Here is a 143,849-nt window from a genome sequence, read left to right as displayed (position 1 = left end):
CAAACACACATTACCATATAATCTCCTGGAATTATGAATGCGCTAATCTCTGTCACCTTGCCTTGTAAAGAGAGGCATTGGCTGAAAACGGGACATCGAGGGAAACATAATTTCAGGGGAAAATGAACCTCAAGGACAGGAACACTTCCCATTAAGTATGCTCTTTTTCTTTCTTTCTTTCTTTCTTTCTTTCTTTCTTTCTTTCTTTCTTTCTTTCTTTCTTTCTTTCTTTCTTTCTTTCTTTCTTTCTTTCTTTCTTTCTTTCTTTCTTTCTCTCTCAGAGGACCTGAGCCCCAGGACCATGCCTCAGGACTACCTGGCCTGATGACTCCTTGCTGTCCCCAGTCCACCTGGCCATGCTGCTGCTCCAGTTTCAACTGTTCTGCCTGCAGCTATGGAACCCTGACCTGTTCACCGGACGTGCTACCTGTCCCACACCTGCTGTTTTCAACTATCTAGAGACAGCAGGAGAGGTAGAGATACTCTGAATGATCGGCTATGAAAGCCAACTGACATTTACTCCTGAGGTGCTGACCTGTTGCACCCTCTACAACCACTGTGATTATTATTATTTGACCCTGCTGGTCATCTATGAACATTTGAACATCTTGGCCATGTTCTGTTATAATCTACACCCGGCACAGCCAGAAGAGGACTGGCCACCCCTCATAGCCTGGTTCCTCTCTAGGTTTCTTCCTAGGTTCTGGCCTTTCTAGGGAGTTTTTCCTAGCCACCGTGCCTCCACACCTGCATTGCTTGCTATTTAGGGTTTCAGGCTGGGTTTCTGTACATCACTTTGTGACATCAGCTGATGTAACAACGGCTTTATAAATACAGTTGATTGATATTAGCCAAAATGGTGATCATCAATCCAATTATCACTCAATGATGACGAACTTGTATTGATTCAGTTGTGGATCATCATAACATATGCATCCTATTCTATGTGTGTCACCAGCTCATTATAACAGCTCTCCTGATTGGTTGTTCGTCTCTGTGCTGTGGTTCCATGGGTGGTACCCTATGTAAGCACTGGGTCACGGCTGCAGTCACACTACTTACCAGGGTCTGCTGGAGAACGATGAACACTACCAGCCAACCCGTGTATTCTTATTTGTTGACGTTCACCTTAAGAATGACTTGTGCCCCTTGCGAGTAATTATAGGAAAATTAGCTTTTGGCCTTCAATTATTATTTGGAAAACTTGAGTTTAGGTTCAAATACGATCAACAGTTTTATATTGATAGCTATAGTTGCCGCTACAAAAGTACCCTAAACACCCAAGACGTGGGTGGGATTTGTCAGCATTATCTCAAAGAGACGCAGGCATTCACTAAACAGATACGTTTCCTTTGGTAGCAAAGTGTTATTTTAAGATAAGATACCGTGCCTTCAAAAAGTTTTCATACCCCTTGAATTTTTCCCACTTTTTATTGTGTTGCAGCCTGAATTCAAAATAGTTTAAATAATGTTTTTTTTTTTTCTCACCCATTTACACACAATACCTCATAATGATAAAGTGAAAACATGTTTTAATTTATTTAAAATGAAAGTAGAGGAGAGATTGACAGGATCACTACTTGTTTTTGTAAGAAGTGTTGACATGCTGAATGCACCGAGGTGTCTGTATAAACTACTAGCACACAGCTCAGACACATCCATACCCCACAAGACATGCCACCAGAGGTCTCTTCACAGTCCCCAAGTCTAGAACATACTATGGGAGACACACAGTAATACATAGAGCCATGACTACATGGAACTCTATTCCACATCAAGTAACTGATGCAAGTAGAATCAGATTACTTTAAAAAAAAAATAAACTACACCTTATAGAACAGCGAGGACTGTGGAGAGAAACACACACACAGGCACACACACACACACGATAAAGACACGCACTTCACACACACGTACACATGGATTTTGTATTGTAGATATGTGGTAGCAGAGTAGTGGTCTGAGGGAACACACTTAATGTGTTGTGGTAAGTGTTATGAAATGTAATGTCATGTCATATTTTAAATGGTGTATAACTGCCTTAATGTTGCTGGACCCCAGGAAGAGTAGCTGCTGCCTTGGCAGGAACCAATGGGGATCCTTAGTAAATACTAATACAGAAATACTGTATCACGTTTACATACTGTAAGTATTCACACCCCTGAGTCAATACATGTTAGAATCACCTTTGGCAATGATTACAGCTGTGAGTCTATCTGGGCAAGTCTCTAAGAGCTTTGCACACCTGGATTGTACCATTTTTTCACTTATTAAAAAAAAAAGTTTTTCAAGCTCTTTCAAGTTGGTTGTTAAAAATGTTCAAGTCTTGCCATAGATGTTCAAGCCAATTTAAATCAAAACTGTAACTAGGCCAACTATTTTGCAATTTATATGGCACAGCTGTCAGTTGTTTGGTCCTTAAATGAAATTGGTATATGTTTTTATTTATCACACTTTTCTTTAACCATTTATGTTCTTTAATACAGGGCCGACTTACAAGTTCATTACTTTTTCCCCTTCTACTTGCCTCTTCCATTTTTGTGGTAATGCTGCAATTAGTTGGCTGTCATTTGGGGTAGAGCAGACATTTCCATATGTCTGTTAGCTGCATGTGTGACAGTTCCACCAGTCCTATTTATGATATCATTCACAACAATTATAGCTTTTTTGAACATTTCTTTGAATAATATATATTTTTTAATCAATTGCTATATTTGAGTTTAACCACAATATTTGTTGTATTATTTGTTCTGTCTTTTCAGGTGGATTAAACTGAAATTGCAACCAACTTTCTAAGGCTTGTTTTAAAAAAATAAGTATATTTTGGAGGTTATTTCCTTTTCAAACAACCGAAAGTGAGCAGGTGTAATCTGAATAAAGGGGAAAAGGCCATTCTTGAACATGGGATGAGACATTCCTACAAATTTACTAGAGAACCAGTTTGGATTGAAGCATAACTTTTGTATGACTGATGCCTTTAGTGAGAGGTCTAATGCTTTAGTATTAATTCATTTCTGCCCTTCCGAATTCATATCCGTTATATAAATAGGCCCTTTCAATTTTGTCTGGTTTGCCATTCCAAATCAAATTTTATATTTTTTGTTCATATTATTTAAAAAGCAGGTAGTATTGTGGAGTTACTACAATGTTGTTGATCCATCCTTCCTTTTCTCCTATCACAGGCATTAAACTCTAAGTGTTTTAAAATCACCATTGGCCTCATGGTGAAATCCCTGAGCGGCTTCCTTCCTCTCCGACAACTGCATTAGGAAGGACGCTTGTATCATTGTAGTGACTGGGTGTAGTGATAAGTAATAACTTCACCATGGTCAAAAGGATATTCAATGTCTGTTTTTTTGTGTGTTTTTTTTACCCATCTAGCAGTAGGTGACCTTCTTTGCAAGGAATTGGAAAACCTCCCTGGTGTTTGTGGTTGAATCTGTGTAAGAAATTCACTGCTCGACTGAGGGACCTTACAGATGTATGTGTGAGGTACAGAGATGAGATAGTCATTCTAAAATCATGTTGGGGCCTCCAGGGTGGCACAGTGTTCTAAGGCACTGCATTGCATATGGGGCGGCAGGGTAGCCAAGTGGTTAGAGCGTTGGACTAGTAACCGGAAGGTTGCAAGTTTAAACCCCCGAGCCGACAAGGTACAAATCTGTCGTTCTGCCCCTGAACAGGCAGTTAACCCACTGTTCCTAGGCCGTCATTGAAAATAAGAATTTGTTCTTAACTGACTTGCCTGGTTAAATAAAGGTAAAATTAAAAAAATTGCAGTGCTAGCTGTGCCACCGGAGACTCTTGTAGCGATTTATTTTATTTTTATTTTATTTTACCTTTATTTAACCAGGTAGGCTAGTTGAGAACAAGTTCTCATTTACAATTGCGACCTGGCCAAGATAAAGCAAAGCAGTTCGACAGATAAAACGACACTGAGTTACACATGGAGTAAAAACAAACATACAGTCAATAATGCAGTATAAACAAGTCTATATACAATGTGAGCAAATGAGGTGAGAAGGGAGGTAAAGGCAAAAAAGGCCATGATGGCAAAGTAAATACAATATAGCAAGTAAAATACTGGAATGGTAGTTTTGCAATGGAAGAATGTGCAAAGTAGAAATAAAAAATAATGGGGTGCAAAGGAGCAAAATAAATAAATTAATTAAAATTAAATACAGTTGGGAAAGAGGTAGTTGTTTGGGCTAAATTATAGGTGGGCTATGTACAGGTGCAGTAATCTGTGAGCTGCTCTGACAGTTGGTGCTTAAAGCTAGTGAGGGAGATAAGTGTTTCCAGTTTCAGAGATTTTTGTAGTTCGTTCCAGTCATTGGCAGCAGAGAACTGGAAGGAGAGGCGGCCAAAGAAAGAATTGGTTTTGGGGGTGACTAGAGAGATATACCTGCTGGAGCGTGTGCTACAGGTGGGAGATGCTATGGTGACCAGCGAGCTGAGATAAGGGGGGACTTTACCTAGCAGGGTCTTGTAGATGACATGGAGCCAGTGGGTTTGGCGACGAGTATGAAGCGAGGGCCAGCCAACGAGAGCGTACAGGTCGCAATGGTGGGTAGTATATGGGGCTTTGGTGATAAAACGGATTGCACTGTGATAGACTGCATCCAATTTGTTGAGTAGGGTATTGGAGGCTATTTTGTAAATGACATCGCCAAAGTCGAGGATTGGTAGGATGGTCAGTTTTACAAGGGTATGTTTGGCAGCATGAGTGAAGGATGCTTTGTTGCGAAATAGGAAGCCAATTCTAGATTTAACTTTGGATTGGAGATGTTTGATATGGGTCTGGAAGGAGAGTTTACAGTCTAACCAGACACCTAAGTATTTGTAGTTGTCCACGTATTCTAAGTCAGAGCCGTCCAGAGTAGTGATGTTGGACAGGCGGGTAGGTGCAGGTAGCGATCGGTTGAAGAGCATGCATTTAGTTTTACTTGTATTTAAGAGCAATTGGAGGCCACGGAAGGAGAGTTGTATGGCATTGAAGCTTGCCTGGAGGGTTGTTAACACAGTGTCCAAAGAAGGGCCGGAAGTATACAGAATGATGAGACAAGATGGTAATTACTAATAATTGGATACCACAAAATTGGGGAGAAAAAGGGGGTAATTTATTTTATGCTGAACACCATTATTGCACACAGGTTAAGCAAATGTTTACTCCTGAACTTATTTAGGCTTGCCATAACAAGGGGTTGAATACTTATTGACTCAATACATTTCAGCTTCATTTCTAAATACAATAATTCCACTTTCACATTACAGGACATTGTGTGCAGACCGGTGACACAAAATCTCTATTTTAAATTCAGGACCACAACAAAAAGTGGATAAAGTCAAGGGGTGTTAATACTTTCTGAAGGCACTATAAGATAAGAAAATGTTATTGTCCATTTGGTTAGCAAAAAAAATGACATTTGTAATTTGGCACTCTGTTATACAAAATAATGGCTTTTCAAAATGATGTATCACTTCAACATCAATTATTATCTCATACACAGAACTTGTTTTTTATTTTTATTTATTTATTTCACCTTTATTTAACCAGGTAGGCCAGTTGAGAACACCTTTATTTAACCAGGTAGGCCAGTTGAGAACACCTTTATTTAACCAGGTAGGCCAGTTGAGAACACCTTTATTTAACCAGGTAGGCCAGTTGAGAACACCTTTATTTAACCAGGTAGGCCAGTTGAGAACACCTTTATTTAACCAGGTAGGCCAGTTGAGAACACCTTTATTTAACCAGGTAGGCCAGTTGAGAACACCTTTATTTAACCAGGTAGGCCAGTTGAGAACACCTTTATTTAACCAGGTAGGCCAGTTGAGAACACCTTTATTTAACCAGGTAGGCCAGTTGAGAACACCTTTATTTAACCAGGTAGGCCAGTTGAGAACACCTTTATTTAACCAGGTAGGCTAGTTGAGAACACCTTTATTTAACCAGGTAGGCCAGTTGAGAACAAGTTCTCATTTGCAACTGCGACCTGGTCAAGATAAAGCAAAGCAGTACGACACATACAGCAACACAGAGTTACACATGGAATAAACAAACATACAATCAATAATACAGTAGAAAAATGTATAAACAGCATGTGCAAATGAGGTAGGATAAGAGAGGTAAGGCAATAAATAGGCCATGGTGGCAAAGTAATTACAATATAGCAATTAAACACTGGAAAAGTAGGATGTGCAGAAGATGAATGTGCAAGTTGAGATACTGGGGTGTAAAGGAGCAAGATCAATAAATAAATACAGTATGGGGATGAGGTAGATTGAATGGTAGATTGGATGGGCTATTTACAGACGAGCTATGTACAGGTGCAGTGATCTGTGACAGCTGGTGCTTAAAGCTCGTGCTTAAAGCTAGTGAGGGAGGTAAGAGTCTCCAGCTTCAGAGATTTTTGCAGTTCGTTCCAGTCATTGGCAGCAGAGAACTGGAAGGAAAGGCGGCCAAAGGAAGAATTGGCTTTGGGGGTGACCAGATATACCTGTTGGAGCGCGTGCTGCGGGTGGGTGCCGCTATGGTGACCAGTGAGCTAAGATAAGGCGGGGCTTTACCTAGCAGAGACTTGTAGATGACCTGGAGCCATTGGGTTTGGCGACGAGTATGAAGCGAGGGCCAGCCAACAAGAACATATAGGTCGCAGTGGTGGGTAGTGTATGGGGTTTTGGAGACCAAACGGATGGCACTGTGATAGACTGCATCCAATTTGTTGAGTAGAGTGTTGTAGCCTATTTTGTAAATGACATCGCCGAAGTCGAGGATTGGTAGGATGGTCAGTTTTACGAGGGTATGTTTGGCAGCATGAGTGAAGGATTCTTTGTTGCGAAATAGGAAGCCAATTCTAGATTACATTTTGGATTGGAGATGTTTAATGTGAGTCTGGAAGGAGAGTTTACAGTCTAACCAGACACCTAGGTATTTGTAGTTGTCCACATATTCGAAGTCCGAACCGTCCAGAGTAGTGATGCTGGACGGGAAGGGCAGGTGCGGGCAGCGATTGGTTGAAGAGCATGCATTTAGTTTTACTTGCATTTAAGAGCAGTTGGAGGCCACGGAAGGTGTTGTATATGGCATTGAAGCTCATCTGGAGGTTACATAACACAGTGTCCAAAGAAGGGACAGAGGTATACAGAATGGTGTCGTCTGCGTAGAGGTGGATCAAAGAATCACCAGCAGCGAGAGCGACATCATTGATGTATACAGAGAAGAGGGTCGGCCCGAGAATTTAACCCTGTAGCACCCCCATAGAGACTGCCAGAGGTCCGGACAACAGGCACTCCGATTTGAATTTTTTTATTTATTTAATTTTTTATTTTACCTTTATTTAACTAGGCAAGTCAGTTAAGAACATACTGAACTCTATCGGAGAAGTAGTTGGCGAACCAAGCGAGTCAATCATTTGAGAAACCAAGAGTGTTGAGTCTGCCAATAAGAATGTTGTGATTGACAGAGTTGAGCCTTAGCCAGGTTGATGAATACAGCTGCACAGTAATGTCTCTTATCGATGGCGGTTATGATATCGTTTAGGACCTTGAGCGTGGCTGAGGTGCACCCATTACCAGCTCTGAAACCAGATTGCATAGCGGAGAAGGTACGATGGGATTCGAAATGGTAGATAATCTGTTTGTTAACGTGGCTTTCAACCTTAGAAAGACAGGGTAGAATAGATATAGGTCTGTATCAGTTTGGGTCTAGAGTGTCTCCCCCTTTGAATAGGTGGATGACCGCGGCAGCTTTCCAATCTATAGGAATCTCAGACGATACGAAAGAGAGGTTGAACAGGCTAGTAATAGGGGTTGCAACAAAAGAGAGGGTCCAGATTGTCTAGCCCGGCTGATTTGTAGGGGTCCAAATTTTGCAGCTCTTTCAGGGCATCAGCTATCTGGATTTGGGTGAAGGAGAAGTGGGGGAGGTTTGGGCGAGTTGCTGTGGGGACCGCAGGGCTGTTGACCGGGGTAGGGGTAGCCAGGTGGAAAGCATGGCCAGCCATAGAAAAATGCTTATTGAAATTCTCAATTATTGTGGATTTATCGTAGTGACAGTGCTTCCTAGCCTCAGTGCAGTGGGCAGCTGGGAGGAGGAGCTCTTATTCTCCATGGATTTTACAGTGTCCCAGAACTTTTTTGAGTTTGTACTACAGGATGCAAATTTCTGTTTGAAAAAGCTAGCCTTAGCTTTCCTAACTGCCTGTTTATATTGGTTCCTAACTTCCCTTAAAAGTTGCATATCACGGGGGCTATTCGATGCTAATGCAGAACGCCACACTGGGTGATGTTTTTGTGCTGGTCAAGGGCAGACAGGTCTGGAGTGAACCAAGGGCTATATCTATTCCTGGTTCTAAATTCTTTGAATGGAGCATGCTTATTTAAGATGGTGAGGAAGGCACTTTTAAAGAATAACCAGGCATCCTCTACTGACGGGATGAGGTCAATGTCATTCCAGGATACCCCAGAAAGGTCGATTAGAAAGGCCTGTTTGCTGAAGTTTTTTAGGGAGCGTTTGACAGTGATGAGAGGTGGTAATTTGACCGCAGACCCATTACGGATGCAGGCAATGAGGCAGTGATCACTGAGATCTTGGTTGAAAACAGCAGAGGTGTATTTGGAGGGCGAGTTAGTTAGGATGATATCTATGAGGGTGCCAGAGTTTACAGATTTGGGGTTGTACCTGGTAGGTTCATAGATAATTTGTGTGAGATTGAGGGCATCAAGCTTAGATTGCATGATGGCCGGGCTGTTAAGCATGTCCCAGTTTAGGTCGCCTAGCAGCACGAGCTCTGAAGATAGATGGGGGGCAATCAATTCACATATGGTGTCCAGGGCACAGCTGGGGACAGAGGGTGGTCTATAGCAGGCGGCAACAGTGAGAGACTTGTTTCTGGAAAGGTGCATTTTTAGAATTGTTTTGGTACAGACCTGCATAGTAAGACAGAACTCTGCAGGCTCTCTCTGCAGTAGATTGCAACACCGCCCCCTTTGTCAGTGCTATCTTGGTGGAAAATGTTATAGTTAGGGATGGAAATGTCAGGGTTTTTGGTGGTTTTCCTAAGCCAGGATTCAGACACAGCTAAGATATGTGCTAAAGCATTGAATAAAACAAACTTAGGGAGTAGGCTTCTAATGTTAACATGCATGAAACCAAGGCTTTTACAGTTACAGAAGTCAACAAATGAGAGCACCTGGGGAGTAGGAGTGGAGCTAGGCACTGCAGGTCCTGGATTAACCTCTACATCACCCGAGGAACAGAATAGAAGTAGGATAAGGGTACGGCTAAAGGCTATAAAAACTGGCCGTCTAGCACGATCGGAACAGAGAGTAAAGGGAGCAGGTTTCTGGGCACGATAGCATATATTCAAGGCATAATGTACAGACTAAGGTATGGTAGGAAGAAAGTGCATTGGAGGTAAACCTAGGATTGAGTAATGAAGAGAGACATATAGTCTCTAGAGACATTTAAACCATGTGATGTCATCACATATGTGGGAGATGAATCAACATGGTTGGTTAAGGCATATTGAGCAGGGCTAGAGGCTCTACAGTGAAATAAGACAGTAATCACTAACCAGGACAGTAATGGACAAGGCATATTGATATTAGGGAGAGGCATGCGTAGCCAAGTGATCGTATGGGTCCAGTGAGTGGTTGCACTGGCTGGGGACACGACGATTCAGACAGTTAGCAGGCCGGGGCTAGCAAGCTAGCAGTTAGCAGGCCGGGGCTAGCAAGCTAGCAGTTAGCAGGCCGAGGCTAGCAAGCTAGCATAAGGGTCTTAGAGGGACATCGCAATGGGGGAAAGTCTGTTTTGCCTCCTCGTGTGGTGACGTCGATAGACCAGTCGTGGAATTAGTAGGGTTCCAAGTAGCAGAGGGTTCCAAGTCCAATTGGCAAAATGGGTACATGGATTTACATTTGATAACTTGTGTTAACCAAGAGTTAGCCTTAAAATCTGAGGCTTGTTGAAAAGGTGCACTTGCAACAAACGTTTTTTTAATCTACCATTTCAGGTGATGTTGTACCAGTTATTTTCAGTTGACTTCCGAGATATATATATATATGTATATATATATATATATATATATATATATATATATATATATATATATATATATATATATATATATATGTGTGTATATATATACCATCTGAGAGTGTAAGAGGAAACATAACAGACGTGAATACCAAATTAATTAATAACACACTTAAACTAAATCATGGCTGGCAAACAGCTCAGTCCATCGATACGTTTATCCCACTACTTAGAACAATGATTATGAATAATGATTCATATTAACCTCCTACATTTCTCAAGCAATGCCTTAGTAAAGACAAAATAGGAAGAAGACTAATTGAGCTGACCAATAGCAATAACGGCATGCTCAACTGCCAGAGCTGAGCAAGAGTTTGAAAAATAGCTCCTCTGCAGTTTAAATTAATCAGTTGAATTTTGCTTAATTTTGTTTGATGTTGGCAGAGGAAACGTCCTCTGGGAGTATCTGTCCTTTGACCACGATTGCTTTAGTAATTCCCCCATCAGTAAGAGTATGATTGAACCAATCCTGAGTGTGTTTGTGTATGCATCCAAATGAGTATCTCCTTCTCTCAGATATCATTTATTCCTGATTTTCCCCTGCAGAAGGGAATGGGAGTTGACTACAAAGCCCACACAACCAAGAGTGATACCTGATTAACCTTTGGATGACTCCAGCAGCAGCAGGTGAGCAAAGCACACAACCTCCTCTCCTCTTCTCTTCTCTCCTCTTCTCTCCTCTTCTCTTCTCCACTCCCCTCCTCTCCATCCAATAGCCCCAGCCAGGAGATGTTTCAGCTCACTTCTGCTACAGTGATGAATTAACAATAGAACCATTCAATGGCCCAGTAATTACCAAACACTTCGGACACAGCATCAGCTCTGTCACACAGGCTTTCCCCGGGAATCCTGGGGCTCCTTGCTCTCCATAACTTTATTTTCTCTGACGCAGATTACATCTGCCACTCCATTACAGATTAATTTTCCTAATTTCATGTCTGCCCCATCTGCACAGGGTTGATAATTGTGTGGACCAGCCCTGGGGATTAACATGAGCAGAATTAAGTACGCCCGCCATTAAGGCTCCAGGTTGCACACGTGATCAAAATAAATGATCTTTCTCCCCAGCCCCTAAATCATCTCACCTTAAAGTGGAGTGATGGTGCAGAGACAACCAGAGTCCACTGTTTGCCACCTTCTTAACCAAACAGGAGGCGTGAATCCCACACCCGCCCACCTCCCTCCCTCCCGCTGCCTGCCCGCCCACCTCCCTCCCTCCTGCCCGCCCGCCCACCTCCCTCCCTGCCTCCCTCCCATCCCCCCTCCCTCCCTGCCTCCCGCCCTCCCGCCCACCTCCCTCCCGCATCCCTCCTGTCTGCCCGTCCCCCCCCCTCTCTGCATTCCTCCCTCCCATCCCCCCCTCCCTGCCTCCCTCCTGCCCGCTCGCCCGCTGCCCACCAAGGAGACTACAGCCGAGTCTGATGGTATCAATTACAACACCTTATGTGGTGGGATGAGGGAGAGGTGCCCTGGGCCTTGTGACTAATGGCTCTGGGTTAGAGCCACCCTGCCTGCATATGGAGATCAGGGAGCTGACTGCCACTCCGGGTATGCAGGACCCACTGCCAGATGCTGAGGGCTGATTGGTGCACACTCCACACTCAGTTCACTGGCCTGACATACACAGGTATACAAGCACAAGAAGCAAGCTGCAGCCACACAAAGGGTGGGGTGTGTTGCTGTATTTAACCATAGCATAGTATGTAGAGGGTTTATTGATCTGTTCGTCTGTTTGTTCTTTATTTAACTCAGCAATGCTTTTTTAGTTTGAATGTCAAAAGGTACAGTGCAATAGACCAGTGAAGTAGTCAAATGTCTGAAGTGTTGCCATTGTGTTTGTGTAGCAGTACATACAGCATGTGGTCTGAGTTGTGTTGTATTGATAGTGAGCATACAGAGACGGGTCAGGCCAGATCCTCAGAGAGAGTGATGACTTAGTTTGGAACAGGCCCCTGGAAGCACTGAGAACAGGGGTAACGTCGGGAGGAGATAAGCCTGTATCATATTGGCTTGTCAAGGTTAAACAGTGAGAGCTGGATGAGTGGGAGGAGAAAACTCCATTCTCTCAATCCTTCCTTTGACTGCTGAGGGAGAGGGAGGGGAGAAGATGGTGAGGGAGGGGGGAAGGCAGAGGGAGGGGAGAAGGCAGAGGGAGGGGAGAAGATGGTGAGGGAGGGGGGAAGGCAGAGGGAGGGGAGGGGAGAAGATGGAGAGGGAGGGGAGAAGATGGTGAGGGAGGAGGGAAGGCAGAGGGAGGGGAGGGGAGAAGATGGTGAGGGAGGGGGGAAGGCAGAGGGAGGGCCATGCTCTATCAACTGAGCCACAAATCGATGCTGGCACTAAGACCGCACTCAACGAGCTGTATAGGGCCATAAGCAAACAAGAAAATGCACATTCAGAGGCAGCGTTTCTCGTGGTCGGTAATTTTAATGCAGAGGAATTCAAATCAGTTTTACCTAATTTCAACCAGTATGTCACCTGTGCAACTAGAGATGACAAAACTCTAGATTCCCTTTACTCCACACACAGAAATGCATACAAGGCCCTCCCTCACCCTCCCTTTAGCAAATCAGACCATAAATATGTCCTCTTGCATCCTGGTTACAAGCAAAAACTCAAACAGAAAGAGGTCCGATGAAGAGGATGCTACACTACAGGACTGTTTTGCTAGCACAGACTGGAATATGTTCCGGGATTCATCCTAAAGCATTGAGGGAGTTTACCACATCAGTCACCAGCTTCAATAATAAGTGCATTGATGACGTCGTCCCCACAGTGACAGTACATAGATACCCCAACCAGAAGCCATTATAGGCAACATATGCACTGAGCTAAAGGCTACAGTTGCCGCTTTCAAGGAGAAATCCCCCTGTGACCTCCGACAAGCCATCAAACAGGCAAAGTGTTAAAACAGGACTAAGATCGAATCCTCCTACGCCGGCTCTGGCGCTCAACAGATGTGGCAGGGCTTGCAAACTATCGTGGATTACAAAGAGAAACCCAGCAAGCTGCCCAGCAACGAGAGCCTACCAGATTACCTAAATGCCTTCCTTCTATGCTAACTTGTGAGTTGGAGCTTTAAACAGATTTAAACATTCACAAGGCCATGGGGGGGCCAGACGGAATACCAGGATGAGTACTCAGACCATACGCGCTGGCCAGCTGGCAAATGTCTCCACTCACTATCGCTCCGTAGTACTCACATCTATAGCCATGAAATGCTTTGAAAGGCTGGTCATGACATTATCATCCCAGACACACTGGACCCACTCAAATTCGCATACTGCCTCAACAGATCCACAGATGATGCAATCTCTATGGCACTCCACACTGCCCCTCTCCCACCTGGACAAGAGGAACACCTATGTGAGAACGGTGTTCATTGGCTACAGCTCAGCGTTCAATACCATAGTGCCCTCCAAGTTCATCATCAAGCTCAGGACCCTGGGACTGAACACCTCCCTCTGCAACTGGATCCTGGACTTCCTGATGGGCCGCCCCCAGGTGGTGAGGGTAGGTAACAACACACTGACCCTCAACACGGGGGCCCCTCGGGAGTGCGTGCTTAGTCCCTTCCTGTACTCCCTGTTCACACACAACTGCGTGGCCGCGCATGACTCCAACATTATCATCAAGTTTGCTGACGACACAACAGTGGTAGGCCTGATTACCGACAAATGATGAGGCAACCTATAGGGAGGAGGTCAGAGACCTGGCAGTGTGGTGCCAGGACAACAACCTCTGCCTCAACATCAGCAAGACAAAGGAGCTGATTGTGGACTACATGAAACGGAGGTGCGAGCACGCCTCCATCCACATCGATGTAGTGGAGCAGGTAGAGAGCTTCATGTTCCTTCAGTGTTCACATCCCTGAAGAATTAACATGGTGAACACACACCCACACAGTTGTGAAGAGGGCACAACAATGCCTCTTCCCCCTCAGGAGGCTGAAAAGATTTGGCATTGACCTCATAAAGTTATACACCAGCACCATTGAGAGAATCCTGACTGGCTACATCACTGCTTGGTACAGCAGTTGCAAGGCACCCGACTGCCTGGCGCTACAGAGAGTGATGAGCACGGCCCAGTACATCACTGGGGCCGTGCTCCCTGCCATCCAGGATCTCCATACAAGGGAGTGTCAGAGAAAGGCCCAAACAATTGTCATAGACTCCAGCCACCCAAGCCATAGACTGTTCTCTCTGCTACCACACGGCAAGCAGTACCAGCGCACCATGTCTGGAACCAACAGGACCCTGAACAGCTTCTACCCCAAAGCCATAAGACTGCTAAACAAGACTGCTAAACAGCTAATCAAATGGCTACCCGGACTACCTGCCTTGTGCCTTTTTTGCGCTAACTCTCTTGCACTGAGTCTATGCACACACACACTCACACATACTTACACTGACACCCCAACACACACACACACACACTACATATACCTACACGCACATCGACTCGGTACTGGTACTTCCTGTATATAGCCATGTTATTTTAACTCGTTATTGTCATTCGTTATACACCGTGTATTTATTCCTTGTGTCATTATTGTTGGAAAAGGACCCGTAAGTAAGCATTTCACTGTTAGTCTACGCCTGTTGTGTACGAAGCATGTGACAAAATAACATTTGATTTGAAGGCTTCACCTTCATTGTAATGGGGGGGGGGAATCTCAAATTTGCAAGGATTCATTTATATAAGGAAGACAGTTAGCATCTTTCCTTCCCTAAAACAATGAGAGGTTCAAAATTATCAACTTAATTTCCACACCAGCCCCCCGCTGCAGGATAATTTAAAAGGTAAAAAAAACTAGTCAGCAATTATCCTCTATTCATTTAAGCTGTAAAACAGAATGACATTACAGCTGCTGTCAAACGCCACACACTGCATCTACAAAGGAAGTGGCCATGGCTTCCCTCTCACTGCACCAGCTGCTTTTTACTATCCTGCCTGGAAACAGTTCCTTTGGAGATCAGAGGAATGGGATTTAGTGTTTGTTGTTTACTTGTTTCTCACATGCCTTAAGGGACGTCACTGGAGGACTTAGCATTGGGCAGAAGATGCTAATACTTAGCTTTCTTATATCTCTCAGATTTAGGACAGACATTTTAAAACACACTTCCTTTCGCCAATTTTTATTTTACTGTCTGTTTTTACATGTCTGAACATGTTATTCAATGCGTTTCTACGGGCTAATATGTCATACTCTTTTTGTCCAGACAATCTCAGACACATGGGCTACATAGAGTAAGACAGAGGGGCGCTGTTTTGCTCAGATGCTTTCTCCAGTGAGATAGTTTCAGACACTTACGAATTGAAGGAAAGTTGGTGGCTGCACAGTGCACTGTTCGGATGCTGGAATTATTTTTGGATGAACGTGCGATGGTAACCTACTTTTTTAATTGATTTGTTTGATAATCAGATGAAAACATCACGACTGGTTGTGTTCATGGCACATTTGTCTCGTGAAATTACTTGTCTGGCCTCTGCCTTGGGTCTCCAAATCGCTAAGTCAGCCCACGGGAAAGTAACATATCATACTACTACTATTGGAGTGTCCCGGATTTAAGATTACAATGTTACGTTGACCCCTGAGTCCAGGTTGCAGCGTGCGTGCAATCAACAACAGAACTCCGTGTTTGTCAATCTGAGCTAGTCCAGAGCGTCACATATTGCAGGGAAACAGGTAAGCACACCATCTACAAAGTGTTCCCCTTTGACTCCAGCGCTCAACAAATCAGAGCTAAGGGGCAGCCTGGAGGGGAGGGGGGGGGGGCACTGACACAGAGCTGCCACAGGAATGTGGCAGAGTAAGGCCAGGGAGGGCAGGGGAGGAACAAGGGGATGTCTGGGGTTCGTCTGGGAACCCGCCTGATGTCTCCTTACTCTTGAACTATTCACTTCAGATCTAGCATGCTCACTAAAGATGGCCATGGACAGATGAACTTGTGCCAGTTATTTCAGGTTATCCCCTCCCACCCCGTAGGAGTTAGGTTGGTGTGTCGGGGGGGTACTGAATTAGTCCTGGGCGTTCAAGTCATTAGGTAGTACTTCCCATATTGGGGGGGGAAGCATGGTTGGCAGGCAGGTTTCAGCCCTCTGTGTGACGGTAAAGCGTGGGACGTTAACTCTGCTCATTAAACAGAGGATGTCATCACTCTGCACCACCACTGGACGGTATGTGTCACATGTATCTGCCATAGGCCAGCTTCTGTCCAGCACAGTCCACAACATCCTCTAAATCTGTCAGCACAGTCCACAACATCCTCTAAATCTGTCAGCACAGCCCAGAGCTGTCACACAAAAAGGGCCATGACACTCTGCTTTAGGTAGGGGGGACAATGTGTGTGTATTGGGGAGAGGGGGGACATTTTGGCACCCCTAGGTGTATGCCTGTGCAGGACAGCGCTCGGGACACGGCGGCCGGTGCACATGGGCCGATGTTTGGGCTTGGTGCTCGTTACAGACCCGCTGCCACTACTGCCTACACAGAACTGCAATCAGCTGTAGACTGTCACAGCACTTAATCAAAAGATATTCCTTTGATATGTCTTCCTTATATATATATATATAAGGAATGACATGGTTCTTGTGTGTTGTATGTTCATAGGCTTGCATGTACATTCGCATTGAAACATTTAAAATTGGCTCCGTTTGCTGTGTGATGGAATTAAAAGGGAATCAATTGAAATGGTAAATGAGAGAGACTATAATTTATTAGCTGCAGAGGATTACATGTTACCTTAATTCTAACTCGAAGAAATGTGTAGTGTGCTATCAACATGTAGCCCAAGATGTTCTCTTAAAGAACCTAACATTACTCCTTAAAGTCCTTTAGAGGAAGCTCTGGCAGCCAAAACAGACAAATACTCCCATCTAAATATGAATAGATTCTCAATTGCGATACGGTTCTAGGAACATAAAATCCTTTACTTTCATATCACATCTAAATAATTCCACAATTGCAAAATATACACTTACTGGACATTATTTTAACCGGCTTAATCAGCTGACTGTATTTTTCAGTGACAACAAGTTCCTGGAGTGCTTCTTCCATTACACATAGGTGTTTGGAGCATGCTAGATAGCTAATTAGCACAGGTGTTCAGAGCATGCTAGATAGCTAATTAGCACAGGTGTTCAGAGCATGCTAGATAGCTAATTAGCACAGGTGTTCAGAGCATGCTAGATAGCTAATTAGCACAGGTGTTCAGAGCATGCTAGATAGCTAATTAGCACAGGTGTTCAGAGCATGCTAGATAGCTAATTAGCACAGGTGTTCAGAGCATGCTAGCTAGCTAATTAGCACAGGTGTTCAGAGCATGCTAGATAGCTAATTAGAACAGGTGTTCAGAGCATGCTAGATAGCTAATTAGCACAGGTGTTCAGAGCATGCTAGATAGCTAATTAGCACAGGTGTTCAGAGCATGCTAGATAGCTAATTAGCACAGGTGTTCAGAGCATGCTAGATAGCTAATTAGCACAGGTGTTCAGAGCATGCTAGATAGCTAATTAGAACAGGTGTTCAGAGCATGCTAGATAGCTAATTAGCACAGGTATTCAGAGCATGCTAGATAGCTAATTAGCACAGGTGTTCAGAGCATGCTAGATAGCTAATTAGAACAGGTGTTCAGAGCATGCTAGATAGCTAATTAGCACAGGTATTCAGAGCATGCTAGATAGCTAATTAGCACAGGTGTTCAGAGCATGCTAGATAGCTAATTAGAACAGGTGTTCAGAGCATACTAGATAGCACATTTTTTTTAAATAGGCAAGTTAGTTAATAACAACTTCTTCCTTACAGTGATGGCCTACCAGGGAACAGTGGGTAACTTCCTTGTTCCTTGAACAACAGATGTATACCTTGTCAGCTCGGTGATTCGATCCAGCAACATTCCGGTTACTAGCCCAACAGCCATAAATCCACCTGCCGCCCCAGAAAGATATGGTCCTTATGCTTCCAAAAGCGATGCGTTATAATGTTCAGACCGAGCATTGGCCTCTTAACACAAAACTCCCCCCAACAGAAGATGCCTTTGTCCAATGACTCTGATGTGTAATGTAATGTAAACTCAGAGTCATGATCAAAGGCTAACCAACACCCAAAAATATAATGTAGCCTGACTTTCATCTAATTTAATTTCTACGGGCTGCTTTTGTTTGCTATATGGGATACAGAGTGTGTATGTGTATGACTATTGATACAGTATATAGCACATAAAAGTAACAGCAAACAAGCAGACAATACAATGTGAATATTTAAGTCCTTGCTTTTTTCTTTCTGTGAACTGACATAATTGTCTTCTATCACTTTTGTTTTGCATGTAATGTCAGGGTTTTGCCCGTATTGACAGATGGATAGAGAGTGATGGAGAGAGAGAGACAAAGAGATAGAGAGAGAGACAAAGAGGGAGACAGAGAGAGAGAGAGAGAGAGAGAGAGAGAGAGAGAGAGAGAGAGAGAGAGAGAGAGAGAGACAGAGAGAGACAGAGAGAGAGAGCGAGACAGAGAGAGAGACAAAGAGATAGAGAGAGAGAGACAAAGAGGGAGACAGAGAGACAGAGAGAGACAGAGAGAGACAGAGAGAGAGGGATGTTTGATCTGCTTTGACTTCCTTCTCTTGTCTCCCTCCAAGGACATTTTGAAGTATTGCACTACTTGAAGAGTACATTTTAGCTGATCCGTTTACTACAGGTATGAACTATGTTTTTACAATAAACTTCTTCCTTAGTAAATTACCAAAACGTAAAGAGGAGCAATGTTACATCAGATATCTAATTTCGGTCGATAATTGTACTTTTGGGGCTCATAGCCCATAAATCCATTAATACGAATGGTATCCCACTTGATGTCAAAGACTGTTAATCCTTTCTGAAAAAGAATTGGTGAAGAAATACCTATTTTGTAAATACATTGGACATACTGAAAATAAGATTTGGCAAGCATAAAAAAATCTAATGCACTATTTGCATAAAAGGAGAAAGCCCTGAGATCGTGCTGCCCATTTCCTACAGTTAGCTGCAGTATTTTGTATCCCTGTTCATTGAAAATACAGGTGTTCTCCTTGATGAGAGATCAAAGTGAGATAACGTTCAGGTGATTTCTCCTTCTGAGGCCACTTCTCTGCACAAGTCATCAAACATTTGGAAACATTTTTCTAATGAATAACAGGTCGCTATTTACCATCCTTTTGGGGGACTTTGATGTCCATGTAGCAGTCATTTCTTGAATAGGATTTTAGCAGATTATGCACTTTATAATTGTGTAACAGAGAAGTTTATGACTGCTAGTGGACATTAGTCAAATAAAACTGCTGAAATAATAACAGATATAAAATAGGACCAAAACACTATGTCATAGTTCACCACTTGATCTCTATCGCTTAATCATTTCAGTGTCTGGAGAAAGAGGGTGCAAGACTGGAATGTTGACTTTGGTAGATATTCAACAGTAGCTTTGGCTATTGGGTCACATTGGGCATGTGATACTCTTCCGGAGTAACCATGGACACCGTAGATTATTGGGTCACATTGGGCATGTGATACTCTTCCCGGAGTAACCATGGACACTGTAGATTATTGGGTCACATTGGGCATGTGATATTCTTCCCGGAGTAACCATGGACACCGTAGATTATTGGGTCACATTGGGCATGTGATACTCTTCCAGAATAACCATGGACACTGTAGATTATTGGGTCACATTGGGCATGTGATTCTCTTCCGGAGTAACCATGGACACCGTAGATTATTGGGTCACATTGGGCATGTGATACTCTTCCGGAGTAACCATGGACACCGTAGATTATTGGGTCACATTGGGCATGTGATACTCTTCCGGAGTAACCATGGACATCGTAGATTATTGGGTGAAGCCGATGTTCTTATTTCAACACACAGAAAGGATACGCATTAAAGATAGCAGTGAATTAATGCTGTAAGCCAGCAATGCTTCTGGGGGGGGGGGTGATGGCCAGGTGAGCAGCTCCTTCTTCAGCTGGTCCATTCTGATGTAGATACTGTTCATTGTGTCCAAGCGGTGCCATTAGACATTGTGTCCATTGATGTTTGGCTGTTGCTTTTCATCCAATAAATTGTCCCTCTCCTCTTGCCGTCATTCTCAAGGATTCTAGAGCACCAGGGGAGGGAAAAAGAGGCCGGGCTCTCCAAGAAAAGACGTGTGTTATTGTTTGTGTGATGTACAGTGCCTTGCGAAAATATTCGGCCCCCTTGAACTTTGCGACCTTTTGCCACATTTCAGGCTTCAAACATAAAGATATAAAACTGTATTTTTTTGTGAAGAATCAACAACAAGTGGGACACAATCATGAAGTGGAACTACATTTATTGGATATTTCAAACTTTTTTAACATATCAAAAACCGAAAAATTGGGCGTGCAAAATTATTCAGCCCCTTTACTTTCAGTGCAGCAAACTCTCTCCTGAAGTTCAGTGAGGATCTCTGAATGATCCAATGTTGACCTAAATGACTAATGATGATAAATACAATCCACCTGTGTGTAATAAAGTCTCCGTATAAATGCACCTGCACTGTGATAGTCTCAGAGGTCCGTTAAAAGCGCAGAGAGCATCATGAAGAACAAGGAACACACCAGGCAGGTCCGAGATACTGTTGTGAAGAAGTTTAAAGCCGGATTTGGATACAAAAAGATTTCCCAAGCTTTAAACATCCCAAGGAGCACTGTGCAAGCGATAATATTGAAATGGAAGGAGTATCAGACCACTGCAAATCTACCAAGACCTGGCCGTCCCTCTAAACTTTCAGCTCATACAAGGAGAAGACTGATCAGAGATGCAGCCAAGAGGCCCATGATCACTCTGGATGAACTGCAGAGATCTACAACTGAGGTGGGAGACTCTGTCCATAGGACAACAATCAGTCATATATTGCACAAATCTGGCCTTTATGGAAGAGTGGCAAGAAGAAAGCCATTTCTTAAAGATATCCATAAAAAGTGTTGTTTAAAGTTTGCCACAAGCCACCTGGGAGACACACCAAACATGTGGAAGAAGGTGCTCTGGTCAGATTAAACCAAAATTGAACTTTTTGGCAACAATGCAAAACGTTATGTTTGGCGTAAAAGCAACACAGCTCATCACCCTGAACACACCATCCCCACTGGCAAACATGGTGGTGGCATCATCATGGTTTGGGCCTGCTTTTCTTCAGCAGGGACGGGGAAGATGGTTAAAATTGATGGGAAGATGGATGGAGCCAAATACAGGACCATTCTGGAAGAAAACCTGATGGAGTCTGCAAAAGACCTGAGACTGGGACGGAGATTTGTCTTCCAACAAGACAATGATCCAAAACATAAAGCAAAATCTACAATGGAATGGTTCAAAAATAAACATATCCAGGTGTTACAATGGCCAAGTCAAAGTCCAGACCTGAATCCAATCGAGAATCTGTGGAAAGAACTGAAAACTGCTGTTCACAAATGCTCTCCATCCAACCTCACTGAGCTCTAGCTGTTTTGCAAGGAGAAATGGGAAAATATTTCAGTCTCTCAATGTGCAAAACTGATAGAGACATACCCCAAGCGACTTACAGCTGTAATCGCAGCAAAAGGTGGCGCTACAAAGTATTAACTTAAGGGGGCTGAATAATTTTGCACGCCCAATTTTTCAGTTTTTGATTTGTTAAAAAAGTTTGAAATATCCAATAAATGTCGTTCCACTTCATGATTGTGTCCCACTTGTTGTTGATTCTTCACGAAAAAATACAGTTTTATATCTTTATGTTTGAAGCCTGAAATGTGGCAGAAGGTCCCAAAGTTCAAAGGGGCCGAATACTTTCGCAAGGCACTGTAAGTGGGTTTTAATCAGGTCCTCTGCTCTCTGATCCCAGGTAGCGCTATTGAGATGTTGAGTCAGGTCCTGCTTAATCGATCCATCATCCCGGGCAAGCGGTGGGCAGGTGTAGTCCTCCTCTCCCTGGAGACACAGGCAACACCTCCCCTCCTCCTCCTCTCCTCCTCTACTCCTGCTCCCCTCCTCCTCCTCCTCCTCCTCCTCTCCTCCTCCTCCCCTCCTTCCCTTCCCTCCTCCTCTCCTCCTCCCCTTCTCCTCCCCTTCTCCTCTCCTCCTCCTCTCCCTGGAGACACAGGCAACACCTCCCCTCCTCCTCTCCTCCTCCTCTCCTCCTCCTCCTCTCCTCCTCCTCCTGCTCCCCTCCTCCACCCCTACCCACTCTCGCCCAGGAAGAAGGGAAATTAAATGAATGGACCACACACACAACTGCCTTAGAGCTGCCTGAAGCTGTGCAGGGCAGACCACATTATGTATATACTGTAGAATACACCTCAAAATAACACCACATTGTAATTACCAGTGCATTTCATCTTTATTTTATGACATAAATCCCAATTAGTCAAAACGAATCAACTTTAAATGCAGCTTTAACACATAATTAAGAGAATGAGCAGTGTTTGTAATTACTTCTCAGGGTATAGTGAGGCAGTAAGGGGTGAGAGTCTATGTTTCTCCTGCAGCAGACAGTCAATTAGAGGCAGAGGGAGACGGTGCAGCAGTCCTCTCCTCCGTCACTTAGGTGCTGTAAATAAGGTTTCATTTGCTTCCCCACTCCTACATCATTAGCCCACCCATTCCACTGTTTCCTAATGTCATCACTTCTTCACCTTCTACTTCTCATCGAGAGAGGAAAAAAACACACTTTAAAATGGCCGCCGTCTTGACTGTTCCTCTTTTCCTCCTGTTTAATGTAGCACCTTCTTGGTCAGATTAAAGCAATAACAACAGTACCTCTTTCCTCCTGTAGCTGAAGTCCTCTGCTTTACACCCTTAAGAAGAGTTATCATGTGTTGTCGCTGACAAACTGAACAGAGCGAACGACCCAAACTCCTTTATTGCACCCAGAGAGCTCTGTGAAGACGCCTGCCGTTATCCGTCCATATTGACAAAGGAGAGAAAAATGGTCAGACTCCAGCCTTGACCTGGAGCTCATTGGTCAGAGTCCAGCCTTGACATGGAGCTCATTGGTCAGAGTCCAGCCTTGACCTGGAGCTCATTGGTCCGAGTCCAGCCTTGACCTGGAGCTCATTGGTCCGAGTCCAGCCTTGACCTGGAGATCATTGGTCAGAGTCCAGCCTTGACCTGGAGCTCATTGGTCAGAGTCCAGCCTTGACCTGGAGCTCATTGGTCAGAGTCCAGCCTTGACCTGGAGCTCATTTGTCAGAGTCCAGCCTTGACCTGGAGCTCATTGGTCAGAGTCCAGCCTTGACCTGCAGCCCATTGGTCAGAGTCCAGCCTTGACCTGGAGCTCATTGGTCAGAGTCCAGCCTTGACCTGCAGCCCATTGGTCAGAGTCCAGCCTTGACCTGGAGCTCATTGGTCAGAGTCCAGCCTTGACCTGCAGCCCATTGGTCAGAGTCCAGCCTTAACCTGCAGCTCATTGGTCAGAGTCCAGCCTTGACCTGCAGCTCATTGGTCAGAGTCCAGCCTTGACCTGGAGCTCATTGAGAAGGCTTCAGCACGGTCATCTTGACTCTATCAATACATGATATGGAGGGAACCATGTATCAGTCTATACGGATCATTCAATACTGCAAATCAAATCGAGCCAATTGATTTCATGCTGGAGGAACTCCCCACCATTGCTACTCCTTGGTCAGTCCATGCATAAGAGCATTGCTTTATGAGGAAAATAAAGGTAAATTGCTTTGTCTTCCAAATCCTTCGATGGTGCATGTCCTTTTATGAGACATAAAGCAGTGAGAGAGAAAAACAATACGCTTTGTCATACAAAGTGGTAAACGAATAATGAACATTGGATTTGCATAACACAAGCAAATCATTTCAGAAACCCTAAACTCCAAAGTAATAAAACATACTGTGACTGACATACAGCCTGTTTGGAGCAGATGGTAAATGGAGACATTCTGTGACTGATATACAGCCTGTTTGGAGTAGACGGTAAAGGGAGACATTCTGTGACTGATATACAGCCTGTTTGGAGCAGACGGTAAATGGAGACATTCTGTGACTGATATACAGCCTGTTTGGAGCAGACGGTAAATGGAGACATTCTGTGACTGATATATACAGCCTGTTTGGAGTAGACGGTAAAGGGAGACATTCTGTGACTGATATACAGCCTGTTTGGAGTAGACGGTAAAGGGAGACATTCTGTGACTGATATACAGCCTGTTTGGAGCAGGCGGTAAAGGGAGACATGCTGTGTCTGATATACAGCCTGTTTGGAGCAGACGGTAAAGGGAGACATTCTGTGACTGATATACAGCCTGTTTGGAGTAGACGGTAAAGGGAGACATTCTGTGACTGATATACAGCCTGTTTGGAGCAGGCGGTAAAGGGAGACATTCTGTGACTGATATACAGCCTGTTTGGAGTAGACGGTAAAGGGAGACATTCTGTGACTGATATACAGCCTGTTTGGAGCAGGCGGTAAAGGGAGACATTCTGTGACTGATATACAGCCTGTTTGGAGTAGACGGTAAATGGAGACATTCTGTGACTGATATACAGCCTGTTTGGAGCAGACGGTAAATGGAGACATTCCGTGACTGATATACAGCCTGTTTGGAGCAGGCGGTAAAGGGAGACATTCTGTGACTGATATACAGCCTGTTTGGAGCAGACGGTAAAGGGAGACATGCTGTGACTGATATACAGCCTGTTTGGAGCAGAAGGTAAAGGGAGACATTCTGTGACTGATATACAGCCTGTTTGGAGCAGACGGTAAAGGGAGACATGCTGTGACTGATATACAGCCTGTTTGGAGCAGAAGGTAAAGGGAGACATTCTGTTACTGATATACAGCCTGTTTGGAGCAGACGGTAAAGGGAGACTATTACTGGCTGATTAGAGTAATACTTCTGCTTTTCGTAGACAACTTGGGACAGTAATTAGGACATATTCCATGATGAATAAATGGTATTTTACAAAGTACAGACATGGAGTGTGGAAGCAGTTTTTGCCATAGCAAGAGAACGAACTGACCCAAAAGAGCAATTCTCTTATTTTGAATACTTTATGCAGACCTATAAACATGAAGTGTGCATGTGGATCCCAATGGCTCTGGTTAAACCATTGATATGAGTCTCAGTCTTTAGTGTCTGGTCTTGGTGAGGGTACGATGCTGAGCTGTTTATGAGTATCTTGTATGAAGATTGTACAGTGATCTGACTTTCCATAAACTTCCAAAGGCATTTTATCAATGAGTAATGTGATTCAGTCAACAAATCTGTCTGCCAATTGTGGGAAATGTTACTTAGCCCTGCACAAAAGAGGCTCTAACCCTGGACTAAAGAGGCTCTAACCCTGGACTAAAGTGTCTCTAACCCTGGACTAAAGGGGCTCTAACCCTGGACTAAATAGGCTCTAACCCTGGACTAAAGTGTCTCTAACCCTGGACTAAATAGGCTCTAACCCTGGACTACAGAGTCTCTAACCCTGGATTAAAGAGGCTCTAACCCTGAATTAAAGAGGCTCTAACCCTGGACTAAAGAGGCTCTAACCCTGGACTAAAGTGTCTCTAACCCTGGACTAAAGGGGCTCTAACCCTGGACTAAATAGGCTCTAACCCTGGACTAAAGTGTCTCTAACCCTGGACTAAATAGGCTCTAACCCTGGACTACAGAGTCTCTAACCCTGGATTAAAGAGGCTCTAACCCTGGATTAAAGAGGCTCTAACCCTGGATTAAAGAAGCTCTAACCCTGGATTAAAGAGGCTCTAACCCTGGACTAAATAGGCTCTAACCCTGGACTAAAGAGGCTCTAACCCTGGACTAAAGTGGCTCTAACCCTGGATTAAAGAGGCTTTAACCCTGGACTAAAGAGGCTCTACCCCTGGACTAAATAGGCTCTAACCCTGGATTAAAGTGGCTCTAACCCTAGACTAAATAGGCTCTAACCCTGGACTAAAGTGTCTCTAACCCTGGATTAAAGTGGCTCTAACCCTAGACTAAATAGGCTCTAACCCTGGATTAAAGTGGCTCTAACCCTAGACTAAATAGGCTCTAACCCTGGACTAAAGAAGTCATACAATTATACGGTGTGAAAAGCTGCATTGTATTGTTCTCCTAATTAGGAAATAGCCAACCATTTATTTGTTCACATTTATTAAACATTTATAGAGCATGAAATACGCTTATAGATGATTTGTGACCCATTAATGCAGTGCTTATAACGCTTAAATGAATGCTTTATGAAGCCTATGTGAATGGTTTATAAAGCTTATATGAATTCTTTATGACACCTATATGAATGCTTATAAAGCCTATATGAATGTTTATAAAGCCTATATGAATGTTTATAAAGCCTATATGAATGTTTATAAAGCCTATATGAATGCTTATAAAGCTTATATGAATTCTTTATGACACCTACATGAATGCTTATAAAGCCTATATGAATGTTTATAAAGCCTATATGAATGTTTATAAAGCCTATATGAATGTTTATAAAGCCTATATGAATGTTTATAAAGCCTATATGAATGTTTATAAATCCTATATGAATGTTTATAAAGCCTATATGAATGTTTATAAAGCCTATATGAATGTTTATAAAACATGAATGCTTATAAAGCCTATATGAATGCTTATAAAGCCTATATGAATGTTTATAAAGCCTATATGAATGTTTATAAAGCCTATATGAATGCTTTATGATGCCTATGTGAATGCTTTATGATGCCTTCATACGAGGCACTTTAAATAAAACCATGAAAGGTTGTCTAATTGTCTGTAGCTCGTCGCTCGTCAGTAGCTCACAGCCAGGTAGGCCAACATTTTAGAGCAGATCACTCACATATTCACATCACACACACACACACACACACAAACGAACACACACACATAGGCCCAAAAAACAAAGCCACAATTGCTACCCTTAGATCCCAATAAGCTGATTCTATTTTTATTTGGTGTGATTTACACCCATTTCCTCCATGCATAGGACAGGAAACAGATGCTAGGAATTGTTATTTTCCTAAATTCCTGGGAGAGAGATTGTGGTCAACACTGACGTGCGGGCTTGGCTTTGTAATCGCATGTGAAGGGGTGGTAGACGGTGACTAAATTCACTCCCTGCTTTCCCTGCTCTGATGCTCCATTTCCTCACAGTTTCCACTTGCCCATCTCCATCTGCCCAAAGCCAGGTTGACCATGCTTTATAGCAGGCTTCCCTCTCGGAACCACTGCTGCGATTTCACAGGACAAGGTCAAAATGCGTCCTCTGCTTCTGCTGTGACAGACAGACCAGACAGACAGACAGACAGACAGACAGACAGACAGACAGACAGACAGACAGACAGACAGACAGACAGACAGACAGACAGACAGACAGACAGACAGACAGACAGACAGACAGACAGACAGTGTAGCGACAGACAGGCAGACAGACAGACAGACAGACAGACAGACAGACAGACAGACCAGACAGACAGACAGACAGGTGATGAGTGTGACCGCTCTTCCCATCCAGATCATGACCTGAATACTGGGAAGCATGGAGTGAAGTGGTCAACATACAGCCTATTCTGTTTTCAGTTTTAAGGTGAATTTTAAGAATTAATAAAGGGCAAATAATTAAACAACCAGGAATATTGTTTTGGGTTAAAGCCACATTCTGTAACATTTCCAGTATAAGTTTAACTAATGAAATGTCAATTGATTCTGAAAAAAAGATTGACCTTATCTAAGATCCTATTAGGTTACTATTATGTAGGGGCTCCTGAGTGGCACTGCATCTTGAGGCATTACTACAAACACCCTGGTTCGAATCCAGGCTGTATCACAACCGGCTGTGATAGGGAGTCCCATAGGACAGGGGGACAATTGGCCTAGCATCGTCTGGTCTAGGCCGTCATTGTAAATAAGAACTTGTTCTTAACTGACTTGCCTTAGTTAAATAAAGGTAAAATATTAACATCTTATGAGATGCTTAAATGAATCCATTATTGTTTTTGATGGCGGCCAACTGTTTGTTGGCATGAAAAGCATACCTTTACATAGTGCGTCTTCAAGCCTGTGTTAATACTCCAGCCACAAGTCCTTACTTTTCATGGGCAAGAGCTCCATCTAGAGGAGTTTTGTCATATGTTTTATGTAGGTAGGGGTGCCGGACTCTGCTGGAGACAGACTGGTTATTGTGGACAGAATTCTGCTGGAGACAGACTGGTTATTGTGAACAGAATTCTGCTGGAGACAGACTGGTTATTGTGGACAGAACCCTGCTGGAGACAGACTGGTTATTGTGGACAGAACCCTGCTGGAGACAGACTGGTTATTGTGGACAGAACCCTGCTGGAGACAGACTGTTTTTTGTGAACAGAACCCTGCTGGAGACAGACTGGTTATTGTGGACAGAACCCTTCTGGAGACAGTCTGGTTATTGTGGACAGAACCCTTCTGGAAACAGTCTGGTTATTGTGGACAGAACCCTTCTGGAGACAGACTGGTTATTGTGGACAGAACCCTGCCGGAGACTAAGACTGGTTATTGTAGCTAAGTGCACAGATACACAACACTAAATAATTCCTCCAAGCTAGCTAACCACTGTAGCTAGTATTGACATTATAATTAAATCACAATGGATTAGTGTCCATTAAACAGCTGCTTGTGTTAGCTGCCACGTTAGTGCAATGTTCTTAGCTAGCTAGCTAAGTTGTGCTAGTTAGCAAATATGTTAAACTTGGCTAGCTAAACATTTGGCTATGGGCTGGCACTGGCCGTATGGGATTATAGAGAGTGGTTTTAATTGTTTCTTCGTAGTCTTGCTAGGTAGTTATCCAGCTATGGCCATATGGCTAGTAGTCAGTACAGGTGGCGAGGTCAGCACAGGTGCATCAAAGCAGGGACCGAGAGATTGAAAAACAGCTTCTGTCTCAAGGCCATCAGACTGCTAAACAGCCGTCACTAACTCAGAGAGGCTGCTGGCTAAATTGAGACCCAATCACTGGCCACTTTAATAAATGGATCACTCGTCACTTTAAACAATACCACTTTAAATAATGCCCATTTAATACTGTTTACATATCTTACATTACTCATATCAAATGTACATACTGTTTTTTATACCATTTACTGCACCTTGCCTATGCCGCTCGGCCATCGCTCATCCATATACTTTCATGTTCATATTCTCATTCACCCCTTTAGATTTGTGTGTATTGTCTGTGTTGGGGAATTGTTAGATTACTTGTTAGATATTACTGCACTGTCAGAACTAGAAGCACAAGCATTTCGCTACACTCACATTAGCATCTGCTAACCATGTGTGTGTGATTTGATTTATCAACAAGGGAATTCTACAAAATAGCACATTAGCAGCTAGGGCTAGCTAACATTGGAATCTAGACCATAAACTAAAGCTAAGTGTAACGGATGTGAAATGGCTAGCTAGTTAGCGGTGTTCACACTAAATAGCGTTTCAATCGGTGACGTCACTTGCTCTGAGACCTTGAAGTAGTATTCCCCTTGCTCTGCAAGGTCCGCGGCTTTTGTGGAGCGATGGGTAACGATGCTTCGAGGGTGACTGTTGTTGATGTGTGCAGAGGGTCCCTGGTTTGCACCCGGGTATGGGCGAGGGGACGGTCTAAAGTTATACTGCTACATAAGCAACACACATGGACATGCATTCCCAAACAACGCTACTGCCACCTTCTGGTTTGGAGTATTTTAACAAGGCAGTGGCTGACGGCTTCAAGGTCTTTGCTATGTGAACACAAAAGAGATTGACTGCCAACACTCTGTTCAGGGGTGCTAAGTTCTGTCGGCAGGCAAACGATTGACACTGAGTTTTGGCTGTGGTAACAAATTATTAGTAAAAACATGCTGATTACCCTTGATGTCATGCAACAAAATGAAATATAAGAAAAACACATCACTTATAGGATGTTTTATTGAACCAGATTGGGGAGAGAAAATGTTCCTACCTGAAGCTGGTAATAATTATCCACCGGTAGGATCATTCAGGCTGTATCACATTCGGCCATGATTGGGAGTCCCAACACAATTGGCCCAGCGTTGTCTGGGTTTGGCCGGGGTAGGCGTCATTGTAAATAAGAATTTGCTCTTATCTGACTTGCCTAGTTAAATAAAGGTTAAATAAAGAATGTGTGGGATGGGTCAATAGTGTGTGATAGATCTCAGTGTCACCCCGTGTTCAGAGAGTAAGTTGTTTGCTGTCCAGGTGGTGGGGCAAAAGTACACAGAGCATCAACCAAACTCCATCAGTGAGGAGCTGATACTGCACGACACATGCCTTTACACACAGCTCTGCTCAGCTCAGCTAACCTCCCTAAACACCCAGCCCTCTTCACAGTACAGATCCTTTAACTATGCTAAATATTCATTTTTTTGCCATTTCAGTCCATAATTTGTGATTGAAATTAAAAATGGTTGCCGGTTCATGTAGTCCTATGATTTGTCCAGAGCTTACTAGCAAGTGCAGATCAATAGGTCAATACACCAAAATCAAAAATAATACATGATTTAATGTGTTCTGATGGACAAGTTACTTTGTTGAATTTCCACTGGGATTCTCTGCCTCTAACCCTATTACAGGGGCTGAGTCACTGGCTTGCTGGGGCTCTCTCATGCCGTCCCTGGAGGGGGTGTGTCACCTGAGTGGGTTGATTCACTGTTGTGGTCATCCTGTCTGGGTTGGCGCCCCCCCCCCTTGGGTTGTGCCGTGGCGGAGATCTTTGTGGGCTATACTCAGCCTTGTCTCAGGATGGTAAGTTGGTGGTTGAAGATATCCCTCTAGTGGTGTGGGGGCTGTGCTTTGGCAAAGTGGGTGGGGTTATATCCTTCCTGTTTGGCCCTGTCCGGGGGTGTCCTCGGATGGGGCCACAGTGTCTCCTGACCCCTCCTGTCTCAGCCTCCAGTATTTATGCTGCAGTAGTTTATGTGTCGGGGGGCTGGGGTCAGTTTGTTATATCTGGAGTACTTCTCCTGTCCTATTCGGTGTCCTGTGTGAATCTAAGTGTGCGTTCTCTAATTCTCTCCTTCTCTCTTTCTTTCTCTCTCTCGGAGGACCTGAGCCCTAGGACCATGCCCCAGGACTACCTGACATGATGACTCCTTGCTGTCCCCAGTCCACCTGGCCATGCTGCTGCTCCAGTTTCAACTTCCACCTGACTGTGCTGCTGCTCTAGTTTCAACTGTTCTGCCTTATTATTATTCGATCATGCTGGTCATTTATGAACATTTGAACATCTTGGCCATGTTCTGTTATAATCTCCACCCGGCACAGCCAGAAGAGGACTGGCCACCCCACATAGCCTGGTTCCTCTCTAGGTTTCTTCCTAGGTATTGGCCTTTCTAGGGAGTTTTTCCTAGCCACCGTGCTTCTACACCTGCATTGCTTGCTGTTTGGGGTTTTAGGCTGGGTTTCTGTACAGCACTTTGAGATATCAGCTGATGTACGAAGGGCTATATAAATAAATTTGATTTGATTTGATTTGAATTAATATTGAGCCCGGTGTAAAACCAAGTCCTTTTTCTAGGCTTATAAATGCTTGTTTGGGAGCATTTCCTCCTTCAGTTGCCCTATGACTGACTACGTGGTTTTTGACAGCATGACTTTTGGACAAATCACCTGACATGCCAACAGCATCCCACCCTGCATCCCATTGCTGGCTTGCTTCTGAAGCCAAGTAGGTTTGGTCCTGGTCAGTCCCTGGATGGGAGACCAGATGCTGCTGGAAGTGGTGTTGGAAGGCCAGTAGGAGGCACTCTTTCCTCTGGTCTGAAAATATATTTACAGTGGGGCAAAAAAAGCCTCTTAAAGAAGAAGTTACAGGTCTGTGAGAGCCAGAAATCTTGCTTGTTTGAAAGGTGACCTAATACTTATTTTCCACCATAATTTGCAAATAAATTCATTAAAAATCCTACAATGTGATTTTCTGGATTTTTTTTCTCATTTTGTCTGTCATAGTTGAAGTGTACCTATGATGAAAATTACAGGCCTCTCTCATCTTTTTACGTGGGAGAACTTGCACAATTGGTGGCTGACTAAATACTTTTTGCCCCATTGTATATATCCCAATGCCCCAGGGCAGTGACACTTCCCTGTGTAGGGTGTTGTCTTTTGGATGGGATGTTAAATGGGTGTCCTGACTCTCTGAGGTCATTAAAGATCCCATGGCACTTATTGTAAGAGTAGGGGTGTTAACTCTGGTGTCCTGGCTAAATTCCCAAGCTGTCCTTCACACCATCATGGTCACCTAATCATCCCCAGTTTACAATTGGCTCATTCATCCCCCTCCTCTCCCCTGTAACTATTCCGCAGGTTGTTGCTGAAAATGAGAATGTGTTCTCAGTCAACTTCCCTGGTAAAATAACAAATTTGAAGCTCCCCTCAAATAATAGTGGTTAGGATGGCCTTGGACTGGGACATTAAGACATGGTTTATGGCTGCTGGGCTAGCCTTGGCTGTTCACCCTGCAAAACATTTTATCAGCATTAATGTTTTCCCTCTTATGCCGGTGCTATGGACAAATAAAATACTTTATACCATGGCATTGTTGAATGCTCCTTTCTGATTGGCTTGAAGGGCATTCTAGAGCGTGCATTATTTATCTTTACAAACTGGGTGGTTCGAGCCCTGAATGCTGATTGGCTGACAGCCATGGTATATCAGACCGTATACCCTGGGTATTACAAAAAAAATATTTTTACTGTTCTAATTATGTTGGTAACCAGTTTATAATAGCAATAAGGCACCTCTGGGGTTGCATTGTGCCTAAGCACATCCCTTAGCCATTGTATGTATTGACCATATACCACACCCCCTTGGGCCTTAATGCGTAAATAACGCACAGTATATTTGCACGGTAGAATTCAATGGCTATAGTTTATTTTTACATGTTTGAGCAGCTTTTGAAAGGAAAAGTCTAATTGAAAACAGTAATCGTATACATGAATTTGATTTTCATAATAGCAAGCTAGGACCGATGATTTGGTTAGCTAAACTAGCACTAGCTAGTAAATTTGCTAGCTACTTCAGTGGATGTTGAACACAGTTCTACCAGTAAATGAACACATTTCTAGAGGCAAATGTGTTAAATTATAGCCATGGTATAAAAGAGTTAGAATCAACTCAGGACTCTATGCGTTCTTTGGAAAATAATGCATATTAATCCGCTAGCGTGGAACACACCTTCCACGTCGTTCATTATTTTCGATATAATGCATATCCCCTTGTTGATTTTTCCTTACTGTCACAAAGAAATACAAAACATAGAAAATAGAACATAGAATGTCCACCCCACATCACACCCTTACCTAACCAAATAGAGAAATAAAACGGCTCTCTAAGGTCAGGGCGTGACACTTGACAATGTCACAGATTGTTCAAAATCAACATGGAGACAAAAGCTGTTGCACATTTTGGTGCCATTCAGAATATAAACAAATGAATCATTGAGATCAGTGGTGTAGATAAATTATCCATTGTAGCATGCAGAGTATTTGACAACTCCTACGCCCAGAGGCAAGAACTCCTGGCACACCTACCTACCACTGTTCATTAAAGCAGAGCTCTGAAGCAGAAATAACGTTACCAGGCCTCAATCTCATTATCAGTTTAATTAAGAAATAAATGTGCTGGAACAAGGTGGTGTGTAATCGACAGTCAGAGTGAAACACAGGACGTACTTTATTCATGGTTATTGACTTATTTTGATGGCTGTAGAGTCCTTTTTTTTCATTTTAACAACTGTGTGTTAAATGTTAGCAATAGAACAATGTAATGCATTGAAATGGTTGTAATGGTCTTTTACTCAACACATGTCCAATAATTGTACCTATTATATATAACAGTATTGAAACAACATAAAATACTCAAAACATACTGCTACTATCACATTTGAGGTATGACCCAGATGCAGACAGAGTTGAAGAAACAAAAGTTTATTCCTAACAGGGGCAGGCAAACAACAGGTCAAGGCAGGCAGGGGTCAATAATGCAGTGAGGGCATAAAGGGACCAGAATGGTGGGATGTATACGAAGGGTACGGGGCAACAGAAGACGAACAGCAGAGGGGAATAATAATTTTGGAGATGGGAAACGGGCCAATAAACAAGGGGGAGAGTTTGCGGGATTCCACTCGGAGGGGCAGATCCCGGGTGGATAGCCATATCTTCTGCCCGAGACGATACCGGGGAGCCGGGGTCCGGTGGCGATCCGCTTGTAGTTGATACTTGGAGGTGGTCTTGAGGAGGGCCGACCGGGTTCTCCTCCAGGTATGACGACTAGAGGTCGACCGATTATGATTTTTCAACGCCGATCGATTATTGGAGGACCAAAATAAGCCGATATCGATTAATCGGACGATTTTTATTTATTTATTTATAATAATGACAATTACAACAATACTGAATGAACACGTTTATTTTAACTTAATATAATACATCTATAAAATCAATTTAGCCTCAAATGAAACATGTTCAATTTGGTTTAAATAATGCAAAAACAAAGTGTTTGGGAAGAAAGTAAAAGTGCAATATGTGCTATGTAAAAAAGCTAATGTTTAAGTTAATTGCTCAGAACATAAGAACATATGAAAGCTGGTGATTCCTTTTAACATGAGTCTTCAATATTCCCAGGTAAGAAGTTGTAGGTTGTAGTTATTATAGGAATTATAGGACTATTTCTCCCTATACCATTTGTATTTCATATACCTTTGTCACGCCCTGGCCATAGAGAGGCTTTTATTCTCTATTTTGGTTAGGCCAGGGTGTGACTAGGGTGGGCATTCTATGTTCATTTTCTATGTTTTATATTTCTTTGTTGTTTGGCCAGGTGTGGTTCTCAATCAGAGGCAGCTGTCTATCGTTGTCTCTGATTGAGAACCATACTTAGGTAGCTTTTTCCCACTGGGTTTTGGTGGTAGTTGTTTTCTGTTTTTGTGTTTGCACCAGACTGAACTGTTTCGGTTTCGGTCATTCTCTTTGTTGTTTTGTTAATCAGTGCTCAGTTCAAATAAAAAAGATGAACACGTACCACGCTGCCCCTTGGTCCTCACCTTCTTCCACCAACAGCCGTTACAACCTTTGACTATTGGATGTTCTTATAGGCACTTTAGTATTGCCAGTGTAACAGTATAGCTTCCGTCCCTCTCCTCGCCGCTACCTGGGCTCGAACCAGGAATACATCAAAAACAGCCACCCTCGAAGCATCGTTATCCATTGCTCCACAAATGCCAGGACCCTTGCAGAGCAAGGGGAAGAATTACATCAAGATCCCAGAGCGAGTGCCGTCACCGATTGAACCGCTATTAGCGTGCACCCCGCTAACTAGCTAGCCATTTCACATCGGTTACACCAGCCTAATCTCGGGAGTTGATAGGCTTGAAGTCATAAACATCTCCATGCTTGAAGCACCACGAAGAGCTGCTGGCAAACGCACGAAAGTGCTGTTTGAATGAATGCTTACGAGCTTGCTGCTGCCTGCCACCACTCAGTCAGACTGCTTTATCAAATATCAAATCATAGACTTAATTATAACATAATAACACACAGAAAAGGAGCCTTAGGTCATTAATATGGTCAAATCCGGAAACTATCATTTCGAAAACAAAGCGTTTATTCTTTCAGTGAAATACGGAGCCGTTCCGTATTTTATCTAACGGGTGGCATCCCTAAGTCTATATACTGCTGTTACATTGTACAACTTTCAATGTTATGTCATAATTATGTACAATTCTGGCAAATTAATTACGGTCTTTGTTAGGAATAAATGGTCTTCACACAGTTTGCAACGAGCCAGGCAGCCCAAACTGCTGCATATACCCTGACTGCTTGCACGGAATGCAAGATAAGTGACACAATTTCCCTAGTTAAAAGAAAGTCATGTTAGCAGGCAATATTAACTAAATATGCAGGTTTAAAAATATATACTTGTGTATTGATTTTAAAGAAAGGCATTGGTGTTTATGGTTAGGTACACATTGGTGCAACGACAGTGCTTTTTCGCGAATGCGCTTGTTAAATCATCACCCGTTTGGAGAAGTAGGCTGTGATTCGATGAGAAATGAACAGGCATCGCATCGATTATATGCCACGCAGGACACGCTAGATAAACTAGTAATATCATCAACCATGTGTAGTTAACTAGCGATTATGTTAAGGTTGATTGTTTTTTATAAGATCATTTAAAAACTTCTTAAGGCTAGGGGGCACTATTTTCACGTCCGGATGAAAAGGTTGCCCAAAGTAAACTGCCTGCTACTCAGGCCCAGAAGCTAGGATATGCATTATTAGTAGATTTGGATAGAAAATACTCTGGAGTTTCTAAAACTGTTTGAATGATGTCTGTGAGTATAACGGAACTTATTTGGCAGGAGAAACCCTGAGGAAAACCATCCAGGAAAATAAATTCTGAGGTCACTCTCTTTTCAATGGGTTTTCAATGGAAATCTAGAATTCTAAGTCAGTTGCTTGCAGTTCCTATCACTTCCACTAGATGTCAATACTCTTTAGAAATTGGTTGATGTTTTTCCTTTGAGAAATGAAGAAGTAGGGCTGTCCAGAACGAGGGTCGAGTGTAGTGTACTGTTGTGGTTGAGGCGCTCGATCTGAAAGCACGCTCCACTTTGTTTTCCTAAATTCGGATAAGGAAAGTTGTTTAAAATATTTGTATCAAGTTTACAGGTAACTCATTAGATAATGTGTATTTTCTGAATCATACGCGCCAAATAAATGGACATTTTGGATATATAACGACAGAATTTATCGAACAAAATGACCATTTGTGATGTTTAATGGACATCTTGGAGTGCCAATAGAAGAAGCTCTTCAAAGGTAAGGCATGCATTTTATGTTATTTCTAGACTTTTGTGTTGTGACTGGCGCGTTGAATTATGATTTTCATGTGTATGTTTGATGGGGTGCTATCCTCAGACAATAGCATGGTTTGCTTTCGCCGTAAAGCCTTTTTGAAATCTGACACTGTGGCTGGATTAACAAGATGTTCATATTTAAACCCATGTATAACACTTGTATGATTTATGAATTATTATTATGAGTATTTCTGGTTTTTAATTTGGCGCGCTGCTATTCCACTGGGTGTTGTCAAATCGATCCGGCACGGGAAGGGATCACTAAGAAGTTAATGCTATCTAGCAACTTACCTTGGATTCTTGCTGCACTCGTGAAACAGGTAGTCAGCCTGCCACGCAGGCTCCTCGTGGAGTGCAATGTAAGGCAGGTAGTTAGAGCGTTGGACTAGTAACCAGAAGGTTGCAAGATCGAATCCTCGAGCTGACATGGTAAAAATCTGTCATTCTGCCCCTGAATAAGGCAGTTAACCCACCGTTCCTAGGCCATCATGGAAAATAAGAATGTGTTCTGAACTGACTTGCCTAGTTAAATAAAGGTTAAAAAAACTTTTTTTAAATCGGCCATCGGTGTCCAAAAATGCAGATTACCGATTGTTATGAAAACTTGAAACCGGCCCTAATTAATCGGCCTTTCCGATTAATCGGTCGACCTCTAATGACGACAGCGGAGGATAAACATCTGGGCAGAAGGTATGCCGACTTCTTCCTGCTCAGGGAAGAGCGGGGCTGATACCCCAGGGAACACTAGAATGGCGGAGTCCAGGCAGCGCAGAGTTTTCTCAAGGTCCTGGTTGGCTCACTCCATCTGGACGTTGGACTGGGGTTGGAACCCAGAGGACAGGCTGGCCAATGACCCAATGAGAGTGCAGAACGCCTTCAAGAACCGGGACGAGAACTGAGGACCCCGGTCAGAGACCATGTCCACGGGCAGGCCATGGATCCAGAAGACGTGTTGCACTATGAGCTGGGCCGTCTCCTTGGCAGAGGGTAGCTTGTTAAGAGGAATGGTGGCGGCTTTGGAAAAGCGATCCACCACAGTCAGGATGTCGGTGTTGCCATCAGACGGGGGAAGACCCATGACAATGTCCAGGAAAATGTGGGACCAGTGAGGGTGAGGGACAGGCAGAGGTTGGAGGAGACCAGCCGGAGCTTGCAGAGGAGTCTTGTTATGTGCACAAACCATGCAAGCGGCGAAGAATGCGGAGACGTCAGGGACCATGGTGGGCCACCAAAAGCATTGTCACACAAAAGCCAGGGTCCAACGGGAGCCTGGGTGGCAGGCAATTCTGGATTAGTGAGCCCACTCCAAGACCGTGGAGCAGATAGTGTCAGGAAAGAACATAGAGTTATCTGGACACCCCCGGGATTCGGCTAGGGACGAAGCGCCTCCTTAACCTGCTTCCCTATTCCCCAGCTGAGTGCCGTCGCCAGGCACGAGGTGGAAAGGATGGTCTCAGGTTCTGGGGTAGTGGTCGTAGGGCTATAGCGGCGTGACAGCGCATCTGGCTTGAAGTTATTGGATCCCGGCTGAACCGGGTGAACAGTAGGGCCCATCTAGCCTCTCTGGAATTGAGGCGCTTGGCGGTGCAGAGATATTGTGGTTGGTCCACACGATGAATGGATGTTCTGCCCCCTCCAGTTAGTGCCTCCACACCTACAATGCCATCTTCACCGCAAGCAGCTCGCGGTTCCCCACATCATAGTTCCTCTGCGTGGCTTTGAGACGGTGGGAGAAGAAGGTGCAGGGATGCAACTTGAGGTCCAGGGCAGACCACTGGGACAGGACAGCCCCCACTCCAACATCAGAAGCATCGGCCTCCACCACAAACTGACGGGACGGGTCAGGATAAACCAACATTGGAGCTGTGGTGAAGCGGTGTTTGAGATCCCGGAACGCCCGATCGGCAGCCAGAGACCATGTGACCGGAACCTTGGGAGAGGTGAGTGCAGACAGGGAGGAAGCCAGGGTGCTGTAGTCCTGGATAAAGCGGAAATATAATTTGGAGGAACCGCTGCAGCTGGACTCTGGACGTGGGCTGGGGCCAATCCACCACTGCTCCCACCTTCCCAGGATCCATCTGTACGCTCCCTGCAGCGATGATGTAACCCAGAAAGGCTATCTTCCACGCGTCCCCCTCCCATATCCACACAAGGAGGTAGGCGTTCCGTAGGTCCAGCTTGGAGAACACAGTGGCCCCCTGGAGCAGCTCGAGGGGAGAGGAGAGGTAGTGGGTAGCGGTTCTTCACTGTGATGACATTGAGACCTCGGTAGTCGATACACGCACGCAGGGTTTGGTCCTTCTCCACAAAGAAGAACCCTGTGCCGGCAGGGGAGGCAGAAGGAAGGATGAACCCGGCGGCAAGAGAGTCCACAATGTAGGTCTCCATAGCCTTGGTCTCTGGACCCGACAGAGAGTACAGTCATCCCCGAAGGCAGAGTGGTGCCTGGGAGAAGATTAATCTCGCAGTAATTGGGTCGGTGTGGCGGCAGCAAAGTGGCCCGTGTCTTACTGAACCCCTCCCGGAGGTCCTGATACGGCGGAGAGGTCTGAAGCGACATCTGAGGCCCCAGGAAGATGATCCGGAACAGGCTGCGCAAACTTCAGGCAGTGGGCGTAGCATAACAGGCTCCAGCCCATGATGGCACCGGTAAACCAGTCAATGAGGGGATTGTGTCGCTGGAGCCAAGAGAACCCCAGCTCCATGGGAACCTGAGTAGACTTAATGAGCAGGAACTGGATAGTCTCGCTGTGGTTCCCTGACACATGTAGGTTGATGGGGGTGGTATTGTGGGTGACCCGGCCAATAGAGAGTGTTGGAGAATTTCCAGTACTATGGGAAATTTCCAGTACCTATACTGTTCTCCCAGAAGTAGTGAGCAGAATCAGCATAGAGTTAACCATTAGACATGTAATCATAGTACTATAATGACGCCACCAATATAATCTAAGACGAGAATAAATAAGTCCGAAGTGGGTGTGGACAAGCCAGAAGCGAGACAGGAAGATAATAGTGGCAAAATGCCAAAGGGTGTTAATCATTTACAAAGAGAGGAGTGACCATGTATGTTATGTAAGGGCAAAACTGCATAAAAGCAGAGTGCTGAGACTGGAGAGGTCTCTACGAGTTCCAGTATCTGAGAAATATTTTAACCAATATTTCCACGACAAGCTCCCGTCCAGTGCTCTAATGTCCATAGGAATGAAGAGGGGCTGAGTGGGGATATCCAGCTCGGAAGCCAGGGTAGCGTCCATAAAGCTTTTGACTGGTTCCCCAAAGCAACATGGCATGAAAAGGAATGCGAGTAAGGGGAGAGGAAAAGTTCTCCATATGGCCCACCTACCGGTGAGCCTGGTCTTTTAGTGGACAGGTAGAGCTGCAAGCTCATCCTTAACTTCCTCAGATACTCCGTGTAAGAACGTGTCGAACAGCGCTTCCGGGTTCCAAGCACTCTCAGCTGCCAATGTGCGGAAATCCACCGCGTAGTCTGCCACACTACGGGAGTCTTGATGTAGCTGGAGCAACCTCTCGCCCGGACAACAGAGAATCAAACACCTTCCAAACTTCCTCCACGAACACCTCCAGACTGAGGCAGATGGCGGATTATTTCTCCCACACAGCTGTGGCCCAGGCGAGTGCCGTTCTGGACATCAGTGTAATGATGTACGCTATCCTCAAGCACTCCGAGTGGAACGAAGAAGGCTGCAGCTCGAAAACGAGGGAGCACTGGGAGAGAGAAGCATGGCAGGTTCCGGAATCTCCATCGTAGCCCTCCAGGAGGAGGTAAGCGGGGTTCTCGGGACCCTGGGGTGACAGGGGTGGCAGCGCTGCTAATAGCCGACTTACTGAGGGGCTGGGAGGTTACCGTCGTGGTAGGCTGCCTGACAGACAAGCCGCGGAATTGCTCTAGCAAAGTGTTCAACGCATGGTCATGGCGTTCGGCCAAGGTCTGGAACCCTTCCATAAGCCCACGAAGCAACTCCTCGTGCCTACCAATGGTGGCTCCTTGGGAGGAGTTGGCGTTGCGGAGTTGGTCCGAGTCTGCTGGGTCAGTCATGACCAGTTCCTATTATCATGTTTGAGGTATAACCCAGATGCAGACAGAGTTGAAGAAACAAAAGTGTCTTCCTAACAACAGGGGCAGGGAAATGACAGGTCAAGGCAGGCATGGGTCAATAATCTAGTGAGGGCATAAAGGGACCAGAACGGCAAGCAGTCTCAGGGTTAGGACAGGCAAGGGTCAATGATTCAGTTAGGTTTGGGTAAGGTACAAAAATGGCAGGCAGTCTCAGGGACAGGGCAGGCAGAACATTCAAAACATGTTATGGATTGTAATACATTAGTAATAATAGTAATAATTGTTCATCTATATAATCATTGGAAACCTAAATAAGAGTATACAAGATGGAGCTGACAGAGATGGTCACCTCGCTTCAGGTCCAGGAAAACAATACAGTTATTTGTTTTTTATGTATGATTGCTTACATTGTTAGCCCAGAAAATCTCAAGTGTTATTACTTACAGCCGGGAAGAACTGTTGTATATAAAAGCCTCGCAACTTACCAACATTTCGACCAGGAATACGTCTTTCCCGAAGCGGATCCTTTGTTCGGACCTCCACCCTGGACATGCCATCTTATCCCAGAGGCCGACCCAAAACAATGCGGTCACCGCAGGAGAGGCAGTCGGAGCGGCCTACTGGTCACCATCCACCGCTTCCGAGCATATTACTCGCCAATGTCCAATCTCTAGATAATAAGATGTACGAAATTAGGGCACGAGTTGCCTTCCAGAGAGACATCAGAGACTGTAACATTCTCTGTTTCACGGAAACATGGCTCGATCGGGATATGTTGTCAGGATCGGGAAAGCCACCCGGTTTCTTCACGCATTGCGCCTACAGAAACAAACATCTCCATGGTAAGAAGAAGGCTGGGGGTGTATGCTTTATGATTAATGACTCATGGTGTAATCACAACAACATACAGGAACTCAAGTCCTTTTGTTCACCCTGACCTAGAATTCCTTCCAATCAAACGTCGACGCATTATCTTCCAAGAGAATTCTCTTCAATTATAGTCACAGTCGTGTATACCCCCCCCCCCATACATCCTAAAGCTGCATTTATTGTAGCTGGGGATTTTAACAAAGCTAACCTAAGAACCATACTTCGTAAATTCTATCAGCATATCGAATGCGAGACAAGATCTGGTAGCATTCTGGATCATTGCTACTCAAACTTCCGCGACACATTTAAAGTCCTCCGCCGCCCTGCCTTCAGCAAATCTGAACCTGACTCCATTTTGTTGCTCCCAGCAACAAACTAAAACAGGAAACGCCTGTGCTCAGGTCAACACAACGCTGGTCTGACCAATCGGATTCCACGCTTCAAGATAACCTCAGACAATAACATTGATGTATACGCTGACTCGGTGAGCGAGTTTATTAGCAAGTGCATCAGAGATGTCGTACCCTCTGTGATCATTAAAACCTACCCTAATCAGAAACCATGGATTGATGGCAGCATTCGCGCAAAACTGAAAGCGCGAACCATCGCTTTTAATCATGGCAAGGTGACCAGAACCACGACCGAATACAAACAGTGCAACTATTCCCTCTGCAAGGCAATCAAACAAGAAAAGCGTCAGTATAGAGATAAAGTAGTCACAATTCAACGGCTCATACACGATACGTATGGATAGGGTCTACAGTCAATCACAGATTACAAAAACAAAACCAGCCCCGTCGCAGACACCGACGTCTTGCTCACAATGCATTGCCACTGACACGGCCAGCTACCAAAGCATGCTGGCTCTCTTTCTCTGTGGCCAACGTGAGTAAAACATTTCAAACTTGTTAACCCTCGCAAGGCTGACGGCCAAGACAGCGTCCCTAGCCGCGTCCTCAGAGCATGCACAGACCAGCTGGCTGGTGTGTTTATGGACATATTCAACCAATCCCTATCCCAGTCTGTTGTCCCCACATGCTTCAAGATGGCTACCGTTGTCCCTGTTCCCAAGAAAGCTAAGGTAACTGAACTAAATGACTATCGCCCCATTGCACTCACCTCTGTCATCATGAAGTGCTTTGAGAGACTAGTCAAAGACCATATCACCTCCACCCTACCTGATACCCTAGACCCACTCCAATTTGCTTACCGCCCCAATAGGTCCACTGAGGATGCAATTGCAATCACATTGCCCTATCCCATCTGGACAAGAGGAATACCTATGTAAGACTGCTGTTCATTGACTACAGCTTAGCATTTAACACCATAGTACCCTCCAAACTCATCATTAAGCCAGGGTCTCGACCCTGCACTGTGCAACTGGGTCCTGGACTACATTCTCAGCCCTCTCCTGTACTCCCTGTTCACCCATGACTGCGTGGCCATTCACGCTTTGCAGACGATACTACAGTGGTAGGCCTGGTTACCAACAACGACGAGACAGCCTACAGTAAGGAGGTGGGGGCCCTCGGAGAGTGGTGGCAGGAAAATTACCTCTTGCTAACAAAGTCAACAAAACAAAGGAGATGATCGTGGACTTCAGGAAACAGCAGAGGGCGCATCCCCCATCCACATCGACGGGACAGTAGTGGAGAAGGTGGAACGTTTGAAGTTCCTCAGCGTACACATCACGGACAAACTGAAATGGTCCACCCACACAGACAGCTTGGTGAAGAAGGCGCAACAGCGCCTCTTCAACCTCAGGAGGCTGAAGAAATGTGTCTTGTCATCTAAAACACTCACAAACATTTACAGATGCACCGCCTGGTGTATCACCGCCTGGTGCTGCAATTGCACCACCCTCGACCGCAAGGCTCTCCAGAGAGTAATGCGGTCTGCACAACGCATCACCAGGGGCAAACTACCTGCCCTCCAGGACACCCACAGCACCCAAAGGCCAAAAAGATCATTAAGGACAACAACCACTGGAGCCACTGCCTGTTCACCCCGCTATCATCCAGAAGGCGAGGTCAGTACAGGTGCATCAAAGCTGGGACCGAGAGACTGAAAAACAGCTTCTATCTCAAGGTCATCGGACTGTTAAACAGCCACCTCTAACATAGAGAGACTGCTGCCAACATACAGACTCAAAGCTCTGGCCACTTAAATAAACGTGCTTAATAAAGGTATCAGTAGTCACTTTAAATAATGGCGCTTTAATAATGTTTACATATCCTACATCCTAATCATCTCATATGTTTATACTGTGTTCTACACCATCTACTGCATCTTGCCTATGCCTCACGGCCATCGCTCATCCATATATTTATATTTACATATTCTTATTCATCCCTATACATTTGTGCATATTTGTGTGTATAAGGTAGTTGTTGTGAATTTGTTAGATTACTTGTTAGATTTTACTGCATAGTCGTTACTACAAGCACAAGCACTTCGCTACACTCTCATTAACATCTGCTAACCATGTGTATGTGACCAATAACATTTTATTTGATTTACAAGTCATATTTAGTCTATAGAGAGTTGGGCCAATGCTGTTTTTGTCTGAACGTTCACAGAGCGACAGTTTCTCGTAGCTGTTGCTAAGTGATAATTCCGCGTTGTGTTGTTTATTTCTGATCATTTTCAAAACCTATGAATATGTCCAGTGAAAAAAAGAGATGCTATTTGTTGACGACACAACACAGTACAGACTTAGATACAGATATATCCCAAATGCTAATCAATTAAAAACGTCAGTTAAATTCGCTGCTCTGTTTTCCATGTTGTATCAACATGTCACCAATATTATGGCAGCCGTTCTAAAAGTTCAGTTCACTTGAACGTTTTCTGTGTTGCGGAACGGCGTGTACTGAACCACACGTTCCCCTAAATGTTTTAGTATGTTCTTGGACAGACTTTGAGGTACGTTTCCTCCGTTCGGTGGATGTGCTGGGTTTTGGCTTGAAGTAATGACTGGTGTATTTAAAGGGCATAGGTGCATTTTGAAGCCAGAAGCTCAGCTCAACCCAACCCCATGTTTCAACTGGGCCTCAGTACACAAGTGTTTCCGTTCAATTGAACGCTCTATTATGTTTTTATATACTGAACGCAGCCCCGGCCGAAGTCTATATGGCTCTGGGGTATAGTTACCACAGCCACAAAGTGAAACATTGGCTATAACGTAAAAATTCATGAAATCAAACGTTTCCTTTTTTTTAATCTTAATTTAAGAGTTACCACAGCCACAAAGTGAAAAATGAGCTATAACGTAAAAATTAAATGAAAACAAACGTTTGCTTTGTAATTTAAGGTTCGGCGTAAGGTTAGCAGTGTAGTTAAGGTTAGGGTTGAGGTTAGATTTCAAATCAGATTTTACGAAGATACATTTAGAAATAGGCGGGGTTTTGACTTTGTGGCTGTGGTAACTAGTGACGACCCCTGGGGTATCGCCAGCTTGTAGTCCTAAAAAAACGGAAAGAGTTATCAAAGATTTGTATAACTAAATCCAGATAGACCACAGCCTGTCGTTTCAACGGGAACAAATGGGTCATAGTGGCCAGAACAAGCAAGGAGGTGGACAGAGTCAAGCACGAGCGAGTGAGATCCGATTGGCGCGTTGTAGACTTCATCTGCATATTTTCGTTTGTGAAGTGCGCATGTGCAATAACTCAATTCTCTTTAGTACACTCTGTTCATAACATATTATAGTTTTGGGAACAGAAAACTGTATTGAGATCAAAAATACGATGAAAAATATGCAGAATGTCGGCCAAAATCAATCTTGTTCCATTTTGGAACTCCAGAGTGGCGCAGCGGTCTAAGGCATTACATCTCAGTGCTAGAGGTGTCACTACAGACCCTGGTTCAATTCCAGGCTGTATCACAACTGGCTGTGATTGGGAGTCCCATAGGGTGGTGCACAATTGGGTTTGGCCCGGGCTAGGCCGTCATTGTAACTAAGAATTTGTTCTTAACTGACTTGCCTAGTTAAATAAAGGTTAAATAAAAATATATAAAATATTCTCCCACTGCCGGCCAGTGGGCTTCCTCTCACTACCATATTTGGAAAAGCTAAACAGATGCTTCATATTTATACATCTGGTGAAATATCTGTCTAATTGTTCTATCTTCGGAGTTACCTCTGGTTCCTTCAGCCATTCATTCCTATGGGGGAAAGAATGGTGTTTGTGATAAATGGTTAACATTACCTTTATGGTTTATGATGCCTATATGTGCTTATTTTATTATTATTTTAATTCACCAAAAGTGACATTAGTTGATGAAGATTATATCATAGAATACAACGTATAAACCTCCTAAACCTGTGTTTACCACAGATGTTATGTTCGGCGTTCATCCAAAACCCCATTATTTTCCCAAAGGCATTGGCCAACGAGCCATGGCAGAGTCACTCAGGTATAAAGAAAGGCGCAGTTAGTTCCTACAACAAGACCCTATTACTATTGCTTTCTATAAACAACTGACCACAGTTTCTAAACATACTGAACTGACTTTAAATCAGCTTGCCTATCCGGTTTATTCTGGTAAACGACAAGAACTGACCCTGGATCAGTTATAACCGCTGCACAAGCGCAGACTTCTAATCACGTGGTACAGTAGCTTCCTTTCTTCTCAGAACCAAGGAGAATATACGCTGCGAAATGGAGGTGATGATGTTATACACGTATTGCATGTTTAGCAATTTCTGTATATTTGAGTTGGACGTAACAGAGTGTAAAGTGTATTTAGAGCAAACCGATTTTTTTTTAATCATGTTACAGCAACAAAAAAACATGTGCGCATTCTAACCGCATTTTTGAGGAAGCAACGTTAGCTAACTAACTAGCACAGCTGCGTCTCTGAACGTTTGGCCATCAAATTGCATCATGCCTGTCATGTAGTGCTACGGTTTCAATGTTGCATACATTTTGGTTTGTAGACGAGTGCTTAAATGTATTGTTCGGATACATAGCTACCGGTATAATAACGTTATAGGCCTTAAAATGTAGGATAGGCTACGCCTATACATAGTAGTACGACATGCAGTGAACTTGAAAAATGAATTTACACACAAAAATTGGTATTTGCATTATAAAGTATATTAAATCATATTTTCAAAATGGCGAATTGTTGTTTCCCCAAGAATGTTATAGAGTCGTGGCTAATGAGATAGTGTAATTATCTCTCCTAAAATGTTTTCTGTGGGGGGGGTTTATCAGCTAAGTCTGTCTTGCTGTTGGGCACTGGGCAGAGCTGATTACTGTACCCCCCCCGTAACCCATAACATTATATAATTTTCTCAATGCCTGTAACCATTTAAACAGCCTGGTTGGCACAATGCATTCTGATGCAGTAGGTCTGCCTTGGGATGGTGTGAAAGTAGAACATTTACACTTATATATTGGACTCTTGTACTGTACAATTGTTTTGTTAGAAGATAGTATGCTGTTGTCTGTAGGGTTGCATTGTTATGTGTGACATTCCTGTTTTGAATCATTCAACAGGGTCATGAAGCTAGGGAGCCTGAACAGCTCAGGAAGCTGTTCATTGGGGGCCTCAGTTTTGAAACCACTGAGGAAAGTTTAAGGATCCATTTTGAACAATGGGGAAACCTCACAGATAGTGTGGTACGTATGCATTTCACTCGCATTTGATTTAATAAAAAAGTGTCCAGCATTTACAATGTATTTCTTGGAGACCCACCAAATTGTTCCAAGTAATGTAAGCTAATACGTTGGTTTCATGTAGGTGATGAGGGACCCAAACAACAAGCGCTCGAGAGGGTTCGGCTTTGTAACATACTCCTGTGTGGAGGAGGTGGATGCCTGCATGGCAGCTCGCCCTCATAAGGTGGACGGGCGCGTTGTCGAACCTAAAAGGGCTGTGTCGAGAGAGGTAAGCGAACTCTGCTTCACATTCAGGTGCATTTGCTGTTGTGCAGGTGTTGACCGGTGTGTGCTCACTGCCCAGCGCTTCTTGTCTGTCTCAGGACTCCAACAGACCAGGTGCCCACCTGAGGGTGAAGAAGATCTTTGTTGGGGGTATCAAGGAGGACACCGAGGAGGACCATATCAGAGAGTACTTTGAGACCTACGGGAGGATCGAGACCATTGACATTATGGAGGAACGCGCAACTGGGAAGAAGAGGGGATTCTGCTTTGTTTCATTTGATGACAATGACACTGTGGATAAAATTGTTGGTATGTATGTGGTTGTTGCAGCTTTGTAGTTTTAAACATCAGTAAACATTCCGTTTGCTAAGTATTCCCCATTGTTTTCCTTTCAGCTCAAAAATACCACACAATAAACACACACAACTGCGAAGTCAGAAAAGCACTTTCAAAACAGGAAATGATGGAAGCGTCCAATCAGAGGAGTAAGAATAATAACCTGTCTTTATACTGAATGTAAAATTGCGTGACTGTTTTAGAGAAACACATAGAATGCGCTTCATTGTCAATATTGGCATTTTATTTTTAGGTGGGGGTGGTGGCTCTGGGAACTTCATGGGTAGAGGTGGCAACTTTGGACGAGGTAAGCACTTTTTACATTTTGATATGGGGATAAATTTGGAACATAAGAACAGTAATCACACAATACATGTAAACGTAATTATCTTGTGTTACAGGAGGCTACGGTGGAGGAAGAGGAGGTTATGGAGGAGGGGATGGATATGGGGGAGATGGTAAACATTTCTCTACCATTAGTGGATAATCAGATGAGGGAGGATTTAAAGATGCATTACTTGAAGAGAGCTTGTTCTAATCTGAGTGCGCTGCTTTTGGTCACTGTTCTGATCTCACTGGTCAATTTGTAACCTGTTCAGAGCTCACTGGTCAGTTTGTAACTTGATCTGAGTGGTCCGTTTTTAACTTGATCTGAGTGGTCTGTTTGTAACCTGTTCTGATCTGAGACACTGTTTTGTAACCTGTTCTGTGCAGGTGGGAACTATAGTGGAGGTCCTAGCTACGGAGGTGGACGTGGTGGGGGGGGTTATGGGGGAGGAGGTCCTGGGTATGGAAACCAGGGAGGAGGATATGATAACTACAATGACGGAGGCAACTTGGGAGGTACAAATGCCTATTTTAGCCAGGATTTATTGTCTTGGCTCGTGATAGATTTTTTGAGTTGCACTCACAATAATTGGATTCGATGTATGACCTTCTAAAAACAAATCTCTGACTGCTAGGAAACTTTGGTGGTGGAGGAGGAGGTGGTGGAAATTACAATGACTTTGGTAACTACAGAGGACAGCAATCCAGCTATGGCCCCATGAAGGGAAACAACTTTGGTGGCAGAAACTCTACTAGCCCCTATGGAGGTGAGTATTATCTCCCCTGAGCTGGATGTGAATGTTGTGCTGTCTGACGACACAACATTCATCTGCCAATCGTTGTTCATTCCAGGTGGCTATGGCTCAGGCAATGGAAGTGGGGGTGGCTACGGCTCACAGCGCTATTGATACTATGACACTAGGGTATGTTCCATATTTGTTATTTTAAATACTCTGCATACCTGACTGTTACAGTACAGTGTGAGCCCACGCAACACTAGAATAACAAATTTTTGTTTTATCCTGTATCCATTCAACAGGCTACAGTTCTTAGCAGGAGAGGAGATGAGCAAGGATTTGCCAGGAAAGCTGCAGGTTACTGTACTTTTAGGCAGTCGTCTGAAAGCATTTAAAGGAAAAGAAGTCAGAAAGTTACTGCAGCTATAACGGGAGACTAATCCTAAATTTAAAAAAAGGCTACACAAGCTACAAAGTGCAAGAGTGTAGCTAGTACCTTTCTTTATTTGTGGTAGATGTTCCCCCACTTTTTATATTTTTTCCTTTTGTGCATCGGAAGTGTATGTATTGTGCCTGTGGAATCAGAAAGTGTTTTTCTTTTTTTTTTATATATAATTTTTTACTCCTAACTCCAGTCCGTTTTGAATATTCCTACGTTATTTTTGCTGTAGATTGATAGATTTTCTCTGGTCTTGTCATCTTTGTCATCTTTTGAAGAACTCGGTTCTGTCAAAGGGGCGTAGATGCATCAGGCCCTCAAATTGGCTAGAGCTGTCCTTTTTTTTTCCCCCCTCTTTGAAGTTAATATGATTGCAAGTTTCCGTATCAAGTGTATTATTATTTGTATTTCAAGAACAGTATGTATTTCATTAGTGTAACAAAAGTGGTTATAATTAGTGCAGACGACAATTTGAGGAAATGTTTTACACTACTTGTATGCAGTAAACTCAATTCTAGATTGTTAAAAAAAAGTATTTTTGACAAGTGGAAAAATAAAGTTAAATAAAGTTGTGTAGTAAAGTCTTATGAAGTATAGTGCATCATTGGCTCAGAGAAAGATTGAAGGATTGGATTATTTTTGTGTCCGTCATCACTAATCAGGTGTTGCAAATCAATACCCTCAAAAGTTTTGTTTTCTCTGAACTTCCTTGAAATGTAAAACAAAAAATAAATCTGGCTGGATGGGGAAAGGGAGTCTTAGCTAGTCCTAGGGCGAGGTGCACGCATCACCTAGCCAGCATTGCACTAGTAGGATTGTTACAGCTACAAGCCACTTCAGTTGAGCCTCGGCAGATCAGCATGGAAGATTGCAAATGACTTTGTCAGACAGGACCTCTTCAGCCCCAGCACAGTGGACAAGTCAGCATGTTGTGAGAGGAAAGAGAAGGCAGTACCGAGAGCCGCACCCTTGGAGAAAAGCTTGCGTTGTCTTGCCTGGTAGTGAGCGTCAGCCTCTCAAGGCTAGCTATACCTTTCAAGATCAGCTGATGCTAGCGAAGAAAGACTTAACTAGAGTTCCTGGACACTTGGGACATCCTGTTGAGTCAGATACGACAGATTACCAGGAAGTTCTTATTTAGCTGTCAGACCTTACAAGGGGGAAAGGGAAGTGAGTATTTCACAAGCAGTGGTAACATAAAGATGGAGTAGGTAAGAGTAACCACTTTGCTTGATTTACAGATCGGGAAAGAAGCATTACGACTATTAAAGGCTGAAAATCTCTAATGACAGGATTACATGGAGATTTCTGGATGGGTAAGACTTAAGTATTTCTCAAAGTATACAGTAAGGCTATGTAAAGACACTAACACTCATAAGGTAGAACAAATGCTATTGAGTCTAATCCCTTTCGAGAGTCAAAGCGTACCATTCACTCAGTTTAAGATCATTTTGAAGGATCTCATGAGTTCATTGCACAGATCTCTGGAGGTCTGCAGAGATCATGCTTCAATTCATTCAAACTTACACCCCTATAGATGTCCTTGATATTTTTATCTGTGTAGTTTTTATTCAATTTTAATGTATAACTTTTAATAGTAATAATAAAAAGTAGCTAAATTAAGGATGGTGATTTTTCAACCCCTGGTTAGACAATTTATTATAGTTCAAAAAAATTAATACTTATGCATGTCTATTAAATAAATGTGTTTATTGAATAAAGACATCTCTCAAAGGAACGACTGATTTATTTGATGTATGAATAGTTGATAGTAGTTTGGTTCGTCTCACACAGCCTCTGAATAGAGGGTGGAGAAGGTTTGGCGTTCAAATGTAATGTTTGTGAAAAGGCCTGGAACTGCAGATACAATGCGCAGTGCTAGCGGACTACTCATTTATTCTTCCGCTGCTCTGTCATTCGCTACAGAAGAAAGTGGCCGGATCAAGGAGCCTTGGGTAGCCAGGAAAGTGCAGTGACTGCTTCCCTTTTCCCGAAGTGTGTCCAGCTGACCTTTTTGAAGTTTAGCTGAACAATGGAGTATACTGTTGCATAACTGAATAAATTCCGGTGGAACCATGTCCTCAAAGTGTTTTGGCTTACACACAAGACTTTATAGAATTAAAGGATTCAGGTCATAATATTCCATACTTCCCTTTTTATGAACTTTTTTTTATGCCTATTCTGACCTTGAATTTGGGCATGACGTAACGCATGTCTCAACCAGCTATTCTTTCCGGGGTGGAGATATTTAGAAATGGAGGTTGTGGCAGAGGTGTGTCTACAGAGCCACGGTATTCTGACCTTGACTTAATTCCGCCACAGTAAAGGTGAATAAGGTCGAGCAACCTGTCGCTTCCAACTGGAAGAGCATCTACACCATTCTCCTTCCTTGGAATTTACAAATGTAATAAGCGCTATTGATAAGAATTAGGTAAATTAATATCAGTTTGCATAAAGGGATTGTAAATATAACATTTGTTTTACGTTATGCTCGCTGAAAACAACTGAAGCATATCAACTTTCCCACAGTGACGTCTATGAAAAGGTGTGCCATTATGTAGAATTTACATCCTTGCAAGGGGTGAAATTTAGAGACCCAAGCTGTATGCTTCTGTAGCCGTACGCAAATCACGGTATAGATTTATGATTTCTGTTTCAATCATATGCCCGGACTTTTCACATTATTTATTGCTTTAAATATTAGCCACTATCGGTAGCCACCATCAGTTATACCCACATACATTTATAACTGTCACTTCAGTGTTCGTTTGCTTACATTTTGCATCATTCCAACACGTCGTTAGTCTACCTTCCTTTCATCTGCCATGTTCGTGTGGTTGATCCTGAGTATAGCTAGCTATAGTGAATCGTATTAGAAGTTGTGCAGTAATTTCGGACATGTAGCCTACTTCAATCTTAATGGATTGAACCATACGTGGTCTTTTAAACCTGCAGCCTGGCACAAGGTTCACGATGACTGGACCATTGTCATCACCGTTTCTTGATTAGTGGGGATTATTAATGTAGATTAGTGTAGCCTACTGTTCAACCCATATTCTACACTTTTCTCACCATACAATAATTCATGGTTTGAACAATTTAATATGGCAACTTTCAATCACAAATATATTTAGTGCGTAAAAGCTCTCCAAACCGGTTTGTATTATTCATAAATACTTTCCTAACTCTAAATAATATACACGGTCAGAGTATTTTTAAAATCTACCAATTGGCGCTGTAAAGGAGGCGAATGTGTGTATTTACATGGCTTTGTTTCATCCATCTCCAATATTCTGAACCTCCATATATTCTAGTGAGTCTGTTGAGAAAATTCTAATTAAAAGGGAGCTCTTTACAAAAATGCACTAAAAGTCTGTTAGTCTGAATACCAACTACTGATAAGTTAGTAGGGGAAGGTGTACATTTCTGAATCTGCCTCATTTGAATAGTAAGCAAGAGACCAACTGACTAAATTAACTGTTTATTTCATTAAAAAGCACAATAGTCAGGACATACAAAGGAAATGGAGCTGCAAAGCAGCATAAAGTTTATAAAACCGACTTTGAAGTAACAGTGATTGCAACAATATAATTAGCATACTGAAAACATGATATATATACACAATACACATTTTCATATCTCAAAAGCAAATAATGTATTTACAAACAATATCAGGGACCAGTACAAAATAACTCAAATATAATTAAAGATTCAAGAAGAGAAGGCAAAAACTATATAACAGTTCTGCTGTTTTACTAACGCTTAAAAGCCAAGCAACTACCAAGTTATTCTTTGCACAGTATTATTATTACTAATGCTCTACCATGTAGTAAAACAGAGAAGTGCTAGCTGTCCTTTTTCTTGCTAAGTGTCTTTTTAATGCGGGGGACGAGGAAGACTGTGCCATCGGTGGTCTGCTGGAGGGAGTACTCCAATGGGGAATAGGGCTTCCCCTCCTCGTCCCTCAGCAGACCGAACACCTCCAGGTACAAGGTGTTGAGCTGCTGCTTCGTCTTCCGCAGGCTGCTGTCATTCTTGGTCTTCTCTGTCTGCAGTCGCTCCTTCTCCTCCTTCAGCGAGTCCAGGTCATATTCCAGCTCCGTGATGTTCTCCATCTTGCGCTTGCGGCAGTTCTGGGCAGCCACCTTGTTCTTGCCCCGCCGTCGGATGTCTCTGACCAGGGCCAGCTGGGCCTCGTTGAGCTGGTGCTTGGACATCATCTCGTTGAAGTCATCCACGGGCAGGTCGATGATCATGTCCACGGTGAAGGGGATCTGGAGGGCCTTGGCTCGCTGCTCGTCTCTAGAGAGACGCTTCTCGGAGCGCCTCCTCTTCTTGTCTTTGGTGAAGGGCGATTCACTGTGGCCAGTCTCGTCATCTGGCTCAGTCTTGCCATGTTTGAGCTCTTTGTCCCGCTGCTGAGGTAACACAGAAAGAGGTGTCTGCAGGCCATCTGGTTGGAAAGACAGTGAGAACATCTCGGAGTAGTCAGACTGTGCACTCCCAGGGTTACTGTCCATCTCATCCATGTCTGAATCGCTGTAGCCACCAAAGGAGCGGTCCCCATACATGGATTTCTCAGGAGAGCTAGAGTATGAGCTTGCCTCCACAGAAACACCCGAATCAGAATCTGGACATTCTGTCATTATCTCAGGTTTGTTGTCTCTGTCAAATGTATCTCCAGGAGAAAGGTCCTGTAATTCCATTGGTGTAAAAGTAGGCTTGTTTGGTATTTCTGCCAATGAGTTACCTCCATTTCCTTGGCCACAAGGCAAGGTGACACTGGTCACTTTTGTGTTGACAACGTCTGGGTAAAATATGTCACAGAAAGTGTCTGCACTGAAATGAGTATTGAGGTCTGGAGCCTTCAGGGTCATCTGATTGAGATGGTCCAGTGGAGCGATGTTGGGAAAGCTCTCCTCAAAGGTGTTGATGAATTCAGGTGGGCAGACATCTGCTGTGTTTGATGCCACCTCTTCCAGGTTGGGCAATGGGTAAAAGCTGTAGTTTGGATCCTGCACCTCAGGGGTGGTGTTAGTGGGCAGATATCCTCCGGTCAGCTCCCGTGTGTCCTCCATTTGCATATTCAGACATTGCTAGAAAACAAGATTAGGAAGCATCAAAACAGATCCAGTAACCCATGCAGTGTATTAGACATCAAGATGTAACGGTAATGTAATATGCAGTAGAGAACCATCATATGGATGAGCTGGTGTTCCGTTTTTACTAATAATTTATTAAACCTTGGTTTCAAACCTTTTTATTCCCAATAAGTAGCTGAAAGGTTTAATATTGCAAATAAAGTGGGATTCCTAAATTGACTAATGTTTTTTTTTGCATGAAATGACATATTTTGTAGTGTAAGTAAAGTCTTTTCTTTCTGGTTTCCATGCTACTACCTTCACTAACTGCTTAGAAGGTATTTAATGTTCTACTTAAGAACACAAGCAGCTTCCCACCATTTGAGGCTTTCCCTCCCACTGCTCAGAGTCAACAGTGCTATGTGGGAACCTGATCACAGTGGCATTAGCTGAGTAGTATCTTCTTCCGCGGTGTCCCATTCAAACACACAAAACAAAAGGTCAGTATATGTCCTCTCATGCATACCTGGCTGCTGCCATCCGTGCATTCTTTTGAGTGCTTGTTACACCATAGAGGCGGTAGAATATTCGTATTGTACCTGCAGTTCAGGGAGGGACAAAAGTTCCATCCAGGCCTGCTCCAAATCTGGGGAGGTCCTTTGTGAGGGCAGTGGGGCTGTGAGTAGAGGCAGCTGGGTCAAAGCTGGCGGATCAGATTTCATCATGATGTGACTGCTGTTGGGTGCTAGAGCTACGGCGGCATCCAGACAGGAAGAGGTAGTCTACAACACAAACAAGGGAGGGAAACACTGTAAAAGACAGGTACATACAACATTATACATTGTTCATTAGAAACTGTGTGGTTTGAGCCCTGAATGCTGATTGGCTGACAGCCATGGTATATCAGACTGTATACCACGGGTATGACAAGAAATATATAATTACTTTGGTAACCAGTTTATAATAGCAATAAGGCACCTCTGAGGTTTGTGGTATATGGCCAATATACCACAGTTAAGATCTGTGTCCAGGCACTCTGTGTTGCGTTGTGGATAAGAACAGCCCTTAGCCATGGTATATTAGCCATATACCACACCCCTTCTGTCCTTATTGCTTAATTAGAAATCGTTGTAAGCATATTTTTAAGATAATAGTGAAAGCCTGTATTCTTACCTCAGTTGCCTCTACCAAAGGAAATGTCTCTGCCAGCAGTTGCATACATTCATCAAATGACAAGGCATCCCCATCTACAGTGAAGCTGACATCCTGAAAGCAAAGATTCAAAGCACTTCAGGTTTTCATCTAAATTCCCTCTATACTAACACTGCATCCATTTCAACATTGTGTTTGAAAATGGCCGATTTGCTAAAGAATAGGTAAGAATTTGAGCAGAGAGCATTGCGCTACCTTGGACAAAGTTCTTCGCAGAGAGCATAGCGCTACCTTAGACAAAGCTCTCCACAGAGCAGTTTCTAAAACAGCCAAATCCACTAATGCAAAACTACAAGGCCACCTGTGTTTCCCTAATTACACTGGATGAGGTTGTTACCTAGCTACAGAGCAGCTGTACCCCCGCCCCTCCCCCCCAGGGAGGGGAGTGGCCAGCCCCTGACAGGACTGACAGCTGTGTGTGTGTGTACGGTACCTGTATGACTTGAGAGGGTGCGGCGGAGGTAGCCGTCTGCAGTGGCTGTCCGCTGGTCGCAAGGCGGGGCACAAACTCCCCCGTCTCCTCATCCAGCTGCAGCTGAGCAAGCAGGGCCTTCTCCTGCTCCCTCTGCTGCTGCAGCCTCTTGTCCTCCTCCTGCTCCCTCTGCTGCTGCAGCTCGTGCTCCTTCTGACGCTGGCAGTAGTCAAACACCTCGCGCCCCGCACCCAGATCTATGTCCTGCCTCCACAAGATGTCGATCAGGTCTATGTCCTGCCAACAGACAACAAGTTAGACCGGAACTCACAAAGCACCACACAGACTGTGACCAGATGAAAAAAGGAGATTGGTGGGGAGGAACAAGGAAACGTTTCCCTGCTGTGAAGGAGTACAGCTACTGTCTCTCTCTCTCGCTCTCTCTCCAGTGCCACGCCCCGTCCCTCCGGGTGTCTGACGACAGCAGTACTAGCAAGAAGCAGTATGAATAATAGATGCACTTCTCCATTTCCCCAACGGCTCCCGAGTGGCGCAGCGGTCTAAGGCACCGCATCTCAGTGTTAGAGGCGTCACTACAGACCTTGGTTTGATTCCAAGCTGTATCACAACCGGCCCGTAAATGGGAGTCCCATAGGCCGGCGCACAATTGGCCCAGCGTCGTCAGGTTAGGGTTTGGTCAGGGTAGGCCATCATTGTAAATAAGACTTTGTTCTTAACTGACTTGCCAAGTTAAATAAAGATGAAATATAATTATTTTTTTATTCACCCACAGAGGAGATGTGCCTCTCAGCTGGTGACTCTCTTGATTAGTCTCAACAAAATAAATCAAAGGACAGCAGGTCAAATGTAATATCACTAGCTCAAAAACGAATGAAATCATTGATCACTGAGGAGAAAAGTTCATTGATACAGCTTAAAATTAAAACTGAGTTTTAGGGAGTAAAAACGTGAGTTTTACAGAGTGGCTGCGTTGCCGAAAACATTGGATGACTTTTCCAGAATGTCTAGAAAACCGAACCTTCTGCACATGTGCGTAGTTATTTACTTTACAAATGGTTTTCTACTTTTTATTTGATAAACCACACTGCACCATAGAACTGTATTTTGAGAACCATATCAGCTTGAGATCTAGCAAGGAATGTTTGGTACAAATATGTTCAGACAAAGTTCTTACTATGTCCTCTCTGGTGTATACAGTAGCAATACCACTAGGACCTCCTGATATGCCTCGCTGTAACGGCATTCTTCCTCTTCTGAGGAGGAGGAGTAGCGAGAAGGATCGGAGGACCAATGCGCAGAGTGGTAAGTGTTCATGATGATTTTTTATTAAAACTCAGACCACTAAACAATAAATGACAACGTGAATTTACAAAACCGAAACAGTACCGTGTGGCCCAAACACACACACGGAAACAAACACCCCCCACTCAAAAGTGAAACTCAGGCTACCTAAGTAAGATTCTCAATCAGGGACAACGATTGACAGCTGCCTCTGATTGAGAACCATACTAGGCCAAACTCAAAACCACAACATAGAAAAACACACAGACTGCCCACCCAACTCACGCCCTGACCATACTAAAACAAAGACAAAACAAAGGAACTAAGGTCAGAACGTGACACTCGCAGAGTCTGGAGGTTATTAGCTGCCTGCCTGTTCAGTCAGGAATGTCCAGAGATAAACTACGCTGGTCTCCCCTGGGGCCGTCTTAACACACATTACACAGACCTTATATTCAGAAGGAAACATTTCACAAAGGACTTGTGAGATTGCATTAACCCAACATATTAGGTCACAAGGAAAGCTCTGAGGATGTGCCTATTTGTTGCCTAAAAGAAGAAGGTCAATGATACTTTCAGAGAGACTGGGTAACATAAACAGAACAGAGAGAGAGGATGTAAAGAGAGACAGATCAGACGACTAACAAAGTGGAAGGGAGTGCAAAGAGGATGTGGTGTGGGAAAGATTTCGTGGCTTGGCGTAGATTTCGACATAGATAACTCTTGTAAATGGAATGAGCAGAAGTAATTGAGTTGTAACTTTGTGGACCAAATCAAGTGTTAAACATGACCACAAAAAATACCCCCCCAAAAACAATGTTTAATTATATAATTCACATGACCTATTATCTTTACGTTCAGAAATAGTTATAACAAACATTCTCTCTCTCTCTCTGCAGTGCAGCTGAGAAGTCTTTAACCCTAATTGCCTCATGGGTGTCACGTCAAATCCAGCATTAATCCATGACCACGAAAGTCTTTAAAGTCACACGGTCTGGGTAGTGAGTACACAAAACCACAGGTGATACATTATGGCTCTGGAGAGGATGAAGAATGGCCCACACAACCACCCACAAATATCACTTACAGTCTAGAAGAGTAAAGAAATCTTGAAAAATAGGCATAAAAACCCTTATTATTTTCAAATCAAATCTTATATTGGTCGCGAACACCGATTATTAGCTCCAACAGTGCAGTAGAATGTCTAGCAAATACGATACAGATCATCTATAAATCTAAACAAGAAATCAAGAAATGTCAGAACGAGTCCAATTAACAATCCAATATAGATATATTAGAGTGAGCAGTGTCAGAATGCCGAATATAAATATGTGGTGTTTTTAAACAGAATATACATTCGGAAAATAAAATGGTATGTACAATAGTAGGTATATTAGAATGGACTATGCCTAAATAAATATATAAAACATTTTAAAAAATGTAAATGTTGTGAATACAGTATATACATACACAGTGAGTAAACAATAGTATATGAAGTGACCTATGTTCAAAGTCTCTATATACATGGGACATTTTATAGACTCTTTCCTCGTACAGGATGGATTATAGTGTCATAAAAGATGTTATTGTAGAATCCCTTTTGAGGAAAAAAGATACAGGTATATATGATTTTCCCAGAGTTTCTTTTCATGTTGTCACTGAAACTTCAACACCACACTACATTCACGTAGAGATGAGTGATCTGTGTACATTCACAAATGACTGAATCCTCCCTTTCGAGGCCCCTTTCACGGACTGCCTCAAAAAGAGGATGACGTAACTATTTGGATGAACAGCTGAATGACTTCAAGTTGTAACTCAGTAACTATTTTGTTAAACTATATTGGTGGAGTGAAGTATTTATCCACAAAATACTTGTGAAACATACTGGTTAGTTCTCTGATCTTTATGAATAGTATAAATGTACTAAGATACCATGTTAGCTACCATTATCTGTAACTCAGAGGAGGTCTGGACTACAAATAAGGAACTGGGGCTTGTAAAAAAATATATGCTTTCATTTCCTGGTCGATTCTGCAAATTTAGTGTAAATAAAAACATAATTTTTCAAAAATAATCTCTTTATTTAAAAACAGACAGACTTTGAGTAGCTGCATTTGGACTTCCCTCTCAGAATGTGCAGCAACTCAAACAACTAAGTAGACTCACCTCCTAAACATGACTAAACTCAGGTTTAGTCTTAATCTAGGGGGAAACCTGTTATTCAATTGATAAAACCAAGGTAGCAAGATGGCACAGTATTATTATCCCTCAACCAATTGTGCTATTGTGTCTTTTTTCGCGTTATTATTATTTATTTTATTTATTTCACCTTTATTTAACCAGGTAGGCCAGTTGAGAACAAGTTCTCATTTACAACTGCGACCTGGCCAAGATAAAGCAAAGCATTGTGAACAGACAACACAGTTAAACATAAACAAACGTACTGTCAATAACACAATAGAAACATCTATGTACAGTGTGTGCAAATGTAGAAGAGTAGAGAGGCAAGGCAATAAATAAATAATTACAATTTAGTTTTAACACTGGAGTGATTAATGTGCAGATGATGATGTGCAAGTAGAGATACTGGGGTGCAAGAGGGTAAGTAATAATATGGGGATGAGGTAGTTGGGTGTGCTATTTACAGATTGGCTGTGTACAGGTACAATGATCAGAAAGCTGCTCTGACAGCTGATGCTTAAAGTTAGAGAGGGAGATATAAGACTCCAGCTTCGGTGATTTTTGCAATTCGTTCCAGTCATTGGCAGCAGAGAACTGGAAGGAAAGTCGGCCAAAGGAAGTGTTGGCTTTGGGGATGACCAGTGAAATATACCTGCTGGAAAGCGAGCTACAGGTGGGTGTTGCTATGGTGACCAGTGAGCTGAGATAAGGCGGGCCTGAGGTAGAGTATCTCAAGATAAGCTATAGACCACACTATTTACCAAGAGTTTTCATCAAAATTCTTTGTAGCTGTCTATTTACCACCACAAACCGATGCTGGCACTAAGACCGCACTCAATGAGCTGTATACGGCAATAAGCAAACAGGAAGACGTCTCATTCAGAGGCGGCGCTCCTAGTGGCCGGGGAATTTAATGCAGGGAAATGTTTGACCTCATTTCTACCAGCATGTTAAATGTGCAACCAGGTGAAAAAAACTCTAGACCACTTTTACTCCACACACAGAGACTCGTACAAAGCTCTCCCTCGCCCTCCATTTGGCAAATCTGACCATAATTGTATCCTCCTGATTCCTGCTTACAAGCAAAAATTCAAGCAGGAAGCACCAGTGACTCGGTCAATCAAAAAGTGGTCAGATTAAGCAGATGCTAAGCTACAGGTCTTATTCAAATGGCATTGAGGAGTACACCACATCAGTCACTGGCTTCATCAATAAGTGCATATATGACGTCGTCCCCAGACTGAAAGAAGCGAGACTAACTCGGAAGCATATAATAAATCCTGCTATGCCCTCTGACGAACCATCAAACAGGCAAAGCGTCAATACAGGACTAAGATTGAATCGTACTACACCGGCTCTGACGCTCATCGGATGTGGCAGGGCTTGCAAACTATTACAGACTACAAAGGGAAGCACAGCTGAGAGCTACCCAGTGACACGAGCCTACCAGATTAACTAAATTACTTCTATGCTCACTTCGAGGCAAGTAACACTGAAGCATGCATGAGAGCATCAACTGTTCCGGGCGACTGTGTGATAACGCTCTCCGTAGCCGATGTGAGTAAGACCTTTAAACACGTCAACATTCACAAGGCCGCAGGGTCAGATGGATTACCAGGACTTGTACTCCGAGCATGCGCTGACCAACTAGCAAATGTCTTCACTGACATTTTCAACCTGTCCCTGACTGAGTCTGTAATACCAACATGTTTCAAGCAGACCACCATAGTCCCTGTGCTCAAGAACACTAAGGTAACTAAATGACTACCGACCCATAGCACTCATGTCTGTAGCCCCCAGGTGGTAAGGGTAGGTAACAACACATCTGCCACGCTGATCCTCAACACGGGGGGCCCTCATGGGTGCGTACTCAGTCCCCTCCTGTACTCCCTGTTCACTAAATGACTACCGACCCATAGCACTCATGTCTGTAGCCCCCAGGTGGTAAGGGTAGGTAACAACACATCTGCCACGCTGATCCTCAACACGGGGGGCCCTCATGGGTGCGTACTCAGTCCCCTCCTGTACTCCCTGTTCACTCATGACTGCATGGTTAGGCACAACTCCAACACCATCATTAAGTTTGCAGATGACTCAACAGTGGTAGGCCTGATCACCGACAACGATGAGACAGCCTATAGGGAGGAGGTCAGAGACCTGGCCGTGTGGTGCCAGGATAACAACCTATCCCTCAACGTGGTCAAGACAAAGGAGATGATAGTGGACTACTGGAAAGGGATAACCGAGCACGCCCCCATTCTCATCGACGGAGCTGTAGTGGAGCAGGTTGAGAGTTTCCAAGTTCCTTGGAGTCCACATCACCAACAAACTATCATGGTCCAAACACACTAAGACAGTCGTGAAGAGGGCACAACAAAGCCTATTCCCCCTCAGGAGACTGAAAAGACTTGGCATGGGTCCTCAGATCCCAAAAAATGTTCTACAGCATGGGTCCTCTTTTACGCTGCTGCTACTCTCTGTTTATTATCTGTGCATAGTCACTTTAACTCTACCTACATGCACATATTACCTCAATTACCTCGACTAACCGATGCCCCTCACACATTGACTCTATACCGGTACTACCTGTATATAGCCTTGCTATTGTTATTTTACTGCTGCTCTTTAATTATTTGTTACTTTTATTTTATAAATTATCTATTTTTTTCTTAAAACTGCATTGTTGGTTAAGGGTCTGTAAGTAAGCATTTCACTGTAAGGTCTACATCTGTTGCATTCAGCGCATGTCACAAATAAAATGTGATTTGATCAAATTTTATTTGAAGGTCAGCTACATAACTATAACCAGTTATTATAACAAGCCTAAGGCTTAAGCCAACATATATTTCTCAATTTGACACAACCAATTGAACTCTACAGAGGACCTGTGTAGCCTACATCATGGAAAAGAAAATAAACTAAATTTCAGGCTGGGCAGCCTGAGATTGTGCAATCAGTTAGTTGTATGGAGCAAAGTAGGCCCAAAGATGGTGGATGAATAAAGATGTCTTACTGAGGCTGTTTACCATTGAAAAAATGGTCAAGTTACCTATCTTTGTAAGTGGGCGTTCCCACTCTCACGTGAGCATGATAATCTCTTACATCAAGTCAAATATCTTACATGGCTCACGCGAGAGAGGGAACGCCCACTTACAACAGATAATATACATATATATTTCAATGGGGAAACTGTCCAATAACAGCTGGCTCTGAGGTACTTACTGGCCCCAACCAGATCAAATGTGACCATGAGATGTCTCGCGTTCTCTACCGTCTATGGTCGGTTTATTTAACTCCGGTTTCGTTAGGTTACTGGTAGGCCAATAGATGCCATCTTTACGGGAAAAACGCTATGGGGCTCTAGTGGCGCATGGGGGGATTCCGACGGCCAAAAAACAAGCGCACTGAAATGAAAAGAAAAAAGACTGTCTGGGGATAAGTGTCGTCATCGTCACCTTGGCATATGTTTTACTTGACAGTAATTGCATCATTACACATGGACATCGAAATTAAACGGATGTTTTACCGTTGTTTTTTCGCCCACACGGAATTGAGTTGGATGAACCGGCCAGACTTCCATCCATGACTTTGCAGAATTTTCTATGAACGCGTCTGTCGACTACCAGCGCAGAGACATAAATTGTAGAGCTACATGTAGTAGTAGCCTAATGTATTTACAAATGTCAAAACTACAACACGAGAAGTTCACAAATATGATTATGATAACCTATAAGAAAACATATTTACGATGCAGTCGTTTCATTTCATTAACTTACGAAACAATATATTATGAAATAATATATGGAGTAGTATGGGAAACGCACATCGAGTTGAACATGACAGTTTATTAATCAGGTAACATATGAACAGTTTTAATTAGGCCTAATTTTATTTAAATAGTTTGAAATATCCAATAAAATATAGTTTTTCAACAATGAGGATATTGTCTAGCATTGCGTTAATATGCTATAGGTCAACCTTGAGCTATAGTTTCACATAATAGTATATATATATATAATAACAAAAGATGATTTACCTGTTGACTAGGATGAATTTTAGGCATCTCAATTTCCATCATAATAGAGAGTTGTCCCTTCGTAAAGCAAAGTCCAATATATTAAAACAAACAATTTATAATCCTTTAGACCTACAGCAATATAAAATGGTGGACTATCAGAAAGCAAGGAGTCCGGCGCAGCGACGCTTTGGCTATGAAGGAAATGTTGCTTCTAATCGTATGAAAATGTACGGAAAAATCCAAGCAGTCTGATGGCCCTGCCCACAAGTTGCAGCAACCAGTCAATGGCTCTGGGAGAGCTACGCTAGGATCGTCCCCCTCAATATCCTATTGGGCCATAAGACCAGTGTGTGTCTGTGCACTGGACAGCCAATGCAACATTTGCTACAGGTTTATAAAAGAGGAATTTGTTATGCAACCTTAAAAAAATACAAGTTTATTCCAGTAACATTTACATAATCTCTGCCCTCATGGATTCATGTTTCTAGAATAGGCCTTTTAGCCCAATTAGCCAATTAGAATTGCATCTTGGTTTACTTTTTAACTAACATAATTCGTTATTATAATGTTATTACATTTTCCACATTCTGTTGTTGTTACAGCCTGAAATTAATGGATTTAAATTGAGATTGTGTCACTGGCCTACACACAATACTTGTTAATTGTTTACTCCATGTGTAACTCTGTGTTGTCTGTCCACACTGCTATGCTTTACCTTGGCCAGGTCGCAGTTGTAAATGAGATCTTGTTCTCAACTAGCTGACCTGGTTAAATAAAGGTGAAATAAATAAAAATGTTATTAATTTTTTTTTTACAAATTAATACAAAATTAAAAGCTTAAATGGATTAGGTCAATAAGTATTCAATCCTTTTCTTATGGCAAGCCTAAATAAGTTCAGGAGTAAAAATGTGCTTAACAAGTCACAAGTTCCTCGGCATACACGTCCCTGACAAACTGAAATGGTCCACACAGACAGTGTGGTGAAGAAGGCGCAACAGCGCCTCTTCAACCTCAGGAGGCTGAAAAAATGCGGCTTGTCACCTAAAACCCACAAACTTTTACAGATGCACAATTGAGAGCAGCCTGTTGGGCTGTATCACCACCTGGTACTGCAATTGCACCCCCCTCAACCGCAAGGCTCTCCAGAGTGTGGTGCGGTCTGCCCAACGCACCACCGGGGGCAAACTACTTGCCCTCCAGGACACCTACAGCACCCGATGTCACAGGAATGCCAAAAAGATCATCAAGGACAACAACCACTTGAGCCACTGCCTGTTCACCCCACTATCATCCAGAAGGCAAGGTCAGTACAGGTGCATCAAAGCTGGGACCGAGAGATAGTAGCTGTTTTTCAATCTCAAGGCCATCCAACTGTTAAATAGCCAACACTAGCACATTAGAGAGCGCTGCCCTATATACACTACTGGTCAAATGTTTTAGAACACCTACTCATTCAAGGTTTTTCTATAATTTTACTATTTTCTACATTGTAGAATAATAGTGAAGACATCAAAACTATGAAATAACACATATGGAATCATGTAGTAACTAAAAAAAGTGTTAAATCAAAATATATTTTAAATTAGATTCTTCAAATAGCCACCCTTTGCCTTGATGACAGCTTTGCACACTATTGGCATTCTCTCAACCAGCTTCACTAGGAATGCTTTTCCAACAGTCTGGAAGGAGTTCCCACATATGCTGAGCACTTGTTGGCTGCTTTTCCTTCACTCTGCAGTCCAACTCATCCCAAACTATCTCAATTTGGTTGAGGTCTGGGGATTGTGGAGGCCAGGTCATCTGATACAGCACCCAATCACTCTCCTTCTTGGTAAAATAGCCCTTACACAGCCTGGAGGTGTGTTGGGTCATTGTCTTGTAGAAAAACAAATGATAGACCCACTAAACCCAAACCAGATGGGATGAAGTATTGCTGCAGAATGCTGTTGTAGCCATTCTGGTTAAGTGTGCCTTGAATTCTAAATAAATCACTGACAGTGTCACCAGCAAAGCACCCCACACCATCACACCTCCTCCTCCATGCTTTACGGTGGGAAATACACGTCTTATAAAGACTCAGTGGTTGGAACGAAAAATCAAAAAATTTCCGAGCTTTACAGCGGGAACCACACATGCGGAGATCATCCGTTCACCAACACTGCGTCTCCCAAAGACACGGCAGTTGGAACCAAAAATCTCCAATTTGTACTCCAGACCAAAGGACAAATTCCCACCGGTCTAATGTCCATTGCTCGTGTTTCTTGGCCCAAGCGAGCCTCTTCTTATTATTGGTGTCCTTTAGTAGTGGTTTCTTTGCAGCAATTCGACCATGAAGGCCTGATTCACACAGTCTCATCTGAACAGTTGATGTTGAGATGTGTCTGTTACTTGAACTCTGTGAAGCATTTATTTGGGGCTGCAATTTCTGAGGCTGGTAATTCTAATGAACTTGTCCTCTACAACAGAGGTAACTCTGGGTCTTCCATTCCTGTGGCGGTCCTCATGAGAGCCAGTTTCATCATAGCGCTTGATGGTTTTTGCGACTGCACGTGAAGAAACTTTCAAAGTTCTTGACATTTTCTGCAATGACTGAACTCCATGTCTTAAAGTAATGATGGACTGTCGTTTCTCTTTGCTTATTTGAGCTGTTCTTGCCATAATATGGTCTTGGTCTTTTACCAAATAGGGCTATCTTCTGTATACCTCCCCTACCTTGTCACAACACAACTGATTAGCTCAAACACATTAAGGAAAGAAATTCCACAAATTAACTTAACAAGGCACACCTGTTAATTTAAACGTATTCCAGGTGACTACCTCATCAAATCAAATGTATTTATAAAGCCGTTGTTACACCAGCTGATATCTCAAAGTGCTGTACAGAAACCCAGCCTAAAACCCCAAACAGCAAGCAATGCAGGTGTAGAAGCACAGTGGCTAGGAAAAACTCCCTAGAAAGACCAGAACCTAGGAAGGAACCTAGAGAGGAACCAGGCTATGAGGGGTGGCCAGTCCTCTTCTGGCTGTGCTGGGTGGAGATTATAACAGAACATGGCCAAGATGTTCAAATGCTAATAGATGACCAGCAGGGTCAAATAATAATAATCACAGTGGTTGTCGAGGGTGCAACAGGTCAGCACCTCAGGAGTAAATGTCAGTTGGCTTTTCATAGCCGATCATTCAGAGTATCTCTACCGCACCTTGAAAACAGCAGGTCTGGGACAGATAGCACGTCCGGTGAACAGGTCAGGGTTCCATAGCCGCAGGCAGAACAGTTTAAACTGGAGCAGCAGCACGGCCAGGTGGACTGGGGACAGCAAGGAGTCATCATGCCAGGTAGTCCTGAGGCATGGTCCTAGGGCTCAGGTCCTCCGAGAGAAAGAGAGAATTAGAGAGAGCATACTTAAATTCACACAGGACACCAGATAAGACAGGAGAAATACTCCAGATATAACAAACTGACCCCAGCCCCCTGACACATAAACTGCTGCAGCATAAATACTGGAGGCTGAGACAGGAGGGGTCAGGAGACACTGTGGCACAATCCGATGATACCCCCGGACAGGGCCAAACAGGCAGGATATAACCCCAGCCACTTTGCCAAAGCACAGCCCCCACACCACTAGAGGGATATCTTCAACCACCAACTTACCATCCTGAGACAAGGCCAAGTATAGCCCACAAAGATCTCCGCCACAGCAGGGGGGCGCCAACCCAGGGGGGCGCCAACCCAGACAGGAAGACCACGTCAGTGACTCAACCCACTCAAGTGACGCACCCCTCCTAGGGACGGCATGGAAGAGCACCAGTAAGCCAGTAACTCAGAGAATCCCAGTGGAAAGAGGGGAACTGGCCAGGCAGAGACAGCAAGGGCAGTTCGTTGCTCCAGAGCCTTCCTGTTCACCTTCACACTCCTGGGCCAGACTACACTCAATCATATGACCCACTGAAGAGATGAGTCTTCAGTAAAGACTTAAAGGTTGAGACCGAGTCTGCGTCTCTCACATGGGTTGGCAGACCATTCCAAAAAAATTGAGCTCTATAGGAGAAAGCCCTGCCTTTAGCTGTTTGCTTAGAAATTCTAGGGACAATTAGGAGGCCTGCGTCTTGTGACCGTAGCGTACGTGTAGGTATGTACTGCAGGACTAAATCGGAAAGATAGGTAGGAGCAAGCCCATGTAATGCTTTGATGGTTAGCAGTAAAACCTTGAAATCAGCCCTTGCCTTAACAGGAAGCCAGTGTCGGGAGGCTAGCACTGGAGTAATATGATCACATTTTTTGGTTCTAGTCAGGATTCTAGCTTTATGTCCTGAATAACCTGTACCCCCGCACATTGACTCCGTACCGGTACCCCCTGTATATAGCCTCAATATAGTTATTTTATTGTGTTTAAAAAAATTTTTTTTTTACTTTAGTTGATTTGGTAAAATATTTCTTAACTCTTTCTTGAACTGCACTGTTGGTTAAGGGCTTGTAAGTAAGCATTTCACCGTAAAGTCTACACTTGTTGTATTCGGCGCATGTGACTAATAAAGTTTGATTTGGTTTGATTTTATTTAAACAAAGCGTTATGTTTGGGGCAAATCCAACACAACACATTACTGAGTACCACTCTTCATATTTTTAAGCATGGTGGTGGCTGCAGTTTATGGGTATGCTTGTCATCGGCAAGGACTAGGCAGTTTTTCAGGATAAAAAGAAACGGAATAGAGCTAAGCACACGCAAAATCCTAGAGGAAACCTGGTTCAGTCTGCTTTCCAACAGACACATATCTATGGCAAGACTGGAAAATGTCTGTCTAGCGATGCTCAACAACCAATTTGACAAGAGGTTGAACAATTTAAAAATAACAATGTGTAAATATTGTACAATCAAGGTGTGCAAAGCTCTTAGAGACTTACCCAGAAAGGCTCACAGTGGAACCACTGCCAAATGTGATTCTAACATGTATTGACTCAGGGGTGTGAACACTTATGTAAATGACATGTCTATATTTAAATTTTCTAAAGATTTTCAAAAATGTCCAAAAACATGTTTCACTTTATCATTATGGCTTATTGTGTGTAGATTATTGTGGCTTATTGTGTGTAAAATCAAATGTAATCAATTTTGAATTCAGGCTGTAACACAACAAAATGTGTAATAAGTCAAGGGGTATGAATACTTTCTGAAGGCACAATATATGCTACAATGGGAATGCAATGAAGATAATAAGAATTTAAATTTAAGCTATAAAGGCACACTCGTGCAGAATATTGATCACTGTGATTGTTTTCAATGGTACTCTAGTTGTTTCCAGCAGGCCTCACAGCTTACTGGTAGAGAGATGGGGTGGCAACTCATGAAACTTGGTACAATACATAGCGACCTCTTCTGGTTAGACGATGCCAAAGTATTTAATAAGCAATAAGGTCCGAGGAGATGTGGTATATGGCCAATATACCACAGCTAAGGGTTGTTCTTACACACGACGCAATGCGGAGTGCCTGGATACAGCCATTAGCAGTGGTATATTGGCCATATATCACAAACCCCCGAGGTGCCTTATTGCTATTATAAACTGTTTACCAACGTAATTAGAGCAGTAAAAAAAATAACTCTCTGATATACCACGTCCGTCCGCCAATCAGCATTCAGGGCTCGAACCACCCAGTTTATAATAGCTTGTATAGCACAGCAGTCGCAGGCCCTTGCACCCTGTGCAGAGCCAAGCCATTTAGACGTTATGGTGCACAGAGTCCGTGTAACTTTACCAGAGCCCCAGAAAAGCCCCAGACTGTTGACTCCAGACCAGGTGGTAGCCTACACACTGTTGCCTTTCATAAGAATGGATATTTGCAACACAATACAGGAATTTCACATTCCCCACTATAGCCTAGTTGTGTGCACAAGTACATAAACATATATATACAGTTGATGTCAGAAGTTTACACACAATTAGGTTGGAGTCATTAAAACTCATTTTTCAACCACTCCACAAATTTCTTGTTAACAAACTATAGTTTTGGCAAGTCGTTTAGGACATCTACTTTGTGCATGACACAAGTAATTTTTCCAACAATTGTTTCCAGACAGATTATTGTCACTGTATCACAATTCCAGTGGGTCAGAAGTTTACATATACTAAGTTGACTGTGCCTTTAAACAGCTTGGAAAATTCCAGAAAATTATGTCATGGCTTTAGAAGCTTCTGATAGGCTAATTGACATCCTTTGAGTCAATTAAAGGGGTACCTGTGGATGTATTTCAAGGCCTACCTTCAAACTCTTTGCTTGACATCATGGGAAAATCAAAAGAAATCAGCCAAGACCTCAAAAAAAAATTTGTAGACCTCCACAAGTCTGGTTCATCCTTGGGAGCAATTTCCAAACGCCTGAAGGTACCAAGTTCATCTGTACAAACAATAGTACGCAAGTATAAACACCATGGGACCACGCAGTTATCATACCGCTCAGGAAGTAGAAGCGTTCTGTCTCCTAAAGATGAATGTACTTTGGTGCGAAAAGTGCAAATCAATCCCAGAACAACAGCAAAGAACCTTGTGAAGATGCTGGAGGAAACAGGTACAAAGGAACTATATCCATAGTAAAACAAGTTCTATATCGACATAACCTGAAAGGCCGCTCAGCAAGGAAGAAGCCACTGCTCCAAAACCACCATTAAAAAGCCAGACTACAGTTTGCAACTGCACATAGGGACAAAGATCGTACTTTTTGGAGAAATGTCCTCTGGTCTGCTGAAACAAAAATAGAATAGTTTGGCCATAATAACCATCGTTATGTTTGGAGGAAAACGGGGGAGGCTTGCAAGCCGAAGAACACCATCCCAACCGTGAAGCACGGGGGTGGCAGCATCATGTTGTCGGGATGCTTTACTGCAGGATGGACTGGTGCACTTCATAAAATAGATGGCATCATGAGGCAGGACAATTATGTGGATATATTGAAGCAAAATCTCAAGACATCAGTCAGGAAGTTAAAGCTTGGTCACAAATGGGTCTTCCAAATGGAGAATGACCCCAAGCATACTTCCAAAGTTCTGGCAAAATGGCTTAAGGACAACAAAGTCAAAGAATTGAAGTGGCCTGACCTCAATCCCATAAAAAATTTGTGGGCAGAACTGAAAGTGTGTGTGAGCAAGGAGGCCTACAAACCTGACTCAGTTACACCAGCTCCTGTCAGGAGGAATGGGCCAAAATTCACCCAACTTATTGTGGGAAGCTTGTAGAAGGCTACCCAAAACATTTGACCCAGGTTAAACAATTTAAAGGCAATGCTACCAAATACTAACTGAGTGTATGTAAACTTCTGACCTACTGGGAATGTGATGAAATAAATAAAAGCTGAAATAAATATTCTGACATTTCACATTCTTAAAATAAAGTGGTGATCCTAACGGACCTAAAACGGGGAATTTTTTACTAGGGTTAAAGGCCAGGAATTGTGAAAACCTGAGTTTAAATGTACTTGGCTAAGGTGTATGTAAACTTACGATTTCAAATGTATTATTATATTAATCTTCCAATAGTCAATAACTTGATCTTTAGGCCTATGTCTTAATTCTTTAAAGTAAAAAAAGCATGCATATCCTGAAACGTGTTGATGGAATATTAAACTAGTACAATAAGAGCCTCTAGTCCATGTATTCCCAAACTGGGGTACGCGTAATGCTGTCGGGGGTACGCCAAATAAAAATGTGATTCACATTTTTTAATTTTTTATAAATAAAATAAAAATGATCTTCACATTTTCAAACAGTCCTTTTATATTTTCCAACGGGGCTATACATTTGGGGGAGTTTTTTTTCCCTCGCCTGAGAAGCCTTGTTTCACTGCCCAAAATAAAAATGTAACCATCTAGTGTTCAGTAAAAAGAAAAAACACAATGTCAAATACAGGTAGCCTCGTCAAATAATTAACATCCAATCACATTAACCGTTACTCTCTCGCGGGAATTCCAAAAAAGGTCTGTATGTTTCCAAACGTAGCTGCTGCTCATTCTGTTAACTCGAAAATTGATAAATGGTTAAAAAAAGGCCCGCGTCCATAGACACATACCAGCTCTACTGGTAGTACTGCTACTACCAGCAGTACTACACCTGCACCTGTCGACTACACAAGTTGTTCTGCTAGCATCAGTAATTCTACATTTGTTGTTAGCCCAGCTAGCTTGGACACTGACAGTTGTGAATCTGATGCAGCCCAAGAGCTACTGCTCCCTTACCCGGGAAAGCAGGGATGTTGGACCATCGAAGACGCGCAAATATGATGAGAACTACATTGATTTGGGGATCACTTATATTGGGAGTAGTGCCTTTCCTCAGCCACAGTGTGTTATACAGTGGGGCAAAAAAGTATTTAGTCAGCCACCAATTGTGCTAATTCTCCCACTTAAAAAGATGAGAGAGGCCTGTAATTTTCATCATAGGTACACTTCAACTATGACAGACAAAATGAGGGGGAAAAATCCAGAAAATCACATTGTAGGATGTGCAAAAGTACTATCTCACAACTCAATGAAACCTTCACTCTTTATAAACAAAACATGCCAATTTGAAAAATAAGCCATGGGATTTTTTTGAGTGAGAATTAAGACACCTTTCGAGTAGTAAGACATGTATAAAAGCAACAGATACCATTAATAAGAAGGGGCTAGAAGAGTCTTATATGGTGAGCTACTGAGAGACTAAGACAGGCAAGCCCCATACTATTGTGGAGGACATCATTCTTTCTGTTACTGCAGATATGGCTGGGACAATGCTGGGGGAAAAGGCCAAAAGTACTATACAGACAATGCCTTCATCAAACAACACTGTTTCATGACACATCAGTGACCATGGCAGGAGATGTTTTGAAACATTTACTAATTCGCATATGTAACGGATGTGAAAGGGCTAGCTTAGTTAGCGGTGGTGCGCGCTAAATAGCATTTCAATCAGTGACGTCACTTGCTCTGAGACCATGAAGCAGTATTCCCCTTGCTCTGCAAGGGCCGCGGCTTTTGTGGAGCGATGGGTAACGATGCTTCGTGGGTGACTGTTGTTGATGTGTGCAGAGGGTCCCTGGTTCGCGCCCGGGTATGGGCGAGGGGACGGTCTAAAGTTATACTGTTACACATACAAGCCAGTGAATTCCATGCGCTACAGCTGGATGAGTCAACAGACGTGGAGAGCCTGGCACAGCCCCTGGTATATGTCCGTTACCAGTGGCGGTTCTACCTTGTATGGCTCCCTGGGCGAACCCCCCCTTCAGCCAAAAAATCCCCACCACCAACTGTAATTTTTATTTAGACATTTGGAACAACACAAATAAATCATCATATCATTTAAAACAATACGAATATAAAAATATATACAAAAATAAGACTCAAATATCAAAAAGTAGTAACAAAGACAAATAGAAACAAATTGTAATATATAAATACAAGTAAAATAAGAACTTCATTATTGCACTATTACCCTATTGCGAACAAAAACACACAAATAAAACTAAATTGCACAAATCCTATATCACACAAATACACAAATGGAATAACACATTTATAAAGAAGAGAATCTGATTATTACACTATTGCACTTCAAACAAGAAACACACAAACTAAATTGCACAACTGACATCTAAACCCTGACCTTTCTTGCCTTCCTTGACGCAAAGTCATCGATGACATCATCATAAGAACTCTGCCCAGCAATTGCATTATTTAATACTGCACTAAGGCGTTCCTGTGACATGGTGGACCTCAGGTAGTGTGCAGACTGGTTTTCTATTAATCTTAATGATTTTGCACAAACCAGTAAAAAAAAAAAATTAAACAATATGTCTGTAAGACTATATATTCACAGTATTATGAATGAATTGTGGTTTATTTGGTAGCATTTCGTAGTGTGACTGATTTTATTAATTCCATTAGTACTGTACAAAGTTAGAGGTGTGTTATTTGATAAAATCCCCCTATACCCCTACCTCGGGCTTCCAGAGGGGAGACCTGAGGTCAACCTACCCCCGCTACACCTACCTCGGGCTTCCAGAGGGGAGACCTGAGGTCAACCTACCCCCTATACCCCTACCTCGGGCTTCCAGAGGGGAGACCTGAGGTCAACCTACCCCCCGCTATCCCTACCTCGGGCTTCCAGAGGGGAGACCCGCTCCCCTCCCCATCTTGTACTTCTGAGTGGGAAACCTTCCCAGGCAGTAGCCTGCCTAGCTCACAAACTAGAATCAGAGCGCCCACTCCGACAAGGTTCATTGACTCACAGTCCCACACGGTGACATGATATCATTGACGTGACGTGCAAATGAGCGATAGAAAACCGATTGCGCAAATGTCACCAATCAAAATGTTTTTTTTTGTGCTGGCACCCTGTGCCGCCCCAGGGAAGATGGCGTGTTGGTATCTGTACTGATGACGCAAAAGCCATGACAGTGAGACATAGTGGAGTGGTAACGCGCGCGCAAGCAGTTGCTCCTGACGCCACTTGGGTCCACTGCAGCATCCACCGAGAGGCTCTTGCTGCCAAAGGAATGCCTGACAGCTTCAAAGACATTTTGGACACTACAGTGAAAATGATTAACTTTGTTAAAGCAAGGCCCCTGAACTCTTTTCTGCACTATGCAATGATATGGGCAGCGACCATGTAATGCTTTTGCAACATACAGAAGTGCCGAGATGAACTTAGGGTTATTTTTACTGACCATAATTTTCACTTGTCTGACCGCTTGCATGATGACGACTGGCCTATCTGGGTGATGTTTTTTCTCATCTGAATTGATCGGAATCTAGGATTACAGGGACTCTCCGCAACTATATTCAATGTGCGGGACAAAATTGAGGCTATGATTAAGAAGTTGGAGCTCTTCTCTGTCTGCATTAACAAGGACAACACAGAGGTATTCCCATCATTGTATGATTTTTTTGCATGCAAATGAACTCAAGCTTACAGACGATGTCAAATGTGATATAGCGAAGCACCTGAGTGAGTTGGGTGAGCAATTACGCAGGTACTTTCCCTAAATGGATGACACAAACAACTGGATTTGTTATCCCTTTCATGCCCTGCCTCCAGTCCACTTACCGCTATCTGAACAAGAGAGCCTCATCGAAATTGCAACAAGCGGTTCTGTGAAAATGTAATTTAATCACAAGCCACTGCCAGATTTCTGGATACGGCTGCGCTCAGAGTATTTGCCTTGGCAAATCGCGCTGTTAAGACACTGATGCCCTCTGCAACCACGTACCTATGTGAGAGTGTATTCTCGGCCCACACTAGCATGAAAACTAAATACAGGCACAGACTGTGTGGAAAATGACTCTCTCCAAAACAACCCAACATTGCAGCGTTATGTGCATCCTTTCAAGCACACCCTTCTCATTAACCTGTGGTGAGATATTCACAACTTTCAATTAACAAATCAGGTTTAAATATAAGATGATTAAATATAGAGCAAATTTATTGATTATTATATTATTTGTGCCCTGGTCCTATAAGATCTCTTTGTCACTTCCCATGAGCCGGTTGGGATTTTTTTTTTAACTCGCTCATTTTATGTTTAATAAATGTATCATATAGTGTGTGCGTGGCAGGCGTACAATTACGTCAAAAAACAACATGAGAGTGCGCTGACCCTGGTGCTCAAGGGGGTACGCAGCTGAAGGTTGAATGTTTGAAGGGGTACAGGACTTTAAAAAGTTTGGGAACCACTGCTTCTAGTCTAACATTCGGACACCTGAGAGGTTGGGACCACTTTGCAATTAAGTAGCGTTTGAAACATGTCTTCTTTATGAGGTGGTCATACGACGAGCTCCAACAATTTATCTGTAAAGAGCCTCACTACCTCTAGCTACCTTACCTACTACACCGTACACTTACTTCACTGTTCCACTATCTGAAATTATACTGGGTTTTTTTTCCTCAAGCGCGCCCACGAATACGCGTTCACGTTTGGCAGCTCCACGTCGACATTCTTCCAGCTACAGACTGAACTGCACAGGGCTGAAAGAATAGAATAAGAGGTAAAAACGGCGTGAATGCACCAATACGAACACTGTATAGAGGCTCCAAAGAGGGACGTCAACCGCGAAATTAGGAAGTGGAAAAACTCTTGCTTGCTTTGATAGTTTGTCCTGCAACCGTTGTAGATAGGCCACTGTTTTTTGCATTTTATTATCGGTTTGCCCTCGTGCTTGATCGCAGCTGTTCCCCTTTAAGAGCTGCCGTTTCTACCAGGTACCGTATGATCAGTTGCATTTCTTTAGCTTCTCATTATAATGTTCACATTTAAAATATGAAGCTATGCTATGGCATTTCACATCTGCTAATAGAATTCCAACATCTTTTAATTCACTGTTTGATTTTGGACTTTGTAACTTCATGACAATAAGCAACTCTCCAAACTGTATTGAATATACATGTATTTGTTACTGTAATCTGAAGTGGAATATGTTGAATATTTGCCTTGTTGTATAGGTAGACTATATTTTCATTGAAATTCAATCTGTGGCTTGTGGGGAAAAACTCCCAACAAGTAGGTTAAACAGCGTAATGAACGTTGGGCGTCTTACCCTTGGAGTGAACGATTCAACATGAACAAATTCATGATTTCAAATTTGGAACCCTTTTAGGCACGTCATCTGTTCCACATATGGAGTGCCCTAATTGTTGCCTTTACTACCTTGAAGATAGTCAAGGTTGAACTGCGAAGTAAAAACCTTATGAACGAAAATGTATCTTGCCTCTTACTGTGTGATATTGTATGATTTCATCATTTGTGTGGTGGGGGGGGGGGTTGGTGTCAGAGTGTGAGAATCAACCCAAGTTTCCAACAGCAGTCTTTCCATTCACTCCTCTCTGTGTTTTAATAAGCCCAGAGAATTAGTTAAAGTTCCACATAATACACTTTTTGTAAAGCACTCAGCTGTGGTTGATTTCAGTTTAATCTCAAATCATGGTTGATTTTTAACTTTTTAGGTTTCAATAGTGTGTTCAGAAAGTCATCCCAACCTCCATAATTACATATTTTCCACACTACAGTGTTAATTCAAAGTGTTGATCAACTCAGCACATCAATAGGAAACTTACATTTCATTGTCTTTGTATATTGCAGGTGGAGTAGTGAAAAAGGGGGTTGGCACTGTGGCTGTCCAAGTAAAGTTCTGCGATACACTTCGACTCTAATTGTTTGCAGTCAGTGCATTACAGAACTTTATTTTGGGAGTTAATGCTCTGGGCCTGAGGGAAATAAATCTACCATCTGGAGAGCGGGAGCATTATTCCACAACATGGCCACTTGCAGACTTCAATAGGGAAACTCCCTTGTCACTAAATATGTTCTTTGAATAAACTTTCTTTTGACAATGACATGCCTTGTGAGTTTTCACCTACTTGTGAATGTATTTATTTGCTTATAATTAAAAGACTCACTTTGGTCTGTTGGTATCAGAGTGAAATGTCTGAATTTATGACTGAAAAAGGGAGTAGTAGATTGTTGCATCACTTTCTATAGGGTGACCCAGCGAGCCATATGGAAACTCCAGACTCCAGTCATCCCTCATGTTCACTTTGTCATGTGACTCATGGAGGTGAGAAAGTTCAACAAGAGCAGTTTAAATGTTCAAACCAATTTTTCAGTGACCTGGATCATAATGTACGGCTCCTACCACATATTAATGAACCTTATCACAACCCATAAACATTGTCAAATATTTTTTTTAAGGATTATTTTTTGTTGTGTATTGACATTGTATCCTGTGAATGGAAGTTATGCCTAATTATCTGTTGTATCATTCATTGCTGGAGTGTTGCAAATATAAATCTAAAACTATTTCAGAGATGTATATGACAGCCAATAGTTAGTTAGGATGAAACGTTGCTATTCTGCAGTGTAGGCTGTCTGTCCAAGCAGTATGAATCAACGGTTCTTTCAAAGCAAACTTCTCACACACAAAAATGAAAGGCAGATAATTACGTAACTAAAAGTGCAATGACATCACTGGTTCTATAAAGGGCACAAAACGTGTTAGTGTAATTTAGAGGTTCTCTGGAGCTTGTGTATACTTGTTAGCGCTCACCAGCCAAATGTGATCCCCGAAAATTGCGTACTAAGTCGCATGTGTAGATATGTGCTCCACGTCATTGCTCTGCTGTGCGTGCGCGTCTTGCTAGCGGTCACTCAAATGGCGAGGGGCTGAAGCTCATTGGCTAGAACTCGAATTGCTAAGGGGCATGGGGGAAAATGTTAGGGAAAAGGCACAGCTGAGCTTCCAGAAGAAAAAAAAAGTCGCTTTCAAACTAGGGAGTTCATGGATAATTGAGGTAAAACAGTACATATGCTCATTGATTACACATGTATGAACTACACATTGATACGTTCGGTTCAAAGCAGGAGGATTAAAAAAAAAAATACTACGGTTTGCGGTCCAAACACTTATTAAGACAGACCCTATCCCCTCAGCCATAAAATTAAGTGGACACTTCTGAAGACGTGTCATGACGTCTGACGAGTATACACTTGCAGGGCAAGGGAGGAAGGAAGAATTTTTAAATTGACCACTCTTGGCCGGAAATTCATCTCTCTCTCATCCCGCGATGATTGAGTTGTTTTCAGCCACCGGTAGCTACAGTCAATTATGGTTGCATGTCTACTTATATTAAATATATAAATTATTAATATAAACCTACTGTATGATAGCTAGCAAATGAATTAGCTAATTAGCTAATTTCCAAAAGATAACCAAACAAAAACATTTAATTTTTACATAGTAGCAAAATGTCTAGCTTATTTGCATTCGTTTTTACTTACACTTGTATGTTGACAACTCCATTGATGTTGTTTTTAAGTTTTCACTGACTTAGAGGATGTACAATTTCGCGAATTGAATTTCAGGCCCTGGGGATGACATTATTGTACACTCGCAAAGCCGACTTAAAACGAGGGCTGAGGGGCTTACTGTTGCACATTTCCCTTGCTTGGCTAATCATTTGGGCCACCCATCAAGATGGCAACAGGGATTCCCCCAAGGGCATAAGGCCAAGGTAAGTGGACGAGGGTGTGTCTTTTAAGTGTTTGGACCATAGCCCTAGTAGTCACCAAAGTTCCAGACCATATTTTTAAAGACACATGCACACATTTAAGCAACATGACATATTTTTCCTGCTATTAAATTAGATTACTTTCTTATAATAAAATCAACATTTTTCTCTGTGTTTTGACAAAGTTTTGAATTTCAGTTCTCCCAAAGCCCAGTTCATTCATCATGGTTAATATTTAGAGAGCTTCTGTGCTAAGCGTAAGTAATCATTAGGTAACCTGTGCACGGATCAAATCTGTCTGAGAAAAAGGCAGTCACCGGCACAGTGAAAGAAGAGTTGCGTTGATGCATGTTGAGAATGCCATTCTTATAAACTGGAATTTCTTTCACTTGCCATTTCTCCTGAAAGGATGACCTCCGAACTATGGGCATCAAGTTTCCATGAACTAAAGACCTACTCTCAAACTCGTATGAATGTAACTGACAGTCCAAATCAACATGCTTGTAAGCTAGTCCTATGCTACAAAACTTGTTATGGAGTGATGATAAGGGAAAACTCATTCATTTATATTCTTCCAAGAATCAATATAATTTTTGGAATGACAATTGAACAGCAGTAAATCACACATTGTGCCTTGTAAAAAATATTTGTCTAATATAAGCTTTTCCAGTGACTGTAACTCTCATCAACTAGATTCAACTGCGGGACTATTTTTTATTCTTGAGCTGATGGTCTGGGGAACGGAACATAATTACAAATAATTTGACTGTGAATTCACTGCAAGAATCCCAAACAGATATAATATTTGACTAAAACATAACAATTTAAAACCTTGCTTACATTTGTATCCAATCACGTTGTCTCTCTATTATGCATGGGAATACTTGGGAACATATTTCTCAAATTAAAATCACTTGGAGCTGATCTCCAGGTGTTTTTACAGTATTTTATGTACAACAATAAAATATACAAATATATATATATATATATATTTAACATTTTTTTTGCTCAGAAAATGTGTTGGGCCAAATAAAACCACCCGTGCAAATTCGGCCCGCGGGCCGCCAGTTGGGGAAACGTGCTCTATGGACTACCAGCAATTCAATTAAAGTAACAGCAAAGATAGGGGATAATGTAACCAATTTTGCAACATTGTAATATGTATTTGAAAACACAAATGAAATGCAAAGCATGATGGGATTTGATTACAATTTAGCTCATATCCTATTATCGTTGTGACAGCTGCCTTTCCGTGCACAAACACGGAAGCAGTATGGCGTCAAACAACAATAGCTCCGACAGGCAACGAATTGCACAGCAAAGATTAGGCAGAATTGCAGCGCATTTACATAAACATGAGGACGGTAACTCGGGAATTATCGCAAAAGAATGCAAAATTGATGCGACTGGTTCAACGGAAGAGAATAAAGGGACGGTGCCGAGAAAGAGGTAGGAATTGGCGGTGGTAATAGGGTAGAAGTGGCTGAATATGAGGGCTATCCTGGCATGCTATCTTGTCATTTAAAAACACATCATTGGTGTCTTACTAACTGAGATCTCCCTTGACATATTATTTAGACATCTCTGCTTTAATTTAGCCAAGAAAATGAGCCAGCAGAGTGTGCGGTAGTGGTCCTTAAACAAAGTGTTCATTAATTGAAATGGGTGCGGCGGGACTGTATTCAATGCTTATCTTTTTCATTGTAGTTAGTTAGGCTATTTATTTAAAATGTGTTTCAGTAATGTTTTGATCTCTCCCCCTGTTGAAATTAAAGTTCAGGTCAATCCTACACATTTGTCATAGCTTGCCAACGTTATATGACCCACACTAGCCGTCTAAACTCCTAGATTTACGATGGAGTTGAGCGGCGACTAGTGTGGGCGGACTGGAGCTCCTACACCACATAAAATGCTTTTCTTTTTTGTATAAAACAAAACTACTTATTTCAGAACCCAAAGAATAGACTGGAATTACACACAAGTGTTCTGTTTAATTGCGGGCTATTCTTTTAGGTGCTGGAATTAGTAGGTTATGATGATAACACTAATTGTATCTGACCTCGGAGCTCCAGTCTGACACCACTAGTCGTCGCTCAACTCCATCGTAAATCTAGGAGTTGAGTTTAATCGGCAAGACCCACACGAGCCGCTCGTGACAGTGGGCAGCTGAAGTTTATGTAAAACCACAAGATCAGCTTGCCAACATTTGTGACTATTTCAAGGTAGCCTATTCCATTATACATTAAAACTACGGGTGACGTTTTGAATGCTGACAATATTCTGAACAACGACTAGGGAAATGTCAACTCTGTTTGAGTGACATGAACAGAACAAGCTAGCTAGCTACTATACATTATTGAATAGAAGGGATCATTATAATGGTAATATTTTTTTTATATTCTTCATTATATTATCATATCACATTTTTATCTGGAGGTTAATGGTTTTCCAGATTCAGAAATGGGATAAAGTTGAGCAGTTTAACTTAAACTTGGATCTGATTTGGCCAAGACCTGTGGTGGTCTGACAATCAGTTCGTAATGAGACGAGTTGAAAGTTAAAGCTTTCACAATCGTGCTGTAGTGACATAAAAATTAAATCAGGGTTAAGTGCCTTGCTCAAGGGCAATTGTCACCTTATCAGCTCGGGTATTCGAACCAGCGACCTTTCATGTAGAGGCCCAACACTGCAACCGCTAGACTACCTACCACCCTGTGACAGCTAGTGTCAGATATGCCTTAGACCACACTTCCATACTTGCATTTCGTATTGAGTATTGCATGAACCACTCACCCATGTAACACTGAACAATCCATTATCCTGCATTCAACTGTGAAGTGGCCTGTGTGTGGAAGTGTTACCATCGTTCTACCACAGGAATGTTAATGATTTATTTATGTATTATGTATGGCTCTTCATTGTGCAGTTGGGAAATGTTTTGTGGAGCGATGGGTAACGATGCTTCGTGGGTGACTGTTGTTGATGTGTGCAGAGGGTCCCTGGTTCCAGCCCGGGTATAGGCAAGGCTCTTCATTGTGCAGTTGGGAAAAGTTTTGTGGAGCGATGGGTAACGATGCTTCGTGGGTGACTGTTGTTGATGTGTGCAGAGGGTCCCTGGTTCCAGCCCGGGTATAGGCAAGGCTCTTCATTGTGCAGTTGGGAAATGTTTTGTGGAGCGATGGGTAACAATGCTTCGTGGGTGACTGTTGTTGATGTGTGCAGAGGGTCCCTGGTTCCAGCCCGGCTATAGGCAAGGCTCTTCATTGTGCAGTTGGGAAATGTTTTGTGGAGCGATGGGTAACAATGCTTCGTGGGTGACTGTTGTTGATGTGTGCAGAGGGTCCCTGGTTCCAGCCCGGGTATAGGCAAGGCTCTTCATTGTGCAGTTGGGAAATGTTTTGTGGAGCGATGGGTAACAATGCTTCGTGGGTGACTGTTGTTGATGTGTGCAGAGGGTCCCTGGTTCCAGCCCGGCTATAGGCAAGGCTCTTCATTGTGCAGTTGGGAAATGTTTTGTGGAGCGATGGGTAACAATGCTTCGTGGGTGACTGTTGTTGATGTGTGCAGAGGGTCCCTGGTTCCAGCCCGGGTATAGGCAAGGCTCTTCATTGTGCAGTTGGGAAAAGTTTTGTGGAGCGATGGGTAACGATGCTTCGTGGGTGACTGTTGTTGATGTGTGCAGAGGGTCCCTGGTTCGAGCCCGGGTATGGGCGAAGGTCTTCATTGTGCAGTTGGGAAATGTTTGATATTAATATAGAATGTTTGTTTTTTTGAGAAGCAGAAGTGCTAAGGCTTATTTTAGATGAACCCTATAGGTGAGCTCCTGAGTGGAGCAGCGGTGTAAGGCACTACAATCTCAGTGCTAGAGGCGTCATAGGGCGGCGCGCTATTGGCCCAGTGTCGTTAGGGTTTGGCCCGGGGTAGGCCGTCATTGTAAATTTAACTGACTTGCCTAGTTAAATAAATAACCTGTTGGTCAGTTAGGCTATGGGCAATTCCATGATAACAGAGTGATGCTGAGACTCAGATTTTTCACTTTAAAATGTGTCAAACAAAAAACTATTATTGCAAAGTTAAACAAACCATAGAACTGTATGCACAAGGATTACATTAAAATTAAAATGTAAGTTATAGATTGAAAGCAAGTCTAAGAAAGCAAGTCCCCGTGTGGCTCAGTTGGTAGAGCATGGCACTTGCAAAGCCAGGGTTGTGGGTTTGATTCCCACGAGGGACCAAGGACAAACAAATATGAAAATGTAGGCACTCACTACTGTAAGTCCCTCTGGATAAGTGCATCATGAGTGCATCTAAATGACTCAAATGTAAAATGTAAAGACATTTTTGATCGATTGTATGTGCGCTAATTCCCATTCTATCATTTTAGTTTTTGTCTTTCGGTTTTGTACAACAGTTGAAAATACAATGTTTTTGGTTATTGAAAAGATGTTTCACAGTGCTTTAGCAGGTACAGTGATTCTCTACACTATATATTGCTTGTTTTGTCACAAACTGAAATTAGGCGAACTATTCCAATTTTAGCAACCAGGAAATGGCTGAGTGATTTCTGCATATTGCATTTTTTATTTTATTTTTTTAAGTGAAAAATCTGAGTCTCAGCATCACTCTGTTACTGTGGAATTGCCCCAATGCCACCTTTCTTGCGCGATGAGTTTGGTTTAACCTGGAATCCAGATTTCTGGATAAAAAAAAAACATTTCCAAATGTAAAAAGAATGTTGAGTACAACTTGTATTGTTATCTGTATGCGTAAATGTTACCTTCATGAATTTACCGTCATTGCCCACATTTTCTAGAATTGCGCTTATCACTTGGAGAGTAGGAATGTTCCCTGCTACAAAGCTGGGCTAACTGGTCCTGGTCTTGCTGGAATGTCAGTCTGGATTTGACCTACTTCATAAACAACCTATACATTTGCACCCATTGTTTCAAATGGCATTTTAAACCTTCTTTTAACCTTCTTTAAACCTTCTTTTAACCTTCTTTAAACCTTCTTTTAACCTTCTTTAAACCTTCTTTAAACCTTCTTTTAACCTTCTTTAAACCTTCTTTTAACCTTCTTTAAACCTTCTTTTAACCTTCTTTTAACCTTCTTTAAACCTTCTTTAAACCTTCTTTTAACCTTCTTAATTTTTTATATATATTTTTTTAGTTATAATTCAGAGTTTGTAAAATCAACAGTCTGACTTATTGACTCATTCTGTTGTAATAACTTGATTGCAGCCACAAAACAAGGCTACCTTTCGAACAAGGTGCTGATCTAGCAGCTAATTCCTAGCCTAATGATCTGGTCATCGTCATGCAGTGTAATATTTGTTACCGTAGCTTCAAAAGATTCCCCCAGCTCTTTGAGGCCAGACGGCCGTTGCTTCCATTTAATTATACAATAAATTCATTCCTCTCTGGGCAGTTGTATTCTTCTGCTTGTTGAGGTTGTGACAGGACATCAGAGTTGTCATGGTCCGTTGAGATGGCAGGCTGTGATAGACTGGCATTGAGAGTATGTCGCTCTAGCTCTCATTTTCCAGGCTCCTCATAAATTACACTGGCTGCCTGTTTGGCAGGCATTCCTCATGGGTTTTTCTCAACCATGTGTACCAACTTAAGGTATGGATCCCTCCTAGGGGTAGTGGCCTGTTTCCTCTGGCCGGCTGCCGTAGTGGCCTGTTTCCTCTGGCCGGCTGCCGTAGTGGCCTGTTTCCTCTGGCCGGCTGCCGTAGTGGCCTGTTTCCTCTGGCCGGCTGCCGTAGTGGCCTGTTTCCTCTGGCCGGCTGCCGTAGTGGCCTGTTTCCTCTGGCGAGGAATATCTGAAAAGCATTCCCTTGGGATGAGCGTAGTGATTTAACACAGACGAAGAAACCCATTTACTAAACGGTCAGTTTTATAATTTTTTATTATTCAGTAGATATATGGAGATACTAAAATTCTGCCTGATACTTTCAGTTCAGTGTTCAAGCTTGTTTCTTGAATCCTCTAACCTGATTTAGCATAATGCTAAGCCGACAAATGGTTTATTTGGAACACTTTTAGGAGGATATACCCAACCTTCGTTGGCCACACCTTTTCTCCTAATGATCATCATCTGGGGTTATTCATCATGCTGCTCCCCCTTGGAATGAGCCACTCTCTGTCTAATGACTGCTGTTCATACTGTTTGAAGGTAACAGGTTTTCTTCCCCATTTTGTTACTGTGCCTACAGGCTTTTGTAGTTAGCTGTGTGTAGTCCACAGGGGAACGACCACCTCTGAGACCAGGCCTAGGTGTGACTGGAGCTTCCCATACTGTCAATACACTAAGGAAGAGCCATGATGTGGAAAGCCCATTTTGAATAACGGGAGAGCCACGACGTGGAAAGCCCATTTTTGAATAACGAAGAGCCACGACGTGGAAAGCCCATTTTGAATAACAGAGAGCCACGACGTGGAAAGCCCATTTTGAATAACGGGAGAGCCACGACGTGGAAAGCCCATTTTGAATAACGGATGGCAAAACAAGGGAACCACAACACATTCCCCATTTGCAAATAGACCACTAATCCAAATACTAGCCTACTGTGCAACAGGATGTCAAGTATGAGGGGGCAAGTCCATGGTCTTTTAAAAGTGCTTCCTTGTGTTGTCTTGGTCCCTTGACATTTGACCTGTGTTGTCTCTGACAGCGTTATTACAGTATTAGCTTCTACTACTAACATTAACTAAATTGACCAACTGTTTCTTGTTCTCTCCCAGGCAGGAGATTATGAAGTGGAATGGCTGGGGGTACAGTGACTCCAAATTCCTCTTTAACAAGAAGGGTCAAGCAGAATTTACAGGCAAAAGGTACAGAATACTGTCTCAACATTTTCAACTGTTGTTTTACTCTCACGGAAGAAAATCTGGATTGTCTCAGACGATCTTTAGGCTAAAGAATCTATTCACATGTGTTGATAGAATTCTCAATCTTAGTTGTTCACTCCTTTGCACAGGCTACCACCTAAAACTGGTTCCCGACATTTCTTGATTTTGAATGTATTTAAATAGTTGATTATTGGCGTACTCGTTTGTCATTTTACTGCATTGTTAGGAGTCGGTAACATAAGCGTTTCACTGCACCCGCTATAAATCCTGCTGAACTATGTGTGCCAACTGTGGGTTTCCACAAACTCGGTCCTGGTGCCCCCTCAAGGATGCATTTTTGTGTGTTTTTGCTCTAGCATAACACAGCTGACTTAAATAACCAACTCATCATCAAGCTTTGATGATTTGAATCAGCTGTGTAGTGCTAGGGCAATAAACAAAAGGGCCAGGATCGAGTTTCGGGAAAACCCTGTTGTACATGATCAATAGACTTTGATTTGAAAACCTCCCACTCCTCTCCAGCCTCATTCAGAGTGGGGTACTAGTGCCACCTAGTGGCTGGTATCGATACTCTGCTTATCTTGTTTTGATTTAGTCTCCAGACATCAGGTCAATGAGTGGGATTATCAGCTGTTTGAAACTGCCCTTATTACCTTTCATGGAATGTTTCTTCTTACCATTGACTAGGGGTTGGTGCTTTTGTTTTGTTTCTGCCAGCAGTTGTCATGGGAACAATTGTTGGAAATATGTTGAGTGCTGATGCAGGAAGTGATTAGTTTGAATCTCTGTGTGTTTAAAAAATTTTTTTTTTAAAGAAGCCTAACCTATTGTCTCTCTACTCTCTCTGATAACGAGGGTATGACTTGAATCCACACTGGCTGCAGAATGGATCTGTTTTCTTTGGCACAACATCTTCTGTTCTGAACCTTTTTATCTTTGTCCCTTTATGATAAGAGGCAGAGATGGTGACGTATGGGTTTCGGAACAGAAAGCCTGTCAGACTTAAAAGCCAAGCGACGTGATGTGATTTTTACAGGATGCTGAGTAGAAAATGGTTCCTCTGTTAGTCTTTACTAGAAGTTGTATCAATGACATTTCCTGTTCTGTGCTTTCTCATGTGTGGTTTGAGAGATGGAAGAAATGAAAGTGAATGAGAATTCTCCTCTTTTCATTAAGGAGTGTGTTTTAATGGTCAGCTGGACAAAGACGGACTACAGTTCCCTGGTGTGTTGGCCTCTACTGTGCCAGCGGTTCGATTATACAGCGTCTGGCCTGGGCTGGCGCCACAGGGACAGCGTGGTCACTAGGCTCACCTAATAACCTCTCAGCTCAAACAACCACACACTGACTACATACCCATAACAGACCGTATGTATTTCAGCAGTTCCCAGCGTAACACCTAGGTCAGAGGGGATGTGTTTATGATTTAGGTAAAGCTTTCTTTTAAGCCTGTGTGTTTTTGGTTCATTGCAGGTATAGGCTAAGTGGGATGACCCTGCCCAGTTTGCAGGACTGGTTTGAAAATACCTTTGGTGCCAGTGTGAAGCATAAAAGCCCTGCGACAGTAAGTGCCGTTGGTTTTCAACCCCCATGTCTCCTGTTGGTGTGAATTCCAATGACGGCAGCCGGCGACCAGTTAATGGCTCCTCCTCCTCCCATGTCTTTGTCCCAGCCAGTCCTGAATGCCAGCGTTGTGCCGCCGCCCAGACTGAACGAGGCATTCGTAGAGAACCTGAAGGCCACAGGCATCCCATTCTCCAATGAGGCGGAGGACAGGTTGTTCCGTGCCCACGGTGAGGCATGCTGGGAATGCTCCGGTCCTGCAGGGGACTGGGTCTCATACAGACAGTGTGTGATGCCATCTTTATTCTTACACATGCGGTACATAGGAACACAGCACTATTATGAACATCGCACTAATTATACTGATCATACAATCATAATTGCTTTTGTTGTAGTATATATTTTATATTTTTTAATTACTTTGTGTTAACAGGTCATTGCTTACATGAAATCTTTGCTCTCAGAGAAGGGAAGAAATTTGAGCGTGTTCCAGACATGGTGGTGTGGCCAAGTGAGTTTTACATCAACTCACGTTTCCACCCCCCTCCCTCCCACAATACATTGCTTCTCTTCATCCTGGCTCAGGTTTTTATTTTTTATTTTAAGGGTTAATCTCTGCCGAGGCGTAGGGATATTGATATGGATGAGAGGTGGCTTAATAAGAAGCGTCAGGGGGAGGGCGTTGGACACCCAGTACACCAGGCCCATCACCGTATAGTCATGAATCATGGCAGATTGGTTCGCTGCAGTTATGGCTGGCACCTTTTTATCATACAAATTTGTGTTGACTGATGGCTGGAATTTGATTTTATCAGACTCTGTGCCGTTGCTACTCTTGTTATCGATGTAACACTAACATATAGCTGTGTGTTAGAAAATGACACAGGATAAAATGTCCATCCAAGATATTGTTCTGTATCCTTTGCCTCCGTAGACTGCCACAACGATGTGGTGAAAATTGTGGAGCTGGCGTGCAAGCACAATGTTTGTCTGATACCGTACGGCGGTGAGTCTTTCACTGTTGCAAATCCAATATTATAATGTTTTTATTTATGTTTTTACAAACTTTACAATATATTTGTAATTAGAATGGTATGCCCTGTCTTCCTTGTGGCCTAACCAGGGGAAGTGCTGGTTATATCCTGCTGCTAGGACCCAGAGCTTTCCCCTGGTGATGTGGTCAGGGAGAGGTCCTAACCCCTCTAGTCTCCTGTCCCCCATCCAGGAGGTACCAGTGTGACCAGTGCTCTAGAGTGCCCCCCGGAGGAGACCCGCTGCATCGTCTCTCTGGATACTTCCCAGATGGTGGGGAATGAACCGACTTGGAGACAGTACACATTAGATCCACTCTGAGAGTCACACGTCATAGATCTGTAAACAATGCTTTTATACCATACAAGGATCTGCTCCACGGAGCACTTTGTCTCAACACAACATTACTGTTTCTATAGTACCAAATATACACTGTGTACCCATTTTTCCCCTCAGAACAGACTCAATTTGTCAGGGCATGGACTCTACAATGTGTCAAGTGTTCCACAGGGATGCTGGCCCATTTTTGACTCCAATGATTCCCATAGTTGTGTCAAGTTGTCTGGATGTCCTTTGGGTGGTGGATCATTCTTGAAACACACAGGAAACTGAGCGTGGAAAAATCCAGCAGCGTTACAGTTCTTGCCACAAACTTGTGCGCCTGGCATTTACTACCATACCCTGTTCAAAGGCACTTAAAATGTTTTGTCTTGTCCATTCACCCTCTGAATGGAACACATTCTCTATTGTCTGAAGGCTTATAAATCCTCCTTAACCTGTCTCCTCCCCTTCATCTACACTGATTGAAGTGGATTGAATAAGTAACGTCATTAAGAGATCATAGCTTTCAACCTGGTCAGTCTGTCATGGTAAGAGCAGGTGTTCATAAGGTTTTTGTACTTAGAGTAAAACCTTGTATCTGTATGTTAATGATGCATCTTAGTTTTACAGACCGTATAATGTCTTGCACAAGATCAGCTGGCTATATACTCTCTGTATGGACAATAGAAAGCCAAGTGTTACAGGCCATTTCTTTTGCGACGTTAGAGCTTTTCTTTTCTCTGTGAATGTCTGACGCTCTCACAACAGGATAGATGGGGTCGGTCAGCACGGAAGACGCTCTCACAACAGGATAGATGGGGTCGGTCAGCACGGAGGACGCTCTCACAACAGGATAGATGGGGTCGGTCAGCACGGAGGACGCTCTCACAACAGGATAGATGGGGTCGGTCAGAACGGAGGACGCTCTCACAACAGGATAGATGGGGTCGGTCAGCACGGAGGACGCTCTCACGACAGGATAGATGGGGTCGGTCAGCACGGAGGACGCTCTCACGACAGGATAGATGGGGGTCGGGGTCAGCACGGAGGACGCTCTCACGACAGGATAGATGGGGTCGGTCAGCACGGAGGACGCTCTCACGACAGGAAAGATAGGGGTCGGTCAGCACGGAGGACGCTCTCACGACAGGAAAGAAAGGGGTCGGACAGCACGGAGGACGCTCTCACAAGAGGATAGATGGGGTCGGTCAGCACGGAGGACGCTCTCACAACAGGATAAATGGGGGTCGGTCAGCACGGAGGACGCTCTCACAACAGGATAGATGGGGTCGGTCGGTCAGCACGGAGGACGCTCTCACAACAGGATAGATGGGGTCGGTCGGTCAGCACGGAGGACGCTCTCACAACAGGATAGATGGGGTCGGTCGGTCAGCACGGAGGACGCTCTCACAACAGGATAGATGGGGTCGGTCAGCACAGTGGACGCTCTCACAACAGGATAGATGGGGTCGGTCGGTCAGCACGGAGGACGCTCTCACAACAGGATAGATGGGGTCGGTCAGCACAGTGGACGCTCTCACAACAGGATAGATGGGGGTCGGTCAGCACGGAGGATGCTCTCGCAACAGGATAGATGGGGTCGGTCGGTCAGCACGGAGGACGCTCCTATATCCACGTCAAAGCTTATTCAGACGTCCAGCTGTCTCACTCTCTTATCTTACTTTTGGAGAATCATAAATTTGCTAAACTTTTTCCTCAGAGAAAAATACTGTGAGCGAAGGAAACCCAATCGGAAACAGCATTTAGTATCAGTACTGTATCATAGAACTGTTGGACAGCTGTCTACCCAGGTGATATATTGGCGGTCTGAACATTGCTAGTCAAGCAGTCACTGAGGAGGTGACGTAAATACCAGTGCGCTGGGTCAAGGGTCACAGGGCATAGCGGGTCTGAGGGAGTCACATGAAAGACTGTGTATGACTGCAGGAGACACTTTATTACCTCTGGAGAATGAATGATGGCTCAAGCTGTTCCGGGGGTGACTGGAGAGGTTAACTTTTGGAATCTGACTAACACTGTGTCCTCCCCACGGCCCAGTCTTCTAGTAACGACAGCCACATGTTCGTATCTCACAAGTGCTACTGAAATACCCCCCCCTCCCCAAATACGAGCTTGGTTGTTATTACCTTTCTTGTTGATAGATATTGTGGTCACCATAGCATCAGGCTTTTTCTCACAGTCATTATAAAAGGCTGCATACTGGCCTTTTTGGGGGGGTTCTAGAATTAAGACTGGGAATGTATTTGATGTAATTAATTTGGTGAAGGCAGTTTTAGAGAACATCCTTGGATATGCTGTCCACACTACTACTACACACTACCAATCATTAAAATTCTCTCCCTCTAACCTGTATGAGATGTATCCGACACAGCATGCTTTTCATCAGGGCTAAACTCAAGGCAATGTGTTTGTCCTAGTGGTCTAAACCAGGGATCATCAACTAGATTGGGATCGGGGAGCCGGAACATAATTACAAATCATTTGTAGACTGCAGATTGACTGCAAGAAGCCCAAACAGAGATAATATTTGACTAAAACATAATCATTTAAAACCTTGCTTACATTTGTATATGATCACCTGTCTCTCTATTATGTGTGGAATACGTGGGAACAGATTTATCAAATTAAAATCACTTGGAGCTGATCTCCAGGTGTTTTTACAGTATTTTATGTACAACAATAAAAAAATCCATAAAACCTCCTGCGGGCGACCAGTTGGGGAACCGTGGTCTAAATGATGTAAGCAGTGAAATGTTTTGAGCTCATTAGTTTAGTCTTTGTTTTTATCTGCAGAACCGCATATTGTGGCTCGACGAGAATAATTTAGTCGCCCACGTTGAAGCTGGCATCATCGGTCAGGATCTGGAGAGATTAGTAAGTGCCTTGCCCTCATACATACTAAGCCATTTCATGCTGAATGATCTCCCATGCAAGGGCTCATTGTTGCTAAGATGGGTAAGTATTATTATTTTTTTACATTTGACCTTATATTTAACTAGGCAAGTCAGTTAAGAACAAATTCTTATTTTCAATGAGTTTAACTGCCTTGTTCAGTGGTAGAACGACAGATTTGTACCTTGTCAGCTCGGGGATTTGAATTTGTCCAACGCTCTAACCACTAGGCTACCCTGCCGCCCCAAGTATAAGCTGTCTTCTACAGGATCTTTCACCTGTAGCCTGCCATGCCTCTCCACCCTGGGTTGATGGTTTCCAGGGAGTGCAGAGATCCTATGCTAGGCAGGTCTGAATAGGAGAAGAGGTAACTACGTTAGAGCTTGAGGCTCGGGCGATGAGCAGATGGCACCATCAAGCTAATTTTGAAAAAATTGAGAAGGAGGCTGTGTTTGACGTGAAGGAATGCATGCTCTGTGTCTCAAACTGGCTCCACCTTTGCATATAGAGGGGCCATTTTGACGGAGCAGATGGCTCTGCATTAAAAGCTGCCTGTCGGGGAGAGCAGTGCACGGCCTGACTCCTCACGTCACCTGGTAGACGGGAGCCATTAGAGTAGGCCATGCCTGCATGCTGCTGGGGCCCGGCACCGAGACCAGGGGCCCGGCACCGAGACCAGGGGCCCGGCACCGAGACCAGGGGCCCGGCACCGAGACCAGGGGCCCGAGACCAGGGGCCCGGCACTGAGACCAGGGGCCCGGCACTGAGACCAGGGGCCCGGCACTGAGACCAGGGGCCCGGCACTGAGACCACATCTGAAACGACATCTTTTTACTCCCCCCTTTCATTTTTTTCTTCTCCACTTATATTTTGTGGTTCATTTTAGGCTGTTGTAAAAAAATATATATATATATGGTGTCAATAAAGCCCATCATTTGAACATAAAAGCCCCTTAACAAGCCCATCATTGAATCCAGTGGTGGAAGAGGAATTTGATTGTGATTTGGTTTCATATTTAAAATTGTTGTGGTTTTAGTGGTTTACACCAGGAGTTGGGTGCACGTTTTGGTTTTTGCCTTAGCACAACATGGCTGACTCAAATAATCACAGCTTGATGAGGATGAGTTGGTTATTTGAATTAGCTGTGTAGTGCTAGGGCAGAAACCCAAAACGTGCACCCGTAGGGGTGCCAGGACTTAGTTTGGGGGAAAACTCTGATTTTACACGACGTAGGTCTAGACGGGAGCCATTAGAGTAGGCCATGCCTGCATGCTGCTGGGGCCCGGCACCGAGACCAGGGGCCCGGCACCGAGACCAGGGGCCCGGCACCGAGACCAGGGGCCCGGCACTGAGACCAGGGGCCCGGCACTGAGACCAGGGGCCCGGCACTGAGACCAGGGGCCCGGCACTGAGACCAGGGGCCCGGCACTGAGACCAGGGGCCTGGCACCGAGACCACATCTGAAACGACATCTTTTTACTCCCCCCTTTCATTTTTTTCTTCTCCACTTATATTTTGTGGTTCATTTTAGGCTGTTGTAAAAAAAAATATATATATATATATGGTGTCAATAAAGCCCATCATTTGAACATAAAAGCCCCTTAACAAGCCCATCATTGAATCCAGTGGTGGAAGAGGAATTTGATTGTGATTTGTTTTCATATTTAAAATTGTTGTGGTTTTAGTGATTTACACCAGGAGTTGGGTGCACGTTTTGGTTTTTGCCTTAGCACAACATGGCTGACTCAAATAATCACAGCTTGATGAGGATGAGTTGGTTATTTGAATTAGCTGTGTAGTGCTAGGGCAGAAACCCAAAACGTGCACCCGTAGGGGTGCCAGGACTTAGTTTGGGGGAAAACCCTGATTTTACACGACGTAGGTCTAACCTCTGCTCCTATAAATACTGATGAGTGTTTCTTTGTCACTCTCCCTCTCCCCAGCTCAACGAGAGTGGCTACTGTACGGGGCATGAGCCAGACTCCATGGAGTTCAGTTCACTGGGCGGCTGGGTGGCTACTAGAGCATCGGGCATGAAGAAGAACGTATATGGTAACATTGAGGACCTGGTACGTTCCCTCTCTGTGACTAACTCTGATCTTACTGGGCGATTTGTAAATGGACAAAAGGTTGTAACTGGAAGTTGCAGGTGCGCCCATCAAAACAGACTTGCGTCATGCTAATGTATGGGAACCACTATTTGGATTTTCTGTGCCGAAGGAGCCTGCTTGTTTTGTTTAAGCTCTGCCAATGATTGACATAATTTAGCCTTGAATATGAACTCGGCAACCGAAATGGCGCTTGTTTTAACCTGGCTATTTCGTCACTACTCTCTGCTGTGGGTTTTAAAGTCAAGCTAAGTGACTTGAGCTGCCATCTTGTTTGTCGTATGTCCAGGTGATCCACATAAAGGCGGTGACCCCTCGAGGGGTGATAGAGAAGAGCTGCCAGGGGCCACGCACGTCCACTGGGCCAGACATCCACCACTTCATCCTGGGCTCAGAAGGTAAGACTCACCACAACACTCCTCCCAGGGATCAGGACTTCAACACGATTGTAAGTTGACCCTGTCTGTGCAGTGTGTATAATGTAATAACCTGACTGGCTAACTTCATCCAGGGTGGGAGAAGAGATGCAGTTATGGGGGAGGGGTATTGGTTTTGGGCCTCTGTGTGTCAGCCTAGTGGTTAGAGCGTTGGACTAATAACCGGAAGGTTGCAAGTTCAAATCCCCGAGCTGACAAGGTACAACCCCGAGCTGACAAGGTACAAATCTGTCGTTCTGCCCCTGAACAGGCAGTTAACCCACTGTTCCTAGGCCGTCATTGAAAATAAGAATTTGTTCTTAACTGACTTGCCTAGTTAAATAAAGGTAAAAAAATTAAATAATGTCTGTCCTTGTCCCCCACCCCTTCTGTTCTAGTGAGAGCCCAATGACAATACTGCCATATGCCAGGTTGAGGAAGTGCAGGGACTCCTGGGCACTGAGGTGCTCAACAGCTGTGGATACATGCGCCTAACAAAGCACTGCAAGCTGTTTACTGACTATACACTGGGAGCCGGGCAGAGCTCTCCATCTGGACTCATTACAATGTTTACTTAAAGCACATCTGCTAATGGAAGCCTAACTAATAATGTATTTAATTTAGACCAATCATCTTCTTATTTTTTTATTTTTTTAAATGACCTTCAAATCAGCGACAAAAATAGTTTGAAGTAAATGTCTGTCTGTGTCTGTCTGTCTCTATGTCTCTCTCTCAGTTCTACCTCCACCACAGTGTGGGTGTGACAGGCCCCCTGAGAGGAGGCCCAGGGTATGTGATCATGATTGAGTCACATCATTACTGTGTAAATTCAGAGCAAAAATAGTCCAATGGCTCCACTTGACCTGGCGATATGTAATTATTGTGGATATTTTCTCTAAGTCTCAACGTTCATAAACACTCATTTAAGTCTTTAGGAAAACATGTGGTTATTTTTTTTAATGGAAATAATTTAGTTAAAAGTAGTGCACTACGTAGTAGGGAATAGGGTGCCATTTTGGACAGGGAGAGCTTCCTCTTGGTAGGGAGGATTCCACCTGTCACTAAACCAAGGTGGAACAACCCATAAAGCGGCAGACACAGTGGATACTCTGTGGGGTCAGGGGTCATGCTCGGAGCCCTGGGTGACAGGATGAGGACTTGGTGTCCCGGGACTTCCCTTGATATGCACCTGTTGTTTTTTTCGAACCCCCAGTCGATGAATCTCATTGGACTCCTGTGAGCAGCATGAAACCAGATAACAGGAGAAAATTAACATATAGTGTGGTTAAAAACGACGGGTCACCCACTGCCAGTGAGGTAGTGGTTAAAACAACGGGTCACCCACTGCCAGTGAGGTAGTGGTTAAAAACAACGGGGCACTGCCAGTGAGGTAGTGGTTAAAAACAACGGGGCACCCACTGCCTGTGAGGTAGTGGTTAAAAACAACGGGGCACCCACTGCCTGTGAGGTAGTGGTTAAAAACAACGGGGCACCCACTGCCTGTGAGGTAGTGGTTAAAAACAACGGGGCACCCACTGCCTGTGAGGTAGTGGTTAAAAACAACGGGGCACCCACTGCCTGTGAGGTAGTGGTTAAAAACAACGGGGCACCCACTGCCTGTGAGGTAGTGGTTAAAAACAACGGGGCACCCACTGCCAGTGAGGTAGTGGTTAAAAACAACGGGGCACTGCCTGTGAGGTAGTGGTTAAAAACAACGGGGCACTGCCTGTGAGGTAGTGGTTAAAAACAACGGGGCACCCACTGCCTGTGAGGTAGTGGTTAAAAACAACGGGGCACCCACTGCCAGTGAGGTAGTGGTTAAAAACAACGGGTCACCCACTGCCAGGGAGGTAGTGGTTAAAAACAACGGGTCACCCACTGCCAGTGAGGTAGTGGTTAAAACAACGGGTCACTGCCAGTGAGGTAGTGGTTAAAAACGACGGGCCACTGCCAGTGAGGTAGTGGTTAAAACCACGGGTGGGTAAGCGCTGATCGCCTTTCTCAGTGAGCTAAGTAATGCTCTCTTTACTTTCAATGCATTTTTCCGCGAAATGTGTGTAAATGTACCGCAAAATAAAATAAAAACCGGCGGTTTAGATGCTCTTCTCTACACCACTGGTCATCACCAGCCCAAAGGCTGCTAGGAATGTTAAAGCATCATTTTAAGAGACACAATAAAACACAACCAATGTCAGGCTATCGTTTTAAAAACCATTCTTCCATGAGAACCTTTTGTTTCTGTGACATGTGCCCCCCCTGTGTTTTCCCCCTAGGAACCCTTGGTGTGGTTACCGAGGTAACGATGAAGATCCGACCAATCCCAGAGTACCAGAAGTATGGCTCGGTGGTCTTCCCTAACTTTGAGGCAGGCGTGGCCTGCTTACGAGAGGTTGCCAAGCAGGTCAATTACATTTCCATCTTGTGTTTGTACGGTCTGGTCTTTCCTATTGAAGACCTCCTGTATACTGACAACATTTAGTTCACATCTATCCAATCACATGAAAAAGTGACTTGTAGTTGTGATCTTTAATCTTTTTGTTATATGACAGTATGTAAAGTAGCTAAACTATGCAGATCAATGATATATTGTAGTGTTCAAACAAAGTGGTTGGGTTGTGATTGGCAGAGCCCTAATTCTGGGAAGGGATGATAATGAAGCGTGTCCCGCTCTGATTGGGTAGTGCTGATGCAGCCATTATCGATGACTGCATGCGTATGGTTTATGCAGCTCCAATCCTGGGTTAATCCTGTGGTTTAGTTTAACACACAATGAAGGAATCGACCATTTTGAGCACTGGCTTGTCATGGACGTATCCACACACTACCAGGAATATCTACTCGTACCTCGGGGTTGTGTAGCAACTGTTATTTCAAAGGTTTTTCCTCTCAATTAAGGAAGGTAATGCAGATCAAAACTGCACGACAACGGTGTGTGGGATGGGTGAAATGTTTACAAAGTTTAACACGTGCTCCTGAATGAGTTGTTGTTGTTGGTTTTCTCTCTCCCAGAGGTGTGCACCGGCTTCCATCCGGCTCATGGATAACACACAGTTTCATTTCGGTAAGTCAACATCGTTCTGAACCATTCGATCTCTGTAAAGAAACCGTTTGATACAGTGCCTTCAGAAAGTATTCATACCCTTTATTCCACATTTTGGTGTGTTACAGCCTGAAGTAATTATTTTTAGTTTTTCTCACCCATCTACACACAATACCCCGTAATGACTCAGTTTAAACATGTTTGCAAATGAAATGCAGAAATATCTCATTTACATAAGTATTCACACCCCTGAGTCAATACATGTTAGAATCACCTTTGGCAGTGATTACAGCTATGAGTCTTTCTGGGTAAGTCTTTAAGAGCTATGCACACCTGGATTGTACAATATTTGTACATTATATATATGTTTTTGAATTGTTCAACCTCTTGTAAGATTGGTTGTTGGTTATTGCTAGACAGCCATTTTCCAGTCTTGCCATAGATATTCAAGTGGATTTAAGTCGAAACTCTAACTAGGCCACCCAGGAACATTTAATGTCCTCTTGTTAAGCAATTCCAGTGTATATGGCCTTGTGTTTTAGGTTAATGTCCAGCTGAAAGGTGAATTTGTCTCCCAGTGTCTGTTGGAAAGCAGACTGAACCAGGTTTTCCTCTAGGATTTTGCCTGTGCTTAGCTCTATTCCGTTTTATTTTTATCCTGAAAAACTCCCTAGTCCTTGCCGATGACAAGCATACCCATAAACTGCAGCCAACACCATTCTTGGAAATATTAAGTGATACTCAGTGACGTGTTTGATTTGCCCCAAACATAACACTTTGTATTCAGGACAGAAAGTTGATTTCTTTGCCACATATTTTGAAGTTTTACTTTAGTGCCTTATTTGTAAATAGGATGCATGTACTTCTTTCACTCTGTCAATTAGGTTAGCATTGTACACTAACTACAATATTGTTGTCCTTAGAGTTTAATTTTGGGGCGGCAGGGTACCCTAGTGGTTAGAGCGTTGGACTAGTAACTGGAAGGTTGTGAGTTCAAACCCCTGAGCTGACAAGGTACAAATCTGTCGTTCTGCCCCTGAACAGGCAGTTAACCCACTGTTCCCAGGCCGTCATTGAAAATAAGAATGTGTTTTTAACTGACTTGCCTGGTTAAATAAAGGTAAAATTAAAAATAATGACTGTGATAGGAGAAAACTAACTGTTTAAGTCACCAATGGCCTCATGGTGAAATCGCTGAGTGGTTTCCTTCTTCTCCGGCAACTTAATTAGGAAGGACAACTGTATCTTTGTAGTGACTGGGTGTATTGATACCAGTCAAAGTGTAATTAATAACTTCACTATGCTCAAAGGGAAATTCAATGTTTACTTTAAAAAAAATGTTAACCATCTACTAATAGGTTACCTTCTTTGCAAGGCCTTGGACAACCTCCCTGGTCTTTGTGGTTGAATCTGTGTTAGAAAGTCACTGTTTGACTGGGGGACCTTTCAGATAATTGTATGTGTGAGAGGGTTGAGATATGCCGTCGTTGTAAATAAGAATTTGTTCTTAACTGACTTTCCTCTTTTTAAATAAATAAATAAATAATATATAAAAAGACTTCCCATAACCAAGGGGTTGAATACTTATTGACTTAAGATATTTCAGCTTTTAAGTTTTTGTTAATTTGTAAACCTTTTGGGAAAACTTAATTTCACTTTGACATTATGGGGTATTATGTGTAGGCCAGTGATGATAAATCTCCATTTTAAATTGAGGCTGTAACACATCAACATGTGGAAAAAGTCTAGGGGTGTGAATACACAGGGCCTTCAGAAAGTCCAGGGGTGTGAATACACAGGGCCTTCAGAAAGTATCTTTGCATCACATGGGAGCTCAGAAGTGAAGCCATACTCTGACTGCTCTCTGGCTCTCCCCACTAACCTGTGCTTGGGACTGACCTTATTTTCATTTCTGATTCCTTTACTCTGCCGTTCTTTAAAAAAAAATTGGCCTGCTTTTGTGTGCGTCTCTTTACCCAACTGGAATCCATTTCAGAAAAGACCACTGCATTGGCAGCGTTTCTTCACAATGCTTTTTTCTTTCTGCCCTCTGCTGCATTACTCCGCCCTCTGATGCGTTACTCCACCCTCTGATGCGTTACTCCGCCCTCTGCTGCGTTACTCCGCCCTCTGCTGCGTTACTCCGCCCTCTGCTGCGTTACTCCGCCCTCTGCTGCGTTACTCCGCCCTCTGCTGCGTTACTCCGCCCTCTGCTGCATTGCATTGAGTTCAATTGATTGTTATTTCACCAGTGGAGTAGCTAGCTGCACGCACGACTTGTGGATTGAAGCCCGATAGAAAAATGACTGGGGGAACAATTTAAGCAGTTGTTATATTGAAGTTTTACAAAATTGTTTATTGAGGTCTGGTGGAAGGAATCAGGCGTTGGTGCCAGACATCTTTGTAAAGTTCTTCAGTCCCCTGGGATCTCATTACGCTCCCTATATTCCCACTTCTTAGCTTTAAGCAGGCAAGAGGAAGCTATTCAGGTTTCTCACTAATATCTTAACCTCAGTCAGGGCTCTATGGTAGGACACCTTCTTGGGCTTATTAGTGCCTTGTCTTCCCTTTTTTGAATCACCCTGTCTGCTGAGTGAAGGGGTCTGCTGTATTTCAGAATGGGACAAGTAGTATAAAATACAGGGCCATGTATCTCAATACGCTAGTCAGATGAGAATGGCAATTAAATGCGCATTAAAGAGAACTGGAAAAATTGACCCCCTATATGTATAATCACCCTCTCTTTCTGGTCACTGAGTATTTCATTAAAGAGTGATGGCTGCAGGACACCTAAAGACTCTACCCTGCTGTGAAGGGTTGAGACTCAGGACTCTACCCTGCTGTGAAGGGTTGCGACTCAGGACTCTACCCTGCTGTGATTGATAACCATCCCATCAGCTCCAGACCCTCATTTTTGCTTGTCCATGTCCGTTTTCTTGTGTCCGATCAGAAACAAACCAAGACGTGCGGTGGCTGATGAAGTCTGATGTAGCCATGTCAAACCCCCCCCCATTGGAAAGCTGCTGATGTATTGTCCCTGTTGCAGCCAGCCTACTGGTTACTTGTCAAGTTGTTCACGTTACCATTAATTTTCCTCCGTTTTTTTAAATATTTTTAATCCCAAACCCAAATAAATATGACTGCTGCCCTGTTGGGAGTCCTGGAGGAAACGGGGAGGAGATGGGTGGGCTAAGATGAGACCAAATGTGTGAATAACCGACATCAGTGGTTTCTTTCAACTGTATTGTCCAAAAGACAGAGGTCCACTTGGCTTTTAAGTTGAGGGACTTGACCCTCTCTCTCTCTTTTTCTGTTTCCACAGGTCATGCCCTGAAACCTCAAGTGTCGTCCATTTTCACACATTTTCTAGAAGGGTTAAAGAAGTTCTACATCACCAAGGTAACGCGTTCTTAATGCTTTGGCATGAATCCTAACTCCTCTTCTCTTTATGTCATTTCTATTTTTGGGGGGAAAGTGTTAAAGAAATGGTTATTTCCCTGTTTACCCCAGTTGAAAGGTTTCGACCCCCACCAGTTGGTGGTTGCCACTCTTCTGTTTGAAGGGGACCACGAGAGGGTCCTGCAGCATGAAAAAGAAGTTTATGACATCGCAGCAACATTTGGGTAAGTTGGTGGAAATAGGTGATCTATCAGCTGGAGAGGGATTCTCCATTCAATATATCTTCTACTTAAGCTACAACAGCAACAAACCTGCGTTCCTCTTGGACTTTCCCGACATGTTCAATGCTCTTGCACGCTTTAGGAAACTATTTTCCCCTTTGTAACAACCCTGTAGACAACTGAAAGGCAAAACGAATCAATATACACGTGTGTGTGTGTGTGTTGTCCCAAAGGAGTCCGTGAGTAGGGACTTGGTAGTGAAGCTGTGCTGCGAAGCCCCTGTCTGAGGTGCCTGAGGGCTTCTGCGCTGGGCTGGGCCCCAACCCGCCAGGAGCCACACATTTCCACACCATTACAGAAGAATCAGATCATACTGTAGCAACTCACTCCCTCCTTCCCTGGACACGCCATCCTAGTTTCAAGTTTTATTAGTCGTATGTAATGGATACACGTGGGGTACACCGTCCAACAGGATACACCGTCCAACGGGATACACGTGGGGTACACCGTCCAACGGGATACACGTGGGGTACACCGTCCAACAGGATACACCGTCCAACGGGATACACGTGGGGTACACCGTCCAACGGGATACACGTGGGGTACACCGTCCAACAGGATACACGTGGGGTACACCGTCCAACAGGATACACGTGGGGTACACCGTCCAACAGGATACACGTGGGGTACACCGTCCAACAGGATACACGTGGGGTACACCGTCCAACAGGATACACGTGGGGTACACCGTCCAATGCAACAACAACAATAATAAATAATGAAATATCAGAACATAAAGTAAATGTCTCAGTAGAATAAACATGATTAACATCACTATAATACAGGAAGGCACAATTTACAGTCCAATATTTCCACGTATCTGGGAAGGGGGGATTGTGCAGTGGTACTATTTGGAGGGGACCTAGTCATCATAAACAAACCTTTCATTAAAATGCCACCTAATGACAAATTCCATTCTATTGTTGGTGAGGCTATGGATTTTGTAAGTTCCTGGCCCAGTGCACAGCTTCCAGTTCGTTCCTCAGGTCACAGGCTTAGTGCCCTTCAGGCAATATCCCTAAACAATTCATGAGTTTAATCATTGATTAGGCCTCAACTACCAGGCGGTGCATTTTATTTATTTTCTCCATTTATTTCAAGTCAACCATCGCCTGTCGAGCGCCTGTGATAGATGGCCTGGGTCTTGAAAGGGATATTTCTGTTTGTTTTTAAGAAACAAGGGAAAAAGAACAGCTAAATCAATAGTGATTTCCTAATGAGCACTTCCTGATTTTAGTATTGGATTAACATTTGATTACCCGTGGCTGGTGATGGATGTGTGGGTGACTTGTAGGCATGTACGGAGATCCAATCATTGACCTGTGTATTGGGGACACCACTGGCATCTGTGGTCCGAGGGAGTTGACCGGGCCAGAGAGGAATCATCTGTTTTTAAATATGAACCCTGTTATCTGTTTCCAGAGGCCTGGCAGCTGGAGAGGACAATGGGCAGAGAGGCTACCTACTGACCTTTGTCATCGCTTACCTCCGGGTGGGTCATATCTCCCCCTCTTTTCTTCCCCTCGTCTCAAATCAAATTGTATTGGACACATACACATGGTTAGCAGATGTTATTGCGAGTGTAGTGACATGTTTATGTAAATCAATCTCCCCTCTCCTCCTTCTCCCCCTCTGTTCCCACGTGTTCTCCCCTCTCCTCCTTCTCCCCCTCTGTTCCCACGTGTTCTCCCCTCTTCTCCCAGAGTCCAGAGATAGAAGGAACACATACACTGTATCACATCCGGCCGTGATTGGGAGTCCCATAGGGCGACGCACAATTGGCCCAGCGTCGTTAGGGTTTAGCCGGGTTAGGCCATCATTGTAAATAAGAATTTGTTCTTAATTGACTTGCCTAGTTAAAATAAAAGGTTAAATAAACAAAGGCTGCAGAATGTGACCTCTGAGATATCTGACCTCTACGTTTTAGTCAGGGATGTCATGTTGTCATCCTCGCTATCATGGCACGAGTAATTACCTCAGTGAAAATCGCAGTTGAATTTTTTTTGTTTTGTGAAACATACTTTAGTTACTCTTTTTTTTTCACATTGTCCCCTTTTTAAAAAAATAGTACAGAAATACTTGTGTTTATTGGTTGTTGTCTTTTATCAACAGGACTTGGGGATGGACTACTGTGTGGTAGCAGAATCCTTTGAGACATCGGTGCCTTGGGACAGGTAAAGTTGAACCTTTTTTTGTAAATGAACAAGTATCTCTGATGGTGTGACACTTCTACATCAATCTCTTCTCACACAGTCATTTTGAAGAGCTCAGCTCTCTGTCACACACACACACACACACACACACACACACACACACCTGCTTTCTCCCTCCATTAACTGGTTGTGTGTGTGGGAAGGAAGACTGCCTGACACTGCTGGAGGAGAGGGGGATGGAGTGACAGCCAGTAGGAACAGGAATCTCCAACATTATTGGGTCAGCCTGTTAATTCGGTGTAAAACCCTTCTCGTTAGAAAACCACAGCTCTTCCCACACATGAGGACGCCCCCACCCCCACCCCACCCTCTCTTCCACACTCAGACACCAACACAGGCATGCTCAGTGTTCCACTGTGTAGACTGCCTGAGGGGGGAGCCAGGGATCAGGTGTGCAGACCAGCATTACCCCTCCTCCATCTCTCCACACTCTGCTGCACATGCCTAGAGGAGAGTGAGCCAGTCTCACAGCTACATAGCACTGCTGCTGTCTCCATAATGCAGTCTACCTAGCACTGCTGCAGTCTCCATAATGCAGTCTACCTAGCACTGCTGCAGTCTCCATAATGCAGTCTACCTAGCACTGCTGCAGTCTCCATAATGTAGTCTACCTAGCACTGCTGCAGTCTCCATAATGCAGTCTACCTAGCACTGCTGCAGTCTCCATAATGCAGTCTACCTAGCACTGCTGCAGTCTCCATAATGCAGTCTACCTAGCACTGCTGCAGTCTCCACTTGTCTGTCAATGTACTCCACTGTTCATGGCCAGAGGTCACCTTTTCTCAAACTCAAGACAGCGCAGCGTCTCTTGTTATACTGTGTTAAATCATGGTGTTGCGCAGCCTATTCCCTATTTAGTGCCCTACTTTTGACTAGGGCCTATAGGACTCTGTAGGGAATAGGGTGTCATGTGTGAAGCAGACATGGCTTTCATCACGTCTTCATGATATGTTTCCTGTGTTGTCTTGTCTTCAGGGTATTATCTTCATGATATGTTTCCTGTGTTGTCTTGTCTTCAGGGTATTATCTCCATGATATGTTTCCTGTGTTGTCTTCAGGGTATTGGACCTTTGCCAGAATGTCAAGGAGAGAATTATCAGAGAGTGTAAAGAAAGAGGAGTCCAGTTTCAACCTTTGACCTCATGCAGGTACATTTAGCACCTGTCTCTGTTCCTTGCTAAAACACACTTGCTGGCATTGTGGAGGTCATCTTAAACAACCTCTGCATCACCTCCTACGAGAATTCATCTAGCTGGAGACAGACATTACGTCTGTCTCCAGCTAGATGATTCAACGACTGTAGGTCGTGCGTGCGGGGGACTGTAGGTCGTGCGTGCGGGGGACTGTAGGTCGTGCGTGCGGGGGACTGTAGGTCGTGCGTGCGGGGGACTGTAGGTCGTGCGTGCGGGGGACTGTAGGTCGTGCGTGCGGGGGACTGTAGGTCGTGCGTGCGGGGGACTGTAGGTCGTGCGCGCGGGGGACTGTAGCTAGTTTGAAAAAAAATCTGCATTGGACCATTGTGGTTGATCCCATGACTCTCATCTAAGATGTGTTCTCTGCTATGAGTGGGCCTGTAGTGTGTGACCAGACAGGAGAGGAATCCTGGTACCTTCCTGTGTGACCTGGCAACACACAACATTTCCTGCTTCTTGCTCACTGGGGACAAATTAGGGCCCAACCTGATTATGCTTCAGCCATTCATTTCCCGTCTGCAGTCTGTCAACAAGATAGATTTGTCCGTTTAACCTCTAGAAGCCAGCGCACCCGTTGAGTGATAGGCCAGGTCACTGGAACAACGGCTCTCCCTACAACAAAAGGGACACAGAAAAGAAACGGGGAAATCACTTGTACACTGTTTCCATCCCTGAGGCACAGTGTTGCATTATAAGGGTCTAGTTTCATGTTCAATGCAGACATTTTGACCCTGGTTAGAGAGAGCTATAGTAAATAATACACATGACTACTAAGAAGGATGATGTCCATCGATTTGTTAATGAAAAGGAAATCAAACATTCATTTTGTCACATTAGTCCTGCACTTCTTGGAAAAAGAAACAAATAGCCCCTTAATTGTTCATCTTTTGAATTGTGCAAAAATGCAAAAAATCACAGTAATTTATTATAGGTTCTTGTTGCATATTCATGTGAAAGGAAAAATCTTTAAGTCAATCATGGACAGCCAGTGTTGAAGCATGTTGTGTTCTGAACCATTGTAAATGTAGCTCAGAGGATCCAATCGGAGTGTACTGATGGCCGTTTCAGTGTCCTGATAATGGGGCGTTATTCAAGGTGACAGATCCAATGCACCTCTCCTCCGCTTCTCAGAAACCATGAGGGAGAATTGGGTTCAGAGGGAAAGCCCCACCTCTCAGCTCAGTCTGCCTGCCCTCTGATTCAAATGCAAAAAAAAAAAATTGCATTAATTGTTACAAAATAAATTTTGGTTCAACAATTTCGACATTTCCCTCTTTTAACTCGTGGAGATAAATTACAGAGGGACGAGTGATGGAAAAGCATCAACAACAAATCACAAGGTGAACAAGCCTATATTTTCTGTTGCTTATATCATGATGTTAAAACCCTTTTCTCCTGTCTTGCAGAGTGACTCAGACCTATGACTCTGGCGCATGTATATACTTCTACTTTGCCTTCAACTACAGAGGACTGGCGGATCCAGTACATACATACGAACAAGTGGAGGTAAATCTACGGAGCACTCCACGTCTGTAGTGCCTAACCGCTCAGAGACATGCATTATATCTAACGTTACCCCTGAGGAGGGAACATACACAACCATGGTTTTAAGGTGATAGTCATAGTTACATAATGTGTTAATTGATGTATTTATTGATATTGTCCTTTCCCAGCATGCTGCCAGAGAGGAGATTCTAGCCAATGGAGGAAGCCTCTCGCATCACCATGGAGGTAGTCAAGTGAACATCCCTACGTCTAGCCACGCCCCTACGTCTAGCCACGCCCCTACGTCTAGCCACGCCCCTACGTCTAGCCATTTAATCTTTTTCCAAATTTCTTCATATCAAAACCTACAAATTCATAAAATTGACTTGCCTATTCACTTACGTAGATGGATGGCACGAAAGTGGTTTAAAGATCCTCTTAGATGGCACGGCAGGGGTTTAAAGATCCCCTTAGATGGCACGAAAGTGGTTTAAAGATCCTCTTAGATGGCACGGCAGGGGTTTAAAGATCCCCTTAGATGGCACGGCAGGGGTTTAAAGATCCCCTTAGATGGCACGGCAGGGGTTTAAAGATCCCCTTAGATGGCACGGCAGGGGTTTAAAGATCCCCTTAGATGGCACGGCAGGGGTTTAAAGATCCCCTTAGATGGCACGGCAGGGGTTTAAAGATCCCCTTAGATGGCACGGCAGGGGTTTAAAGATCCCCTTAGATGGCACGGCAGGGGTTTAAAGATCCCCTTAGATGGCACGGCAGGGGTTTAAAGATCCTCTTAGATGGCACGGCAGTGGTTTAAAGATCCTCTTAGATGGCACGGCAGGGGTTTAAAGATCCCCTTAGATGGCACGGCAGGGGTTTAAAGATCCCCTTAGATGGCACGAAAGTGGTTTAAAGATCCCCTTAGATGGCACGGCAGGGGTTTAAAGATCCCCTTAGATGGCACGGCAGGGGTTTAAAGATCCCCTTAGATGGCACGGCAGGGGTTTAAAGATCCCCTTAGATGGCACGGCAGGGGTTTAAAGATCCCCTTAGATGGCACGGCAGGGGTTTAAAGTCTTGTGAAGGCACGGCAGGGGTTTAAAGTCTTGTGAAGGCACGGCAGGGGTTTAAAGTCTTGTGAAGGCACGGCAGGGGTTTAAAGTCTTGTGAAGGCACGGCAGGGGTTTAAAGTCTTGTGAAGGCACGGCAGGGGTTTAAAGTCTTGTGAAGGCACGGCAGGGGTTTAAAGTCTTGTGAAGGCACGGCAGGGGTTTAAAGTCTTGTGAAGGCACGGCAGGGGTTTAAAGTCTTGTGAAGGCACGGCAGGGGTTTAAAGTCTTGTGAAGGCACGGCAGGGGTTTAAAGTCTTGTGAAGGCACGGCAGGGGTTTAAAGTCTTGTGAAGGCACGGCAGGGGTTTAAAGTCTTGTGAAGGCACGGCAGGGGTTTAAAGTCTTGTGAAGGCACGGCAGGGGTTTAAAGTCTTGTGAAGGCACGGCAGGGGTTTAAAGTCTTGTGAAGGCACGGCAGGGGTTTAAAGTCTTGTGAAGGCACGGCAGGGGTTTAAAGTCTTGTGAAGGCACGGCAGGGGTTTAAAGTCTTGTGAAGGCACGGCAGGGGTTTAAAGTCTTGTGAAGGCACGGCAGGGGTTTAAAGTCTTGTGAAGGCATGGCAGGGGTTTAAAGTCTTGTGAAGGCAGTCTGTCAGGCTCTGTGCTGCTGTATAGAAGTGAGCCAGTCTTTTTCTAAACCTCCTGTTTTGGCTTGGAGCTCTTTCATCGCTTCCTTCACACCTCCAAAGTTTCCCACAGTACAGAGAAATGGCTCTTTGTTCATCTCAACACGGGCCAAATGAAACGTGAGCAGGGGAGGGAGTCTGAAGCAACTATCAGGGCAAACCCTAATGGCTGCCTCATCTATATTGCCAGGCGCCTCGTCTGTTTTCATACATCACTTCAGGCTATTCATCACGCCTGTCAGAAACAGCACGCAGTGAATCAGCTGCGATATTAAATCACCATTTCTCCTGAAGGTGGGGAAGGTTAAAAATGAACAGATTGCTAATATAAGAAGGCAGTGGGCCAGGGTAAATGATGTTGCTGTTATCACCCAGTATTTACTGCCCTCCAAATAGTGGGCCACCACCCAGCCAACCACCCAGGGCTGAGTAGGAGGGTGTGTAGCCGGGAGGAGGGGATATTGATGCAGCTCCTGGGTACGAGGCCCGCTCTGTAATTGTGATTAATAACAGCCTGCTATCTGGGCGCAGACAGGCGGTTTGTCTGCCCACAATCAACACATGACAAATGGAGCTCGTCTCACTGGGGTGTGTAGCAAAGAAAACCGATGTAGTCTGGGAAGGCAAGGTGGGAGGGGCCATCACAGGAAATATACATTATTCTAACCTGTGTTTACACGAGGTCAGGGTGTGCAGAGATAGTATTCCACCCCCTGATTCAATACACGTTAGAATCACCTTTGGCAGCGATTACAGCTGTGAGTCTTTCTGGGTAAGTCTCTAAGAGCTTTGTACACCAATATTTACACATTCTTTTTTATATTGTTCAACCTCTTGTCAAATTGGTTGTTGATCATTGCTAGACAGCCATTTTCCAGTCTTGCCATAGATATTTAAGTCAAAACTCTAACTAGGTCACTCAGGAACATTTAATGTCCTCTTGTTAAGCAACTCCAGTGTAGATTTGGCCTTGTGTTTTAGGTTAATGTCCTGCTGAAAGGTGAATTTGTCTCCCAGTGTCTGTTGGAAAGCAGACTGAACCAGGTTTTCCTCTAGGATTTTGCCTGTGCTTAGCTCTATTCCGTTTTATTTTTATCCTGAAAAACTCCCTAGTCCTTGCCGATGACAAGCATACCCATAAACTGCAGCCAACACCATTCTTTGAAATATGATGAGTGGAACTCCGTGATGTGTTGTGTTGGATTTGTCCCAAACATAACGCTTTGTATTCAGGACATCAAGTACATTTCTTTGCCACATTTTTTTTTTCAGTTTTAATTCGGTGCCTGTTTTGGAGTGTTTCACTCTGTCATGTAGGTTAGTAATTGTGGAGTAACTACAATGTTGTTGATCCATCCTCTTTTTTTCTCTCATCACAGCCATTAAAATAACTGTTTTAATGTCACCATTGGAGTCATTGTGAAGTCCCTGAGCGGTTTCCTACCTTCACAGGCTTCCTTCTTAACGTAGATGCCGGAATATTTGTAGTGACTGGGCGTATTGATACACCATCCAAAGTGTAATTAATAACTTCACCATGCTCAAAGGTATAACAAAAAAAAAGCAGACATTGAATATCTCTTTGAGCGTTGTGAAGTTATTAATGACACTTTTGGATGGTTTATCAATACACCCAGTCACTACAAAGTAACAGGTGTCCTTCCTTCCATCTTCCTCAGGTGCCGGGGAGGAAGGAAACTGCTCAGGGATTTCACCATGAAGCCAATTGTGACTTTAAAACAGTTAGTTCTCCTATCACAGCCATTAAAAACTCTGAGGATGGATCAACAACATTGTAGTTACTCCACACGGACGGACGATTGGACTCTTTGAATTCAAGCTGTTACACAACAAAATGTGGAATAAGGGGTACAAATAGTTTCTGAAGGCACTGTATGCTCTGTGTACTACCAAAGTAGGTGTTCATGGCTCCTGCTCAAGTTCATTCTGTTCTCAGGGCTGTTTTATAGAATAGTGTGTTGTTCTAAAAACTGCGTGACCTTACGCTTGATCTTTACCCAGACACTGAGCAAACAACACACTGCTAGCTTCCTACTCTGCTAGCATCCTACTCTGCTAGCTTCCTACTCTGCTAGCTTCCTACTCTGCTAGCTTCCTACTCTGCTAGCTTCCTACTCTGCTAGCTTCCTACTCTTCAAGGATCCAATGTTTGCTTTCAGATTGAATCTTGTTTCATCAACATTGTGTTCGCTCGTTATTTACTTACTAAATGAATTGTGTGTTATCTGACGAAAGGAGTGAGGTTGCTGTGACCTTTTATTCACGATTTGGGGATATGCAGGAGTCTATTGCCATTATATAACTGACAGTGGATTGAACATTTTCAATGCAGCATTTGTAAGTCCTAAACTCCTGGCCTCCAGACATCCTGTGGTCAGTGTTGGGTTCTTGGTGTTGACGGTGTCCCTCTCAGGGACCAGTGACAACCTGTCCCTCTCCCAGAGGCTCCAGACTCCCTGCATATGTCCTGGCAGGACTCGGGGCTCTGGAATGTGTCTGTTTGGACAGCTGGTAAAGCAGATCGCTGGTCTTGGTACCTTGCTGGGCACCCTGGCCAGGCCTGACCCATGCTGTTCCACCTCCATTGGCCCACGGCCAGAAGAGAGGTGTGTGTATGTGTATATATATGTGTGTGTGTGTGTGTGTGTGTGTGTGTGTGTGTGTGTGTGTGTGTGTGGGAGGGGGAGAACAACACACCCACACAGCATGGTGACGTCTGTGGGAGGAGAATGGGCTTGGTGAACATGAGAGAGGGAAAGGCAGAGCCAGCCGGGGAACACACAGAGCCTAATGAGTTTGATAGGCTGTTGGGCTCCATAAATCATGCCATGCAAAATATTTCTCCTCTCTGAATAAAGGCATTTATCACCCTCTGTTTATTCACTCACTCTAACAAGATGGATTGTCTCCCAGCAGCCACCTGGGCAATCGGGCGTCCTGATTTCGCCTCCTTGGTGTTTTTTCTTTCTTTCTTCCCTCTATCTCTCCAGTTGGGAAACTTCGTAAGGAGTGGATGAAGGACAGCATCTCTAACGTGGGCGTCGGGATGCTCAAGTCCGTTAAGGAATATGTGGACCCGGGAAACATTTTCGGCAACCGAAACCTCCTCTAATTTATTTACATGACATTTTTATAACAACCTCTTGGAATAAGGGTTACTAAATATGACGAGCAGTATCAATGTCTTTCACCTTCGGGGGTGACTTCGTTGTGCAGTCAACCTCAGTCAGATGACTTGCCTTGCATTACATTACTGCACTTAACAGCGTTGGACTAGTAACCGAAAGGTTGCAAGTTCGAATCCCCGAGCTGACAAGGTACAAATCTGTCGTTCTGCCCCTGAACAGGCAGTTAACCCACTGTTCCCAGGCCGTCATTGAAAATAAGAATTTGTTCTTAACTGACTTGCCTAGTAAAATAAAGGTAAAATTAAAATAATTGCTGTAACAATAATGGTCTATGATTCATTTAGACGCTCATTGCATCAGGTCCTCAGTAGTGTCCTCGTCCAGGATGATCTGGTGAATGAAGCCGTGTGTATCATACTAACGATAGTACTGTAGATTCTTTCAGTCACGTGTATAGAACCACGCCATAAGAATGGCCTTTTTCATATTGTACATGATGCAGGATAACATTTTTGTGATCCCATATTTGCCTACAATTGAATTGTTTCCTATAATTCTTGCCAATTTCATTAACTAGATTTAGTTTTTTTTGGTAGATGTTTATTTTACCTGAATGCTTTTTCTAAAGCTCTGTGCCTTTTCTGAAGATGTCTGTCTTCATCCTTTCCTACAACACACACACACACTGGAAGCTTGACTGGTTTGTTTATGGCGTCCTGTATGTTCCCTTATAATGTGTGTGTGTGTCCTTCATTCTAGATTTCCTGTTTCCAGTTGGTCTTTGCTTCTCCACTCAAGCCTTGTATTACTTATACTATTAATGATTACCGAGAGATGTGTGTTTTGTTTTACCTACCTAGGAGGATTTATATTACGTTGGAAGTCGTGCCTCTTCTGAAAATGTACCTCGGGGTTAAAATGTCCCTCAAACCCAAACGTTAAACTGTTTTATGAAGAAACGAGGATATGATGCGTTTTATTTTAGATTTGACCTTGCATGGTTTTTGCCTGTCATACAGAGTTCAGTTTGTGGACAGAGACATACGTGCTTTTAGTGTGAACGTGTCAGACGACTGAATCCCAATACCCATGTTTGTACCAAAGACTTTCAGCACAGCCCTTTCACTACTTTATATAGACCATGCAAACATCCTGGATGTGTAGGTCTGTACATGCCGTATAGTTAAATGTATGGGACATTCATACAGCTAATACATGAACCTATATCCTGATGAAACATGGGCTTTTTTTCAGATATGCAAATTTACAAATATCAAAAGATGTGTTCATATTTGTTACTTTAAATGTTACGTGCTCATGTCAAAGAAAAACAATTTATTTAAATTCAATTACAATATTTTGTCACTACTTAAAACAGTTGCTTGTAGTTAGAGTTTGTATTTAGACAACGAAATACATCTGACTGAATTGTCTGTTCCCTGGTGAGCGTCCCAGCGTTGTGGTAATGTTGGAAACGATACATTTGAGTGAAAGATAATTGTACCTTCGTCACAATTTACAGATGATTATGCTTATCCATTTGGCCTCTTTGCGAGGCATGTGTCGATGTTGTGCCCAATCCTAAACTCAGACATGGGATTGTACTGTACGGTGCTAGAGTGAGATACCTGAAATGTACTGCTACCGTTTTCCTGTCACTACTGCGTTCCTCCTGTTCTCGGCGTCGCAGCTTTCCCACAGTGCATTGTCACCTTCCTGCCCAAGTATCTCACCTCTCCACCTTCAATGAAAATGTTGTGAAAGGAAATGGTGGATCTGGAGGCAGCGTTTATCTAATCAGTTTCATGATTTTACTTCCTGTGATGGTTCCCGAAAGAGAACTTAATGAGAGCTTGAAATCTGAATGTTATGCATGTAAAAAAATAAATAATAATAAACATTTTATCAATGATGTTTGTGCAATAAATACATTGAAATGAAACTAGCAGTTTTTTTCAGATAACGGTAGAATGTCGCCAATCGGTCGACTAGAAATGCAGTTGATAGGAAGTGTCTCTGCTTGTCCGTCACGTACAAGTGAAGTAATATACATAAAATTCCAAATACGAGGTTCAAGTTGTTTGTTGCTACATCCATAGCAATTGGTTGATTTCAATACTGTAGTCAAAAATCCATACCACACAATGCACACAGCAATTATTTTTATTTGTTTACTCTAATGAACAAATCTACAACACAATTCATAGCTTCCATTTTTAACTTTTATTTAGGATAATGCAGCTACACCATGGTCCTTTCTGTTCTACAGGGAACCAACTGTGTTCAGTTTCCCTTCAATTCATCAGCAATAGGACAATTGTACGTTTTTAGTTTTTCTGAATCGTCAATCTGTGGCTCTGGAAGAGTCGTTTTGTAGTGACATGGTATTCTGAGGTGCACAAGCGAGGAAAGAGCTGCCGTTACACTTTGTGGGACATTCCCAATACACTTTTTTCCTCCGCTGAAATAGCATCAGCAGTTCAACATATAACCATTCTCTGTTCAATCAACATGCACAATAGTATAACATTTACATTGCAGTGGTGATCTAACAGACTGATAACAAGCACGTCGTTGAAATCATTCATCAAATGTGAAATGATCATAACTATTTTGTAAAGGCAAATTTCTGTGTGATTGATCCCTATTTCAATCATGTGGCGTATTAAACAACTCTTCCGGGTCAGTAAGAGTTCTAATGTAACATGACATAGTAAGAGTTCTAATGTAACATGACATAGTAAGAGTTCTAATGCAACATGACATAGTAAGAGTTCTAATGCAACATTTTTATTTATTTTTTTATTTTACCTTTATTTAACCAGGTAGGCAAGTTGAGAACAAGTTCTCATTTACAATTGCGACCTGGCCAAGATAAAGCAAAGCAGTTCGACAGATAAAACGACACAGAGTTACACATGGAGTAAAAACAAACATACAGTCAATAATGCAGTATAAACAAGTCTATATACAATGTGAGCAAATGAGGTGAGAAGGGAGGTAAAGGCAAAAAAGGCCAAGATGGCAAAGTAAATACAATATAGCAAGTAAAATACTGGAATGGTAGTTTTGCAATGGAAGAATGTGCAAAGTAGAAATAAAAAAATAATGGGGTGCAAAGGAGCAAAATAAATAAATAAATTAAAATTAAATACAGTTGGGAAAGAGGTAGTTGTTTGGGCTAAATTATAGGTGGGCTATGTACAGGTGCAGTAATGTGTGAGCTGCTCTGACAGTTGGTGCTTAAAGCTAGTGAGGGAGATAAGTGTTTCCAGTTTCAGAGATTTTTGTAGTTCGTTCCAGTCATTGGCAGCAGAGAACTGGAAGGAGAGGCGGCCAAAGAAAGAATTGGTTTTGGGGGTGACTAGAGAGATATACCTGCTGGAGCGTGTGCTACAGGTGGGAGATGCTATGGTGACCAGCGAGCTGAGATAAGGGGGGACTTTACCTAGCAGGGTCTTGTAGATGACATGGAGCCAGTGGGTTTGGCGACGAGTATGAAGCGAGGGCCAGCCAACGAGAGCGTACAGGTCGCAATGGTGGGTAGTATATGGGGCTTTGGTGATAAAACGGATTGCACTGTGATAGACTGCATCCAATTTGTTGAGTAGGGTATTGGAGGCTATTTTGTAAATGACATCGCCAAAGTCGAGGATTGGTAGGATGGTCAGTTTTACAAGGGTATGTTTGGCAGCATGAGTGAAGGATGCTTTGTTGCGAAATAGGAAGCCAATTCTAGATTTAACTTTGGATTGGAGATGTTTGATATGGGTCTGGAAGGAGAGTTTACAATCTAACCAGACACCTAAGTATTTGTAGTTGTCCACGTATTCTAAGTCAGAGCCGTCCAGAGTAGTGATGTTGGACAGGCGGGTAGGTGCAGGCAGCGATCGGTTGAAGAGCATGCATTTAGTTTTACTTGCATTCAAGAGCAATTGGAGGCCACGGAAGGAGAGTTGTATGGCATTGAAGCTTGCCTGGAGGGTTGTTAACACAGTGTCCAGAGAAGGGCCGGAAGTATACAGAATGGTGTCGTCTGCGTAGAGGTGGATCAGGGACTCACCAGCAGCAAGAGCGACCTCATTGATGTATACAGAGAAGAGAGTCGGTCCAAGAATTGAACCCTGTGGCACCCCCATAGAGACTGCCAGAGGTCCGGACAGCAGACCCTCCGATTTGACACACTGAACTCTATCAGAGAAGTAGTTGGTGAACCAGGCGAGGCAATCATTTGAGAAACCAAGGCTGTCGAGTCTGCCGATGAGGATATGGTGATTGACAGAGTCGAAAGCCTTGGCCAGATCAATGAATACGGCTGCACAGTAATGTTTCTTATCGATGGCGGTTAAGATATCGTTTAGGACCTTGAGCGTGGCTGAGGTGCACCCATGACCAGCTCTGAAACCAGATTGCATAGCAGAGAAGGTATGGTGAGATTCGAAATGGTCGGTAATCTGTTTGTTGACTTGGCTTTCGAAGACCTTAGAAAGGCACGGTAGGATAGATATAGGTCTGTAGCAGTTTGGGTCAAGAGTGTCCCCCCCTTTGAAGAGGGGGATGACCGCAGCTGCTTTCCAATCTTTGGGAATCTCAGACGACACGAAAGAGAGGTTGAACAGGCTAGTAATAGGGGTGGCAACAATTTCGGCAGATAATTTTAGAAAGAAAGGGTCCAGATTGTCTAGCCCGGCTGATTTGTAGGGGTCCAGATTTTGCAGCTCTTTCAGAACATCAGCTGAATGGATTTGGGAGAAGGAGAAATGGGGAAGGCTTGGGCGAGTTGCTGTTGGGGGTGCAGTGCTGTTGTCCGGGGTAGGAGTAGCCAGGTGGAAAGCATGGCCAGCCGTAGAAAAATGCTTATTGAAATTCTCAATTATGGTGGATTTATCAGTGGTGACAGTGTTTCCTATCTTCAGTGCAGTGGGCAGCTGGGAGGAGGTGTTCTTATTCTCCATGGACTTTACAGTGTCCCAGAACTTTTTTGAGTTAGTGTTGCAGGAAGCAAATTTCTGCTTGAAAAAGCTAGCCTTGGCTTTTCTAACTGCCTGTGTATAATGATTTCTAGCTTCCCTGAACAGCTGCATATCACGGGGGCTGTTCGATGCTAATGCAGAACGCCATAGGATGTTTTTGTGTTGGTTAAGGGCAGTCAGGTCTGGGGAGAACCAAGGGCTATATCTGTTCCTGGTTCTAAATTTCTTGAATGGGGCATGTTTATTTAGGATGGTTAGGAAGGCATTTTTAAAAAATATCCAGGCATCCTCTACTGACGGGATGAGATCAATATCCTTCCAGGATACCCCGGCCAGGTCGATTAGAAAGGCCTGCTCGCAGAAGTGTTTCAGGGAGCGTTTTACAGTGATGAGTGGCGGTCGTTTGACCGCTGACCCATTACGGATGCAGGCAATGAGGCAGTGATCGCTGAGATCTTGGTTGAAGACAGCAGAGGTGTATTTAGAGGGGAAGTTGGTTAGGATGATATCTATGAGGGTGCCCGTGTTTAAGGTTTTGGGGAGGTACCTGGTAGGTTCATTGATAATTTGTGTGAGATTGAGGGCATCAAGTTTAGATTGTAGGATGGCTGGGGTGTTAAGCATGTTCCAGTTTAGGTCGCCTAGCAGCACGAACTCTGAAGATAGATGGGGGGCAATCAGTTCACATATGGTGTCCAGAGCACAGCTGGGGGCAGAGGGTGGTCTATAGCAGGCGGCAACGGTGAGAGACTTGTTTTTAGAGAGGTGGATTTTTAAAAGTAGAAGTTCAAATTGTTTGGGTACAGACCTGGATAGTAGGACAGAACTCTGCAGGCTATCTTTGCAGTAGATTTCTAATGTAACATGACATAGTAAGAGTTCTAATGTAACACGACATAGTAAGACTTCTAATGTAACACGACATAGAAATAATTATAATGTAACAAACTCAGCAAAATATAGAAATGTCCTCGCACTGTCAACTGCATTTATTTGAAGCAAATTTAACGTGTAAATATTTGTATGAATATAAGATTCAACAACTGAGACATGAACTGAACAAGTTCCACAGACATGTGACTAACAGAAATTATACTGGCTATATGTATAGACTGGAATAATGTGTCCCTGAACAAAGGGGGGGTCAAAATCAAAAGTAACAGTCAATATCTGGTGTGGCCACCAGCTGCATTAAGTACTGCAGTGCATCTCCTCCTCATGGACTGCACCAGATTTGCCAGTTCTTGCTGTGAGATGTTACCCCACTCTTCCACAAAGTAACCTGCAAGTTTCCAGACATTTCTGTGGGGAATGGCCCTATTCCCTCACATCTCTGTTTTTATTTGTGGGAATACTCTGGGAAACATATTTTTTAAACTAAATACCTGGTGAAGCTGAATTACTCTGTCACCCTGCTAAAAGAACTCACTGGTGACCGGCTCTGCCACCTAGCAGAAGGACATCAGAATAACTATTATTAGCAAGACAGAATAAAATTTTAATTTTTTGTATTTTTTACATGAATACAGTGAAATGACAGGCCTGAGAGTATTCACAATAACCTAATATAAACTTGTCCGGGTCAAAAATACATTTAAAAAAACATTTCCGTCTTACCTTGTGTGATATTTCCCAGGGTTTTTGTCGCCGGACCCCAAGTTACACGCTGTCATCAGCATGGACCTGGGAGAGTTCAGGCAGACAGTCACGATCTCAGCTAAAACATCCAGTTGTGGCTATACACGTCTCTGTGGCCTTTCACATTCCAGTCGACTCGCGCAAAAAAAACTGGTTCCTGTTCCTAAAAGAGAGAATGCATCGATTCTAGTCCATTTTGTTCACTGGGGTGTAAGTGATATAAAAATCCACAAGGGGGCAGTACAGACTAGAATATTTGTTAGCTCACCAAGAGCTGTGATGAGAATACAGATTCTTTACTTGTACAAGTTTGTATGTCAAAAAGATGAAGCCAGATCTGATAGCACAAACAGGCTGATACCAGATCTGATAGCACAAACAGGCTGATACCAGATCTGATAGCACAAACAGGCTGGTACCAGATCTGATAGCACAAACTGGCTGGTACCAGATCTGATAGCACAAACAGGCTGGTACCAGATCTGATAGCACAAACAGGCTGGTACCAGATCTGATAGCACAAACTGGCTGGTACCAGATCTGATAGCACAAACAGGCTGATACCAGATCTGATAGCACAAACAGGCTGGTACCAGATCTGATAGCACAAACAGGCTGATACCAGATCTGATAGCACAAACAGGCTGGTACCAGATCTGATAGCACAAACAGGCTGGTACCAGATCTGATAGCACAAACAGGCTGGTACCAGATCTGATAGCACAAACAGGCTGGTACCAGATCTGATAGCACAAACAGGCTGGTACCAGATCTGATAGCACAAACAGGCTGGTACCAGATCTGATAGCACAAACTGGCTGGTACCAGATCTGATAGCACAAACAGGCTGGTACCAGATCTGATAGCACAAACTGGCTGGTACCAGATCTGATAGCACAAACAGGCTGGTACCAAATCTGATAGCACAAACTGGCTGGTACCAGATCTGATAGCACAAACAGGCTGGTACCAGATCTGATAGCACAAACAGGCTGGTACCAGATCTGATAGCACAAACTGGCTGGTACCAGATCTGATAGCACAAACAGGCTGGTACCAGATCTGATAGCACAAACTGGCTGGTACCAGATCTGATAGCACAAACAGGCTGGGACCCAGGCTGTATTAGACAGTGATCCATGACATGTCCCTTGACTTTGCAGCCATGAAAACCACTTTAAAATGGCAAATAGTTACACATCATACAACGCACACCAAGGAATGTCCTAGAATAGATATATGTCTTGTGTTAATTATTTATTATTATTATTTATTACTTTTAAGATTTGTGTGTATTGTTTTTGTATTGCTAGGTATTACTGCAAGACCAGATCCTCGGTTCATTGGTTCCCATTAAATACCATCATGGCATGGAGGGGTTCACTCAATATATCTTACAGAGACAGAGACAGAGCGAGAGAGACAAAGACAGAGGGAGAGACATGGTTAGACAGAAGGAGAAGAGATACGAGAGAGAGAGAAAAAAGTTGTGTTTTAATTAATGGTTCCTGCTGGCTGGTGGACTCAATCCTTGAGCTCTCTCTTTTCCCCTTGAATTAGACTCACTTTTCATTTATATGCAGGGTTTTTTCTGGATCAAAATGGGGCTTAGGTGGTGTGGCCCCAGACGAAATTAAAATAACGGAGCTGATTTACTGGTGTTTTTAAAGGGTGTGTTCAGAGCCTTGTCAGTTCGTAAATTCAGAGTGTTTCACTCTCGGTGTGTTCAGATCGCACACTGGAAGCTCTGGCCGAGGAGTAGGGTTGATCCGAGCGTTCTGACCACACAATGGCAGTCAATCGCCCAAGCTAACTGGCTAAAGTTGGCTAGCTTTCCAGCTACTTCCAAACACAAGTCAGAGAACATTTACAGGGGCGAATCCCTGAGCTGACAAGGTAAAATAAATCTGTCCCTGAACGAGGCAGTTAACCCCAATGTTCCCTGGGCGCTGATGATGTCGATTAAAGCATCCCCCTGCACCTCTCTGATTCAGAGGGGTTGGGTTAAATGCGGAAGACACATTTCAGTTGAATGCATTCAGTTGTACAACTGACTAGGTGTCCCCCTTATCCTAGCAGAGCTGGTTAGGCTGTTTTCATGTTATCTAGAGCGTTGGGGACTGTAACTGTGCTGCTGGTAACAACGTAACGTAACTACATTTTTTCCGGTGGCGTTTACTGACAGCGGTCGTATTCAACGGGTGTTGAGTGTTTGTAAATTCATCAGTTATTCTGCACTCTGAAATTGGAGTAGATGGAGTAGATGGCCAGAGTGCATTTACGAACGCACCCACAGTCTATTATGTCCAACAATTCAGAGGAGGTGGTGTATGGTGACAGGGGAGGAGGTAGTGTATGGTGACAGGGAATGAGGAGGTGGTGTATGGTGACAGGGGAGGAGGAGGTGGTGTATGTTGACAGGGGAGGAGGTGGTGGTGGATGGTGACAGGGAGGGAGGAGGTGGTGTATGGTGACAGGGGAGGAGGTGGTGTATGTTGACAGGGGAGGAGGTGGTGGTGGATGGTGACAGGGAGGGAGGAGGTGGTGTATGGTGACAGGGAGGGAGGAGGTGGTGTATGTTGACAGGGGAGGAGGTGGTGGTGGATGGTGACAGGGAGGGAGGAGGAGGTGTATGGTGACAGGGGAGGAGGTAGTGTATGGTGACAGGGGAGGAGGAGGTGGTGTATGGTGACAGGGGAGGAGGAGGTGGTGTATGTTGACAGGGGAGGAGGAGGTGGTGGATGGTGACAGGGAGGGAGGAGGTGGTGTATGGTGACAGCACAGACATGCAGCCAGACCACCACAATCTAGCAGCTCTCCACTGTGGTACATAGACAGAATGAGTGTTATCAGTCATCAGGAGTGAACCCCTGGTGAACTATCAACTGTAGCAGCCAGAACTATCAACTGTAGCAGCCAGAACTATCAACTGTAGCAGTCAGAACTATCAACTGTAGCAGTCAGAACTATCAACTGTAGCAGTCAGAACTATCAACTGTAGCAGCCAGAACTATCAACTGTAGCAGCCAGAACTATCAACTGTAGCAGTCAGAACTATCAACTGTAGCAGTCAGAACTATCAACTGTAGCAGTCAGAACTATCAACTGTAGCAGTCAGAACTATCAACTGTAGCAGTCAGAACTATCAACTGTAACAGTCAGAACTATCAACTGTAACAGTCAGAACTATCAACTGTAGCAGTCAGAACTATCAACTGTAGCAGTCAGAACTGGAGAAAATCTTGAGAATGGCAAAAGTTTCAGCTCAATCACCTGACATGTATATTTCCAGGTTCATTTCCAGGTATATTGACAGGCATATTTACAGGTATATTGACAGGCATATTTACAGGTATATTGACAGGCATATTTACAGGTATATTTACAGGCATATTTACAGGTATATTGACAGGTATATTTACAGGTATATTTACAGGCATATTTACAGGTATATTGACAGGTATATTGACAGGCATATTTACAGGTATATTGACAGGTATATTAACAGGTATATTTCCAGGTATATTTCCAGGTATTAAGAAACTTGTAGACATACACTTCACTTACAGTATTTCACTGTTAAAAAAGGGGTGTAAACTAGCAGTGTTCAATGAGATAATTTTGCACAATAAAATGTTATGGTTATCAGAAGTATTAGAGTATATTATCAGTTGTATTACAGTATATTATCAGTAGTATTACAGTATATCATCGGTAGTATTACAGTATATTATCGGTAGTATTACAGTATATTATCAGTAGTATTACACTATATTATCGGTAGTATTACAGTATATTATCAGTAGTATTACACTATATTATCAGTAGTATTACACTATATTATTGGTATTATTACAGTATATTACAGTATATTATCAGTAGTATTACAGTATATCATCGGTAGTATTACAGTATATTATCGGTAGTATTACAGTATATTATCAGTAGTATTACACAATATTATCGGTAGTATTACAGTATATTATCAGTAGCATTACAGTATATTATCATGCAAAACTAAATAATAACGCCAGAGACTGCATCATAACCTGAAGTTATTTGCACATGAGAAATTCAATGTGTGTACTTGTCTAATAAAAATGAGAAAATAAAATTAGGCCATTATCCAATCTCCCAAAAGTAGTATAATCCTGTGGCATTTAAGAACAAAGCCAATATGATGAGCTGTAGCAATATATTCAATGAAGGTGAGCAGCAGTTATTTACAACAACAGATGTAGAATGTGTAAGTCGTTTTACCACTGGATAATGAAGTGTACACTTGATAAATGTAATTCTAAATGGTCTTTCGATAAAACTACGACTTCGCATCGTAGCATGTAGCTTCCGTCGTCCTCAAATGCCAACATTGGATTTCATTCCTAATTCAGCTGTAACCATCTCTGAATTAGTGTGATCCTAATGCAATTTGAAACGTTCTGAAAACACATGAAAAGTGTGTTAGTCACTCCATCCATTATACACAGTGGGACAACACTAAACCTTTCATAAGGAATGTGCATTCTACGTACAATAACACATCTGAATGACAAAATCTACTAAAAATCTTTCAAGTTGGGTTTCATGTTTATTTTCAAAGATTCCTCTGTGTTTAGCTCCATGCAGTTGTTTATTTCTGGAGCTAGCACGGCTAAGAGATACATTTAAAAACAAGACAGACTACATCACAGGGCTGCCTCTACCTGGCCATGGAAGGGTTAAGGCTGGCTGCCTCTACCTGGCCATGGAAGGGTTAAGGCTGCCTGCCTCTGCCTGGCCATGGAAGGGATAGGGCTGGCTGCCTCTGCCTGGCCATGGAAGGGTTAGGGCTGGCTGCCTGCCTCTGCCTGGCCATGGAAGGGTTAAGGCTGCCTGCCTCTGCCTGGCCATGGAAGGGTTAAGGCTGCCTGCCTCTGCCTGGCCATGGAAGGGTTAAGGCTGCCTGCCTCTGCCTGGCCATGGAAGGGATAGGGCTGCCTGCCTCTGCCTGGCCATGGAAGGGATAGGGCTGGCTGCCTCTGCCTGGCCATGGAAGGGTTAGGGCTGGCTGCCTCTACCTGGCCATGGAAGGGTTAAGGCTGCCTGCCTCTACCTGGCCATGGAAGGGTTAAGGCTGCCTGCCTCTGCCTGGCCATGGAAGGGATAGGGCTGGCTGCCTCTACCTGGCCATGGAAGGGTTAAGGCTGCCTGCCTCTGCCTGGCCATGGAAGGGTTAAGGCTGCCTGCCTCTACCTGGCCATGGAAGGGATAGGGCTGGCTGCCTCTGCCTGGCCATGGAAGGGTTAGGGCTGGCTGCCTCTACCTGGCCATGGAAGGGTTAAGGCTGCCTGCCTCTGCCTGGCCATGGAAGGGATAGGGCTGGCTGCCTGCCTCTACCTGGCCATGGAAGGGTTAAGGCTGCCTGCCTCTGCCTGGCCATGGAAGGGATAGGGCTGGCTGCCTCTACCTGGCCATGGAAGGGTTAGGGCTGGCTGCCTCTGCCTGGCCATGGAAGGGATAGGGCTGGCTGCCTCTGCCTGGCCATGGAAGGGTTAGGGCTGGCTGCCTGCCTCTGCCTGGCCATGGAAGGGATAGGGCTGCCTGCCTCTGCCTCTGCCTGGCCATGGAAGGGTTAGGGCTGCCTGCCTCTGACTGGCCATGGAAGGGTTAAGGCTGCCTGCCTCTGCCTGGCCATGGAAGGGTTAAGGCTGCCTGCCTCTGCCTGGCCATGGAAGGGTTAAGGCTGCCTGCCTCTGCCTGGCCATGGAAGTGATAGGGCTGGCTGCCTCTGCCTGGCCATGGAAGGGTTAAGGCTGCCTGCCTCTGCCTGGCCATGGAAGTGATAGGGCTGGCTGCCTCTGCCTGGCCATGGAAGTGTTAGGGCTGGCTGCCTGCCTCTACCTGGCCATGGAAGGGTTAGGGCTGGCTGCCTCTGCCTGGCCATGGAAGGGATAGGGCTGGCTGCCTCTGCCTGGCCATGGAAGGGTTAGGGCTGGCTGCCTGCCTCTGCCTGGCCATGGAAGGGATAGGGCTGCCTGCCTCTGCCTGGCCATGGAAGGGTTAGGGCTGCCTGCCTCTGCCTGGCCATGGAAGGGTTAAGGCTGCCTGCCTCTGCCTGGCCATGGAAGGGTTAAGGCTGCCTGCCTCTGCCTGGCCATGGAAGGGTTAAGGCTGCCTGCCTCTGCCTGGCCATGGAAGGGTTAAGGCTGCCTGCCTCTGCCTGGCCATGGAAGGGTTAAGGCTGCCTGCCTCTGCCTGGCCATGGAAGGATTAAGGCTGCCTGCCTCTGCCTGGCCATGGAAGGGATAGGGCTGCCTGCCTCTACCTGGCCATGGAAGGGTTAAGGCTGCCTGCCTCTGCCTGGCCATGGAAGGGTTAAGGCTGCCTGCCTCTGCCTGGCCATGGAAAGGTTGGAAGTGGGTAAGTACAGAGCGCAAGTGCAGGTCTCTATCTGAGATTGGCTAGTGAGCTAAATGATTAACAGTGCCAAATAACTGCTCATTAGGAATCAGCATGTCCCATCCGGAAGATCAATGAGAGGCGCCAGCCCCCGCCTACCAGAATAGTATGCCTCATTAGAAACGTTTTTGTCTTGGGTGCAAATGCCAACTCAGATCATCTGCTTACAGTTTGAGCCAATTCAGTATATGAAGACACACCAGCCATACTCTCTAACCCTTGTGTGTATCCACAAACAGCTAACTACAGTACAACCCAGTGATAATTCATTTTGGCTAATAAGTAGCTATTAATGAGGTGGTAAGTAGTGATAAAAATAAAAAAAAGTAATCTATTACTAGAAGACAGTATAGTTGGAAGCGCCTCTGTGGATGGGAATTCTACACTGAATGAGCAAAAGTTGCCATCTGTCATTGGTATTTGGGATTACTGCAGCGTGACAGTCACTGCAAACTGGGAGCCTTCTGTTCATAAACAACATCCATCTATTTGTCTTATGGTCCGAGATAATGAAAGCCTGTTTTTTCTACATTTTAATAAAAACATGACAGGTCAAGTCCCAGTTAGAAAGATCAATTATGGTCAAAAATTAACTAGTATTTTTGCTCAGAGACATTAATGCTCAGGTAATTATAAAAAACACGACAAAATCTGTCTCCACTTCTAAACAACCTTGACAGACAGCCGTAAGGAAGACACCACTGCTCCGCCAGGCACCTCTGCAAGCCTTGCAAACACCCCAGCTGTCGACCGCATCACTGAAAAAATGGCCCACTTCTGCTTTAATGCGGGAAAATGATAAGACTACCTAAATAATGTGAACATCGGCGTGAACTACACAACTCTTCTCTCCGCTTGAAATACACAGTTCAGTATTTTGTAAAACATCATAAAAGGTCTATATTGGCCTCATCTGTTATTTAGCCTTTATCAATGGAATGCGAGTATCCTCGTTAACAATAGCCTAGAAGGCTTTTAATGTATTTATTTCTATTCATTTCAAGTGATTCGCAGATGAGAAACCATCTATGGCCTCTATAAGTGGTCTTAATAACACCACGTGTTATAACGGTCCACGTATCCCTTTGTTTTCTGCCTCAGTGGCTTCGTTGTTTCAGGGGTCATGTAAAAAGGGATGTAAGATGATCCAGGGGAGATGGAGGCATGCCTGTTTACACATGGAAACAGAACAGAAGTCTATATCTGTCCGAACGGTTAAACGTGTGGACTCTCAGAATCAGCGGACAATTGAAAGCTAGAATGTGTGACAGACGATAGGGGAGAAACAGACAGACGTACAGTGAAACATTCAGCACAAGCAATTGTCATTCTCCAGCAACCCTGTTCAAAACAGAACATTTTGAGTTGTTTGATGGTCATTTCATAGTTGAGTGTTGTTACTAGTGTAAAAAATGTTACTGCAGATATATAACAGGTATAAAAGTTACCTGTCAAACAGTCAAATTACATTTACCTTGTCATCATTTCAAAAGTGCTGAACAAATAGTTTTACTGACTATGTCCGTCCTAGCTCTCATTAATGTCTTAATCAAAATTACAGATTGCCTCTTATCTGCTTGTCGTCCCCTTATGCCATAGTTTGTACATCTCAATTGTCATTTGTTTAAGCAAGTCAGCTATGTTTTTTTTAAAGGCAGTACATGAGGCTGAATGAACTGTTTCATTGCCAGACAAGGCTCCGCTGATAGGCAGGTGTAGCAGTGGTAAGGTGTTGGGACAGCTTTATGTAGGCCCTAACAGTTTGTGGGCACTGTTTGTCACAGTTACAGTGTAATTAATGTGTTGTTTAGTATTGTGTTCTGTAGTGGCTTTGCTCACATGCATCCCACAATGCTTTGTTTTGTTTACCCCACCAAGATTTAATTGCTAAAAAGGCCACTGAAAATGAAAAGTAGGTATGAATGCTGATTGCCAGCAGCTGCTGGCTGATTGTGAGTAGATGCTGATTTAAATCAAATAAAAAAACATCCCTTCTCAGAAGCGCAAATTATCCAAAGCTGATTTACAGGACTAGCATACTATATTTTACATTTGGATTGTTTTTAGTTTACATATAATTTGGTTGAAATTACATTATCCCGCGTGGGCACCAGTGAAAATGGTTGGCTTTCGGTTTCCGCCTCTGACCGTGCCTAATTCCAACTCTTTTAGCCTCTTTCTGACAAAAAAGGTGAAATCCTGGTAGAGGCCATTCATTGGCAGATCGCTCCTGATGACCCGGATGGAATTATGTGATCCGTCCTTAACCCACAGGATGTCCCACCCAGTAGACTACTTCAAAACTGGTGAAAGTCCTCAATGGCACTACCCATGCTAAAACTGGCTTTCGGACTAGTGTCCTTTATCTAGCTCTATCGTTTGGCCATTCCATTCAAGTTTGTTTGACTTTCTCCCATGTAACAACCCATGGATTGAGAAACTCTGTTGGGCACTTCCCATTTGGTTATGAACGCAGGGTAAAGGTGGAATTTACTTGAACACCCCTTCAACTGGTAATTACTAGTTGGGAACCGGTCTAGTTGGAACTAGGAAACTGAAATTTCAGACTTCCTAACGGGTTGTAGTTTTACACGTGTCACGCAATATGCCGTTCAGTTAGCAAGTTAAACATTTCAGAGTTCCCTAGTTCCAACTAGTACATGAATGCAGCATATCATCCCTGAGCACCAACTCCCACATGCTGACGTCACCTAAATAAATGACCTCGATAAGAGCATTTTTGGCAGTTAAATACAATAAAACGCAATCTATATCGTTTTTGAAGCATGATTGCTGTACTTTCAGTCTATGGTTGACAGAACTTGGCCATTAGCCAATCTGGTTTCTCAACAAGGTCATTCTATTGGCATGACAAGTTCATTCAAGTGACCTTATGAAACACTTCCATTTTGATGTATGAACTAACAAACATTCACAGGGGCCTTACGATTCAAACTGAATAATTCCGCTGCGTACCTCAGACTGCCATCGTTGAAGTAGTTTTGTGGCGACGTCAAGTCATCAGCGATTGGATCATATCTAACCAGATTATCAAAGCAAATGACGAATGTTCAAAACTCTGCATTAACCACGTGTTCTGGCTGACCCAACCTGTGTTCTGGCTGACCCAACCTGTGTTCTGGCTGACCCAACCCGTTTCTGGGACCAATCGGATTAGAACGCAAACACATTCTAACTAATGTCCGCGGACATGGCGTTTGGCCCAAAGGAAGGAGTTTGGGTAACCAGGAAAGCTTTAGGTTGCCAGCTCTTGCCTTTAGTCATAATAAAACATACATCTAGTACTCAATACATATTATGAGCCTTCTGGGTTTTTGCTCAATTCCTGCACATTGGTTAGAGAAGAAGTAGTCGTGTTGCCTTCCTGATCCTTGACCACAAAAACAATTGGGATACTTGTTTAGCATGTAATTTATTAAATTAACAAACCTACATAAAATACATGAAGTAGTAGCAACATAAAGATATTGCCAGGGATCACTTTCAAGGTAACCCGATGAAATGTACAAACTCTTCCAAATCTGATTGACCGTTTGCATTAGTCATGCATGTATTAAAAACCAATAGCCATAATGTAATTTAGACCATTTTTTTTGTTGTCGTTTCAAAGCATATAGTCACACAGCTTTGACTCAATACATTCTGGAACCCTTAGTCTATGGCTCAATAATCGATGTATATTAGCACCTGTTAAACCAGGGGATATAATATACGCCATCAAGATGGAGAAACAAAGACAAAAGACACAGCTGTGATCAATATGGCAAGTGATCATGCAAACGCCATTCAGAGTCCCAGCAGTTATGTCATGCAGGTTATTGAAAGCCACAACAATCACCAGACATAAGGCATAACTGATTAAGAATACAAGTCTAAGCTTCTTGAAAAGATCCCCCTTCTCTGAACAGTTGATATTTCTCAAAGACAAATAATAATAGTAATAATATTAAACAAAATGTAGACATTAGTCTAGGAAGTTGCAGACTTCAAATATGCTATGAGATCTGCACGCTCTCCCTTCTTCTTGATGCCAGCAAAGATCATCTTTGTTCCTGGAATGTATTTCTTGGGGTTCTCCAAGTAAGTCATGAGGGTATCAGTATCCCAGACAATGCCTGAAATCACATGTGAAGGGACAGGTCAGGATGAGAATGAAATGTGTCACATTGTCAGACTGCATTTATTTCCTGTAGAATGTGGAAAATCTCAGGACGTACCTTTGGCTTTGTTGGCATCCGTGTAGGAAAAGCCTTCAGCCTGTCCGGTCTTGCGTCCAAACAGACCCCAGAGGTTTGGCCCGACCTTGTGCTTTCCTCCATTTTCAACAGTATGGCACTGGGCACACTTCTGGACAAAAGCCTTTTTCCCCTTTTCAATGTCACCCATGTTTCCTATTGGACAATAAAAGTCAGAAGAGGTCAGCTACAGTACCTAATATATATATATTTTTTTTTTAAATAGATCTGCATTAATGGTAATGCTGAGCGATTAACCAACATTGTTTAATACCCCTGAATAAACAGTTCATTAACTGGAATTCCATTTAGTTCAGGTTGTGTGAGCCCAGTATGCCTCATCTTAGAAGAACTAGTGAATACATTGTCAGACATCTCAGCAGCTGAATTTGCTTAAAATTGCATGACTAAAGACAGAACAGTACAGGAGTACAGAGCAGGATTCATTAAACCGGTAACACTTGAGAAATTTACAGGACCTATATGCATTGGGTGTGTAACCGAATAAGGCGTCCCCCCCCCCATGGTGCTCAGAATGACAGAAATCCCATTTAGAGATCATGGTAATTCGTATTAACAGAACATGCAAGCCAAGGATGCAACAATATGCAGTCCTTCATACCAAATTCTGATGCGCACTTCAGATATAATGTTAGAATACTTGTCCACATGAACTTTTCCTCAGCCAACACCATGGTAGAAAAGTTTACCTACTCGTTTCTAAAACAGACTCCGGGACAGTTGTGGGATAATGAATCACAAATTCATAACAAGTAGGACTATGAAAAATAATTAAAAAGGCAAATGATATAGCACCCAAATCTAGTTGTTAATATGACTAGGACTGTGCCTTTGACCAATGGACAAGGAAAGAAAGTCGATTAAAACAATTGCCTCCGGATCCGATTTTGGCTAGGCTTACATTGAAGCAAGGTAAGACATGCCTCATTTGTAGTAAAATGTTCAGCTTTCAAACAATTAAGTATATATAAATATATAAATAAAAAATAGGGCTGGGCAATATGGCCAAATTATCTTAATGTATTTTTACGCTTTTAATAATGTTCAAAATTCTCATTTCAATGAGTCCTTCTCCATTCTGATTGTTTAATTCATGTGTCTCCATGTGCTGCATTGACCATGAAAACTGAACCCAATAGTCTCGTGGTAGAGGAACAAACAATGTGCTACTTGAGTGACAGAGTGTGGGGTTTGGTCTCTTACCCATGTAAGAGACGCAAACTCGGTCTCAACCTTTAAGTCTTTACTGAAGACTCATCTCTTCAGTGGGTCATATGATTGAGTGTAGCCTGGCCCAGGAGTGGGAAGGTGAATGGAAAGGCTCTGGAGCAACTAACCGCCCTGCTGTCTCTGCCTGGCCGGTTCCCCTCTTTCCACTGGGATTCTCTGCCTCTAACCCTATTACAGGGGCTGAGTCACTGGCTTACTGGGCCTCTTTCATACCGTCCCTGGGAGGCGTGCGTCACCTGAGTGGGTTGAGTCACTGATGTGATCTTCCTGTCTGGGTTGGCGCCCCCCCCTGGGTTGTGCCGTGGCGGAGATCTTTGTGGGCTACACTCGGCCGTGTCTCAGGATGGTAAGTTGGTGGTTGAAGATATCCCTCTCGTGGTGTGGGGGCTGTGCTTTGGCAAATTATCCTTCCTGTTTGGCCCTGTCCGGGGGTGTCCTCAGATGGGGCCACAGTGTCTCCTGACCCCTCCTGTCTCAGCCTCCAGTATTTATGCTGCAGTAGTTTGTGTCGGGGGGCTGGGGTCAGTTTGTTATATCTGGAGTACTTCTCCTGTCCTATTCGGTGTCCTGTGTGAATTTAAGTGTGCGCTCTCTAATTCTCTCTTTCTTTCTCTCGGAGGACCTGAGCCCTAGGACCATGCCTCAGGACTACCTGACATCATGACTCCTTGCTGTCCCCAGTCCACCTGGCCGTGCTGCTGCTCCAGTTTAAACTGTTCTGCCTTATTATTATTGGACCATGCTGGTCATTTATGAACATTTGAACATCTCGGCCATGCTCTGTTATAATCTCCACCCGGCACAGCCAGAAGAGGACTGGCCACCCCACATAGCCTGGTTCCTCTCTAGGTTTCTTCCTAGGTTTTGGCCTTTCTAGGGAGTTTTTCCTAGCCACCATGCTTCTACACCTGCATTGCTTGCCGTTTGGGGTTTTAGGCTGGGTTTCTGTACAGCACTTGGAGATATCAGCTGATGTAGGAAGGGCTATATAAATACATTTGATTTGAGATGAACTACACTGCTCAAAAAAAATAAAAGGGAACACTAAAATAACACATCCTAGATCGGAATGAAATTCTTATTAAATACTTTTTTCTTTACATAGTTGAATGTGCTGACAACAAAATCACACAAAAGTATCAATGGAAATCAAATTTATCAACCCATGGAGGTCTGGATTTGGAGACACACTCAAAATTAAAGTGGAAAAACCACACTACAGGCTGATCCAACTTTGATGTAATGTCCTTAAAACAAGTCCAAATGAGGCTCAGTAGTGTGTGTGGCCTCCACGTGCCTGTATGACCTCCCTACAACGCCTGGGCATGCTCCTGATGAGATGACAGATGGTCTCCTGGGGGATCTCCTCCCAGACCTGGACTAAAGCATCTGCCAACTCCTGGACAGTCTGTGGTACAACGTGGCGTTGGTGGATGGAGCGAGACATGATGTCCCAGATGTGCTCAATTGGATTCAGGTCTGGGGAATGGGTGGGCCAGTCCATAGCATCAATGCCTTCCTCTTGCAGGAACTGCTGACACTCCAGCCACACGAGGTCTAGCATTAGGAGGAACCCAGGGCCAACCACACCAGCATATGGTCTCACAAGGGGTCTGAGGAACTCATCTCGGTACCTAATGGCAGTCAGGCTACCTCTGGCCCCCCAAAGAAATGCCACCCCACACCATGACTGACCCACCGCCAAACCGGTCATGCTGGAGGATGCTGCAGGCAGCAGAACATTCTCCACGGCGTCTCCAGACTCTGTCACGTGCTCAGTGTGAACCTGCTTTCATCTGTGAAGAGCACAGGGCGCCAGTGGCGAATTCGCCAATCTTGGTGTTCTCTGGCAAATGCCAAACGTCCAGCACGGTGTTGGGCTGTAAGCACAACCCCCACCTGTGGACATCAGGCCCTCATACCACCCCCATGGAGTCTGTTTCTGACCGTTTGAGCAGACACATGCACATTTGTGGCCTGCTGGAGGTCCTTTTGCAGGGCTCTGGCAGTGCTCCTCCTGCTCCTCCTTGCACAAAAGCGGCGGTAGAGGTCCTGCTGCTGGGTTGTTGCCCTCCTACGGCCTCCTCCACATCTCCTGGTGTACTGGCCTGTCTCCTGGTGTACTGGCCTGTCTCCTGGTAGCGCCTCCATGCTCGGGACACTACGCTGACAGACACAGCAAAGCCTTCTTGCCACAGCTCGCATTGATGTGTCATCTTGGATGAGCTGCACTACCTGAGCCACTTGTGTGGGTTGTAGACTCCGTCTCATGCTACCACTAGAGTGAAAGCACCACCAGCATTCAAAAGTGACCAAAACATCAGCCAGGAAGCATAGGAACTGAGAAGTGGTCTGTGGTCACCACCTGCAGAACCACTCCTTTATTGGGGGTGTCTTGCTAATTGCTTATAATTTCCACCTGTTGTCTATTCCATTTGCACAACAGCATGTGAAATTTGTCAATCAGTGTTGCTTCGTAAGTGCACGGTTTGATTTCACAGAAGTGTGATTGACTTGGAGTAACATTGTGTTGTTTAAGGGCTCCCTTTATTTTTTTGAGCAGTGTATATAAACTAGTTAGTTTCTAGTGATCTCTTCTGTGGACTTCATATGGCAGTCAGCAACCAACTTTAAAGGTGCATTACCACCACCAACTGGACTGGAGTTTGGACCTCAGATCACCCAAGTGGGTATATGCTCCTAAAACCAGAGGAGATGGGAGAGGCGGGACTTGCAGCCCATTAAATACAGAACCAAGTAATTTTTTAGCATCTGGCTACACAGACGCATGCAAGAAGTTTGGATGAAATTATTTAACACGCATAAGTACATTCATTTTTGCACCGCTCACACACGTAATGTGGGTGGTCTGGTCAACATGTAACGAATGAAAATTAAAAATATATACACACCTGAAATATTGTATTATTTCATAGTAATTTCCTATTGACGTCTACCCAATATGGACCTGACAGGAATATTTTCAATGTTTTGGCAATTGAAAGTAAACAATTGTTGGCTTTGCAATTTCCATTATTGTGATGTTATTATTTCTTAATGCATTTAAAATGTCCAAAGTTATAGTTGCGCTAAAATAAACTCACCCTTTCAAATGGAGAATGTCATCTTTACAAAACGGGTTGAACTGTTATTTTATCCATGTTGCCACCTGCAACTTAACATTAATATTTGAATTCTGAACAATTCAGTGTAAGACATTTTTACTTTCAATTGAAACATTCAACAACAACAAAAATTTGGTCATGTGCAGTTAGAACCCCCCCCCCCCCCCCCCAAGAAAAAATACAAAGTACCACCAACAAGTTCTCCATCTCAAATGATTTTAGAATCAATAGTGTATCGTGCCAGTATATCTCTGCAGTAGTTAGTAGCAATCGCTAGCGACACCAGTACAGTATGTAGCGGAAATAAAATCACTGGAAGGAAGGCAGGTGTTAAGTCGTGGTCACCTTGGGGTTCATAATTCCTCATGAAACTTCGCTGACAATCTCCACATAAGATAACTTGTTAGCTAGGAGTGAGAATCGAATGACTGAACGTACCGGCATTTTGGGTGTAGGCAACGTAAAACTAAGCTTGGGTAGTATAGCCATCAAACGACGGGCAACTTAGGCTGTATTTGAATGATAACCAAGTTAACAAAACTAACGTTAAAACGTCTTTCAAATAAGAGGGCGTCGGTTTTAGCTAGCTAGCGCTCCGTTGCCAAGGTTAGCTAGCTAGCGCTCCGTTGCCAAGGTTAGCTAGCTAGCGCTCCGTTGCCAAGGTTAGCTAGCTAGCGCTCCGTTGCCAAGGTTAGCTAGCTAGCGCTCCGTTGCCAAGGTTAGCTAGCTAGCGCTCCGTTGCCAAGGTTAGCTAGCTAGCGCTCCGTTGCCAAGGTTAGCTAGCTAGCGCTCCGTTGCCAAGGTTAGCTAGCTAGCTCTCCGTTGCCAAGGTTAGCTAGCTAGCTCGCCGTGGCCAAGGTTAGCTAGCTCGTTCGCCGTGGCCAAGGTTAGCTAGCTCGTTCGCCGTGGCCAAGGTTAGCTAGCTCGTTCTCCGTGGCCAAGGTTAGCTCGCGCGCTCGCCGTGGCCAAGGTTAGCTAGCTAGCTCGCCGTGGCCAAGGTTAGCTAGCTCGCTCGCCGTGGCCAAGGTTAGCTAGCTAGCTCGCCGTGGCCAAGGTTAGCTAGCTCGCTCGCCGTGGCCAAGGTTAGCTAGCTAGCTCACCGTGGCCAAGGTTAGCTAGCTCGCCGGTGCCAAGGTTAGCTAGCTCGCCGGTGCCAAGGTTAGCTAACGCGTTAAAAGGCAATACCATAGTAATCACGACGTTACAAAACGGCTGATTTAAGCAGTCTAGCTAACGTTAGCTATTAACTCAAATCACTACAACTGTCTCCTGGTGTGCCATTTCTTCAGTCATGGCTTTTCAGTTATCGGTTTGAGTTGAGATGTTTAGCGGGCTCGTAAAGTTACCACGTTTCAACAGCGGATACAGAATCAGGCAAAGGTTCCTTTAGATAATAAAAAAAAAAAACTAACGCAATGTTCACAATTCAAGAAACTGACTACAAATTCAACTACTAAAACGTATTTAATCAATGTTACCTGTTCAAATTAACTATATTCCTTACAGTTGTTCCAACTTCAGAGCTTTTTTGTGTGCTAGTTCCAATCCTATCCGCTTTCGCCCTTGCCGGTAGCCGACTCACTGGATCTAATAGTATTGCGACCAAGTTCCTTTTTCTTCCCTCCAGATTTTTTTTTTTATGTCATCCAGACTGGCCAGTCACATGCTCTATCATCACTCTGACGAACGCAGCTGTTTTGCATTCAAGCCCTAGATGGAGTTGAGAACAATTAATGTAGGCCTACTACACGAATGGTAATAGCATACACAACATTTCAGTGAAAATGCGTTGTTGTTGTTGTTTGTATTCACACTAACACCACAACAAATATGTCTGTATTCCTCTTGGACTACATTTTTTTTTTTACCAATCATCATCATTGGAAAGATCAGACAACAGTTGGAATGTTTAAGATTGTTGTGGGGAATTTCACTGTCTTTTATTGTGAAGAGGGTTTGTTGCATCCCTGTAACCATACATCGACCTAACACCAGGTAGTTCTTTTGAGAAGAAGATATAGCTACACAAAGCTAACCAAAGTACATACTATACCAGAGAGGAAGAGGCGAAGCATATATGGAGAAAAAGATGGCGAAGTGGATTCTGAATCTAATGGCAGTATTATCAAGGAGAATTGAAGTATTGTCCAAAAGAATGGTAAACGGACCAAAGTAGTGTACATTGATGAGAATGTCACTTTGTACATTGTTGGAGTACAGTTTATTAACGAGAAGTAGCTGATCGAATTACCAATCTTGAGGAATCCATTTGAGATATCCAATCTGGTGGAGAGAGTTCTGGGTAGAGTGAAGGCTGTGAGGATCACGAGAGGCGGGCAAATGGAGCACCCCACTATCCACGTTGACGGTACAGCAGTGGAGAATATGGAAAGTTTTACATTCCTCAGTGTACATATCACCTACAAAACTGAAATGGTCCATGCACACAGACAGTGTGGTGAAGAAGGTGCAACAGTGCCTCTTCAACCTCAGGAGGCTGAAAAAATGTGGCTTGTCACTGAAAACCCTCACTAACTTTTACAGGTGCACAATTGAGAGCATCCTGTAATACCCTGACTACATCGCTTGCGTCGCGTGCATGAGCGTCTGAGTAGCCAATGGCTAAAATAGAACTCCTTTCTATTTCTGACGCAGATCGGCTGCAAGTCCTGCCTCTCCCACCTCCTCATTGGTTTATAGAAGCAGGTACCCACCGTGCCATCTCCTCATTGGTTATACCCACGTGGGTGATTGAAAGACAAACTATTTTGCCGGTTGTCGTGGTAATACTATGAAAGTGTAGATGCCAATCACCATATAAATTCAAACGCCTGGAAGGAGGAGAGATGACTAGAAATTATTCGGTTGACCGTTTTATGTGTGGATTAATTGTCGGAGTAGAGGACCTTGTGCATTTCAGGTAAAATAACAACTCAATGTTTATATTCCAGGACAAATTAGCTAGCTACTGCAAGTTAGCTAAATAGGACAAATTAGCTAGCAACTGCAAGTTAGCTAAATAGGACAAATTAGCTAGCAAGCTAACTAGCTATATTGCCATACATGTTTAATGCTTTTCGACCTGTCCCCAAATTAATGTAATTGGTTCAGAGTTTGTATTGATATTTTAAACTGTGTGTCGTGATCGCGTTTGGTGAACGGGGACAAAATACATTTATGCACGATAGCGCACGCACGCAGACGGTTTGGGTTGGTACGGCAGCTGCACTGCCCACAACCGCAGAGCTCTCCAGAGGGTTTTGCTGTCTGCACAACGCATCACTGGGGGCAAACTACATGCCCTCTAGGACACATACAACACCCAATGTCACAGGAAGGCATAAAAGATCATCAAGGACAATAACCACCCGAGCCACTGCCTGTTCACCCTGCTTCTATCCAGAAGGTGAGGTCAGTACAGGTGCATCAAAGCTGGGACAGAGAGATAGAAGCTGTTTTTCAATCTCAAGTCCATCAGATTGTTAAACACCCACCACTAGCACAGAGAGGTGACTGCCTACCTACAGACAACATATAATGTGATCTTTTCCACTACTTGGACATCTCGGCTTCTCCCTTCTGCAAACACTTGAAACATAACCAAAAGCTTTACAATGATCACACTGCATTGGTCTTTGGATAAATGCTCTGACTCTGACTAAAGTACAGATAGACTCTTCAATTTTTCTTCTTTAACCACGTGATTCATCTGACATGCATCAATCACTCCAGGAATATTTTTACATCTCTTCAACATACACTTCCCACAAGACGCCAGATATAAGCCCCTTGAGGGGTGCCCTGTTCCTAAGAGACACACACGACACTTCAAACTTATAAAATCGTGTGAGACACAACACACGTTTCTTCTGATCCGTAGAAGTAGAAAAAAATCCAAATCAAATCAAATTTTATTGGTCACATACACATGGTTAGCAGATGCTATTGCGAGTGTAGTGAAATGCTTCTAGATCTGACAGTGCAGCAGTATATAATATTTAACAATTTCACAACTAAATTTAATATCTAACAAATTCCACAACAAAACCTAATACACACAATCTAGTAAAGGACTGGGATGAGACTATATAAGTATAAAATATATGGATAAGCAGTGACAGAACGGCTAAGATGCAATAGATAGTAAAGAATAGATATTGAAGGATACAGTATACAGTATATACATATGAGATGAGTAATACGAGATATGTAAACATTCTTATTGTGTCATTATTAAAGTAACTAGTGTTCCATTTATTAAAGTGGCCAATGATATCAAGTATAAAAGTGATGAAAATAATGACATGTTGCAATTGTGGTGGGAACCATGAAGCCACTTCTTTCAAATGCCCCACAAGGGTGAAAGAGAATGAGGTGGCCAAAGTGGCATTTCATCATATACAGCGGCTGTTAAAAGGGTTGAGGGTTTGAATGGTGCACCTGAAGAGTCCATGGTGGTGGATAGACCTTCACTGCAGGCTGCAGGGCTTGCCTTTCACCAGCGGAATCCTGACATTTTAAAGGTTAAGAAGGTGGACTTTGTGGGCTTTATCGCTATGGGGATTAATGGCACTGTCAAGGTGGAGAGAAGGTCCAGGAAGATCGAAATCATTGTGGACGCGGCAGAGCGGTTACATGGAATATTGTCACAAGCCGTACCACCCTCTCAGGTTTATTTTTTTTGAGTCAACTACTCACCACATTTTATACACTGCAGTCCTAGCTAGCTGTAGCTTATGCTTTCAGTACTAGATTAATTATCTGATCCTTTGATTGGGTGGACAGCATGTCAGTTCATGCTGCAAGGGCTCTGATAGACGGGAGGACGTCCTCCGGAAGTTGTCATAATTACCGTGTATGTCTATGGAAAGGAGTGAGAACCATGAGCCTCCTAGGTTTTGTATTGAAGTCAATGTTGCCAGAGGAGGACGGAAACTAGCTGTACTCCGGCAACACGATGGTGCTACCCTACAGAGTGCTGGTGAGGCTACTGTAGACCTTCATTGCGAAATGTGTTTTCTGTTATTTGGTGACGTGATTATATTTAGTATAGTTTTATCTAAAAGGGATAACTTTTTAAAATGTTTTACAATTTTCCTCCTCTGAGGAGCCTCCACTGGTACGCACCCATCCACATCGAAGGGCCTGTAGTGGAGAGTGTCAAAAGTTTCAAGATCCTCGGCGTGCACATCACTGACGACCTGAAACGGTCCCTTCACACAGAGGGTGTGGTGAAAAAGTTTTGGGTTTGCCACAATACCAGTATCGCAATACTCGGAAGTATCGTGGCAAGGAAACAAAATATTGAATATCTTGAGGAACATTTGTTTTTAAACAAACAACATTATGTTGTCACATTTGTTTATTTTAGAAGCTATAACACCCAACATTTTACATAAGTAGGTTTTTATAGGACCATAGTTTAGTCTAATTCGTGTTTTATTTTTTGCCATGGAAAATCTGTTATCGTAGTATTGCAAATATTGGTATCGTGACAACCCTACAAGGCAGGAGGTTAAAGAAATTCAGTTTGGCCCCTAAGACCCTTACAAACTTCTACAGATGCACCATTGAGAGCATCCTGTCGGGCTGTATCACCACCTGGTACAGCAATTGCAACGTCCACAACCGCAATGCTCTTGAGAGGGTGGTGGGGTCTGCCCAAAGCCTGCCCTCCCGGACATCTACATTACCCAGTGTCACAGAAAGGCCAAGAAAATCATCAAGAACAGTAGAACAGAGTTGAGTTTGCTTTTTCTCCTGTGTGTGGCCACTGCTCATGCTCTCCAAATATTGGCGCTCTGAGAAGTTTTCTGAGGTGACCAGGACGATGGTGACCAGGACAATGTGCCAGCACAGAGGGATAGGCCAACGAGTGATATATGCTTCAGTAAGGTTGGCTTCTTAGCGTTTATGTGCAATGGTTATCAACTGTACCGCAGAAATATAACGTAAATCACAGAAATAGATGTTGTGGTGGCAGCTGCAGAGAAGTATTTGGGCGTACGAGATTTGACTTCAGAAGAGTTATAGGGTGTGTTGTGTGGTGGTGTCCCTTCCCCCCCCCAGGCCATTGGCATGGTGCGGGAGCAGATAGGGTCATATTACTGGATTGGGGTAGTTGGTTTTTAATGACTGTAGGATTAGTTGGAAGGGTTTTTAAATGTATTTTAATATTTTACTTTGTGGACCACAAAGCATTTCGCTACACCACAAAGCATTTCGCTACACCACAAAGCATTTCGCTACACCACAAAGTATTTCGCTACACCACAAAGCATTTCGCTACACCACAAAGCATTTCGCTACACCACAAAGCATTTCGCTACACCACAAAGCATTTCGCTACACCACAAAGCATTTCGCTACACCACAAAGCATTTCGCTACACCACAAGCATTTCGCAACACCCACAATAACATCTGCTAAACATGTGTATGTGACCAATAAAATGTTATTTGATTTGAAAGTGTAATACATTTATAGTATAGTCCTGTTGGGGGCTGTACTGCAACATATCGGATGCCAACCTCCGTTAAACTCAAAAGAAGAAGAAGGAAGCGCTTGCTTGTAGCCCTAAAGCCCGAACCTCTGGTTCGTTCGGTGCAAGCTCAACGATGTGAAAACAAGTATGTCTAAATAGGCTTTTGGAATGAAGGTTTAGGAGATCTTATGTTTTGTTCTATAAGATAATAGCAGTCAGTTAACATGACCTTTATGAATTATGAAGGCTTTGTGGTTTATGTGCTTTTATTAATAACATACATTCTTCAACATTCACACAATGTGACGTTAGCTGATGAAGATTATCTCATAGAACAGAACGTATAAGATCTCCTAAGTCTGTGTTTATGCAACAACAACAACAAAAAACGACCAAAATGCCATTCATTTTCTCCATAGGCATTGTCCAACGATTTCATAGCGGAGTTAGTGCCTACAAAAAGACGCCATTACTATTTATCTCTCTACACCTAACCAATCAGGAGGTTGTTTGACGAAACGAATCTTTGGACGTCATTGATCACGTGTTTCTTCCGGAAAAGGAGAGACAGGCGTTTGTACGTTGCCGCAATTTCGACGCATTTCTCGGAGTTTCAGTATCAAACGTAACATCACTCGCTACAGAAAATATACTATTAATTGTTTTTTTAAATTTAATTTAAACGGTGCTAGACAGAACAAGTGAAACCTTTAAACTATCGATAACTGTTTACGGATCATCGTCGACTCCACTTCGCAAGTGTGTGTGTCTCTTGTTAGCTAACGTTAGCTTAGCGAGATAGTTTTCAGGGTGGTAAAATGGAGGATGCATTTAGGCCGTCGACGGATCTCGATGATCCCCCAAATAGTCGCTTGTTTCTAGTTACAAGTAAGTCCATCACAGAGGACATGATCCGGGAGCAGTTTTCTCTTTTTGGAGAAATTCAGGATGTTTGGGTAGTCAAAGACAAACAGACAAAGGAGTCAAAAGGAGTGTCCTTTGTGAAATTTACCAAATCGTCCGAGGCATGTACGGCTATGGAAGAAATGCATGGAAAATGCTTGGTCGAAGGAACCAAACCAATCAAGGTATGTACTCTGGCTTCAGTGACTTTGCTCATGTTATTAACACTTATTGTAGCTAGTGCTTCTTCATTTGGTGTCCCGGCGGATTTGTGTAGGATCATGCTGGGTGAAGGAGTTGGGCCTACTAATGGCTGCCTTTCTAAGTTCGAAAAGTGCCTTGCACATTTTGTTGACCCAAAAAAAGTGACATGGGATGGGGTAAGAAATTGCACCAGCATCTTATCCCTAGACAGATTACAGATGGTCTATTATATTAACAAGATAGTCGATTTGACCACTATTGGAACTGCATGTCTTTTAAGATGGGGGGGTGGGGGGAGGGTCAGTTGGGACCATTCTAGCCAATGAGGGCAGATAAGCGTGTGAGCAGGCCATGGAGATGGAGGACTCCTTTTTGTATCTGTACCGTTTATATAGCATCTGTGACAGTATGGGCAGCGCCATTGAGGCAGTATTTGTTTTGAGGTACTCCATTTTCTTCTTCATTGGCGAATTGCTCCCAACTCATAAGAATCCCCACCCAGTTGACTACTTTAAAATGGTGGATGCTGTCAAATAAAATAATTGTATGTGTCACGTGCCGAATACAAAAGGTGTAGACATGAGTGAAATGTTTACTTACAAGTCCTTAACCAACAATGCAGTTCGAAGATAAATGTGTTTAAAAGTATTTATTAAAATATGTTAAAACAGGTTATATCCATGAGTCCAGCCCTCTGACAACAGGCAGAACTCCCAATATAACGCCCCCCCCCCCCCCCCCCCCAAAGACAAAATACCAAGTGCAACCAGAAGGACCGACTTGGTCTCCGCTCAAAACCTTGTCTGCGTTGCACCACATTGTGTGCATGACAGACACCGGGAATTCCTCATTTCAGCAGCACTCTGCTCTGGAGATCACAGCATGAGACTGCTCGTAATGCCTAGTGCTCTCTCCCTCTGGGAGGAAGACAGACACACAAGTCCACTTCTAGATACCAGTCTTATACTGCAAACGGATTGGACAACAGGCATGAATCATACTCTCACTGGGCCAGAGTAATCTCAGTCATTTTCCTGATTGTTGGGGTGCGGCTCGTAAGCCTTTACCTCACCTGTCGGCGTAGGTTCTTTCTCTTCTGTCAGGTTTGGTGTGTGTGTATTTTTAATATATTTATTAATCGTGCTAAGTTCTCTTCTGCCAGGTGTTTATTGCCCAGGCGAGGTCCTCCGGAAGCCACCGAGACGTGGAGGATGAGGAGCTCACCAGAATATTTGTGATGATTCCCAAAACCTTTACGGAGGACGACTTGAAAGAAACATTCAAGGTAGTTCATCACCCTCGATCATGTTGTATTTGGTTGATCAACCGTATTGGAATTGCCTATGCTTATCGCTCATTTGTTCTCACAGGAATATGGTGACATTGAGTATTGCATCATCGTAAAGAATAAAACCACAGGAGAAAGTAAGGGCCTGGGGTATGTGAGATATCACAAACCCTCACAGGCAGCCACTGCCATAGAGAACTGTGAGAAGAGTAAGTTGTCTCTTTTTATTCATATCACATGTCTGTGAAAACCCAAACTATCAATCTAGTAATCCATGTTTGTGTCGTTTTTGTTTACAACAGCATATAGGGCCATTCTTGCAGAGCCAAGGAACAAAACGCCAGCCCCAGACAACGACTACTTCAGCCCTGCCAGAGCAGAGCATGTCCAGGGTGACCCAGGAATGACTTCCTATCCATTTGGTATGTACCTGCCATTGGTGTGACTAGACCTACAATTTCTTCAGACCCATGATTGTTTTTCTGCAAATTCTAAACCATTCTATTTCCTCCCATTGAAGTGGACTCTGGTTTTCATACCAGGGGAGACATGCGGGGCACAGACATCATCACCAGGTGCTTAATGGTGTCATCAAGGGCGAGCATCACACAAGATCAAGTCTATAGCCTCTTTGACCTGATCCCGGGGATGGATTATTGTGAGATGCAGCAGGATTCATATGGTTTCAGCACAGGTAGCCACAAAGCACACAGTTACTCCCTCAGATGCAACACCTGATGTATTGCATAGGAATTGGTGGCTAGTAGTGTTTTTGTGTGTTTTTTTTTTACCCTTTCAGGGCAAGCTATGATTCGCTACAACAACCTTGGATCAGCTGTCTATGCGAAAAACAAACTGGATGGCTTTGAGTACCCACCTGGGAACCGGCTAGTAGTCACTCACATTGATGATGGGCAGGACAGAAGAAGGTAGGATGAAATGTAACTTCATGGTATTGTACATCAAATCTAATTTTATTTGTCACATACAAATGTTTAGCAGATGTTATTGTTTGGTCCTTATTTACCCTCTTGTTGTCTCCAGTCCAGTGGGAAGGATGGCCATGCAGCTGGTAGCAGCCCAGATGATGTCTATCGTGTGCAATGCTCCTACTGGCCCACCACCACTTAGGAAGACGAGTACTGTAAGTTACTGACTTGGTTAACTTTGAGGGAACGAGGCCTTTTCTAGTACTTTCTAGAGCTAACCAAGATTTTAAAAATAAAAAAACTACTACATGATGATTGAACTTCCTAACAAACTTTATGATATGTCGCTGTCAGGGCTACCCATCACCTGCTGTTCCTCAGAGCCCCCGGGTACAGACAGATGTTGCACTCCCACCTCTCCAGAAGTTGGCCCCCTCAGACAGCCGGGTGAAAGAACGCCTATTTGTGGTCTTCAAACCTTTGCCTCTGCCCATGGATGTGCTTGAAGATGTGTTCTGGTATGAGATACTTGCCATTATTTTCATTAATACACTGTTTATTAAGACTTATTACTGATAAACTCTTTAAACTAACAACAGTTTATAAAATACTTTTAATTGTTTAAGGTTTTCTGTACTGTGCTATTCCCTTTTTAACTTTGGGCTAGAGGGATAGTTGCGATCTTGTGAGTATTGATGATTGGGTGAGGTCAAAATTCCTGCCGAACACTTATTCCCTTCTCTCTCTTGTTTCTACAGCCGTTTTGGCTCTCTGGTTGAGGTTTTCCTTGTGCCTGGACGGAATGTGGGCTACATGAAGTACGCAGAGAGAAAGAGTGCTGATGATGCCATGGCGACCCTACATGGTCAAATGGTGAATGGCGTTAAAATGAAGGTGATGCGGGCTGACCCGCCCAAAGAGGAGTCTCACAAACGTCAACGCACCTATTAGGGGGACACAGAACAAGGTAAGTGTCTCCAAGGGTTAAGACTAAATTCTGTAGCGATCAATGACAGCGAGTGTCCGTCCACCAGCTGTTTTTTTCTTTATACATACTTGAATTACCAGAGCCGTATGTTGCGTTACCAGCAGACATAAGGTAAGTACATAGCAGGACTAAACAATATATATATATTTTTTCTTAACCCGACTCTGGGCAACACATTAGGAGAGACCAACACAGTTTAATGCATATTTAAAGTGCTGATGTTTTTGTTCCTACAGAGATGACCTAAGTGACATGACCTCCAACATGACTGAACCGACATAAATGATGACAGGACCAAATTACGACCACACTACGGACAGTGATCTCTGTACCTTACTTTGATGTTTCTTTGTACTAACGCTGAAGGTGATGACAGTGGTGGTCCTTTTCTCCTCAAGATTGATATTTTGATGTTAAGGAATAGATTTTGAATCTGCATTGGTCCTAATATGTTCTCAATAAAAAAAACACCCAATGCATTTTGTGTGTGAATTTATTTTTGTTTTTAATGAGTGTCAACTATGGTAGGTTTTTCCTCAATGTTATTAGCAGACTAGATTTGTTGTATTATGCCCAAGTTTTATATTTTCTTAATGCAGCCTACTTGTTGTTGCTTTTAGTTTGACCGGTGAGGGGTGAAATCTGTGTATTTTTTATATATATATATATATCTGTGCCAGAGTCATATATTAATGATAAATCACCTGAGTTACTACACTGATAACTAGTATATATGCCCCATGGTGTCAACTAGCAAATACTCTGTGCTTTGCTGTTGAACAGCGGCACCTACTGTAATA

General features: G+C 43.6%; 5 protein-coding genes and 1 long non-coding RNA gene across 16 annotated transcripts; 4 read left to right on the top strand and 2 right to left on the bottom strand.

Moving 5' to 3' along the window:
• Positions 1 to 46,315: 46,315 nt before the first annotated feature.
• Positions 46,316 to 51,714, top strand: LOC109870996 (heterogeneous nuclear ribonucleoprotein A3-like). 3 transcript variants are annotated; one of them, XR_004205608.1, is made up of 12 exons: positions 46,451 to 46,573; positions 47,411 to 47,533; positions 47,655 to 47,801; positions 47,896 to 48,106; positions 48,193 to 48,282; positions 48,387 to 48,440; positions 48,535 to 48,591; positions 48,848 to 48,976; positions 49,096 to 49,227; positions 49,313 to 49,383; positions 50,878 to 50,952; positions 51,563 to 51,714. XR_004205608.1 is itself a non-coding variant. In XM_020461735.2 (11 exons), exons 1-10 carry the CDS (start codon positions 46,568 to 46,570, stop codon positions 49,366 to 49,368), a joined length of 1,005 nt encoding a protein of 334 aa, XP_020317324.1. In that variant the 5' UTR covers positions 46,316 to 46,567; the 3' UTR covers positions 49,369 to 49,383; positions 49,500 to 50,223. The 3 variants fall into 3 exon arrangements, 2 of the variants coding, with proteins under 2 accessions (XP_020317324.1, XP_031661338.1); XM_020461735.2 differs by lacking the exons at positions 50,878 to 50,952; positions 51,563 to 51,714 and adding an exon at positions 49,500 to 50,223 and having other exon boundaries at positions 46,316 to 46,573; XM_031805478.1 differs by lacking the exon at positions 51,563 to 51,714 and having other exon boundaries at positions 50,878 to 51,370.
• Positions 51,715 to 53,101: 1,387 nt separating this feature from the next.
• LOC109870785 (nuclear factor erythroid 2-related factor 2) lies at positions 53,102 to 64,055 on the bottom strand. The gene is made up of 5 exons (XM_020461401.1): positions 63,864 to 64,055; positions 56,363 to 56,638; positions 55,891 to 55,983; positions 55,317 to 55,499; positions 53,102 to 54,732 (listed from the first exon to the last, which is right to left on the bottom strand). The coding sequence occupies exons 1-5, from the start codon at positions 63,903 to 63,905 to the stop codon at positions 53,482 to 53,484; spliced, it is 1,845 nt and encodes a 614-aa protein (XP_020316990.1). The 5' UTR covers positions 63,906 to 64,055; the 3' UTR covers positions 53,102 to 53,481.
• An 11,403-nt stretch (positions 64,056 to 75,458) lies between these two features.
• LOC109870669 (uncharacterized) lies at positions 75,459 to 77,201 on the top strand. Of its 2 annotated transcripts, XR_004205607.1 has the most exons (3): positions 75,459 to 75,577; positions 75,761 to 76,070; positions 76,948 to 77,201. It is a non-coding gene; the product is annotated as an uncharacterized LOC109870669 (long non-coding RNA). The 2 variants fall into 2 exon arrangements; XR_002252199.2 differs by having other exon boundaries at positions 75,459 to 76,070.
• Positions 77,202 to 80,104: 2,903 nt separating this feature from the next.
• On the top strand, positions 80,105 to 129,793 carry LOC109870994 (alkyldihydroxyacetonephosphate synthase, peroxisomal). 6 transcript variants are annotated; one of them, XR_004205606.1, is made up of 20 exons: positions 80,105 to 80,321; positions 85,619 to 85,708; positions 87,200 to 87,290; positions 87,399 to 87,519; positions 87,723 to 87,800; positions 88,224 to 88,295; positions 88,515 to 88,594; positions 91,457 to 91,537; positions 93,499 to 93,624; positions 93,953 to 94,061; positions 96,353 to 96,480; positions 97,089 to 97,140; positions 100,442 to 100,518; positions 100,630 to 100,742; positions 102,222 to 102,291; positions 102,912 to 102,973; positions 104,071 to 104,160; positions 105,612 to 105,711; positions 105,879 to 110,050; positions 110,435 to 110,547. XR_004205606.1 is itself a non-coding variant. In XM_020461730.2 (20 exons), exons 1-20 carry the CDS (start codon positions 80,146 to 80,148, stop codon positions 129,759 to 129,761), a joined length of 1,788 nt encoding a protein of 595 aa, XP_020317319.1. In that variant the 5' UTR covers positions 80,106 to 80,145; the 3' UTR covers positions 129,762 to 129,793. The 6 variants fall into 6 exon arrangements, 5 of the variants coding, with proteins under 5 accessions (XP_031661334.1, XP_020317319.1, XP_020317316.1 ...); XM_020461730.2 differs by lacking the exon at positions 110,435 to 110,547 and adding an exon at positions 129,748 to 129,793 and having other exon boundaries at positions 80,106 to 80,321; positions 105,879 to 105,936; XM_020461727.2 differs by having other exon boundaries at positions 80,131 to 80,321; positions 105,879 to 105,936; positions 110,435 to 112,484.
• On the bottom strand, positions 127,036 to 133,889 carry LOC109870995 (cytochrome c). Of its 2 annotated transcripts, none has more exons than XM_020461734.2 (3): positions 133,758 to 133,889; positions 127,860 to 128,033; positions 127,036 to 127,757 (listed from the first exon to the last, which is right to left on the bottom strand). In XM_020461734.2, the coding sequence occupies exons 2-3, from the start codon at positions 128,026 to 128,028 to the stop codon at positions 127,612 to 127,614; spliced, it is 315 nt and encodes a 104-aa protein (XP_020317323.1). In that variant the 5' UTR covers positions 128,029 to 128,033; positions 133,758 to 133,889; the 3' UTR covers positions 127,036 to 127,611. The 2 variants fall into 2 exon arrangements, with proteins under 2 accessions (XP_020317323.1, XP_020317322.1); XM_020461733.2 differs by having other exon boundaries at positions 133,732 to 133,888.
• Positions 133,890 to 139,269: 5,380 nt separating this feature from the next.
• rbm45 (RNA binding motif protein 45) lies at positions 139,270 to 143,528 on the top strand. Of its 2 annotated transcripts, XM_020461805.2 has the most exons (11): positions 139,270 to 139,825; positions 141,007 to 141,129; positions 141,215 to 141,341; positions 141,435 to 141,554; positions 141,653 to 141,826; positions 141,932 to 142,061; positions 142,177 to 142,276; positions 142,416 to 142,579; positions 142,820 to 143,028; positions 143,130 to 143,160; positions 143,286 to 143,528. In XM_020461805.2, exons 1-9 carry the CDS (start codon positions 139,556 to 139,558, stop codon positions 143,010 to 143,012), a joined length of 1,401 nt encoding a protein of 466 aa, XP_020317394.1. In that variant the 5' UTR covers positions 139,270 to 139,555; the 3' UTR covers positions 143,013 to 143,028; positions 143,130 to 143,160; positions 143,286 to 143,528. The 2 variants fall into 2 exon arrangements, with proteins under 2 accessions (XP_020317394.1, XP_020317393.1); XM_020461804.2 differs by lacking the exon at positions 143,130 to 143,160 and having other exon boundaries at positions 139,280 to 139,825.
• Positions 143,529 to 143,849: the final 321 nt, after the last annotated feature.

Source organism: Oncorhynchus kisutch, linkage group LG26 (assembly GCF_002021735.2).
Source record: "Oncorhynchus kisutch isolate 150728-3 linkage group LG26, Okis_V2, whole genome shotgun sequence".
Taxonomy (NCBI): Eukaryota; Metazoa; Chordata; class Actinopteri; order Salmoniformes; family Salmonidae; genus Oncorhynchus; species Oncorhynchus kisutch.
This window is presented reverse-complemented; position numbering and strand designations above follow the sequence as displayed.

What these genes read in the sequence shown, in the direction of transcription:
- LOC109870996 (XM_031805478.1), top strand. An exon ending in GAAACCTCACAGATAGTGTG is followed by an intron (nt 47,534 to 47,654) that starts GTACGTATGCAT and finishes GGTTTCATGTAG; the next exon opens with GTGATGAGGGACCCAAACAA. An exon ending in CACTGTGGATAAAATTGTTG is followed by an intron (nt 48,107 to 48,192) that starts GTATGTATGTGG and finishes TTTTCCTTTCAG; the next exon opens with CTCAAAAATACCACACAATA.
- LOC109870785 (XM_020461401.1), bottom strand. Translation starts at nt 63,905, where the DNA reads ATGATGGAAATTGAGATGCCTAAAATTCATCCTAGTCAACAG. An exon ending in AAATTCATCCTAGTCAACAG is followed by an intron (nt 56,639 to 63,863) that starts GTAAATCATCTT and finishes GTCTGTTGGCAG; the next exon opens with GACATAGACCTGATCGACAT. An exon ending in CACCCTCTCAAGTCATACAG is followed by an intron (nt 55,984 to 56,362) that starts GTACCGTACACA and finishes CTTTGCTTTCAG; the next exon opens with GATGTCAGCTTCACTGTAGA.
- LOC109870994 (XM_031805474.1), top strand. Translation starts at nt 80,146, where the DNA reads ATGGCGTCAAACAACAATAGCTCCGACAGGCAACGAATTGCACAGCAA. An exon ending in CTCTGGATACTTCCCAGATG is followed by an intron (nt 88,595 to 91,456) that starts GTGGGGAATGAA and finishes TTTTATCTGCAG; the next exon opens with AACCGCATATTGTGGCTCGA. An exon ending in ATGGTAACATTGAGGACCTG is followed by an intron (nt 93,625 to 93,952) that starts GTACGTTCCCTC and finishes TCGTATGTCCAG; the next exon opens with GTGATCCACATAAAGGCGGT.
- LOC109870995 (XM_020461734.2), bottom strand. Translation starts at nt 128,028, where the DNA reads ATGGGTGACATTGAAAAGGGGAAAAAGGCTTTTGTCCAGAAGTGTGCC. An exon ending in GGATGCCAACAAAGCCAAAG is followed by an intron (nt 127,758 to 127,859) that starts GTACGTCCTGAG and finishes ATGTGATTTCAG; the next exon opens with GCATTGTCTGGGATACTGAT.
- rbm45 (XM_020461805.2), top strand. Translation starts at nt 139,556, where the DNA reads ATGGAGGATGCATTTAGGCCGTCGACGGATCTCGATGATCCCCCAAAT. An exon ending in ACTTGAAAGAAACATTCAAG is followed by an intron (nt 141,130 to 141,214) that starts GTAGTTCATCAC and finishes TTGTTCTCACAG; the next exon opens with GAATATGGTGACATTGAGTA. An exon ending in GATGGGCAGGACAGAAGAAG is followed by an intron (nt 142,062 to 142,176) that starts GTAGGATGAAAT and finishes TGTTGTCTCCAG; the next exon opens with TCCAGTGGGAAGGATGGCCA.